The 144,179-nt window shown below is 37.1% G+C and overlaps 8 protein-coding genes across 12 annotated transcripts in view; 4 read left to right on the forward strand and 4 right to left on the reverse strand.

The window, feature by feature from the left end:
* The first annotated feature begins 2,303 nt into the window (after positions 1-2,303).
* Positions 2,304-4,014, forward strand: LOC129746200 (thioredoxin-related transmembrane protein 2 homolog). Its single transcript, XM_055739751.1, has one exon. The coding sequence runs from the start codon at positions 2,507-2,509 to the stop codon at positions 3,335-3,337; it is 831 nt and encodes a 276-aa protein (XP_055595726.1). The 5' UTR covers positions 2,304-2,506; the 3' UTR covers positions 3,338-4,014.
* A 1,348-nt stretch (positions 4,015-5,362) lies between these two features.
* LOC129745143 (minor histocompatibility antigen H13) lies at positions 5,363-8,705 on the reverse strand. The gene is made up of 3 exons (XM_055738051.1): positions 8,178-8,705; positions 6,637-7,514; positions 5,363-6,577 (listed from the first exon to the last, which is right to left on the reverse strand). Exons 1-3 carry the CDS (start codon positions 8,379-8,381, stop codon positions 6,439-6,441), a joined length of 1,221 nt encoding a protein of 406 aa, XP_055594026.1. The 5' UTR covers positions 8,382-8,705; the 3' UTR covers positions 5,363-6,438.
* Positions 8,706-9,574: 869 nt separating this feature from the next.
* On the forward strand, positions 9,575-56,461 carry LOC129745346 (crossover junction endonuclease MUS81). 4 transcript variants are annotated; one of them, XR_008737116.1, is made up of 6 exons: positions 9,576-10,086; positions 10,145-10,722; positions 10,782-11,169; positions 27,243-27,313; positions 27,377-27,715; positions 27,778-28,061. XR_008737116.1 is itself a non-coding variant. In XM_055738363.1 (3 exons), exons 1-3 carry the CDS (start codon positions 9,657-9,659, stop codon positions 11,166-11,168), a joined length of 1,395 nt encoding a protein of 464 aa, XP_055594338.1. In that variant the 5' UTR covers positions 9,575-9,656; the 3' UTR covers positions 11,169-11,238. The 4 variants fall into 4 exon arrangements, 1 of the variants encoding a protein (XP_055594338.1); XR_008737117.1 differs by lacking the exons at positions 27,377-27,715; positions 27,778-28,061 and adding an exon at positions 56,159-56,461; XR_008737115.1 differs by lacking the exon at positions 27,377-27,715 and having other exon boundaries at positions 27,778-28,060.
* LOC129745347 (venom protease-like) lies at positions 11,155-18,523 on the reverse strand. Its single transcript, XM_055738367.1, has 5 exons — positions 18,211-18,523; positions 17,897-18,124; positions 17,564-17,831; positions 11,424-11,844; positions 11,155-11,362 (listed from the first exon to the last, which is right to left on the reverse strand). The coding sequence occupies exons 1-5, from the start codon at positions 18,296-18,298 to the stop codon at positions 11,195-11,197; spliced, it is 1,173 nt and encodes a 390-aa protein (XP_055594342.1). The 5' UTR covers positions 18,299-18,523; the 3' UTR covers positions 11,155-11,194.
* LOC129745348 (uncharacterized) lies at positions 28,025-52,158 on the reverse strand. 2 transcript variants are annotated; one of them, XR_008737118.1, is made up of 6 exons: positions 52,030-52,158; positions 43,670-43,891; positions 43,495-43,575; positions 28,626-28,671; positions 28,319-28,365; positions 28,025-28,252 (listed from the first exon to the last, which is right to left on the reverse strand). XR_008737118.1 is itself a non-coding variant. In XM_055738368.1 (5 exons), exons 1-4 carry the CDS (start codon positions 52,102-52,104, stop codon positions 28,324-28,326), a joined length of 420 nt encoding a protein of 139 aa, XP_055594343.1. In that variant the 5' UTR covers positions 52,105-52,158; the 3' UTR covers positions 28,025-28,252; positions 28,319-28,323. The 2 variants fall into 2 exon arrangements, 1 of the variants encoding a protein (XP_055594343.1); XM_055738368.1 differs by lacking the exon at positions 28,626-28,671.
* LOC129745349 (hypertrehalosaemic prohormone-like) lies at positions 55,909-64,697 on the reverse strand. The gene is made up of 3 exons (XM_055738369.1): positions 64,452-64,697; positions 56,785-56,913; positions 55,909-56,631 (listed from the first exon to the last, which is right to left on the reverse strand). The coding sequence occupies exons 1-3, from the start codon at positions 64,518-64,520 to the stop codon at positions 56,590-56,592; spliced, it is 240 nt and encodes a 79-aa protein (XP_055594344.1). The 5' UTR covers positions 64,521-64,697; the 3' UTR covers positions 55,909-56,589.
* A 14,831-nt stretch (positions 64,698-79,528) lies between these two features.
* On the forward strand, positions 79,529-80,353 carry LOC129749156 (hypertrehalosaemic prohormone). Its single transcript, XM_055744052.1, has 3 exons — positions 79,529-79,655; positions 79,728-79,895; positions 79,979-80,353. The coding sequence occupies exons 1-3, from the start codon at positions 79,587-79,589 to the stop codon at positions 80,015-80,017; spliced, it is 276 nt and encodes a 91-aa protein (XP_055600027.1). The 5' UTR covers positions 79,529-79,586; the 3' UTR covers positions 80,018-80,353.
* Positions 80,354-138,522: 58,169 nt separating this feature from the next.
* LOC129742114 (uncharacterized) overlaps positions 138,523-144,179 on the forward strand; it is a 7,088-nt gene continuing 1,431 nt past the window's right edge. The window contains exons 1-3 of the mRNA XM_055733961.1: positions 138,523-138,567; positions 138,625-139,472; positions 140,515-144,179. The exon at positions 140,515-144,179 is cut by the window's right edge and continues 1,431 nt beyond it. Of these exons, the coding sequence (XP_055589936.1) occupies positions 138,731-139,472; positions 140,515-144,179 (4,407 nt within the window). The 5' untranslated portion in view covers positions 138,523-138,567; positions 138,625-138,730. The remainder of the gene's footprint in view (positions 138,568-138,624; positions 139,473-140,514) is intronic.

A 144,179-nucleotide genomic window follows, 5' to 3' on the forward strand; every position in this document is an offset into this window, starting at 1 on the left:
CTTCCGATGCTCTGGAAAGATTTTTTCAAAGTTATGAAACTTGAAAGCAGCTCAAAATTTGTTTGTTTACTTGCGGGTTGATGATTAATGATCCTGAATAAGTATAAACAACAAGAATGTTTTCCATAGTAAAATTATCATACGCACTGATGTTTTTGAGTCAAATATGTTTTGTTCTCAAAAGTGCCATGTGCGTAGTATTTTGTTGACATGAATTGGTGCCACAATGTCTAAATTACTATGCGGACGCTAGTTGTTTTAGAAATTATGATGAAATCATCATGACCATAGTGTTTTCGACAACAAACGTTGACAGTTATCGAAAATTACCAATTACATAGTAATTTCAATAATGTTTCATGTGTACTTTTACCAAATTGATGTTATAATTTGCGTGGTTGAAAATACTATAACGCAGAAATGGTAAAATTAACATGACAACGTCTTTGGAATAGCAACGCAATTTTTTTCCGTGTAGCAGGAAACGAGATGTTGTCTTGACGGTGGCTTAGGGGCCGTCCATTAATGATGTCACGCGTGAAGGGGGGAGAGGGGGTTTCGATTTTTGTGACAATTTGTGACATGGGGGGTAGGGGGGTCAGCTTGAACGTGACATCACATATCATAACAAAAAAAAAATAACGTACGTCTCGGTGGTCGAGTGGTTAGCTTGGTAAGACGGTAATCTCTGATCCACTGATGGCATGGGTTCGATTTCCATCTCGGTACTGGGTGTTAAATGTTAATAATAAGTTGTCCACGTCATTTATTCATTCTGTGAAAGCCTAAATCGGCTAAGACGGTGTATGTCTTTTTAAAAAATTAACAATAAAAAGCAAAACAATAACAAATAATTTTATCCAAATTTCAATAAAATTATACTTGCACTTTTCATTTAATGATAGATATGAAAAGTCATCAACATTGGACTTGGACTAATGATTGAAATATGTTTTAAGCAATGATTGAAGGCTTGTTAAATTTTGGTTATCTTTTTCTCAATTCTTTGAATAAAACTGACAATTAAAAAAAGATACATGTTTAATAAAACTTCTAAAGGTTTAAACATTTTACCCCCGGAGGGGGGTGGGGGGGGGGGTTATGAAAACGTGACGTAATACAAAAAGGGGGTTACGGAAGTTGTGACTATTTGTGACAGAGGGGGGGGGGGGGTTAATTTTTTCCAAATTTTGCGTGACATCATTAATGGACGGCCCCTTAGGTGAGAGTGAAAAATTTTAAATTTCTTAATTATGATATTTATCACTTGCTTTAAAGAAGCTACTTATTGTTTAAACTTAAACTGGAAAGGTATGCCATTTTAAGATTTTGATTTAAACATCCTAATATTTGCATGTCCACATGGACATTACCAAAACCCCTACCCCCTGTCCGTGGACAAGCGTGGACATTTCCATACCCCCTCCCCCCCCCCCCCTAAGTTGTCCACGTGGTATGTGAACGGCCCCTGATGACATATGTTAACCGATTTTCATGATTTTAGATTCGTTGATTAGGGAATTTATTCTAGTTTCTGAATATATAAAACTTCAGTTGATGTCACTTTTCCGAACGTCTGTATTCTGCTCCAAGCCGAAAAAAAAAACCCGAAAAAGATGTGATCTAAGAATGCCCATATCTATTTCTATTCTATTTTGTTCCAAGTATTCCTCCTCTCAAGAAAGTGTGTAAATTTCGTTCTAAAATTCCCATATCTTCTAATCCCTTTGGCGTATTGAAATTATTTTATGATTCAATGTTCAGAAATTTCTTAATGAATTCATAACGCTGTGTTATAAATTGTGAGTTCTCTACTTATTTTTCAGATTTTTTTTTAATTAAATTTCTAAATTATTTAATTTATACAGAGATTAAACAACATCAACATCAATGATTTCCTTTACATCCGTTGTTCATAAATTCGTTCTTTCTCATATGGGTAATGTATACATTTTTGCCCAGTCTCCTTTGCGTTCTTCTTCGTTTTAATTTCAAAATAAGCGTAACTATTATAAATTGTGTTATTAAGAAATTTTTTGTTATTAACTTGCAATAACATTTTTAATAAAAAAAATATAAAATAAACTCAAAATCCACTTTACATTGAAAAAACTCCCAATTCAATTATAAATTCAATGTTAGAAAATATGAGACAATTTAGCGAGTATCGGGGCAGTACAACTTGCATGCAAGTCGACGGTGTAACTTTCACACATCGTTTTCAGATAGTTTTCTCGGCAGATTAGAATGACAGCTGCGAGCACAAATTCCTCCCACCACCACCCACTCTTAAGTCGCTTCGTGCGAGATACGTTTTGTTCTCGCAGTCTAGAAGACAGGTGCTTCTGGTTCGATAATATTCTAGTCTTTTTTTTTGCTATTCGTCTGCCGTCAGTGGGCACAGTTTTAACTCGAAGGAAGCTATAAATTAAGGTCACATCTTAAGTGGTGTTGAGTAACAGTTTGCTGGATTTCGAAGTGTATTTTCGATCGCGGAACATTTAAGATGTCTTTTAAAAAAGATTTGATCCTGCTTATAAAGCCCTATTACTGGGTCAACATATTGATGAGTATCTCCTACTTGGTGGCAAAACGAGCACCCATGATTTGTAACTATTTATGGACTTACTTGTTCAACCAGCAAGATCAATGCGAGCTGGATGGAAGGGAAACGGAAATACTGTTCTTCCTGCTGATTGTGGTCATGATTCGAACCAGGAAAACCGGAAGCGTCACCATGATCAACTATCTGACGTCGAGTTTCACCTACACCAAGATAGCGAACCTGGGCCTTTGGTTCTACAGCGATATTAGGCTGGGATTGATTTACGGAGTTTTGTTCATCCTGGTTGCACTGGTTCTTCCGGAACCAACTTATTCCGGTCCGGAGAATACCGTTTACTTCCGGACTGAAAATGGTTTGGACGAGGAGATGGAACGGGACAAGCGTGTCAATTGGCTGGTCACCTTCTATACGGTTTGGAATCCAGCTTGTGTCAATTTCGCTCCCATTTTCGCAGAATTGTCTTGCGAGTATAATCTGCCCAATTTGAAGTTCGGCAAGGTAGATATCGGTCGGTTTCCCAACATTGGCAAAAAGTACCACGTCTCGGATAGTTCCTTCAGCCGTCAGCTGCCGACGGTGATTTTGTTCCGCAATGGCAAGGAAGTGGAACGACGCCCCTACGCCGATGCCAAGGGCAAGCTGGTGAAATTCTTCTTCTCTGCGGACAACTTCAAGGCGGCATTCGATCTCAACAATCTGTATAAGGAGTGCAAGGACAACCCCATCAAGGCGGGCAAAGCCATCACGGCAAGCGAGAAAAAGAAAAATTAAACGCTTCGTGCCGTCGCCCCCTATCCTAAATTCGATCCGATTAGGTTAACTAGAACTATTGTTTAGAATGCATTTACAGTTAACGAGTGGAGTGTGTTTATTCTGTAAGCCTGCATCTCCCACGTTATCACCTTACGTTTTTTTTTTTTATCTTTGTCGCAATCACTACCCCATCATATTGATTAGTTGAAGGAATTAGGCAGTGCAGCAGTAGCTCCGATAACGCGGCTCACCGAGTGTCATCATTCATCACACGTTTCTCAACCATACCTTCTAATTCGATGTGCTAATTGGAAACAAGCGTGGCCATTCAGAAAAAAAACCCTAACCGAATAGAGTAGCTCGTGAAATCGGTTTCGGTTTAGGTTTGCAAATTATTAGTTATAGGCTTTGTTTCGTTCGAATAAAACGATATAAGTTTGTTGTTTAGTGCACCTATTATTATTTTTTTTTTTGAGTAAATTTTGTCGGCAAATAGATAAACGAGTAAACGCGCAAATATTCGGTTCTTCAACAGACAGTGTTCAAGCTTGTCGGCGGAAATCGTAAGGAAAGTATCGATAATTGTAACTAAACCACTCAATTCTCAGTAATGGCTGATAGAATCATCAGAACAAAAATTGATATATGATTATAGCGCGATTGTAGTCAATAAATTTAGAAAGTTATTGAATCAACGTCTCGGTTTTAAAGAAGCCTGATTGCAATGCATAAATCCGAAATCCAACAATTGTTTAGCTTTATTTAATGTCTTGTCTAGTGCTTTTATTCATTTTTTAATTTTAAATTGAAGCTTTTAAGCTTCGAGGAATTCGTTAAAAACCACTAGGGAAGTAAAGTCCCAAATTTTAAGCTCAAAACATCATCGGTTTTAGCCAATGGCCCAAGTAATGTATAATAATCAGATAAGTATTACGTTAGCTGAAAAAGCTATCAATACGACTAGTTTTCGACCACGGTGCCTTAAACAGAGATTCTATCGAAATATACTGTTACGCTTTTCGGTGATATTAAAATCGTTCCATAGATGTAGATGTTAGGGTCTTTGACTTATGAAGCATTTGATCAAAAATCGTAGATATTATATTATTAATTATTTTTGATTTAATGTAACATGTCATAAATTTATATACTTTTGGAGTGTAAATTGAACCTAACATCATTAACAAAAAATGTGATTTTTAACGGAACATTTCATAAATTCAATAAAATTAAATAAATTCTAATAATAATGTACTCACCGGATTCAACTCCAAAAGCGTCTTCAAAAGATGGTTCGTTACGACTTTTAAGGAGTCAGTTGATCTCTATTTTGCTTCCAAATCCATGCCTGCCACTCGATACCAATAAAGATGGACACGACTTTCTTCTGAACTAACTTTCCAGCTTCGAGCATTCGCTCGCATTCTTAATGAATAAAAGTTCTTTCACTGACACCACCCACAAACTTCACAACTTCACTGTACTTTTCTATTTTCCGCCCTGACGTTCCGTTTTCTTCCATTTCACATTGTCAAAATAAGTTGAAAACAATCTTTTTAGCTAATATGTTATGTTGAAGAAATATGCAAATTCACTTCCGAGTTTTTCTCCTCCCGGACGTACTTATTCCCTATATGAAATTCCTTTTAGGTATATCTTCCGTACATGTTTCTCAGTTTGTTCACAATTTTTTCTCCGAGATTCTTTTCAGCAGTGATATCAAAAAGCTGTTGTTGAAGTTTGAAAAGCGGATGGTAAGAAACGAACATTTTTCAGAAACACTTTCTAGCACTCATACGCATTAAATCTTGAATAATTAGGCGTTACATTTCCACGTATCCAATTGAAGTTCGAATTGGATTTCCAGATTTGAGCCATTCCTCATAATTGTTGGTTGTTGATATTGTTTGCTGAACTATCTAATTTTACTGGAGTCTGGCTTTGTTTTAAACATTATTTTGAGAAGTAAAATTTCATTTGACCTGTAAAAAGATAAAAAAAAATCGGATTCTTCAATAAGGTTCGCAAAATATGATACAGTGCTAAGTTCAAAACTAATTATTTTTTCCATTTTTAAACCAGTTTTTTTTTCTCTATTTTGTAGCAATGTATTTTTCCTTATTTTTTTTCTTTAAACTATGCAGTACAAAAATCAAATAGTAGGAAATTATATCCAATAATGAACAATAGTTGCAGATTCTCTACGCGTTTTCTGATTTTGTTTGTTTGTTTCCCGAAACGCATTCAAATAGGTATGTTCTACTGGAATCGATTGATTGATTGGCAGGTGTATTTTGTATCGTGCGTGCGCATTTGTGTGTGGTTGTTTGTGTGTGCACGTTTTAATGTGGATTTAAATAACGGAGGGAAAAATTTAAACTATCGAAAACATAAGCAAACAATAGTCAGCACTGAACAAACTTGGAAAGGGAGTCTTTTTTAACTTTTACCATTATTAAATTAATCACTGCTCGCGCCGGATCAGAACCCATCAATCAAGGCTGGTACCTATTAGTTAGTCTTTCGATTGTGCAGTCATGATTTGGGGCCACTTTTCTTCCAGTAGTTGTTAGTTGGTTGCCCGGTCCACTTTTTTACGTTCTATAATATTTTAGTAGATCATTGTACAAATTCGCTTGATGAGCGGGTGTTAGATAATTGGAAGGATTGTAGAATAGAGCTTTTGTTAACGCTACTACGTTGGCAGCCATCGGTTATAGATGCTTTCTTGTTTTGGAAGATAAATTGAATAAAATAGATGTTTACCTTTTTTTCAATACTGTGACTATCTGGTACGATGAATATCATCTTCCTCTAGATTCCGGCTGAGTAAGCTAACACACTTTTTCCAGCAATATCAATCTTAAACAATTTACTAGGTAAGGTTTTTTTTGTTGGTTTGTTTTCGCATTGGGAAAAGCTGATTTTCTATAACCTTAGGGGTAGGAAAATTGTAGCAAAGTTGTTAGGTTGTAATATGTAACTTAACGATAGCCACGATTTTAAAGTACTCTTATACATCCGCAAAATGGATACTCGTAACATGTCGCAAAATATCCAATAACATGAACCAGCACGCTAGTTCATTCTGATCCATCGGTTAATCAGTGCGCTCCCGTTTACTTTACTTTTTTCGACTCCTTTTTCTTGGTTTCCTTTTTCGTCTTGGTGCTGGATTCGTCGCCGGAAGCGGAAGATTTCTCCGATTTGTTATTCTTCGTTTCCTTAGCTGGTTTTTCTTCTGGATGGTCCTCATAGCTACAATTATGAAAAGTGTTCAAAAGTACTTCTATAATAAAATAGTACAAAATACTTACGCAAATAGTTTTTTGATATCTCCCTTGAGCAATGCCAACAGCAGCGGGGTTCCCAAACAAGCCGGAACTAGATAAAGAAGCGCTGGCTGGGCATGTTTGAAAACGTGCATTACGAAAATCGTAGCCAACAGTCCGAAGAAGTACGCCGTGAATGTAGCGTAGAAGTAAAAGTTGCTTTTCCTCTTCAAGCTGTTATCGAAACGTAGCAGCAAAGCAATGAAAATCCCAGGAATAACAATATCACCCAATCCAAGCACGGCAAAGTTCGAAGCGTTCAATCCGTTTGTGATCAGATCCTGTGGGAAGACCAGCTTGATAGGGGCTTCAAAGGATTTAGCCACGGTGACCATCACGTTCGTTCCAAACACCCAGAAAATGTCATAAAAGAACAATCCACCCAGCAAGATGCAACCAGTGACAATATTATTCAGATGCAACAGCTCCACACCATTTACGGCGAAGGCCAAACCCAGAAGATTATTGGCGATCCAGTGCTTCTGTAGCAAATACCAAACTCCAATGATCAGTGAAATGATGAAGCAACAAATATCGTGGGTGGTGAATTTGTAGTCAATCAGATACGTTTCCTTGTCGTCCCTTTCGCCCTCTGTCGGTCCCTGGATGAACGACAAATGGTACGGAATCTTGGGAATCGATGCCGGAATCAGAGAGCTGATGACCGGACTGAGCAGATGGGACAGGGCCATCACTCCGAGGAAGAAAAAGTAACCGGTCAGCAGGAAATTGATGTTGTCTTTGGAGAAAATTTTGAAGAACATGTACAGCCCAAAGAGCGCACATGATGCCATAATCGGGAACATCATCGCATCCTTCGAGGTCATAGTGTCGGGCTTTTCGCCGGTTTTCTCGAAGGCAGTCTGGAAATAAAAACAGAAGTTTTAAGTTCATAAAATTTTTAGCAGTAGCTCATCTAATTTAAAACCAACTTTTAGCATTTTTAACCTATTTAAGAATCTGTATTTAAGAGTTACAAACTAGAATACAAGATTTACACAATATTTAAAATATTTCCAGGGAGACATCCCTCAAAATGTCTTAGTCAAGGTATCATAATGGGAGTAGTCTTAATAGCGGCACGTTATCCAAACATAAGGGAAAATTGTTTAAATTTTCCGAATTTCCTTTGGTCCTTCTGAACCCGAACGTTGGAAGGTTAAGCGAACGTCAGGAGGTGGGAACGACAAACTAAGTGGACATTCAGTAGAATTCAAGTGCCAGTCACTTAAGTCTCTAGTGATGAGTAAGTGAATATTGAGGAGCAAGCGAAATGTACATTTGCCAAATGTAAAGAAGAAATTCACTGAATTCTTACTTTTAAGGGAATCTTCAAGTGTGATTTTTGGTTCAGTGAACGCCGAGCAAATAAAAAGTTTAATGGCGTAAGATAAATAAGTTACCTATCAAAAGGTATTTTTTAAAAAACAAATAGGGGTCTTTCTTGCTTCCATATTGCGAAGAGTCTTATGATCCGAACCCCAATTTCATTCCATACCCCTTTCCGAAAATAAAAACAAACTCACCGTCTGCTCTTTGTGGTGTTTGACCGACCGCATCGATCCGAAAAAGATGGGCAGCATGGCCATCACCACCAGTGTTCCGTAGGCAAGGGCCATTCCTTCCGGCGTCGAGGGTATCTTCGCCGTGCCATTGGTGGCTGCCGCGTTGGCACTTTCCGTGAGATTCTCCTGCACCTGCTGCACGATATCCTCGACCACGTCGGCCATTCTCGCTGGATGGGTACCTACCTCAACTTAACTACTGCACTAGCTTCTTCCAATAATCACGGTTCCGCTCACAGCCGATAGGGGAATGTATCGATGGTGTGGCCGGCGGCTAAGATCGCCGTTTCAGGTTCCCAACGGTGTCGTATCCAGATGCCGCAAGCCAGGTGCAGCGAAACCCCAAACAATCGCCACCAATCTAATAATCTATTGTTATAGGAATCCGCACGGAAAAAGCAAAGAAAATCTGATGCACCGCGGAAAGGTTTTGCTTTTTCTGACTGCGTGTCACTGTTTTCGGATCCTTTCGCGAGCGAGAGACACGTTTGACAGTTTGTTGCGATGACGACAGCACACGGTGCATGAAATCAACGCAAGAAATTGGGTTTCCGGTGGTTTTGAATTCAAAATGAGTATTATGTTTTCGGATGCGAACAGTGCTTCCAGTTGGTTTGATAAATTGAGTCAGACAAAGGAGAAAATTTTCAAATCTTCAAATCAAATTTTGTTATTATTTTGTCCTTTTGTAATGCAGTGCACGAAAAAGAAAGCGGCCATGAACTGTTTCACTTGTTTTCAGAATAATTTAATGACTTTTTTTAAAGTTGAATTGATCTTAAAAATGTTATTTTTCTTTCCTTTTTGCGAAAAAAAAAAATATAAATAAGGACTATGGATTTTTGTCAAGTTGACTATTCTTGAATAACTGAGGGGTGATTATGGTCGTTTCTGGAATTTTTACAATTTAATCTGGCAATGATGACACAGACTGTGTGTTGAACGAACTCTTCTTTATTTTATACGATTACAAATTGTATAAAATTTAATTGATATAAAAAAGTGTACGTATACGGGGGCCACACTTGCAGTCTTCACAAGAATTCGTTGCTACACAGATTTCATCAGCATAAAGCTCACAATTCTAAAGTTATATTGTATTTGTATTTGTTTTATTGATAATCATGTAATTGTTGGAATCGAAAACTTTAATCATCAAACAACCATCAACTCAAATCAACTGTAATCGAGCATCCCATCTGTTCATTATTGTTTGTGAAGAGTAGCACAGACATGACAGACTTTATTGCATGCGTGCCATTTAGAATATTGATATCAGCTGGCATCCCTGCCGACAATTCAAAATTTGTGCGAAGTCGTTTTACGTTCGAAAATTCGAAATAGCTCCCGGTAATTTAATAATTCCATTTAATTCCATGAAAATAAGTTATTATGCAACATAAAAAATAGTTGTAAGTAGTGTTTTAGTGCTGATTTAAAATGCCGAAGCAGAAGACTTACAAAATTCAAATCAATCGTAATCCGTCGAGCGGAAAATCGCCGGCTAAAGAACATCCTCAGCAACATCGCATCAGTATCCGGTACAAATGCGCCAATCCGCTGTTCGAGCGTTGGTTGCAGGAAATGTTGGCCAAGGCGGAGAGCCGAGAATCGATGAGTCGACTACCGCTTCAGAAAGCGCTAGCCTCGCTCCGCCGCTATCCACTTCCGATTGCTTCCGGACGGGATTGTTTCATGCTGGCCGACTTCGGCAAGACCATCTGTGAAACGTTGGAAAAACGGTTGCGAGCCTACCGGGAGAATGGTGGCTCAGTACGGTTGGATTGGGACGAGGACATTGAGCGGGCTTTGAACGAGGAAGGGTGTGAGGTTAGGCGCAAGCTGGTTCCGGAAACGGAAGTTGTGGAAGGTATGAAGATTTTAAATAGGTACTTAAATTTTTTTACTACTTTGAGTTTTTTTTTCAGAATTTATCGTACCGGAAAATAATAACGCCGATTTCGAAATGCCTGATGATTCCGTCTTCGATCAGTTAGATTCGGCCACATTGATGGAAAATACCAGCAGATGTTTTACCATAGCCAACCCCAAAGTTATCTTGTTGGTGGACACACAGGAAGCAATAGGAAAATCCAAATCCAGTCTAGATCGAACGCTCAAGGAGCTAGATCAGTACCGGATAGCCTACGAAGTGCGAAGGCTCAGCGTTGGCGATTTCCTGTGGATTGTGCGGGACGACAATGGGCGGGAATTTATCTTACCCTATGTAGTCGAACGAAAACGGATGGACGATTTGGCTAGTAGTATTAAAGACGGAAGGTTTCACGAGCAGAAGTTTCGTCTTAAGCAATGCGGCCTTGCCAATGTAATTTATTTGATAGAGCATCTGGGGAATAACAGGCAGGTTGGCGTTCCGGCTAGCACTCTGAGCCAGGCCGTTCTGAACACGCTGGTTCAGGATTTTGCCATAAAATACACCGAAAATCATCACCATACGGTTCTTTATTTGTCGACCATGAGCAAATTGTTGAACAAAAATATTAAGGTTTGTGCAAAGTTCCGGAATTTCGTAGTAACTTTAACTTAAAATAGTTTTTTTAACAGGACAAATCCTTTTGGAACATCACAGACTTACCGATGGACTCCATCAATGCCACCGCCAAAGATTTCAATTTAAAGCAGAAAACAATGCCACTGTTAGCCTTTGAAACATTCAATCGACAGTCATCTAAAACGCGGGACTGTTCGGTAAAAGAAATTTTCATGAAGCAATTGCTTCAGATCAAACTACTGTCCATCGACAAAGTGAATGCTATTGTTGAGCGCTACCCAACACCCCGACGCCTTTATGTTGCCTATGAGAAGCTCACAAGTGAGGAAGAAAGGGAAAAATTGCTCAATATACCCTGTGGACCTGCCAGGAAGACTGTCGGTTTGAAACTAAGCAAGATCATCTACCAGTTGTTCAGAAACGATATTTATCAACGCTGAGGTAAGTAGTTTATTTCAATAAGTAGTTAGAATATCAGATTTTCAATCCACGAAATGTATGAGTAGACTTTCGTATAGACACCAGGTGTCCCAGCAAGGCCACAGTATTTCCCAAATGAGGTCACCCCTATAATGGTGTAGGTGCAGTAGACATTCTCATCGTTGTAGATCTGCAACGGTCCTCCGGAATCACCCTTAAATAAAAAAAGTCACTAATTTAGTTTCAATGAATCAAAAACCATTAAGAAAACACACCTGACAAGTATCTTTAGAAGAATTTCTCGAGCCAGCACATATCTGGCTCTCCGGGCGAATACCATCTTTCAACTTTCGATTCGGTTCGAACTGTGGGGAGCATTCCTCATGACTGAACATATCTAGCACAACTTTCAGCAACACCGGGCTAGTGCTTTCGCCGTACCCGATGGTTCCCCAACCGGTGGCAATGGCCTTACGATTCTTGAGCACCTCTGATTGGGGCAGACAGATAGGTCGAATGTACGGGGAGAATATCACCTTCCGGTCCAACTTGAGTAGGGCAATGTCATTGTATTGGGTAGCCATGCGGTACTCCGGATGGGGGAATAGCTCGGCAACGTTGAAGTCTTCAGGGAAGGCTTCGTCGTTGGAGGAATCAAGGGCCAGTTCTCCGAGACGGACCACACTGGCGGCACCACTAAAAAGGAATAGGCATTGTAATATCTTTAAAAAATACGTAGAATGTACTGAATACTATGGATGGTACTGAAATATGGTATGATGGTATGCGTAAAACTTGTTTAGAATGTACAATTCTAAATAAAGAAATTTAAAAAAAAAACGTACAATTCTGACAAACATTATACCGTCGTGTGGGGTGACAATGAGTCATAGAACAATATGATTTGGAATTGTTGTCTCAATAACCTCCATTATTCATCTCACATAAAAAAGTAACAATGCAGAAATGTTCGCAGATAGCAAAGGTGGAAGTGTCCAAATATCTGAACTTTAAGCTGAGTTTAAGTCATAAAAAGTTAACATAAGGTACACCGGGGTAAGTGTGGGCGAGGGCTATTATAACAATACTGTGCACTCTTTTTTTAAACTTTTAATGCAGAATGTTTAATTTACTTGTAATCTATCCAATAACTGTAAAATGATACAATTCCGACAATAACGGATGTTTACAGCGACTTTTTGGGAATGTTCTATTTTCAACTATACGATGTCGAGTTGATGTGCATCTTTTTCAATTGCAAATTTCTCGTGAAATAGCTGGCTCTTGGCGAAAAACTCTACATCGAAACAATCCTTACATTCGAAACAACCAGTTAGGAAAAGAAACGGCGGTTAAACATGAAGTAAAACGAGTTTATTTACAAAAAACTAAAATGTTGTCTGAAAACACTACCTGCTGGGGTAAGTGTGGACCATGATGAATCTAGAGTATGGTGGTCTCACATGCCAAATCGCACGTTCAGCCATATTGAAAAAAAGTTTTGACAGCTGGCTGAAGTGTTTACGAAAAAGGGGGTCCAGGGATGCCAGGTGTTTGAGATAAATAATCAGAGTAATTTGGAAAAAAGTCTATGTACATATGTCTGTGCACAAGCTTATCGTAGACCAAAGATCAAAACATTTAAAACCAAATTGAGTTTTAGTTTATTTTATGTTGTTTAAATTAGACTTCCGGAAACAAAGAAATGATTTGAGTTTTCAATCAACTCATTTTATTCGAAACACTTTTTTGTATCTTAAATTACAATACACTTCGCACTTTTCGGATGTTCCGAAATAGCTGTGATTAACCGTAATAATAGGAAGGATCTTTTATGCCAACGTTCGGATGTTGTTGTCCGAACGTTGGCATCAAGGTCGGACTCAGATTTTCTTCATGACCTTCACTTCCATATACAGACCCCGTTCGATTTTGGCAACATGCCCGTATATTTTGTGTTGCCAAAATCGAATGTTGCCAAAAATCGAACGGTTTTTTCTCTTAACTTTTTTTCCAGTTATTTTTACAAAATGACTTCTATTATTATCAAAAACGTTATTTTTAGTCAACTTTCGACCATTTGTAGTCATTTTTTATTTTTTTCATCATGTTTCTGATGCATTTTGCACTTTTCTTGTTTTGCTTATAACGTTTGTTTTTATTTGTCATATTTGCTGTTTTTGTCATTCGTCATAGGTTTTTTGTTTTTAGTCATTTTCAGTCTTTTGTTTGAATTTGTTTTTTTTTAAATTTTTGAATTTTTCATATTTTAGTCATTTTTGAGTACTTTATAAAATTTTCAAAAAACTTTCGTTTTTATTGTTGAATTTTATCACCATTTCAGAACATAAAAACGTATTTATGGTGTTTGTTTAAATCAAATTGGTCCTGCTATAACAAAAACTAAAAGCTAATGTTGTTTCTAAAAGCCGTTCGATTTTGGCACATGTGCCAAAATCGGATGTTGCCAAAATCAAATGTTGCCAAAAACGAATGAGGTCTGTATATCTATACAGCCGTGATACGACTAAGTGACGCATATCCATTTTTTTTTCCAATTTTGACTTTTTGACGCTATTTTATGCTTTTTTTTTCTATAATCTTTCAAATGCTTTCAACAAATCTAGAAAATATCTAACAGTTTTTGAGAAAATCACTTCGACATTCGATGGCGAAATGATCTTTACCCAAGTGAACAAAAACTAAATATTCTTAAATCCTCCTTAAACAAAACGAAACTTCAATGTTTTTTCTTTTTTTTTACCTGAACATCTCTTGCATATCTCTCGTCTGGACAGCTTTGATCTCTGGCAAAATGACCACTTTTTCCACAACGATAGAATCCACGTTCCGAAAATATATCCCAGTTCTTGTTCGACATTTTTCCACTAAATCCAATCTTGTTTACCTCATTTGAGTTTCGGTGCTTCGTCGGATACAAATAATTTCTCCTGCTGCGAAACCGTCTCGAAGATTTTCGCCACACTCAAAATTTTCTCTAGACTAGCAGCGTCTCCTCAAAGGACTGAAGCAACTGTCAAATCACATACAAACGGACCGTACCGACTTTTTGGAACCAGAACGTCAGTTCCCCTTTGATTTCAATGGCATTTTGGTACCAAAACGTCAGTGCGGTACTGAAATGTCAGTTCGGAAATTTCCTTCTCTTTCAGCCCCTTGCGTCTCCTCGCTTCAACAAGTCGCAGCGCAACACTGCAGATTTGCATGATTGTGTCCAGGGTGAGTCAGTAGGGTGGGTGCATATTGAGGAAAAGTGGGCAAGGGGTACCAAAAGTTTCTCATTGGTGGGGGGTGGAGACGGAGCGTTTTTTGACAGCGAATTGTTCGTCTACCATGCCTACGATTACGATTGCCTGTCACAAGATGGACGATTCCGTGCATTGGTATAAGAACACACCTGAAGCTTTACCCGCCTTGATTGTGTCACAGGTAGGAAAAAATCATTTACATTTACATCATTTGGTATGTATATAGATAACTGTCAACGTTCAGTATTGGTCCCCGCATACTTTCCCTTTGGTAATTCCGGTAGAGTATCGCACAACTGTTGTACCGCTGGCTGGGTTGCCAGGTGCCCAGATTTGTCTGTAAAACATAGACTTTTGACCTTTCGTCCAGATATCGTCCAGATATTTCGGTCAGACACAGATTTTGCCCAGATTTTTGCTCGGAGTGCCCAGATTTTACTCACTTACTTAGCTTACTTAGCATCCCGCGCCGATCTTCCGATGCATAGGGCCGTGGTAAAAGACTTCCACTGTTGACGATCCGGAGCCAGCGTCTTCACCTGGTCCCAGTCAAGATTCTCGTCGACAGTTCGGATTTCAGCGGCTAGGTTTCGCCGCCACGAGTTTCTGGGTCTGCCTCTTCTTCGGTGTCGTTCTGGATTCCAATCTAGCGCCTCTCTGCAAATCTCGTTTTCATCTTCTCGCAGCGTGTGCCCAATTCATCTCCACTTACGTTCCCGAATCTCGATTTCTAGCGCCCTTTGATGGCACCGGCGATGAAGTTCCACGTTTGAGATCCAATTGCCAGGCCACCAAGTGCGGATGATATTCCGCAGGCAGCGGTTTACAAATACTTGCAGTTTTCGCGTCGTTACCGCATACGTGCACCAAGTTTCGCACCCGTACAGCAATACGGATTTGACGTTTGAGTTGAAGATTCGGATTTTTGTTCGTAGAGAGATCTGGCGTGACCGCCAGATGTTTCGGAGACTCGCAAACGCAAATCGGGACTTTCTGATCCGGGTTTCGATGTCTTTCCTGGTACGACCATCAGGCGTTATCTGGCTACCATGATACTGGAAGCACTTCACTTTCTCAACTTGTTGCCCAGCTACCATAAATCTGGAGGAATTTCCTGTGTTCATCTCCATCGACTTGGTCTTTCCGACATTGACTTTGAGACCTGCTGCCTAAGAACTTTCGGTGAAGTCGTCGAGTTTGCTCTGCATATCCGGTTGTGTTTGGGCGAGCAAAACAATATCGTCAGCCAGGTCAAGGTCGTTCAGTTGCTCCAATGCTCCATTGTTGAAGGATTCCACGGCAATCCTCGGTTCGGTGCACAGTCGATCGATCCAGTCAGAATCTCATCCATTACGATTAGAAAAAGTAGCGGTGATAAGATACATCCTTGTCTCACTCCAGCAGTTACCGGAATTGGTTCGGACAAGACACCGTCGTGCAAGACCTTGCACGAAAATGCCTCGTATTGTGCTTCGATGAGATGGACTAGTTTCTCTGATACTCCTCATCGCCTTAGAGCCGCCTAGATGTTTTCATAGTTAAGTCGGTCGAATGCTTTTTCGAAATCAACTAACACCAGCAGTATGATTCGTAGCGTTGTGATGTGGTCCACACATGATCGTCCGGATCGGAATCCAGCTTGTTGCCGTCGGAGTGTAGCGATTTTCTCCTGGATCCTGAACAGGATCACTTTGCAGAGTACTTTGAGGGTTGTACAGATCAACGTTATGCCTCGACAGTTACCGCACTCTGTCAGGTCTCCTTTCTTCGGGACCTTTACGAGGATACCCTACATCCAGTCGGCCGGGAATGTTGCAGTATCCCAGATGTCAGCGAAAAGGCGGTGCAACATTTGTGCTGACAGGGCAGGGCCGGCTTTCAGCATTTCAGCAGGGATGCAATCGATCCCAGATGCTTTGTTGGATTTCATGTTTTTGATTGCCGATTCTATTTCAGCCAGCGAGGGCACTTCCGAGATGACGCCATTTATGCGGCTTACTGTTGGCGCTTCGAGCTGCGGGTTCTGTTGCCCATCGCTATTTGTGACTCGGAAAAGTTGTTCAAAATGCTCAGTCCAACGCTTGAGCTGATCTGTTCGATCTGTAAGCAGCTGACCTGCTCGGTCTTTCAGCGGCATTCTTGCATTAGCGGCGGATCTTTCTCCCTCTTCGGCTAGGGAGTTTGTCCAGGCTCTCTTGTCTCGTCTACAAGCTCGTTCAACTGCCTTTACCAGCTCTGCATATCGTAAGCGGGCGGCTGCTTTGGCTGACCCAGTACATGCCTGCTCAATTCCGACTTTCGCATTTCTCCGATCATCGATCATCCTCCAGGGTTCATCCGACATCCATTCACTTCTTCTTCCACAAACTTTACCGAGAGTACCATGGCTCGTCGTGATAAAGGCAGGCACACCACTATTCTTCGACTGTTCCGTCTGTCGGCAGCTCCGAGGCTCAGGATTCTAGCTGTTCAACGTATACCCTTTTTACCTCTGGATTCTCCAACCGGCAGAAGTCGTAGCGACATCCGACTTTCTCCTCTCGCCGCTGGACACACGCGACTCTCAGTCGTATCTCACCAAGGACGAAGTGATGGTCAGATGCAATATCTGTGCTTCGTTTGTTGCGGATATCAAGAAGGCTACTTCTCCATTATCGGCTGATGCAGATGTGGTCAATTTGATTTTCTGTTCGGCCATCTCGAGATACCCATGTTAACTTATGTGCTGGTAGATGGGGGAAGAGCAATCCACCGATCACCATGTTGTTGTTGCCACAAAACTCTACAAGCAGCTCTCCGTTTTCGCTCATCTGTCCTAGACTATGGCGTCCCATAATGCGCTCAAAGTTTCGATTCTAACCCCTATTGTATTCCCGCTTACTGTGCATAAAAATCCGACGATTTTTGAAAGTTTCAAATAGTCCCAAACAGTTTTTTTAAATAACACCAGTTTTTTCGGTTTTCCAGATATTCTTCATTTCTCCTTTGGAAAATTTTTGAGGGTAAAAATCGGAATCAATCGAGTGAGATCTAGCTAAAATTTTGCCCGGTTGAAGATTTTGGGTCAATCATTAAAATGTTTTTCAAATTCGATGAAGAAATTTTTCCCATACATCCATTGCTATCCTAGTCTTCATATTACTTACTGTTCTACGGAGTTCACACAATGTCCGGCAGTAAGGACAAACCGTTCCGAAACAAGTGATCCACCACACTGGAAGTGTACATCCGGTGCCACTCCGTACCCGATCAGTCCCATGTGTGGGAACTCCCGGGCCTTGGCAACCTCTCCATCCACAATCAGTTCCACCGCCTTGTGGCCACACTTGTCCAGTCTAAGCAACTTCGGCTGTTCCGCTCCAAGGGAGGTGACATATTCTTTGGTGTAAACTGCTTCTCCGAATTCGGAACATTCTGAAAAAATCGAGGAGTTACTGATACGATTAAAGTTGTTATTTATTTTATAAGTGAATGATTACTTTCTGCAATTTTCGGGTGTCGGCTAGCGACCACGGCCGGTGATGGAGTGGTTGTAGTTCTTGGGGCAACTCCATCCGGGCAACAAACTACTTGAACTTTGTTCACGAATCCACATTTGGTGGGTGCCGGCCGTTTATTTCGAATGTCATCAATAACGGACGGACATTCCGATATCAGTCGACAGATTCCGGGAGCATCGGTGCGTAGCACCACACACTGTTCTCCAACTAAAATGAACGAAAAAATAAACAGCAACAAAGAAGTTGAGCTTACTCATCGCGTAAATCCCTAACTTACGAGTCAATTAACTCACCTAATTCGCCTTGGGAGTTCACGCCGATTGGTAAGAACAATGCGATAAGCGTGAGAATCCACACGGGAGATACGCAAACGCGACGCATCTTCTGCGACCGATCGCTGCTAGACTAACTTTTGCAAAAAAAAAATCTTTACACTTTTCTGATCGATAAAGTTTTATTGAAATGAATCTATCAATCAATTAATCAAATATACCCCAACCGCGTTCATGGAATTGCGCTGACGCGTTTGATAAATACTAAAAGAAGCGCTCCGAGATCTCGATCAATTAACCCCGAAACTGAACCGGCGATCGTGGAAGTTGTCCAAAGAATGACTGCGCCAAACGTTCTCAACGAAACCCCCGCTCGATTTGTGTTGCTCAAAATCTAGCAACGGTCCTCTGATCCCTAACGATGCACAATGGGAGAGTTTGAACCTTAATTCGCAAATAAAAATACGAAGCCGCAGATTTAATGACCTGAAATTATACTTATCTTATATGAAATTTTCTCAGGAGTTCAAATTTGCCGGAAACATCTGAGTGATGTGTTATTTGACGTTTTTTACCAAGCAAAAGCAAGCATAACTTCGTGAAAATGAATTTGAGAAAAAAATGCAGTAAAACTGTTTTAGGGAAACATTCTGGATGTGCTGTGAAAGATTCATGAAGACAAATGAAGTGTTAGAGAAGTTATATCTTTAAAAAGAGACCTTTCTCGTAAAAACGGCTATTTTATCAATTAATTTTTTGAAACGCTAAATTTTAATACAAAAGTGAATAACTTTTGCATTCATTTTTCAAACGATCCAAAAATTTAAGCCTTGTTTAATGCATTCGTAAGCTTTAATTTGATGTTCATTTTGTTAAAATTGATTCATGCTTAAGTGAGATATGAAGCAATCATTTTTTTAATGATATCATTTTCATAAAGGTAAAAGGGGGCGAAACAATTCGCCCATTCAGATATCCTCATCTGTAGGCAATCCGTTATAAATAATAATAAGTATTTCAACCTTTCAGCTCGTTACAAAAAAATCAATCACTTGAAATCTTATGGAAACAAGTAATATAAGGAAAATAGCTTATTTCTGGTTTATTATGGTCAAATAACATCTCACTGAGATGTCTCCGGTGAAATCCAAATGGTAAATTTGAATTTCTGAGTAAATTTCACTTAAGATAAGCATTTTTCAGGTCCATAAAGCTGCGGCTTCGAATTTTTTAGGATTTCGGGGTCAAATTTTCCTATTGTGCGATGTCTCATGATGATGATGATGATGGTGTGGCGTTGAGGATGAAACGCGTGGAGGTTTGCTTGACTAACTTAACTGACTTATTCTGGGGAAGGCACCCAATCAAGAACGAACGGTCGGAAACCGGTTCGTGGGTGCTTCTTGATTTGTTTTGAAACAATAAACTTGCAAAAAAGAGAACCTGATGTTTATCTAGAAGTGCGAATGAGGACTGAAGTGGCGCCCAATAAACACAACTCAAAATGTAGGTTTATTATGGGTTTAATTGACCGCGAAGCGGTTTCCTTCATTGCGGGTTAAAGCTTCATTGTTAAAATTTAATAGATTCATAAAAAAAACCTTCTCTAAGGCTTGTCGGAAGTGTGGAACCAAACATATGCAAAGGATTTGGGTAAATGGAAGTGAATCAAAGATTAAACCCTAAAAAAGAAATAACACCTTTCTCGATACTTCATTAAAATGCGCATTACAGTAATTACGTTTTGTAACAACATAAATATTCTAAGGAAGCGATTAACCTAGTGAAATGAATAAAAGAAAAAGGCCTAATAAACTAGTTGCTGATAATAATTAAAACATATTCCCAAAACCAGCGTATCGATTACACTAGGGAACAGCATTTTTGTTGTCTATGATTTTATAATTGTCATTGGAAGATTTTGGCGTCCTGAGTTCGAATCGTTCGAAAGGTTGCCAGAATTTTTTCATCACGTTTCCGGGCCAGACAATCCGAGCAATTTTATATAAAAACCAGGTAAAATCCGGGCTTCTGATTTCAAAATTGACGACCAAAAGTCCGGGCAATATCCGGGCAAATTTAGTCAAAACCCAAAATTTACTAAAAAAAAAAAATCATGCGAAAAAAATTTCGAAAAAGAAATTTCATCAATATTTTGAATGAATTCGATAGATTTTAAATTGTATTTAAAGCTTCCAAAAAAAACTTTCATGATTATTTTTATAAAATTCGTTCAAAAGTGAATAAATTCGGTAAAATCCAGGCAATTTTCAATGAAACCCGGGCAACCGGGCCGGGCCGGACCTTTCCCAAATTTTGTATTAAATATCCGGGCAAACCCGGATAAAACCGGTCAATCTGGCAACCTTAGTCTATTAGCTCTTGTTTTGGTGAAATGGCATGTGGAAATTTTGAAATTGATCGAGTTTGAGTAAAATCGATCATTCATAACTGAAGAACAACCTACATGAAAAAAATACTGATTGTGAATATATACCTTTATTATCCTCCATTCAATCAAGGATTCAGATTTTGCCTTGCCATTAGGCAGATTCAGAGATATATAGCTTTAAAAATATTTAATTCTATAATTTTTAGAAACTTTCTATTTCTAAAACCGCTCAAAAAAATCTTCGAGTATTTTATTTTAAAAATTTGAATTTACTCAAAAACTTTGTTGAAGACTGCAAAACGATTGGACTTATGGTTTAAGAAATATCCAGAATTCAATTTGGGTCAAAATTACTCGCGATCTTGGGAAAGTTGATCATTGGATTTAAACCCTTTGTTTCCAAATCTTTGTAATGTTCTACAGGGTTTCCCTAAAAAGTGCCCTAATTGATTTAATGATTTTTCCCATTATCGAAAGTTATTTCAAAAACAAGAGCTGCTAGAAAAAAAAATTAACTGCATATTCGAAATCAGCTTCCACAAATTAGTTTAAATCAGTTCTTAAGTCTTTGCACCTCTGAAAAATTTGAATTTTGTTGACTTGTGTTATTTTTTCTACCTTCCTAAAACATACTTTTAAAACTTGAAGCGAAGTTTTTTTTTTAGATTCAGGTCTACTATTTTATTTGGAATTTCTTTATTTGAAACGGCTCATACTTTGCTTTGAGGAGCGAAACTCGTTTTGTATATTTGCAATTGTTTACTTAGGTCTCTAGATAATCAATTTTTGGAGAGAACCCGAAACACATTGCGGAATATGAAAATAAGGCTATGATCAATTCGAATCCGGGCAGCTACAAACGTGTGTATTTTAAAAACTATTCATTTGATGGAAAAACTTTCTATGAAGGAAAAAAAAGGAAAAAATAAAAAAAGGAAAATAAAACAAAAAAAAAGGAAAAAAACAAAAAAAAGGAAAAAAAAACAAAAAAAAGGAAAAAAAAACAAAAAAAAAGGAAAAAAAACAAAAAAAGGAAAAAAAAAACAAAAAAAAGGAAAAAAAACAAAAAAAAGGAAAAAAAAACAAAAAAAAAGGAAAAAAAACAAAAAAAAAAAGGAAGAATTTAAATAATTTAAAAAGGATAATAAAAATAAGATAATTAATAAGAGAAAAATTAAAAAAATACAAAATAAGAGAAAAAGGAAAATTATCAAAGATAAGAAAAAAAATTGAAAAGGAAAATTAAAAAATAAGGAAATAGAAAGAAAATTGAAAAATAGGGGTGAAAAGAAAATTGAACTCCAGGACAAAAGGAAAATTTAAAATAGGGAAAAGGGAATATTGGAAAATACAGGGTGGCCAGCGAACCGGGAAAACCGGGAATTCCAAATCAAAACCGGGAAAATTATTGATGAATTATTTTCCCCATAGATATAGAAACCTATTAAATCCTAAAATACATTATTTCATCATTACGGAACTTTCTCTCAGAAACTTTACAATCTATAGTCCTTTATTCCAGGATTGTTCATCATTTGGGAGCAGCAGAAAAATGTCGGGATTTTATATTAATGAGTAAAATGGCGGGATAGTCGAGAATATTTGAAAAATTGAGATTTTTTTAACTCATTGCATACTTTTGTCGAGCAAAGAAACGTGGTAGAATAATTTTTCGATCACAAATTATTTCTTTGCTCACGCATATTGTACATTGCAGTGAATGTAAAAAAGTTTTTAAATTAAATAAATGTTTCAAAACTGTGAATTTTTAATACATTAAGTATTGGTTTATAATTTTTACAGTGTTAATTTATTTCAGATTTTTTTTAACAATTGGGCCCTTTCGTTGCGAATATAGAAATAGAACTTAAAAATCTAAATGAAGAAATAAGTGAAAGACATTTAAAAAATGCGGCATTTATAGCCCTTTATAGAATTCATATGTTTAAATCAGACAGTTTCCTATTGAATCCACATCTAGAAAATTAGATTGATTCTTAAAATCTATCTTTTAACTGGAGTTATTATACAATAGTCCAGAATTGATGAAGTTCGAGTCTGCATCAGGAGCTCATTTTTATTTTTTTTTTTTGAAAAACACGTTATGCTGAAATGAAACTTGGAAAAATTAGCAGAAATCTAATATACACATTTAAACTGGGGGAGTTATTTCTAAGAGTTCGACTAAAACATCGGATCAACGTTAACGGAACGTTGAAAAACATTATGAGTTCAGTTATTTATCCATGATCTTAACTCGGTCTGCAAATTTTCTGAATAGCATTTTTTTTTATAAAGATCTAATGATCAAAGGTAGTTTTAAAATTAATTTAAAAATGAAAATTTTCTACGTGACTTTATTTCATTTTTATCTGTTTTCAATAAAGTTTACAGTACCTCAAATATAAAAAATAATCATAACCACACTTCAAATTTTCATTTGATTGATAAATTATTGTTTAAATTCTTAAAAAAAATCAAATATTTTGTTAGTGTTTTCTGTACCCACTAAACACTAAAAATTGTCAAAAAATATCAAAACGTAAGTTAAAAAATCAAACATCATATTTCTGACAAACGACATAACCTCGAAGTACTTATTTTATTTGGTTTCGAAAATTTATCTTTTAACATTTAACTCAATGTTAACTTTTAAAAATCTGGAATTCTCCCATGCGGGAAAAATGCCGGAAAAAAGATGCCACCATTTTATTCGGTTAATTGATTGTGCGTTTATCAGGCAGAAGATGTAACAAGATACCAAGTTTTTGTGTGATTCTTGTTAACATTACATTCAAAATCGAATAAAAACATGCATTTTTGAGATAGGACAGAAAATAGAAATCAGCGCATGTTTTTGAAAAAGTTAAAGGTATCCTAACAAAAACATGATTCAGTATTCAATATGAGAACCTAAATAAAATATCAGATTGCTCAGAATAAGGTTCATCTGTTTGTTCTGTTTCAAGAACTTTAGAGGCAAAATATTATCCATATAAATGATAAAAAAAGAGCAATTTCTCTTATAAAAAGCGAAGATGGTATGACAGACTGAAAAGAAGGTAACAATTTTCGGTTAAGTTTCGGACAACTAAATTTGTTTTCTTATCGTATTACGATCACCGTAATTTTAATTACCTTTGAGTTTCAAGATTAAACTAAAATGAATTAAGTCCTCTCACACTTTTACCACTGATAAGCTTTTACATTCAACTTGCATAAACATATTTTCAGTTTTGGTCAAAAAATCTGATGGACATATTTATTGGCATTTTGAAATGAGGGGAACCATAAAATTTCAATCGGGAAAACCGGGAAAAAAACGGGAATTTTAAAATGGAAACTCGCTGGCCACCCTGAAAATAGAAATAACAGGAAAGTTCAAAAATAGAGATAAATGGAAGTCCAAAAATAAGGATACAAGGAAATTGAAAAATAGGGATGAAAAGAAGAAAGGAAAAAAATAAAATTGAAAAAAGTTTAAATTTTAAAAAGGATAATTAAAAAAATATAATTTACAAAAAGTATGATTGAAAAATGATTATTTTAAAAGAAAAATTTTAAAAGGAAAAATTATAGAAAGGAAAACTTTAAACAGGAAACATTAAAAAAGGAAAAATGAAATAAAGAGAAAATATGAAAAAAAAGAGAAAAAACAAAATTTTGTAGAGGAAAAAAAATGGAATAATAAGTTAAGAAAATTAAAATAAAAATATCATATATTCTAAGAGAAGGATTGGAGAACCTCTAAGCTGAATGAAACTATAATTTCAAAGTACTCGATGATTTCTTTGAATTCAGTCACAGTATTTGAAAGACCCAAGTACTAGTATTTCACTAGCGACTTGCTAGCATACTCAGTGGATTATCGACAGTCGATAACTCACTGAGGATGCTAGCAAGTAGCTAATGAAATACTAGTATTTGGGTCTTTCAAATACCGTGGCTGAATTCAAAGGAATCATGTACCTAAAAAAGTAGCACGCATCGATAGAATTGGCTTAGCAATAGAACAGCACATGTGAGCGCTGCTTGGGTGATTTTTTGCCCGGTCGGACACAATCTCATGTGTTCGACCCGTCCGTGTTTCAATGTGGGTAGGAATGCGATGGGTTTCTTCATCGCTTCCTATCAACATTGAAACGGCGCGCGGCAAAGAATCACGCAAGTAGTTCAAAAGCTGTTCACAAAACAAAAGCCCTGCTCACATTTTCACCAACTATTCAATTTCTTCTACCTAAAGCGCTCTAGCTTTGATCTTTCCACCTATAATACTTTCATGTTCTTTCTAAATATTCTACCTTGAATTTTCACAACTCGCCGAAATGCCAAGAATTAAAATAAGAATATATCCCGGTGGCGATTAAAATAAGATAAAAAAGGAAAAAAGGTAAACGAAAATTAAAAAAAGGAAAATTAAGAAAAAAACAAAAAAAAAACAATTAAAATTTAAAATAAAAATCAGGTAAACATAATTCTTTTTGAATGGTTCTGAATGTTTTAGCAAAAAGCGATTTTTTGGATTTAAAAAAAATGGTTGAGAATGGTGGGCCCCCAAATCCAAACTGACCAAATAACATGCAAAAGTTTATGAGTTGACCCGAAACTAATAATTTCATAATTCATTAAGTAATTGAAAGTAATTTCAGGTGAGGAAAATAAAAAGAGAGTTGTGTATGACCGAATAGTTTGAAGAACCTGGCACGTGAATGTTTTTTTCGAAATTTCTTATAAGAATTTATGTTAAAAAAAATCAAAATGAAAAAAAAACAAATGATTATTTTATCTAGTTTTTTTCTTCTTTTTTTATTGTTATAATTTATTTTTAATTTTTTTATACTTTCTTTTTTTATTTTAATTTTTTTTATACTTTCTTTTTTTTCCAACTCTTTTTTTTTAATTTTATTCCAAAAAAAAAAATTAAAAAACGAAAAATGAAATGAAAACGACTTCATACTTTTCTCGAATTTTATAGATTCTGTTTATCCAAAAAATCTATTCAAAAAGTGATAAATGTTTTGTACCACATAACGATTAAGAATAGAAGAATCGTTAACTCAAAATTGACGAAAAATAAACTCAAAATTGACGATTATGGCACTCTCTGATCCAGGGGATCTCAATTATTGTGTTTTCGAGTGAGTGCCTTTTGCATATACAAACTTCACGGCATTTCAGGGTTAATCCTCAGTTGTGGAATTCAAATGGCATTAATAACATTTTGTTTTGTGTACCTATACTGCCGCTATTCGCAAGACTGTCCCATATGCATTTTCGTCATTTTTCAGTTTATCTCAAAAATCGTTCAAATACAGTTAGTTCTTCAATTTAGACTAAAAACTTTCATAACTTTGTTCTCAACATATATGAAAAAATACCAAGTCATGTCTGTCCCATATGAAATATACCTGCAAAGCTGTCCCATATGTCTATTTATACAGAACGCTTCAAAATTGCTCCTCTCATTTACGTTAATTTTACAAATATTCATACAATGTGTGCGATAAAATATGCTACCATTGAAATTGCGAAAGTTAGACTAGATAAAACAGTACAGTAAAGTTAAAAATAACAATCTCCATAATTTTTTGCAAGCTAAGTTTAGCCTAATGGGTAAATTCCATCAAACTGTATTTTTTTTTGAAATTTCGCATGAATCTTATTGAATTGTTCTTTTTAAAACATGGAAAATAGTCAGCTTCAAAGTCATATTTTTTAGATTTTTGTCATGCTGTTACTTGCTGCTTGGACTTTAATAAAATCTATGAACAAAAATACGCGTACCTGGTAGCACACGCTTAAGACATATTAAATTGATTTTTCTCATCAAATATTTGCAGCCAAGATACTTTGCTGTTTCTGATTCAGCATTAATTTAATTTGAAGGCATTTATAGTCTTTCCAAAAAGATAATCGACCAAAAAACTTTCCAAAATATGATGGTACAGGTTGTTTTATTCATGGAACGTTCATTTTATTCATTCATTCATTTTATTTTAGACCCACTCAATTCTTACGATAAATTTTCTTTATCTTTGACTATCTAAACATGTCATAAACATCATTTCAAACTTATTTTTATCAGTAAACAACCAGTAAAGTGAATAATACAGCGCAGATAGAGAGAATCAAATGATCAACTGACAAAAGAAAAGCCAAATATGGGACAGCTTTGCGGGTATATTTAATCAGCATGCGAAATATACTCGCAAGGCTGTCCCATCGTTATTTTCTCCTCCGCATCAACAACTTCCAAATCAAAAACACATTGGACGAAATTCTACAACAATTATCTTAATGTCTGTGAAGAAAGAAGTAGAAAAGGTAAAGTTTCAACCGAGAAATCCACGAAAGTTTATAAAAATCTTCAAAGCCGTTTTTCTCGGTTCGTTGTTTTTGCATATGGGACAGACTTGCCGGCAGCGGCAGTATACATCAAAATCAAGACTAGGCTTGTAAGGTTATCCTAGACATCAAGGTGAACTCACCGAAACAAAATGACAAAGTTGATCAGTTGTATCGACGTTTTGAGTTTTCTACCCGTAGATTCATTAGTTTCTGCTAACTAAAATAAAAGCAATTCCTGTAGACTACCTAGATATGTCATCTATTCATGTAGGCAACAAACTCAAGCTAATTATTCATCCTTTTCAATTTGCAGAAGACTATGGAACGAACAGCATCCAACGTGTATATAGCAGCAGGACCAGGAGAATTCTGACAAGAAAACTGGTAAGATAGAGATACTTGATACATATTCATTCAAAATCAACTAGAAGGGACATCCATCTCCAGGCCTGTGACGATACCGTAAAAGCGCTTGAAGGAAGCCATTTTCCGAAATCGGGTTTCCCAATGATGCACATTAGTTTTCAATCTGAGGCCGCTTCGTTCGTTTCTCGGCCATTCGGCTGCTTCTTTAATTTTGCCTGAGAGGCCGATGAGACGGACGGAGTTTTTCGAGAACTGCAACATGATGAGCCAGAAACGATTCGAGTCACCACCACCGGAGGACTTTCTTCTTTTTATTTGAATTGAAAATCCCCAAAAACGAATGATTCGCGTTTCGCTGATTGCTGTCCATTGTGATTCTGTCTGTGTGTAATATTCAGCAGAGCACAAAGTTTTACGGGGGTGGAAAACTTTTCAAAACGGTTCGTTTTCGAAATGGTTTATTCCTCTTATTTTTATTTCAGGTCACGCGTCAGCACGCTTCTTATCCGAGATTGACCGACTCTTCCTTTCCGGCTCCTAGAGGGTCATTTTTCGAAGCGAAGTTGTCTCACTGCAATCCGTCGAGTGAGAAAAGGAGAGAAGGAATGAAAAAATAACACAATTTTTTACTTTTTTTACGCGCCTTTATGTAAGTTATATTTGCTAGAGGACCGTTAGCAGCAATATTCGGAGGCAGTTCTTTTTTGCAAGTGATACTGTGCCATGTGATAAACTTATCAATCAGGTTTTATGATTATATATGATTACATTATAATAAATTATTTAAAAGAACTTATTTTTACATTGCACAAAACTTTTTAGAACTTTTTTCTTGTATGCTTTGTTTTTGATGACATCCAGAGATATTAAGTTTGGTTGACTTCAATATTGGTCAAGCATTAATGCGTCATGTTTTGTAAGACTACTGGCTTCATTCCAGCATTGGTGGACCTCAATCTGTGAATAAAATTAAGGATCCTTGTAACCGGATTGTTATAAAAAAGTATAAGAAATCAAGATTACCTAATTCATGGAGGAGTCGTCTTGTGAGGAGGGTGAAAAAAACTAAGCTGCAATGGAAGAAAATCACAATTTATATTCATTAACAAAAAAAATATATTATGAAATCCCATTGTCCTTAAATTCGAGATAAAAAATTAAACAGAAATTAAAAAAGTAGCATTATGAGGAAATGTGTTGCCTTCCTTAAAATTGAATTTGCACATATTCATGTAAAATATTGTCTATCTTTACACGCTACAATTTCGTTTGCAAAATCAATATATATATGTTCCAGTCTGATAGATTTTCAATATTTTTGATTTTGTACCTGATCATAAGCCGATCCTGTTACCCCATTTGTTTATAAATGTTGGCTGCAACGAAAAAAAAAAGTTCATGACAAACATGTCGATGTTGCAAGCTGATATGAACTGGAGGTTGTTTCAAAGATAGTAGAACTTTATTGACCGACCCAAATTTTGAATGTAAAATCGGGCGCTGAATTCGAAAACGAAATTCAAAAAATTCTCAGTAGAACAGTTTATGAGTTACGCGCCAAATACGAAATTTTGGAAAAATAAGTAAAATTACTTGCACTTTGATTCAAATATCTTGGACTGCATAAAATAAATTTGGAATCTCTTTCTTCAAATTAAAATTGAAAAAATTGCTATCATCTGGACTCCATTTTTGTGTATGATTAACAGAATTGTTATTATAAGTGAATTTATGATGGAAAAAAGATAAAAATGCATTTTTCTAGATAAAACTTTGTTTTATCGACAGCTTTAGACTCGATGGTTACATCACTGACCATACTGACTGGACACTCGATTTCGTTTTCTGGATAATTTTTCCAACAGTGCGCATTATCGGTTCCAGAGTGCGCATCGATCGATTTGAAGAAATGCTATCCCAGTTAGGAAATGCCATCCAACTTTAGTAAAAAAAAAACAGGCAATTTCTACGATAAAATCGGGCTAAACAACAACAATTTCATGTGGTTGTTGAGCAAAATCTGTTGAAAATTGAAGAAGCTATGGTTATTTTACTCATTCGGTTCATAAGACAATCTTCAATTATTCTTTCAATTATTTTTCTAATGGCGCCAGTTTATAAGAGAATTTTAACACATATTTAAGAGTATTCCGGCAACTTTTTGATAAGATTGTAAAAAATCCCGTCTTCCCCTGGAGCTTTCATGTTTATTTTTTTTTTTTGAAAATCAATTTAAGTTCATCAATTTTTATCTCGCAAGAACTTTGAAATACAGTTGGTCTAGAAAGGATATTATCAAATTCTAGGGATTTTAGATCAATTGGACTTACATGTATGTATGTATGTATGTATGGTAGCCACCTTGGGTGCACGGTTGTACCGCAGTTGTGGCTAAGGCTTCATCAACAAGTCACCGTAAGTTACCATATATCCAGTTAATAACTGCTGGATGAGACGTTCAAGGGAGTGGATTCGTAAGTAGAGGAACATACGATATCCGAAGGGTTAGGATCGATTGGTCTCGAGAAGTTATTGCCGAATATACAACTAACTCACTATGCAAGTCTCTGTAGTCCCCGCCCCCAAGATTTGTTTTTAGAAGAGCGCGTCAAACAGCAGGAGAACTTAATACGAGTAGTACTGCCACAGATACATACCCATGCGCTCAATCCCTTTGTTTGATACCCTGATGCATCCCACCAACCCCATAAAAATGACAATGATAAACAGTACAATTAAATGACAATAAATAATTATATATAATAATATGAATGAATAAAATATATAATAATTTAAAAATACTAATGCATAACAATATTAATAAATAATAATTATAATATAAAATAAAATTGATTAATAATATAAAAAATAATATGACCAAATAATAATAATAACAAGGATAAAAAATGATTATAACAATAAATACTGTAATAATGAGAAAACAAAATCATTATAGTAAAGGCACCATATAGATAAATTATTCACCAGATCGCCTATGTCACTAGATAGCCTGTAAAAAATATTCTATTTATTCAATTCTATGTTTGATCATGCAAAGACATTTCTTAAAGAATGATTTACTGGGTCAGCTAGTAACGTAATGAAGAAGTAATTTTGTTTTGTGAAATGTATTGAATAATAAAAGATAAATTAACTCTTCATATGATAATATTTAATTTTATATTTGATCCAATCGTTAATAAAATTATTCAAAACATACCATTCAAGACATAAAAAATTGTAACTCACAGTTGTGATTCCGGGTATAATTCGCAAATTATGTTTGATATTTATGATAGCTGAAAGAGAAGATTAATCATTATAATATCTATACAATATAAAAAATATTTTTTGAATCGTCTCCGTCGTTGTTTGATTTTATTGATACACAACCTAAAATTAAAATAAAGGTTAAATTCAAAGCCATGACAAAGAAGCCATAAAGTTTGGATATTATCAAATAACAGGAGATCCGTTTGTTGTATAGGTCAGGTCGATGTTGTTGAATAAAGGATGCATTTAAATGATTAACAGTTATACCTGATATAGTTACTAAAAAAATCTTCGTGATGATAAAAAAAAAATGATTAACATTCTGCTGCAATGAAGATAATTTATGGAATCAGAAGAAAAAAAAAAGAAATCAGTAAAAAAAATATCTGTTAGTGAAGTTATAACATTCGAAAAATTGTTAAAAAAAAATGCAGTAACGAAATATATACAATTGATTCATACATTATTGTTTGTGGTTCATAGCTGAATCGCAATAAAATTATATGCTTTGTCGCTCTCTAGCAAAATAATTTAAATAATAAAAAAAAGAGATCTAAACAAAGTTCTTTATTTTTGATATGTTAATAATAAAAATTGAAAATGGATACGGATCTGAAAAATAAAAGTTCATGAGCACATGTAACAAATGAGCATAAGGGTTTTGTTATATGTCTATCTTGATTCAATTTAAGCAGTTGTCGAATGAAGTGTTTTAGGAACTTAATTTTTGCAATTTTGTAACTACAATGCTATTTCAGTGTACCTCTCTTTGTTCCAGTATCATTGATGTTATATTTCATATGTGAACAGAAATAACTTCACAGTACAATATCATATGTTTTTTTTCTAATGTAACAAGATATAAGTATTAGAAAATTCCACGCCTCTTTTATTGGATATTTTTGTTCATCAAGATAAACATATAGCATGCTTAACACTTTTACCAAATTTATTGAATATTTATGACTAATTGATGAAATTACAGCGTGCAGTGTCCTGGAAAATAATATCAATATTGATTTGGTAAGAACAAATGTCAACAAAATTTGATTAAAGCAGTAAAATAAAAATACCGAAATCTTAAATCATATTAGATGAACCCTTTTTTATCACGTTGCAACTGTTATATCCAATCATTATTTAAAAATAATTGTATGTGAGTTTTTAGATGCCTATACTACTAGTAAGATATTTTAATAATGGTTGTCTGATGAATTCAGAGTGTACGTTTAAAACAATTTTTTTTCCTGTGTACAAGACACGTTCATAGAATTAAACGATTTCTTTAATGGTATTCGTGATCTCATTAAAAACAAATTCTCACTGCCACCGTGGATGTGACTCTCCTCCTGTGAATTTAATAGAGAATTCGTTTTCAAGTGGTGGTGCACCGGTGCACTACCGGTAGTGCACTTTTTATCGTTTTCATGCTCGTTTTCACGATAAGTAGTGCACTGGTAGTGCACCATAAAGTGGACGGTGGAACACTCTGAAAATATTTGGTGTTGCTTGCGCTCTCACCAATACTATCATGAATTTTGAAAACACGTGCTTCCCGATGTAAACAAATATCAGCTGGTTGGTTTATTTCTATACCGCGAAAATTGCGTTCGAGCTGTTTTTATCCCGAAGAACGGAAACTTGTTCCGGATTCAATACCAGTGTCGTTTCCAACAGAGGCGGAGAATTTCACCTGGATGGCACGTTCCAAAGCAAACAACGCTCCCAAGAAGAAATGTGTCCAGAAGGCTTGCTGCAATCGATTCCAGGCGATGCCGAAAAAGAGCAGCAAATCAGAGTGCAAAAAGGCCAACCCAAAGAACTGGTGGAATCGCCCAAACCGAAAAGTATTCTTGTTCGGGAGGGTCCTATAAGTTGGTCTTCACAGCAAGAAGCGTTCAGCTGCATCGAAGCTACTCTGCTATCAGCAAGCTTCGAGCTGTGCCTCAGGGTGACGATGCTCGGTTGCGCTAAGTCCCGGATTCCCACCCGTTGCCCTTCAAAAACAGTAGTTCGATACTACACCCGCATTGGGAGCTTGAATTTCGTTCGTTTCGGTCTGTTAGCAAAATTTTCTTCCCCGACTTCCGCGATCCGAGTTCCAAGAATTTTTTTTTGTAATCTAAATGGAAATAGGTACTCGAACGAAGGATTTGCGAGAAATAAACGTTCAAAATACCGGAACCTTCAAGCTGGGGTAACTGCAGTCTAGCAGCAGCAAACATAGACCGCCCAGAATCAGCCGGTATTGCAGTTCATCAGAGCCAGAGGCGAATCTACTAAGCAAAATAAATCTGAAATCTTAACAATTCACCATAATACATAAATTCATGCTAAAATTTTCATATTGTTTAAAAGACAATGATCAACTAAAGTAAATTTCATTTCAATTTTCGAAGTAAAACGAAAACAAAATACCAGCTGTAATGGATTTTTGACAGCTTGATGTTTTTTGTTGACACTGCCGATTTCACGCACACCTACAAAGGAGAGTGCAAAACTCGATTCATGCTCGTTTTCAGCGTGGATGGTGCAAAACTTTCGGGTGGTGAAAACGAATACGGTATAATATAAATATTTTATAACACGCACACAAATGACAGCACTTTTTTTCGTCCCATTAGAAACGAAACAGTGGTAACAGCAAACAGCATCCGCAACATTCATGAAAAAGAAGATAAACATTCAAACATTCAAAACAGATCTCCATTCTATCATCTGGTTGATAGACCACCTTGAGACCTGCAGCACTCAAAATAAAACAATCAAAGTATTTAGCTTTCTTTTGTCTCATTCCTTATTTACCCGCGCACAGGAAAATCTAGCCGAAAAACCATCTGTGAAAAGATCACTAATACTATGTTGGGACAAAAGTGTCAGGAAAGAGCGCGAACCGTATGAATTTTTCCAATCTCAAGCGGGCCACAGACTACACAACATTTGTACAAATGCGATGAAATTCGATGAAATTTTGTCGCTGTGAGCACGATTTGCATAGTGTATGGCACTGCTTGAATGAGCGCCCAAACGGTTGGAGTAAAATCGGTCGGGATCGAAATATTTTGTACAAAACATTCTCCCAGCCGGGGTGGAGATGGTTTTTTTTGTTGCTGTTGCTGTTTTCGCCAGCAATCATTTGTGTTCGCGTGAAATATGTTTGTATAGTGTGTGGGCGAGCATAGATCAAACAATCGACGCGGAATCATCGAATTTGTACAGGCCAATTTGTGTAGTCTATGGCCCGCTTCAAAGCGCTGAACAGCATTGCTGCCACAGTAGAAAAAAACCCACAAAAATGATGCATCCCACTCTGGAAACTACACTGGGACTTCAATGTATCTGAACAACCACAACCACAACCACAAGCTAGTCTCTTAAGCGGGCCACAGACTACACAACATTTGTACAAATGCGATGAAATTCGATGAAATTTTGTCGCTGTGAGCACGATTTGCATAGTGTATGGCACTGCTTGAATAAGCGCCCAAACGGTTGGAGTAAAATCGGTCGGGATCGAAATATTTTGTACAAAACATTCTCCCAGCCGGGGTGGAGATGGTTTTTTTTGTTGCTGTTGCTGTTTTCGCCAGCAATCATTTGTGTTCGCGTGAAATATGTTTGTATAGTGTGTGGGCGAGCATAGATCAAACAATCGACGCGGAATCATCGAATTTGTACAGGCCAATTTGTGTAGTCTATGGCCCGCTTTACAGTCAGAATAAAAATTTTAGAGAACGAAACGAAATAGCTAGACATAGAAAACTGATAAAAGTAACAAAACACTTAGCTGAATATCCGTCCACGCCGAGTTCATCAGGATCCATCTCCATCCAGGGTTGCCAACATATATTTTCAATAATCAGGGAACTGGTGAAATAAAAATCAGGCAAAATCAGGCTACATAAGTAACGGAAATTCCTTTAAAAGTGATGACCTTTTTTTTTTTTTTTGGTCATCACTCTACATTTTTACTGTGTTGTGGGCCTACTTGGTTGCATAATTCTACTGCATCAAAGCCGAAAGATTCCTTTTCATTCCCTTTTTAAGATATGAATTAATGGGAATCTTTCGATTGGTTTCATTCAGCCACATTTTCGCTTTTTAACTTCAGCAATGGTACCTATTTTAGTTCCTTACTACCCATTTTTCATCACATTCGCAAAAATCAGGCAAAATCAGGCATTTTTTGAAAAATCAGGGAAATTCAATGGCTTTTCAGGTTGTCAGGCAGAGCCTCGAAAAATCAGGCAATCCCTGAAAAATCAGGCATATTGGCATCTCTGTCTCCATCATTAGCAACCAACACGAAACCGTGCCTCGTGTTTCCATATACACCAAACTCTCACCACTCTCACCTGTTCCCACAAATTTCTCTTTCTATCCGGCACCATTCATAACGCACTCCCCCACTCTGTGTTAATGGTATCCGTATCAATGAAGACAGCACTACACGGATGTGTGCGTGTCAATGATGCAAACCGACCTAGGTGCGACTCGGAATGGGAAACAGAGTTTAACACAATTTTTAGGCTGCCTTCTTTTTCGCCTCTCGGTTTTCGATTAAAACACTTTTCTCGCACTTGAAAACCTTTCATATTCAGCCCCCAGATAATTTGAGGAACATTCAACGCCCACACCGATTTCTGATCCCAAATTTTGCATCCATTCCATGGAAACTAATCCCGTTCCGCCCGGACTCATTAATTGCCCTGCTAGAAAATTAGATTTTGGTCGCCATCTTTCCCTTCATGTTTGTATATCTTTCAAACGATTTCACTTTTTTCCTCATCTCATGCACTTCACTCATTGAAAAAAACGAAAATAATCACCACCCAACAAACATTTTTTGCTGAACAACCGCTGAAACATTGTTTAGTTCTAATTTTAAATCAGCTATCTTGCTGAAAGAAGGCAACCCAAATTTAGAGAGAAGCTGCTGTTCAGCCCTTAAACATCGAGATCTGGAGAAATTAATCAGCAAAGATGACATGAAACCACATGAAACGTCAATTGACGGAGCAACAAAAAAAAAACAAAAAGAATGTTGACCGATGTATGTCCGATGTTTGCCAGCTACTTTTCCCCTCACGTGTTATTTTTTCTTCATTTGAACTCGTCTCGAACTTTGAACCTACGACTTGTTAGTCTCATGCCGCAGAAGGCACAACCAACCATGCATTCTGCGAAGAAACAGAAAACTGTCGCTCTTAAGCGACCAAAATATTTCTCAACCAAGGTCAATTTCAAATGAAGAAATTGAAATTGCTATGAGAATAAAATGTAAATTTCCCGGCAAGGCCATTTTATCATGCCAAATGAGAAATTCCGAATCATTAGACGAATCAAAAGATAATTATTTTGATTCGTCATGACACAAAAGTTTGATATTGCTGAAAGACGCTTTCGACGCTACCCTTATACAGCTGACGGCTGTCAAATTTGAAGGTGTCAAAAATGGTTGGACAAAGGCTGAACGAGTTATTCTTCAGCCAATTTTCCCCTACTTTTGAAATAAAACTTCCTTATACGCTGAAACAGCGCTGAAATATTTCTTTCTTCAGCCAGAAAGCTGAAACAGCAATCAGCACCTCAAAACAGCATACAATCAAAGAATTGGCGTTTTTAATCAGCAAAAATGTTTGTTGGGCAGTCCCTTAATTAAACAACACTTTAAACGAAACATTTCGATGGATACTTCGCATCAACAAAAACAGCGCGACGAACTATTGACAGGACCGGAGAAATGCGACCGCTTTCAAACGCTGCACGATTGGAACTGTTTTAGATCAATTGGACTTACAATGTTTAAATTAAAATCATGAGCAGACTCAAATTGTTGTGCTAGTTTTTTAAGCTTTTTCTGCGTTAGTTGTCAACATTTGAATTATTTTCAAAATGGCTTTGAGTAGGGTTTTAAGCAAGGGATTGAAATCAAGAGAGAATTCTTTGCATTTGGAGTGGTAATCAGGCCCTGGCAATTTCACTTTCAATCGTCAATCGTCACTCCGATCTGTTTTTATATAAGTGCGTATAAGAGTGCCCCAAATGACTCGACATTTGAAAAAGTTATGCGCTGAAAGCTTAAATTGATCCTAGGCCTAGTGCAAGATCTCATGCCAAATTTGGGCCAGATCGGATCACGGGAAGAGGTCGCTCACGAGCCTAAAGTTTGTATGCGATTTTGAGAAATTTGTTCGGGAGGAACATGAAAATCCAGTTTTTAATGAATAAGTTTGGTCCCCTTCGGCAGATTTCTTTTGAAAACGGATTTTCTTAAAGCCTAACCGATGAAAAATAATTCTTTCGAAGACTGCATTTCGATTCGAGTTAAGATAAAAAAAAGTTATTAAGCTTCAAAAAATAACTATCTTTTTTAAAGGTGGTATTCAGCACTATTAATGAGAGACACTGCTTTGGACATTTTACGCAGCATCACCCTTAAAAAAGATAGCTTATTTTTGAAGCTAAATAACTTTTTTTTATCTTAACTCGAATCGAAATGCAGTCTTCGAATGAAATATTTGTCGTAGTTTAGGCTTTAAGAAAAACCGTTTTCAAAAGAAATCGGCCAAAGGGGACCAAAGTTATTCATGAAAAACTGGATTTTCATGGACCTCCCGAACAAAATGTCTCAAAATCCCATACAAACTTTAGGCTCGTTGAGCGATCCCTTTCCGTGATTCGATCTGGCTCAAATTTGGCATGAGGCCTTCTACAAGACTAGGGTCAATTTAAGCCTGCAGCGTATAACATTTCAAAACCTTGAAATTTTCCATACAAATTTCTGGCAGTCTAGTGCGTATGCATTCGTTTATGATCCTGTGGAAGAAACAGTCGTTACGAGGGACTCCCGACGGTCAAATTAACAACAATACCATACGCCACGAGAAACAATTTGAAAGGCCTCGTGGCGTATGGTAACAGCCCACAGATTAGGTTTCTAGTTTGAGCGTGTAGAGAGAGGGCGATAAACGTCTTTTTTTTTTCTTTTATCTGGGATTTTAAACTTGTTTGCTTATTCATCCCGTGCGATAAACGTCAAAAGAGAAGAAACGAAGAAAATCGTTAGCGTCTTTGTAACGGTCGAGAAAATTTTTCCTCGCGTCATTTAACCGCTTAAAGTTGTTGACAAAGTATCTGTTCTATTCTTTTCCATTGAGTAAGTTGTTGTTTTTTATATCATTGTTTTTATACTGATTAAATAATCCTCCAGATCCAGCAAATCGCCAACTTACGTTGTTGAGGCGTGTTTTCGGCAAAGCCACTGGGGCTTATTGAACGGCTTATTAATTGGCTAAAATTGTCCTACTGCCAAGTAATTTTTTTTCTTGCCAGATAGATTTATAAATTACTAATAACGTAGTCTAAACAGGCGCTAGGCAGTTTGCTATTGTAACCTGGCACTCGAGTATAGCGGAACTTAGTAGGAGAACTATTTGTAAGTGATCAATGTATTATTTTTATTCCTCTAAATTTAATAAAAATGCATTTCCAGTTGAGTCCTGTCGAGGACAGATTCCTGTCAATAAAAACAGGTTACTTCTCCCGGAGACAGACTACAGAAAAACCCAAGCAAACTCAAAAATAACCTGCGGAGTAGACTAGTAAACGATTGGGCGCATGTAAAAAGCGGAAAAGGGTCATGAAAACCCTAAGATGATGGTCCGAAAGCCAACTGAACAATATGATTTCCACTCCAGAACGCTGATCGATAGACGTCGCGATGTTAAAACCGAAAGGGCAATTGTGCAACAAGTGTAACGTGGTAAGTGAAGGAACCATTAGCGAGAAAGGTTACCTTAGTGGAAAGAAAAAGATTCCACTTATATTAGATGGGAAATTAGGTGCCTCTATACAAAGGTTAACTCCCTACTCTCTACATTCGCTAACCAGCGTATGCCGAGCTGCCTGGTACGTCGCTCGTCTGTGTGTAGGATACCTCCAACGTTATTGTCGTGGAGTACCCGAGTCGAACGCGCCCTCTGCGACGGAGTCTGTGGGGATAAGACAAGACCTTCTCCGCAGTCGAACTCGTAGGGGGAAGAGTATTCACGTCGCGGTATACTCTCGACTAGAGTGGTCTCACGTCGCCGTCGGATGAACCGATCGAGTCGGGTAGGTTGACATAACCGACGGGATCTCTCTCGATTCGGCACACAGACGCGCAAAGAGGAGAGGGCCTCGAGACAAACCAAGCGGAGCCAAGATCTCGAATCGTTAGAGGAGAGATCGTTGGTCTCTTGCAGTGGTCTCGAACAGGGCTTGAGGCGATCCCTTTTTTCATCAGCAGTCAACACACTGGTTCAGTCAATTGCATGCATTCCTTTTTGTGCGGTCCTTCGCAAGCCATTCGTTTCAAACCCGACTGGGAGCATTCGTGACGCATTCGTTCTTCCATTGCTCTAAGAAATCCTCTCTCGTTCAATTCGTCCTGCTTTGCTCAAACCCCATTCATGCTTCTACCGTCCACGGTCATTTTGCAGTCAAACGACTGCGAAAAAAACATTCACCTCGGCAGTCAAACCGCAGTCACTGAGTAGGTAGAAGTGAATATGCTTATTCGGTGCAGCAGTTCTGTGTGGAGTGCGAGTGACTTCTACATTATATGATAAAAATTTAATTTAAGTTTTTTTTCTTACTTTTTATAGGGGAGAGTGAGGTAACGTGGGCCATGTTTTAATATTTCAGGTGTGTGTGTGTGTGTGTGTGTGTGTGTGTGTGTGTGTGTGTGTGTGTGTGTGTGTGTGTGTGTGTGTGTGTGTGTGTGTGTGTGTGTGTGTGTGTGTGTGTGTGTGTGTGTTGTGATAAAAATTTCAATCCAACTGTCATCGTCGTTGCTTCGCGTAAGCATATTTTTCTATATGTTGTTGACTTAAGTACGCATCATATGCTTCTTTTATTTATCAAGCTAAAAAAAGCACTCGCAAATTGCATCGATCGGGAACCTTAAATTCATAAAAAATATGCTCATACGCTTATGATCTTAGTTTTGTCATTTTTTTCACGTGGAAAAGGAATGTTTGATGAAACATCAATAAAAAGTCACATAAACGCAACCAATTTGCAAATCATAGCTTGATGGCTGTGGTGGGCCACATTTTGTAGGGTATCTTAGACCACCTATATTTTTATGTTCATATACACATTTAGAACTTAAATTACGATTTTCCTTTCTGTAAAGTATTCTTATGCCAAATGAAGAGTTATAAAAAATATTTTGTCCATCATATGTAAGGAATGTTGCCAAAACGTTCGCCTGCTAGGTTTTTAAGTTTTTTCGATCATACGCAACTCTCTTTTGTATTTCTTAATCTAAAATTGCTTGAAAATAACGAAATGAATTATGAAAGCACAGTTTTGGGTCAACTGATAAACTTTGCATGTTATTTGGACAATTTGAATTTAGTGGCCCACACTTCCCCACCGTTTTACAAAATAGCTCTTCAAAAAACAGTCCGAACTTGCTGAAAAAAAACCTTTTAAAAAATAAAAATAAATGATACCATGAAAATTTGATTAAATGAAAGTTTTTTATTTTCATTGTATCTTTTATAATAAAAAAGGTATGGAACAATGAAAATAGTGACCCATGATTCCCCACTCTCTCATATTTAAAAGGTTTCATTATTTTTCAGTGTAAAATTTTCTATTCTTTAAAAAACCAGTTCTCTTCAACGCGTCCGAAGACATGATTTTGGTGCAATGCATTATGAAAATCATAGTGAATTATTTTTGGATTTATATTTGATGTAATTGCTGTTTTGAGTCTTTGGCAATGGTTATTAATTAGACCGCTGCAAGCCTTGTATGGAAATTTCCAATTTTTAAATTTTTACACCTCCCTTAACTTTTTTTGGTTGGTTTTGCTACCAGAAATAGCAATAAAATTTTTTGAAGCGATCCATCCAGTCCTGAATAAGCGCAACGAGTTTTAATTTTGTATGGATATTTATATGGAAAAACACAAAAAAATATTAAAAAATCTCCAAGAGATGTACTGCAAGTTTCTAAAAATATAGGTTTGGATGAAAAATATTCCTTGTTTCTTGCAGTAACATTCATGTGAACAAAGCACAAACGTAACTTGTTCCCCAGTAAAGATATTGAATGTTATACAAACTTTTTGTTTCAAAATAATTTAATTTAATTTTAGCCTTTTTGACTGCTTAATTGAAAGCAGTGTAACCGTACGATGAGAATAAAAATTCTCAATAAGTTGCTTTGCAATAGCCAAAATTTTTGTTGATTTTTATAATCTTTGCAAAAACATTTCATGAAATTAGCTCTAGCAAGCAAAGTCTGCCCTTTTTAAATGCTTTTCAATGGATTCAGTTTTTTTTTTTGAAATGTTTATAACTTTGAAGCTTAAGAACTGTCAAAACCAAAATTTAAAGACCGAGTTTATTTCGAGTTTATTTGAATTTTATGGACGATTTAATGTGAATTTTTTTTCATACAAATATCCATACAAAATTGAAACGCGTTGCGCTAATTCAGGAATCTACCAAATTCTCTCAAATTTTGCACTGATGCTTGGTGGCCAAAAAGGCATCGAAAAAACATATGGGAACAAAAAGTCGTTTTTGCAGTGGTCTAATGGTTATATTTTAACTTCACTTCCAGAAATGCATCATCAAGACATAATGCTTTAAAAGTTTTGAATGTCCAATTACTAAGAAATGAGCTATCAGCATCTCATTTCTAAAAGAACTAAGCATTAGTTTATGCATTGAATGATCATGTTTAAAATAATTAAATCGCTTGTTCTAGAGTGGCTTAAATTACTTCAGAATTTTTTCCAAATGTGATACAAACTTTCCACCCAACCCAACCAACACATTCCATACGCTTTACCTAGTTGGTTGGTAGGGGCTAGCAGTAGCAGCACGAGCCACACGACGAATGTTACGACCGGAGAGAAAAATTGAGAGCGAAAAATGTCCTTAACCTTGGAAGAATCGCAGTCCCGCTTCCATTCGTTCAAACTCTCTGTTTGCAACCTTCGGTATGAATGAGGAGCGGTAGAATGAAGGACTAAAAAAATCATCTCTCGTAAAGCTGCAGCAGCGAATACCATACAAACAGTCAAGAAACGGCAGAATGACTGCGACCGTTTCGCATTCAAATGAATGCTTATGACTGTGAAAGTCAATCGGCGCACATTCGTTCGTTCACGCAGTCACAGTCAGAATGCGATCCCTTACCAAGCCCTGGTCTCGAACACAGCCGGAGCGTACGATAGTCGCGGAAATCAAGCAGACCTCGAGTAACGAGTAAAGGCCGGACCTCGGGTCGTCAGAGAAGAGGTCCTTAGTCTTGAATCGTAACAAGAGGCAGGGTATATATGCTGGAGTTTTGACTTGAAATTGAGTAAGCCGATGAGCTCTTAAGCCGATTAAGCTCTGTACCCATCTCGGGTAGTCTTCGATGCAGGTCCGGATGGGTAAATATTATCGCCAGAGGCCCCAGGTGGACTTTATGGCGAGGGTTACATAGTATCATGAGTTGGGCAATTGCACCCATGGACCCGAAGGCATACTGGGGGGATGCGGTGGCTCGCCGTAACTTGGAATTCAATCCGTAAAAAGGATTTACCACCTGCGTGATCAACTAATAAAAGAAACATTCGCTAACCTGGCTTAATTGTCACACGACTCATTTTATTCCCTATGCTGAAAGCCACTGCAAAGTGAGGTTAGGCCAGGCTTCCGAGGTGCAGCTTCCATCAGGAAGCACAAAGGATTGGTTAGTCCGCCATACCGAGTGTACCGAACCATCCAGCTCACCGCAGGTTGAGTCAGCGGCAGGATCGACCATCTGTGGACCCAGTATCCATGCCATCCAATATCGAGCATACTAGCCGGCCAAGTCAAACCACCTGGTCGTTCATGTAGTCTCGTCGTAGCAGCGTTCCAGCACCAGCTGGCTTACACACCACACCATACACTTACTTACTTACTAAATTAGAAGACCGGTGTTTTTCTGGCATCCAGTGAAAGTCCCTGCTTTGCCAGAGACAGCCCTCGAAGGCCTCCGTTGCTGTCGAGAGCCTGTCAAGTCGCCTAAAAAGAGGTCGATGTAGTGCCCACCCCGGACCAGTTCTCGTGGCTCTGGACCAAGAACTGGGGGATTGCTCTTGGGTCTAAGTCTCTCTGACTTAGACAGTATTAACGGGCCTATTGGAACCGATGAACGAAGAATGATCGAGGCCAGATTCAGAACAAGAGTTCTAACTTTCTGCTGATCCAGTGTTAAACGCCAACTGACGTTGCCGATTGGCAGGAGAAAAGGCAAATCTACAGCCAACTGAACAGCGTGGTTTGAGAATAGTAGGCGACTTCAACGCAATGAGCAAAGACCTTTAGCGCATCGTATGATGCCACAGCCTTGGGAAGATGAGCGAATACGGGGTCGGAGGATAACTCTTCCGTCATCGACCTGCACATAAGGTCACTCAGGTATTCCAAGTTTGCTGAACAAAAAATCACATTGACCAGACAGCGGTTAAAATGTAATTCATTCAACAGTTTGAATCCCTAGCCTCGGAAGATGAAACAGCCAAACACCAGTAGTGGTCAGGAATCAAAAATGCTTTCATCACGACGAGCCATGGAACTATCGGTAAAGTGTGTGGAAAAAGAAGGAGTGAATGGATGTTTTGGATGAAACCTTGAGGCTGGCAATGGTAAAGGCAGTAAAAAGAAGTTAAACGAGTTTGTAGACGAGACAAGAGATTCTGGACAAACTCCCTAGCGCAACCAGCGCAACAGGGAGAGAGAGCCGTCACCAATTGAGATGTCCGATTACAGTATGATATTTCTCTCAAATGAAACCTTTGTCATCATGGGTATGATTCCTATCGTCATCATTCTGGCGCTGTACGAGAGAGGAGTATAAATGATTGCATAGAGTCAATGAATACGTACCTGATCTTCATCAGTACCAAAATCTGGTGATCCGGCAGAAGCCCATCGTTTCCCCTGGCCCCATCCTGGTGAGAATGTTAGCTGCATGGAAAAAGTATTTATGAAAAACGTAACAATTATTATTGCGCTATTGTTTATCCTTGAGATATAATGGTTGTAAATAAAAAGCCAGTACCTGATCTTCAGGAGGTGCATCGAAATCTGCTGATGCGACAGGTGATCTTTTTCCAACCCAGCCTATATTAGGTATACTAGGGGTGTAATTATCAGTGGGACGCCCAGCAAAATCTGGTGAGGCGACAGGTGATCTTTTTCCAATATTGCTTCCGTATGGTAAAAAGTTTGGTGGTGGGGTAACAGGTGATCCATTTTCTCCCAACCCGGGTGTGAAGGTTAGCTGCAAGGGAAAATTATTGATAAAAATATGCATACTGCTGCCTTTAATATAAGAATATGTCGAATTTCACGCATGGCTGGTCAGAAATTTCACCAAAATAACCTTGTTTTGAATCTGGCGAGCAATAAAAAATGTATTTATTTAAGACAATTTTGCACTGTGGATCCGCTTGTGGGCTGGCAAATCATGTATGTATGTTGTATATTGGTAATCCACCATGGGTGAACGGGTTCACCGCAGTTTTGCCGAAGTATGGATAAGCATGCACTATTTAGATTGCTCGGCAGATGGGGATTTTTATTTATTATCTGACAATTTGCGCAGGGGGTCTTCAGATCTTCCCCAAAATCAAAAATTTGGTACATTTTTATGACACATGTATTTTTTCAGATTTCTTACATTTTGGATTTTTCGAGTTAGCAGTGCGCAGTGGTAAGATTATTTTGAAACTAAAATAAAAGCATTTTTCAAAGCTTCATAACTCTCTTTTTTTTCATTGAAAGTCATAAAATAGCACATCAAATCACATTGAAATTTTATCAGCTTTCGGAATATAATATTAAGTAATTACCTTTAACATGAAAAATTTAAAATAAAATTTACATGATTTCTAAAAGTACCGTCTGCATCACCGAATATTCTGCAAAAAATCTCATTGTATAGCCCAATTTATGATGCTTTCATCTGAAGACACCAAAGTGGGCCAATATCACCTCTAAGAGTTATGAAAGAAATAATGACAGTAAATCTCTTTTTTCGCATCGAAAACAAACAACGGTCGACAACTGTACTGTTTGCAGGTAGCGCGCGCTTCTAACAACATGGGACAAAAGTATTTATCAAAGCAGGTATTTGCAGCAAATCTGACTTCTAAAAGTCTTTGAAAGTGCAGAGAAATTATTAATATCGCACCGAAATTCTTAAAAATTTTCCATTCTAAAAGATTTCAGCGCCAAATATGAACACACATTGATATGATAGAATCTTTATCTTCTTCTTACATCAACATGGCCGAAACTTGTATGTATCCTGGAAAATGAAAAACTTGCGTTCCTCATTTTCCTGCATTGCAGATACTACTCCGGCCAGGGCAACCATGTGATGAAAACACAAAAGATACAGGAACGATGAAGCGTAGAGTTCCCTGCCAAACGCTTCTCATGATTAAATAAGTTATAAAGTGCCAATGTTTTGAATTGGCTAACGCGCCGTTGTACCGAAGCGGAGATTGCAGGTTCAAGTCCTGTCGGTGAGCCGTTGTATCTTTTTCGAAATTTTCATGATATTTACGGCTTATGTTCTTTCGTTCTTTGATAGTTCATGTTTCTCTAATTTCTTTCATCACATATGAAAATGTGATCATTTTCAGGTACAAAGATGTACCAAGCGATTTCATAACATCAGTATTGATTATAAAGTGCCAATGTATTTGTTAAATTAAAATGAGGAAAATAAAATGGATTGATCTCACCCGAAACTTCCAAAATTTGACAGCATTTCAAACAGGTAATCCAACTTTTAACAGCAAGCAAGATTTTTCATGTTTTCATGTTGGTTATTTCTTGCAGACAACTGGTTATCCCAATCGTTATTACTGAAAATCTACATCAGTTCTTCTCAGGTCCTTGTCAAAATTTTATTACTTTTACAGAACCTTTATTTTCCAGATTCTTCCTACATATCAGCAATCGTAGCAAGCCACAAATAGTACACAGGTTCCAACCAGAAAATAATGGAGCTCTGGGCGTTGGGGCAAATTTATGGGCACTTAACTACCTAATCACTGACTTGTAACAAATCTTGTCGAAGAAACTACAGTACCGTTCATAATTGTATAGAAATTGGAAGCACGCGCACTGTCACTTCGACTTTGAACTGCCATAACTTTTTACTCTGATGATATTTTTTGACCAAATTTTTTGCGTTAGATAGATCAACTATCACACTATTATATAAAAAAATATGAGCTTTCTGGAGTTTGTGTGGCCTAAGAAACAGTAATTCTACGAAAATCGGACTTTTTGGACTTTTTTCATTCAAACTGCAATATCTCTGAAACTACGCTACATTTTTTATTGAAATTTTGCACAGTGATTTTTGAAATATGAAGTTAGTATAACTGAAGTTTTCGAAAAGTTCTATCGATGAGATCAAAAGTTACGTGAGGTGCAATAATTTAGGCATGAACCTAGAAATGCGATTTCTATAGAATTTTGGACGATTCATGAGAACAATATCGTTGCCTCCACTAATCAGACAAAAAAGTATTTGCAACACATTTCCATCATTTCAGATGTCACCATTCCTCCCTTTCAAACACCTTTTGGAAGGTTGGCCTTTAACGTGACAGAAGAAACTTGGCCGAACTCGAGCAAAACGACATGAAGAAAAAAAGACTTGAATAAACAACGGCTGATAGAACTTTTTTATTTTTTATTTATTTTTTTTTTAAACGAACGCAAATAAAAATAGGATCTCAATAAAAATTGATGTTTCCTCGAAGAGATTCCTTTTTTCTTAACTCTAAGCGTACATCTTTCGAGGATATGAAGCCTAGCATCTCACAAATGCTAAAACCACCAACCCACAGAAAGTGTTCTATGTGTGCCGTGACCGGGATTCGATCTCCTGCCCGTTAGCTTAGAAGACTTTAAGGCTATACTCTACGCCACGGGCTGCGGCAAATTCTTAATAAGTGTAAATAACCGAAACAGATAACACATTTAAAACGAATTGTTTGCCTTTTGTTTAGCTGGGAACACTACATTTGTTCGGAAAGGAACTCTAAATGAAATCCCTTGTCAATTTTATTGAAAAAAATAACCCCTTGCCTTCCGGTAATAACTCCAATGATAAACCGCAGTGGTGGTTGCACCTCTTCGTCGTTTAACTTTCATTTTTGTAACTAAAACTTAATTTTAACAAAACTTTTGGGGACGCGAAATAAAAAAAACGCGTGTGACTCGTACAAGCTGACCTGATGCAAAACTGGGCATCGTCAAAAAACTAATATTTTTGAAGGCATTTGAAACTAAAACATGGGAAAACTAAATTATACACATAACACACGCCGTATTACAGGACACGACACATAACGTTCTTACTTAACGGAAAAAGGATATAAAGTTACCTTTTTATCGACCGGTTTCGGGCTCGATGTTGCCCATCTACAGGACGATGTCCGACTGATTACACAAAGGATAATTACAGCTCCAGTTTCATACTTAATGTAGTATTCGTCGAACGCAATTTCTCATTATGCGGATTTTTGTTTGATCAGGTTGAAGAGAGGTGAAATGATCGGCGGCTCGTCTTCGATCATCAACGGTTTTTCGGCGGTGCTGATGAACATCGACTTCCAAGCATTCAGATGTGATGTTTTCCGTACAAACTTCTTAAATTTGACCTTTTTCCAATCGACGGAATGGTCGAACTCTGTTGTGTGAGCGGCATCACTCGATTCATTAATTCTCCCATTCTCAACGGCATTTTTGTGTTCTTTGAGACGGACTTTGAATTTACGGCGAGTTTGACCGATATAAATAGCCGGGCAGCTGCTGCATGGAATTTCGTAAATTCCGGATCTATCCTCCTCAGGAATCTTGTCTTTAAGCGAGACTAGACGATCCTTGAGGGTGTTTCCACTCTTGTATGCGGTTTTTAGACCATGCTGCAGAAGAATCTGGCTGATTCCGTTAGTCAATTTTGGATAAAACGGTAGACTAACTCTTTGCGATTCTTCTTTTTCCGGTGTTAGTGTTGTTGCATCACTCCGGTGCTTTTTTCGGGCGTGCTTGTGAAGAATGTTACGAACGAAGTCATTGTCGTATCCATTCACAATTCCTGCATCCTTCTGCCAGGAGGGGGGAAAGTTTGCTCCCCATGCTGAGGCCAAAGGTCTGTTTGTAAAACTTACCCCGGAACATGAAGTAGTTCTGCCTCATACACACTTCTGCGACAGTTATGTAGGCCTCAATCTGGTAGGGAGGAACTCGGCGGCGTTCCAAATGTTTTCGTAGGCATCGGATGGAGGGCATCGGAAGTGGGGACACTGGGGAAGAGTGCGGAGACGTCAAAGGAGACCAAAATTTCGCCTCGACGCACTTTGAATCCTTTTAGATGATCCACAAACTCAACCGAGTTTTTCACACTTTTGCCGTGTTTCACCGGATATTTCTTCATTTCCTCAACCAACCACGCTGCCATTTTTTCCGTGGGTGTACAAATGTTGGAGGAAATAGGTCGCATAGCAATAGGGTTTTTATGTATCTTAGGTAAGCAGTATAACGAGGCTACTTTAGGATTTGGAACGAGGAATTTTCTTTCAAGTTTAACATCACCTATGAGCTGAGCAACTTTTTGTCTAGCGGCGTTGGCTTCCTCGATCAGAATATTGAGGGGATCTTTTGATTTGCCATTTTTAAATATGCATTCCTCATATGGCCCGTTGCTATCATATCTCGGACTTTCTTATCATAGTCAGATTTGTTCATGATGACAACTGCATTACCTTTATCTGCCCGAGAGTACACCACATCGTGTTTTTTCAATCAACGCTACCTCCCACAGACACTAGAATTATTAAATAATCAGCATAGATCGATAAAATTTACGGTTGAGAAAGAAGTTGAGGGAAAACTGCTCTTCCTTGATCTGCTGATCTCAAGGAAAGAGGACAACACAATAAAGTTTGGAATCTACCGGAAACCAACCTCAACTGACAGGTATATTACGGTCGACTCAAATAACTTTGGTGCTCAAAAACAAGCCGCCTTCCACTCTATGGCACACCGACTATACCATATTCCAATGTAAAAGCCAGAGTTTGAAGACGAAAAGCAAAAAATTTTTGATGCAGGAATTGTGAATGGATACGACAATGACTTCGTTCGTAACATTCTTCACAAGCACGCCCGAAAAAAGCACCGGAGTGATGCAACAACACTAACACCGGAAAAAGAAGAATCGCAAAGAGTTAGTCTACCGTTTTATCCAAAATTGACTAACGGAATCAGCCAGATTCTTCTGCAGCATGGTCTAAAAACCGCATACAAGAGTGGAAACACCCTCAAGGATCGTCTAGTCTCGCTTAAAGACAAGATTCCTGAGGAGGATAGATCCGGAATTTACGAAATTCCATGCAGCAGCTGCCCGGCTATTTATATCGGTCAAACTCGCCGTAAATTCAAAGTCCGTCTCAAAGAACACAAAAATGCCGTTGAGAATGGGAGAATTAATGAATCGAGTGATGCCGCTCACACAACAGAGTTCGACCATTCCGTCGATTGGAAAAAGGTCAAATTTAAGAAGTTTGTACGGAAAACATCACATCTGAATGCTTGGAAGTCGATGTTCATCAGCACCGCCGAAAAACCGTTGATGATCGAAGACGAGCCGCCGATCATTTCACCTCTCTTCAACCTGATCAAACAAAAATCCGCATAATGAGAAATTGCGTTCGACGAATACTACATTAAGTATGAAACTGGAGCTGTAATTATCCTTTGTGTAATCAGTCGGACATCGTCCTGTAGATGGGCAACATCGAGCCCGAAACCGGTCGATAAAAAGGTAACTTTATATCCTTTTTCCGTTAAGTAACGACGTTATGTGTCGTGTCCTGTAATACGTCGTGTGTAGTGTGTATAGTTAAAGTTCTTACGTAAGCACAAATCATATAAAAATAAGTGAACACTAAATTATTTTCATCCGAAGCGTTTGCACATTTCGTCAGCAACTCTTCCAGCTTACTAGCTGCGAGGGACAATTATGTACGTGATGCCGCTTCTAGAGTTGCATCCGCTGCCGTAGCGCCTCAAAGAATTCGGTGAATCAACAATATTCACTAATTTACAAACGTGAAAACTTCTTCAAAGGAACTTTCGACAAGTTGCTTGGGCGCTCGATTTGACTCAACACTTCGTTTACTTTTGTGTGTTCCAGTTTTAGACAGGCTGTATTTTTAAATTATATATTTAGTCCAGTGAGAAGTAAAATCCATTTAATTTAAATTCAATATCAAAATTCACACAAACCTTCTACGGTTTTCTCCTGAAAAGCCAACAGCTTCACTAAATTACTTTCTTCTACACAAGGCTACCCGTGAATGCTTAGGCATTCGCTTCGATATTTGAACAGAATATCTGGTATTTTCTATTATGGGGTAGCTTTTGAGGGACATAACTTGCACGATATCGCAAATCTGGATTATTTCAATTTTCTATTTCCTAAAGTGAAAATTCGAAGGTTTGAGAATATTGGTCCCGTTACTGCAAATAATTAGTCAAGTTTCTATAAAGCCGGAACTAATTTCAAATCCTTCTTTTGTCACTCGGAGTTAGAACCATGGTTGCCGAAAAAAAAACTGTGTTTTTGAGAAAAAAATTGACTTTCTGTGATTTTACCCAAAAATTCTGTGATGGTTTTCTGCGATGTTTTTCCTTTAATTTCATAGAAAATTCATGATAAATTGGGTCTTTTTATATTTAAGTTTGAAAAATAAATTAAAATTTCATATCTACTATTTTAATTCAAGGTAAAACATCATAATTTTATATTGACTAAAACATCATAATTTTGGAAATCCATTCAAAATTCAAAAATTCTGTTAAATCTGTGAATTTTTCAAAATTCTGTGTTCTGTGACACAGATTCTGTGATGAAAATTTGCTCAAAATTCTGTAAAATTACAGATTTTTCTGTTATTTCGGCGACCTTGATTAGAACATCGCGAGGGGGGGTATAATAAAAAATAATGCGAAAAAGATAAATTGGAATAAATTGCACAGAAGCTAGTATGCAACAAAATTGCATACTATATCATTGCTTGAAACCGATAATTCAAGTAATTTTTATATCAAAAAATTCAATCAAATCGAGAATATAAAAGGTTAAATAACTCCCATCTTCCAAAATGTGTTGTTTGGTCTTGTAATTTTTCGGATATTTGATTTTTTTTTAAATTACATAATATACTTCAAACTTTATTTATTCTCTCCTTCGGGTTTTTTGAAAATTCCGAGGGGGAGGGGGGGGGGGGCATAAATAACAAACGAATCCTACCAAATCCATTAAATCAAGCTGATACGTTCTAAATACGCGTTTATAAAACGTTTTTATAAAACGTGAAAAATAACAACAGGAACCTCAACTTTTTTCTTTTGGTCCTGCCGTGACACTTGCTTTGTTTGTTATTGAATTTAACGATATTGGAGACTATAGAAACGGAAGGCTACCATGATCGAAAATCTTTCATTCGAATGCAGTGCCTCTGGTGGCGCCATTGCCTAGCTTTTTAAGAGCTAAAAACGCTTTGCGAAGAATGAAAATCGAGTGTCCTGTCTGTTTGCTGTGGTCTAACTTTATCATAAAATCTCTTTTTTTTTTTATCTTTGCACACTTTTTTCAGACATGAATTGATCTATTATTTTTACCACAAAACCAAAATCTTTGCAAAATCATGATATTTTACACAAATTCACCTGGAAAAACCAATTGGAATCTGGTTGGACCTTTTCATAAGAAGGCATCTCGGAGAATTTCACCTCTCAAATTCGGTTTGCTTTGTCCACATTTGTTTTGAACACATCTATCACATTGCATAAAAACCGGTTGCACAAATTGCGATCCAAGGATCTGCTCATTTTTAGTTATTTGTTATTTTTATTTCAGGGTCTACCAGACAGGCAACAGTTTTTGCCTGTCGGAAACGGGTTTACCTACTGCATAGTTAAGGGGTCTGCATTAAGTTATCCCCGATAACCATAGACTTTTTACCACAGTTGAGGGTATTTCATACCAAGGGTTCTACTACTATGCTTGGTTTGAACTAGAGTGGCTTCTTATACTTCTTAACCATTTGGGCCAAAAAAAATATTCAAAAAAATCAACAGTTCATGAGTTTTCAAATCGACAATAAATAATTTCCAAGACGATTGTGCGAAATTATTTTTACCATGTACATTTTTGCATATCCAAGCTCTAGTAACGCAGCTATCACCAAAATAAAGTGCCCGGATACTTAATGATCATAGCTTAAGAATTTATTTATCCCCCAGCTTTAGAATTTAGAAATGTTAAAACTATGAGATGACTGATGGTCAGTGTCAGTGATGTTATCCTTCATCAATTCTACTCACCACACCGTTACACACGAAGATGAAAAAAGAAGCGCAGATGAGCAGCAGGACGCTTAGCTGCTTGACCAAATCCATATTTTTTTTTCAAAAAAAAAACTTCTTAACACTTGTTTGCCTTTGGCATTCACTTAATAATGACTGAGTACCCGACTTCGTCTGGCTTATATATTGGAATACGCCTTGTTTTTTAAAGTTTGAAATTAAATTTTGTTTTCTTTTCGAACTGGCTAATTAGGGTTACATAATCTGTATTGCCTCTAAAGCGCATCTAGAACGTCAACAATACAATGGCAACAAGCAATAATGTTGCACTTATGGATTTTGCGGTAATACAAGCAACTACAAATAAACTCTAACGGCGTTGATAATTTTTACCACCTTCAACGGACTGACCAATTTAATTGGTTCAAAACAAAATGGTAATGATGTGCTCTACAGCTTTGTGAAAACTATTTTAATATATAGAAAATATTTCATTTTTTTATGACTTTGAGGACATTTTAATAGAATTACGATATTGACCACTAGTCAAAAGTGTCTTCTGATAATTTCAATTAAACTATAAATTTAGTAGATTGAAATGTATTCTCATATTGAATAAATCGTAAAACAATTAAAAAACATTCAATTTCAGTTCCATGTATGATTGTGTGCATCCAACTATAAATATGGTAGATTCCGTTAAAGCTTTATCATTAACTTTATACTTTCAACAATAGTTTTAGTTGTTTTGATTACAATTTTATAATTGGTTTTTGCATTGAATTCTATGCTTTCTTCAATTCTATACATTTCAGATTTAATGATCTGATCTAGAAGTTAAATGATATGAATACAATATTAAAGGATGGTTATAGATCCTTTATTTCAAATTCCGCTTGTGTGCCAGGAAGTGGTGAAATAAAAATCAGGGTACGTCAAAGCAACGGAAATTTCGCTCGGAGTGAAGACCTTTTTTTTGGTCGTCGATCCACACTTTCACTTCAGCAAGGGTATCGAGCGCAGTTCTTTACTACCTAATTTCATTACATGCGCAATTATCATGCAAAATTAGGCTTATTTTAAAAAATCACGGAAATCCAATGGCATATCAGGTTGTCAGACTAAGCCTCGAAAAATCAGGCATATCCTGAAAAATCTGGCACATTTGCATCTCTGGTGGTAGATGCAACTCTACATCTACAATTTTCCCGAATCTTGGTTAATATGTTTAAAAAACGTGTTTTAATAAATTCAAGAAAATTATTCCACAAAAACTGTTTTAACACTGATTTCCATGGGGCCCGGTCATTTTGCCAAATGGTTATTAAGCCGAATGGTCATTAGGCCGAAAAGTTGTAAGGCCGAATGATCGTAAGGCCGAATGGTCGTAAGGCCGAATGGTCACAAGGCCGAATGGATGCTAAGCCGAAAGGTAGTTAGGCCGAATGGTCGTAAGGCCGAATGTATGCCAGGCCGATAAGAAATATTAACGCTTGTTTGCCTTTTGGAGCGAATGGTAGTTAGGCCGAATGGATGCAAGGCCGGATTCGACCATTCGGCCTAATGATTATTCGGCCTTATGAACATTTGGCCTATCGTCCATTTGGCCTAACAGCCATTCGGCCTAACGACCATTCGGCCTAACTGCCATTTGCCCCAACATGCAAACGAGCGTTGATATGTCTTATCGGCCTGGCATACATTCGGCCTAATGACCATTCGGCCTAGTGATTATTCGGCCAAATGACCATTCGGTCTTACGACGATTCGGTCTTACGACGATTCGGTCAAATGACCATTCGGCCTAACGACCATTCAGCCTGATGACCATTCGGCCTAATAACCATTCGGCCTTATGACCTTTCGGCCTAATGACCATTCGGCCTAGTGACCATTCGGCCTTGCGTCCTTTTGGCCTAACAGCCTTCGGCTGGTTAACCGTCGGTCGAATAACCCATTCGCCCTAGTAGTCTATTCGGCCAGATAACCCATTCGGCCTAACGTCCATCGGCCGAATGACCTTTGGCCAGCCTCGATTTCCATGTGTGTTAAATTTTGGTCATTGAACTTCACATAGACGATATCTCAAAAACCACAAGACAGATGTAATCCTGCACTTTTTTGTTTTGTTTATTTTTATAGAGACTTAAAATTTTGAATTCATTCACCTCTTCCTCAACCCTCATCCGCATTAGAGTGTCATTTTGACACTATTGCAAGTTGAAGGCTTGTAACTTTTTTCAGAAGCTTCAAAATACAAAAATTTCTTTGGGGACCCTAAATGAATTCGAAAGTTCTTTAATATTGCATCTTTACTTTTTTTTATGAACGAACCCTGGAAGCCTGGACAAAAAAACTCCCTTTTCCGACTTAGAGTGTCAATTTGACACCACAAAAGTAAAATCTATCTAAGTCGTTTGAATTATTATGAATTTTATATAAAACTTATATCAATAGAAACCTTGTAATGTCAGTAACATATGTTTAGAACATTATATATAGCTAAAGCTTCTAGTTTTCTCGTTATTCAGCATGAAAGAAAAAAAATCCGAAAAAACATGCCTCAGGAAAACTGCAGTAGTTCATATATTACACGTCCAAAAAATATGTGTCTTATGCCTATGAAAGCTGAAGTTAATGTCTACATCATGAAGCCAAGAAATATTTTTTTTATTTTTTTTTAATGAAATGGTCACAAAAAGTTAAAAAAGTGGTCTGAAAAACCTACTTTTCATTCGATTGCTTGTAAATACTGTTTGAGCGATGGTAGAGTTTTCGAAAAAATATGACTAAAAAAAATTCTAACATTTTGCTGTCTTTAGATTTTCCATGCAACAAAAATTGAATTTACTGGAATTTTTCAAAGTTCACTACTTTGCGCGATTTTTTTACAAATTGAAATTTCATCTGTTTTTGTGGTCCACCGTGAGGTTGTACCCGGATTTTCAGTGCTTTCACTTTGTTTGGACCAATCAAAAGTATATTCATTGGAAAGCACATTTAATCTACATTCTAGAGAGGTGCAACAATTCACGCTGTGAGATTTCACAAAAATATGAAAATTATAAACGTAAAATCATTCCTGAATTTCGAGAATTACTAGCATCGCGTCCAGCAAAACGTGTTTGTTTGCTCTCCGAGTTGGTACGGTGGGTGGTGATTTAGGCAGAGAGCGAAGCCGACAGACGAAATAATGATGCGTGTCGTGCATTTCTTGGTTGTAAATATTCTATTGATATTAGTTTGCATTTGCTCCTATGAACTACAGCCAAGGTTGCCGAAAAAAAATCTGTGTTTTTGAGAAAAAAACACCTGAATTTCTGTGATTGTACCCAAAAAATCTGTGATGGTTTTCTGTGATGCTTTTTCCTTTAACTTCATTGAAAATCATGAGAAATTGGGTCTTTTTTACATTTAAGTTTGGAAAAATCAATTAAAATTATCAATCTTATCATATTTTTTTCATTCAAAGAAAAAAAAATCAATTTTATAATGGTCAAAAAAATCATAATTTTGGAAATCCATTCGAAATTCAAAAAATCTGTGAAATCTGTGAATTTTTCAAAATTCTGTGTTCTGTGACACAGATTCTGTGATGAAAATGTGCTCAAAATTCTGAGAAATTACAGATTTTTGTGTGATTTCGGCAACCTTGACTACAGCAGTTTTCCTGAGGCATGTTTTTTCGGATTTTTTTTCTTTCATGCTGAATAACGAGAAAACTAGAAGCTTTAGCTATATATAATGTTCTAAACATATATTACTGACATTACAAGGTTTCTATTGATATAAGTTTTGTTTAGATCGGTTGAACACGCCAAAAGTTATAACGATTTTAGCATGTAGTGTCAAATTAACACTCCTAGTGCTGATTAGGGTAATGAAATCTGATGCGGATGAGGGTTAAGACGCAGTTCTCAAAACTGCAACTTGATGGGCTGAAAATTATACGAGTTACCACTACACAGGACATCTCCAATTTATTTGAATTGAAAATGCCAAAACGAAAGATTCGCGTTTCGCTGATTGTTCCTTATTGTGTATGGGAGAGTGTGATATATTTAAAGCTCAAAATTTTGGTCGAAAACTTTTCAAATCAGCTTGCATTCGAAATTGGTAAGATTTGTTTCTCTCATTTTTATTTCAGGTCACGCGTAAGCACGCTTCTGTCCGGGGTTGACCGACTGTTTCCTGTCGGCGTATCCTATCCTGTCCAAAAAGGCCATCTTTCGAAGCGAAAGTTATGGAAATGAAACAGTAACACCAGTTTTCACTTATGCCATTTTACGCGCCTTAAAGTATATGTTATATGTTGAAAGGACTGTATCCGGTGGTATTTGGCGGCATTTTTTTTCTTTATTTCAAAGTAAAGCTACCACGCGATAATCAAATCTCAAAGACTCCTGCCCTCTGTATGATTATAATTCAATAAATTATTTATAACAACTAATTTTACACTGTACAGAATTTTTATTTATTTTTTTCAATGCTTCGTATGCTTCGATTTTGATGACATCCAGTGGAATTTGGTACAGCTGACAGCTAGTATTGGCAAGTTAGTACTGATACGTCTATTTCCTAGGACTTCTGGCTGCATTCCAGCATTTTTTGGGCTTCAGTCTGTGATAAAATGAAAGAAGCATATGTTTACAAATTACTTCACTTCTAAGTTTGTTTGAATTCGCACTTGAATCTGAAGCTACTCAAAGTTTTGTGTTCTATCCAAGCGTAAATGTGTGCTGTCTTTTGGTTTACGTTACAGAATTGGCTCACCTGAATCATTCGGTAGATTGCCATCAGCGAAGAGTCACTCGGCTTACAATCGTAGCCGAAAGGTCCATTGAAAGAAGTGAGTCCGGCAGCCGATCGTTTCCCGTTGCCCCATCCGGTTGAAAATGTTAGCTGGAAAGGTTTAATGTATCAGGGTATTAGGGAAAACATTTTCTGTACATTATTATTGAAAACTACGAGAAATTGTAAAAAAAAAGCTGAAAAGGTTTAATGTATAAAGGGAAAACAGTTTCTGTACATTATTATTGAAAATTACGCAAGGGAAATTCTTAACAAAATCAACGAATAGGAGAGAGGCGGGCTAAATGCGCATACTGAGAGTAGGGAGAATACTTATTTGATCCCATATTCCATTAAATAGATAAATGTCTAATAACCGTATGCACATAATCAGACATCTGTTTTCTAGACATCAGAGCAATGTTTATATTATAATGGAAGTAGGCGTGTGCTTGCATGATGAAGTTTAGAAAAAAAAATGTGCGCCGGTGAAATTTTTATTAGAAATTTTGTTTTGTGAGGAAATCATTTGTGTATTTACAATGTAATTTGTGCTACAACTTGAATTTGATAAGGAGTAACTTCGTATCTTGTTGGGCCAAAAAGTTATTAGCTGTTGCATAGGAGTTTACATTTAAAAACAATTAATTCATTTGACATCACTGCTAGTGTCTAGCAAAGTATTGCTGGAAAAATAGACATAGAATACCTCTGTAGCCACTAGCAGTGATGTCAAATGAATTGATTGGTTTTCAATGCCAAATTACATCTCCTATTCTACCGATTTTAACTTTTTTTCCTAATAAGATACGAAGGTACGGTCTTCGACAAAGATGTTCAGCAGAAAATTTCCTATAAAGAAACTACTATGAGATTTAAACCACCAGATTTTTTATGATACGAATTTTTAGATAGCATGCTCGGCGGAATTAAATTCTAGAGAGAAATTTTTTTACATAGAATATAAAAGAAAGGTGGATAGACAGGCATGAGTGCGCCAATAGAAAAAAGCTTGATACACAGCAAAAAATTTTTCCTGTAAAATTACGCAAATGTCCTGTAACAAAAAGGAGCAGGACATTTGCCGTAATTTTACAGGTCGAAAACATGATTACGTGACATTTAATTTTCTGTGTACAACTTTTTTACAGGACATTTGCTGTAATAATAAATAAATCTTCGTTAACTTTCAAGGAAAACAATTTAAAATTACAGGTTTTGTTAATTACAGGTGATTTATTTTAAAGGTTGCAGTTTTCAGTGACACCTAATAGTCAACATTTTTTTTCTGTGTAGTTGTTGAAATTTTAGGCTAGGGGCATGTTGATGAAAAGCTCCCATGAATTGTAACGCCTTTGCTATACATGGAGAAAAAAGTATAGTATTTTCAACAATAATCCACTTATAATCAATCATATCTGATTGCTTCTCGACCAACTATAATTAACAAAATTTCAACAATACATATAAAAGACAATCTGATTGATTTCGTATATTCAACAAAACATATAATACATTTTTTTTTATTTACAAATGGTTTTATGAAGGCATTTTACTTATAAAGTTTTTATGTGCCGGGAGTATTTTTCCTAACTTTGGGTTAGTAAGAGGGGGGCATATAATACATTCAACTATGGATGTATAATAGATTCAACTAGAATGTACGATTGATGTCATACATGTAGATTCCGGGATCTGATGCACGAATAAAACCCGCAGATAACCACACCGAAAGACACTTTTCGGATACAAAGAACAACTCAGGCGATTTACTGGGAATCCACTTTATTCTACCAAACGCAAATGTACGACCGTTCCCGATAACAGTCGGCAAAACACTGTCAATCGCGTATTTCTACACCTTATCACGTTGAATAGCAAGTTATGAAGATGGGGATGTTCAATCCAACATACATTCATCAATAATTATAGTAGATTCAACTTTAAGAATATAATTGATTTAATTGTTATTATGTAGTTATCAATTTAAATAATATTATTAATTTTATTGTAAATATGGTAGATACAACTATGATAATATGATTGATTTGATTATAAATATGATGAATTCAATTATATGTATTTCTATGATTGATTCAATGAGGTCAACTATAAATATTGTAAATTTAAATTCTGTTTATATTGGAAGTAATCATATCACATCGAATCATAATTATGACGTTTTATTCAGAATAATTTTACGGCTACGTTTTAAATTTTAAATTTATTCCTGCACGGTTTAGCCCCAAGATGCTGACGAAAATTCCAAAATCCTCGTCCTGGTTCACCCGCTGTTGTGCTTTGTGCAGTTTGAAGTAAGGTTGCCCAGCAATTTGTGTGTTTTTACCAATCGGTCCCGGAAGACATCCTTAGAAGACCTCCACCCTTGTAGGGGGGTTGGGCGGGGGGGGGGGGGGGGGGGGGTGGGGGTGGCGAGAAATTTACTCGTATCATGACATCAATCTATCATTCGCATTACCGACCTTACTGACTTACAAATTCTATTTTCCTGTGGGATCCTGCCATGATCACGTAGAGGAACGTCGAGACCCACGTCGATTTCACGGGTAACCAGAGTAGGTGTACCTTTTCCCGATTCCAGGAACTGTCGGCCTACTACACGATCGCTGCCAGGAACTGGCGGAGGAAAATGTTTCCCCATCGCCGGAGAGCACTACTGGTCTCACATTTATGATTTTTTTTAAATTTTTGCTGATGAACAGGAATGAACACTATAGTATTCAAGTATCACACAATCAATCATTAAAATATAGTTGAATTTACTACATTTATAGTTGAATATCTAATATTAATCATGCAATTGTAGTTGAATTAATCATATTTACAGTTGAATCAATTATACCATTACAATTGAATCTATCATATTTATAGTCAAATGTGAGAGTTTAACCAGGTATGTATAGTTGAATATTTTATATTTATAGTTGAATGACTAAAATCAATCATACAATTGCAGTTGAATCTACCATATTTACAGTTGAATTAATTATACCATTACAGTTGAATACATTATATTCATAGTTGATTGCGTCAAGTCAATCATCAGTTTGTAGTTGAGTCTATTATACTTATAATTGGATGCGAATAAATTAACTACGCTTTGATGATTTGTATAACCAACTAAAATAATAAGAACAACTGTGGTCTCTTTTCTCTGCGTACACACTCGTTAACTATGCACGAGAAATTATACAGAATTTATATAAATTGGCACAAAACCCATTATCAGGCTCGGATCCACAGAAGAATAAAAAATGATGATTTTCAGAACGAAATATTTATTTTTTCCATAAAAACATGAAAGCTCAAATTTACTCAAGTAAACGTTTCTTAAAAAAATCTTCAAAAATCATGGATCAGTTTTGAACCAAAACGGAACTTTTCAGACCCCAGGGTTAGAGAAATTCAAAAATGACGAAAAATGACTCAGTCTAATAGATTGTCGATTAAAACCAGCTGGAGTTCCTCGACCAAAGGGTGATACGGTCAAAATTTGGTCAATATCAACTTGACGTATTTCTTTCAATTTTGCATTTAAAAAACCTGAACACCCCTCATTTTGAAGGTGTGTGTGTAGAATGTTGCTCCTATTTTGATTTTGGAATTCACTCTTCAGTTGTCAAAATGCCGTCCAAGGAAGAAGAGCAGTATATCAAAATTTTGCTCGCGCATCGCGAAAATTCGAGCTACTCGCACGCAATGCTGGCAAAATCGCTTAAAGTTGCCAAACCAACCGTTACAAATGTAATTAAAATGTTTGGGGAACGTTTGTCGACAGCCAGGAAGTCTGGATCGGATCGGGGGGAAATCGAAAACCGGAAGCCGCTGAGACGACAAAGAGAGTTGCCGGTAGTTTCAAGCGAAACCCTAACCTCTCTCTCCGAGAAGCCGCAAATAAGCTGGGTTTATCGTCTACAACCGTGCATCGAGCCAAAAAACGAGCCGGACTATCGACTTACAAGAAGGTAGTAACTCCAAATCGCGATGATAAACAAAATACGAAGGCCAAAGAGCGATCCCGGAGGCTGTACACGACGATGCTGACGAAGTTTGATTGCGTGGTAATGGACGACGAAACCTACGTCAAAGCCGACTACGAGCAGCTTCCGGGACAGGAGTTTTATACGGCAAAAGGAAGGGGAAAGGTAGCAGATATTTTCAAGCACATGAAACTGTCAAAGTTCGCGAAGAAATATCTGGTTTGGCAAGCCATCTGTACCTGTGGCTTGAAAAGCAGCATTTTCATAGCTTCCGGGACTGCCAACCAAGAAATTTACGTGAAAGAGTGTTTGAATAAACGTCTGCAGCCTTTCCTGAAGAAACACGGTTGTTCCGTACTGGCATCTTGCCATTACGGTAAAAGGCCAAGGTAAAGAAGACCAAAAAACTGCTAAGGACGAGCAGCAGTTCAAGGCAAATTGGCTTTCTGCGGCGAAGAAGGTGGCTGTACAAAATCTGATGAAGGGTTAAGCGTAAGGCCCGGCAATTCAGATTTGGAAAAGCGGAAGCCTAACTGAATATTTTTCCTGAGTTTTATACTAATTAAACTTGAAAAAGAAATTTAATTTGATTTTTTAAATAAACGATTTCGCCGATTTACACGCGTTTTCCCTTGACCAAATTTTGACCGTATTACCCTTTACTGTCAAGCATGTGATAAAGATATATACACATATACACTGCCAGCCGAAAGTTTGGGATCGCCTGCTCAAAGATATGAAAATTTTGATCGTCCATATCTCAGCCATCTTATGACATATTGCAATCGCGAGCAAAACCTTTTATGTATGTTATTGAAAAAATGTTAATGTTGAGTTTATTTGACTTAAATTTAGCTTAAAGTTGTGTCGTTTTCCAAAAAATGCACTTAAAATTCAAATCCGCCCATATCAGGGTGGAGTATTTAGATCAAATTTCGAAATATCAATATTAGAGTCTAATCATTTTTTTCAAACTTATCAAAACACATTCGTTTGATTTTGTGCAAAAAATTTGCGATGTACTTAAAATATATAAAATAACTACTTAAGTTATCGTCCAAAAGTTTTGACCAGTTTCTCGAAACATGCTTTTTTTATTTCACGCGTATTTCTGTTATCAAATAGCGTATTGTTTATTTGGTAGACTGATTTGCATGGTAACATAAAATCGTATCAGAAATGATAACTTAAGTCGTTTACAATGGTGTTCCGAATCGTAATTCCAAGTGCATATTGAAAAGATCGTATAAAATTGTGTCTGAAGTCAGTTTAGATTGGATATGATAGAACGTCCGCCATGTTTGTATTTTTTTAATTGATTTTGCTCACGCTCGGGTTTTTTTAATTTTTTCATAGCAGTCTTTGACTAATTTATTTCGCTTCTCAGATATGAAACATGTTTAGAGTAGCAAATGTCCTGACGACACTTTAGACCTTACATGAACAACAAAGGCTCTAGGAAAAAAGTTCCACTTTTTGCCCTTTTGGAACACTGTGCATTTGTGGGTCTAAATACATTCCTTTACAGAAAATAATAAGAAGGTAAAATTTACCAAGATAAAAAGGTGAATGCTTGTGAAATCCAAAAAGGTAACTTTTAGCTCACCGAGGTGAAATTCACCTCACAACGAGGTAAAGTTTACCTGAATCGAGCAGACAAAGAAGGTACAATTCACCGAGAAAAAAGGTGAATAAAAAAAAGTTAAAACTTGTAGTGAGATGAATCCAGGTTAACGGATTGAGCCGGATATGCCGAACTCGTTTATCGAGGTTAAGCTGTTTTGTCAATCAGGAACAAGTTTTGCTTCGTGCCCAATATGTAAAAATCGGAATAGAATGGTAAGTGTTTACTTAGATATCGTTTAGTTGTACTGGTTCTCATCATAAAAGGTACTTTGTTTTTGTTTCATATTGGCCCACAGAGGTTCGAGGTGTATTCCACGTCATCCTCCAGATATCATTCCGGAAAAGCGGGACCTGACCGGATTAGCCGAAAGGAGAAGGGCATGAATGTGTTAACGCAATGTAGGAGGATTCAGTGGCCATGGTGGCTCGGAAGAACGCTAAGCTGAATTGCCACGAGCCTGGCGAATAAACCCAAGCAAACAAAAGTCGCGTTTTCACTTAAAGATAGAACTCGGAAGTTCAAATTTGGCTGAAAAAAGGTCATACGAGAGCTTCATGTGACTCTTGTCACGTAAAAATTACTCAGGAACTTCCATCGCCTTTTGAAAGGTTAAATTATAGATAATGGAACTTCTAAGCGCTTTTAATGCAACTTCTTTCAAAAAGGTCGATAACGTTCGCTCGAGATACTTCTAGGTGTTTTAAAAAACCCATATGGGAATTCTAAGCGACATGTCATAAATGTCTGTCAATTTCTTGTCATGGTATTTGTTTTGTTTATTTCTGTACTGATATTTGCAAATGATATACAAATATTTTTCGAATTTTTCTATTCAATCTTAAGATATTCGAATAAATTTTTGATGATGAGAATATTTGTTATTATTTACTGAAAGTCCTTTAAACGAAATATGGTGCAATCTACTGACCAACCCATTCAATCATCTCAAATGAAATTAAGATTAAATACTAATAATAACAGTGGCAATGAACTATTGCTGGATTGGTCGAGAGGCTGGTGACTTTTATTGGAACCTAATTTTTTGCTAGGTGAATTAAAAAAGGTAAAATTTACTTTTTTGTTAGGTGAATGGAAAAAAGGTAAAATTTAACAAGATAGATGGGTAGAAAAAAACCTCGCTTTTCGGTAAATTTTACCTTTTTTTCCGTGTACAAACAAAAATAGTCTTGCTTATAGACTCATTATAAGTATTTATAATGATTTTTTTACAAACTACTGGTGACAGTGATGTTCTGTTAGTAAGAGCAAGAGTTTTGCAAACAGACTTATGGATGGTAAGAAGAATTTATGTATAAAAAATTCCCCTCACACTTCAGAATGTTGTTCCTCACTTTTGAGTTTTCAAATTGACGGTTTGAATTTTCTATTTAAATGTTGCAAACAGTTTTCATGGCATTTCTAACAAGTTTTGAGTTTTTGTTAGAATTTATATCTTTGAATAAAGTCTTCAGTTTTATATTTGGTTTCACCAAATTCGTGACAGGTTACATCTTAATTTTGTTTTCTGTTTTTAGTGCTGAACTAAGTGACCTTTTACAGTTTTGATAAAAACGAGAATTCTATTTAAATAACGTTTTGAGTACAGATTGATTCCACATTAATTACGACACAAAGCTTCTTATTGAAACATAATTTCCGGAAAACCATAAATTAATTGACTCACAGTGTTTACTCATTTGCCTAACAAGTTCGTGGAAAATCCAAAAATAAACCGAATTGATATTCATTGATAACATCCACCGATAACCAATTTTGTAAATTTTCAGAAATCGAATTCGAGCCCGTTTTTCACTCTCCTCGTACATTCCATTCATTACTATTTATGAACCATTCACAAATGGCGAACAACCGGCCACGTTCCAATCAAATCAAATCACTAATCAAAAACTTTCCCGAAGGGGGGAAAAGCCTTCGCCAGTAAAGTTGGGCTCCCCGAAACCAAATCACATTCACGGTGAGGACACGTGGCCTCACGTATCACACCCTCACGTATCACATACCTGACCCTCACACACGAAGATCAAAGAGGCGCAGATGAGCAGGACGCTGAGCAGTCTGACCAGTTCCATAATTCTTCCTAGAATGTGATGTGATGTGTGGGTCACCCGCTGAAAGAGTGTCGTCGAAATGGGGCAGATTAGCTAGCTAGCTAGGTCCCGATAGAATACTAGGACGATTGAAAATTTCCTGCTCCGGATTCCGTCCTTCGTTCGACCGATTGGTACTCGCACTGATTGATGGCTGGGTGTTCGGTTTCGTTTGGCTTATATAGGGGCTACGATTTTCGACCGATTGAAATTCCTACGCTCGTTTCCGAAGCTCGGCCCTAATTAGTGTTACATGAGCTGGGGTGGCTTCTCAGCAATGCATTGCAATGGTATGGCACTGAATCAAATCGTGTCACAAAAAAAAACTTAGCCGACTTTGAGAATTTTCTAGGCATTTACAATAATGTATCAAACACATCATACAGACGAAATTTCATTGTTCAATGATTATATCTATGATAAGCATTCATCAAAGAAAAACAAAATGTTCAAAAATATAAGAAGCCAGTCGAATCATGTGCATTTTATCGGCCGATCTGTTTCAGTTAAGCTTTCCCAGAACCCCACGATGCATCCGTGTTAATGACGCATTCCAGCGCGCCAATAAAAGAGACTAACAAAAATTTGCAACGGCCACAAGTCCACTCTTTCATCGTAAGGCTAATCAGCAGTGGTGTAGCCTACTTTAACATACAGTTTTAAATTTATGAATGGTAAAAACTTTTTTGAGTTTTTAGGAAGAAAACACATTTTGTTAAGTCAACGTCAATTGATATTTCAGCCATCAGTTGACAGTCGACAATCATCATTTTTTAGCTGACGATTATTGAAATAGACAGATACAAGATTGTTTTTTGAGTTGGAAATATTGTCTATATCTTAACACATTGCGGACCAATCAAGAGATATCTCGTTTTATTGGCTGTCACGTGTGTGCTACACTTGAATGCATAACTCAAATGTTCAGTTATTTAACTTTATTCGACAAAATTTAACACAACACATGCCGTCACTCAAAAAGCTAAATTTGTGGAATTTTGTTAAGTGATTTCTGAGATATATAATACCGAATTTCGGTGTTTCTCAGCTTAGATTTTTTCGCGGTCCCTAATGTATTAATATTGCCTTGTGATGGAGCCAAAACTAGAATCGTATTTATTAGAGATTGTTATATGATTTAAATCACCGTAATTTGTATGATTATAATTTTAATGGCATGTGCGGCGGAATGAAAACTAGAGAGAATTTATTTTATAGAATTTGAAAGAAAGGTGGATAGACAGGCATTAGTGCGCCAATAGGAGAAAGCTTGATAGGTGTTGAAATTTTAGGCTAGAGGGCATGTTGATGAAAAGCTCCCATGAATTGCTCCCGCCTTTGCTCTGCATTAGCTAACTATACATGAGAAACCCAGAAAGAGAATTCCCATGTATAGCGAGGCCTAAAATCAATCATACATTTGAAGTTGAATCCATCATATTAACGATTGAATCAATTATATCTCTGTAGTGTAGTTGAATCTATTATTCTATCTATTCATAGTTGATTGCGTAAGGTCAATCATCAGTTTGTAGTCAAGTCTATTATATTTATAGATGGATTAAAAAAAAATCAACTACGCTCTGATGACAGGTATAACACCTGAAATAATTAGTTGTCTCCGTGTAACCATACGTATCCGGGCATTTCTAAGTGAAGAAAAATTTGGAAAAATAAAACAAATCTGAACATAATCTTGAAATTATTCTAAAACAGTGATTTTCAAACTTCCCCCCAACGCCCTCTTGACATTTCTTGAGCTCAACGACTCCTGCCCGAATTTGTGAGAAATCTTTGGCAAAAAAAGCTTTTGACATTTTATTGTAGTATAATTTGAAACAACAAAGCACATACAAAAAGTGTTATGATTAACTTAAGAATGCCAACACATAACCAATCAGTTGTAGCAAGACAAAACTCAAAATTGATTCAAAATGCATGAAAGAAATTGAAATAAATTTCTGGAAGACAAATACTTAAACTCGAATACAAAAAAGCCTTATAATAAAACGCCTATCTTAATTTTTGTAAACATATTTCTTTACCAATTAAATTCGTTATTGTTGTTCACAAAATAACTAAGGTTATTTCGGTGCAATTGCTTGAAAAGTATAATACATAGTATTATTTCTTGATTCAGTAAATTTCTAACCTTTATGAAAATTAAAGACTAAATTTTCAAACAGATCAAAGTTCCAACATCGGAATCCGACAATTTTAGCTAAAACCGAATAACATATAATGTTGAATTATGAAACTTTTGAGAATTTCATTTCTTAATTGATGGAATTAAAGCAGAACTAAGAATTAAAGTTTCTTTTGCTTGTAAACACTGTTCTTTTTCATACTGAAAATCTACGATCAAATCTGTGACATCTGTTTTTTTTTTTTCAATTTTTAAAGACAAATCATTTCAAAGATATTCAAGCAATGTCATCAAAAATTTTTGATTTTTAGAGTAATCAAAAATATACTTAGAAAACCAGATCAATTTACAGATCATTTAAGAAATCTGTCACAGTTGGAAAAAAAATTTGTCTGTGATTGAGACCTACAGGGGCAAAAACTTGTTTACAACTCTGTGAACTTTAAGAGATTTTTATCCTTAACCTGAGTAAAATTTGGATTCTAGAATTTCTTAATGTCGTTTCATGGTTGGGCATCGAACGTACTCATTGTCATTTGAATTCTAAGTTTTTATCCCACCGCCCCGGGGCCCTTCCAACGCGCTCCGGATTTAAAAGTTGTGCTCACCGCCCCTCCTAGAAGCTCTCGAGACCCCCAAGGGGACGGTAGGGACCACTTTGAAAACCCCTGTTCCTAAACATACAAGAGGAAAGTTTAAAATTTGAAATTCGATCTAAGGATTGAAAAAATTGATGTTTACTTTTAAATTAACTTTGAAGGACACAAAACCTAAGAAAATTAATGAAGTGAAGTCATACCTGAAAGTAACTCATTGTAGTGGGAATTCATACAGGTTGCATGCAAGTAGCATGGCTCAATGGTATCCGAAATCGTTGCTGGATGGGACTGTACACTAGGAATTTGACTCGATATGGCTGGCCTCTGCTTATCATTCCGCCGACTGATCATCGCATGCGTAATACGTATCCATTGCGAGCATCTTTTTTATATGAAAATACAGGAAACTTATTTTTCACACAGCCACAAGTAACACTTATAATTTTACTTACCCGGCGACAAATTATTCATTCTATGGATCATATGTAGTTCCAAACGATCCAGCAAACGATTTTCTTTTGATGTTTTAATCTTTTACATCAAAATTCAGCACTTTCAAAGGAAAATTTGGTAAGAATGCACAAGAGCGTATAAACCATCACGCCGAACTGATATTTTGCGTCGTTTATTTTGCACCACAAACCAGTGCAGTGCAAAACGTCGCAAAAACCAAATTGCACTTGAAAATGAGAAAGTCATTATACGTCTTAAATTCAAACCATTTTGTAGAATTTATTCATTGATCAAATGAAACTAAGTTTTTTTCCAAGATAGATTAGAGTAAAGTGGGGCAAGAGTACACACTTAGTTGTGTACTTATTGTATCTCTTTAAAGAAAAAAGTATCGATCATAGTAATTAAACCAAATTAAAGTAAGGCTCTTTACCTTGATTGTATGACGCAAAAAGTTTTGATAACGTTTTTAAACATTGATAAAAAATCATATTTATAAAAACTACCAAAGCGTACTCTTACCCCACCAGTGGGGCAAGAGTACGCATGAGGTGGGGCAAGAGTACGCATAAAATAAGCTCATTGTATTTCATTCTGGTCCGGTGTAAGTGAGGTCTTGAATCATTATAATCGTTTATTAAACAAAACAAAACCTTTATTTCACAAACAATAGTTAAAATAAAACAGTGAATTCATATTCCATGGGTTAAAAACTGAAAATCATAAGGATTCTCTCATAAAATCAAATCGAAGAAAAAAAAACTAACAGAAGTTAAAGAGCTTTAAGCAGGCTTTGCCTTTCGTGGTCTCTTTGCTCCTTTTGGAGCCTCAGAGCCTTTTAGGAGGCTTTTCCTTCATTGTCGTGTTGGTTCCTTTTGCAGTGTCTGTCTCAGTTGCAAGTTTGCGTTGCGCCGGCGGTTTTGCCTTTTTCTGTTGAAGATTGGATTCCAATTTTTGCTTAACGGGACTGCTCGTGATGATTTCAGACTTTTGGCCTTTCTTCTGTCTTTGTTGAGGGTCCTTACGCTTCGGAAGTGGTCGAATCTCTGCAGGAGTCACATATGATCGTTTCGAAAGATTCAGTGGTTCTTCATAATCAATTGATTCCACTCGCCCTGAAGTTGAAGGCAGTGAATCGGGAGCTTCATAACGCTTCGGTTCGACCTGCTGTTTCGGCAATAGGCTTTCAGCAATCCGGCGCTCCGATTCTCCGTCCTTCAACCGCTGCCTGGCATTTTCCAGTATCTCCGGAGAGAAAATCTTCCTTCTGGTTTTCCTTTTGTACGTCCTGATTATTGAAAACATGATTATTCTTTGGGTTAGCTTTCCAAATGCTATCAAAAAGACGAAGGAAACCAACGCGTACTCTTACCCCACCAAACCTGCGTACTCTTGCCCCCTACGACCATTTGTGAAAAAAGCTAAAAGCGCTAAATATACCGATCTTATCCTGGTATGAGTGTTCCACAGATTTATTCTATATTAATTATGTGTCCTTTGTCACGTATGCAGATTTGATTAGCGCATTTCCACGAAGCGTAATAATGTTTCCAAATATGCTTAAAAATACATTAAAAATTGGAAAAACTAGAACTTAACTCATTTCTCCGACGTGCGCGAACCAAACGACAAACAAAAACACATTCCAACCGTAAAGTTTGTACCGTGCAGTCGCATTGTTTTATCGCTCTTCTAAAACGAAACAATAGTGTGTGATTTTCGGTACGCGCATCGTGTTTCCAGCCTGATACAACTGGCCTTGAATGTGCCGTAAGGGAGTTCGAGGGATCCAATAGGTAACCCGCCATCCGGAGTAGGTGTGCCGTCGCCGGGGACCAGAAGGAGCCTCAACACGATAGCCAGTCGACCACCAAAGAAGAAAGCGCTTTTTTCGACCAAGCCACGTGGTCATCAAGGTCATCAAATCAGCTGCCATATCGCAATCGAGCTGAGCGGAGGGTGGCTACAAAACAAAGCCGCACTGGACTCATTTGATGCAACAACAACAAAAAATTAAGATTTGTATTTGCTTTATTCATTTTCCCTTTTTTTTAACCTAAACTAGTACTATCCCTAGCTACCTTTTCTCTTTGTTTTTTTTTTTCGGATTTTGTGAGTGTACTTCGTTCATATTTTAATTACGGAAGACATATTTGTCCCCGTAATAAAATATGAGCGAAGGCGGGGGGGAGGAACCCACAGTTCCTATGGATGATGGGAGCATCCTCTATGAAAATGTTGAGCACCTGGAGGACCCTAGCTTTTCCACTGAGAATAACATCTCAGTTGATGAAGCGGGTCCTTCAGGTGCTCATACATTTACAAAAGAAGATCTCTCGCCATCACCCACAGAAACTGCGACCCCCCGAATCAAGGTTTATTCGGCTAATTCGACTTTTGCTGGTCCGTGGGTGGTTTTTTTACGGCCTAAACCTAACGGAAAACCACTCAACGTTATTCAAATTACGAAGACTCTGGCTAAGTGGTCCTCTGTAACCAGCGTTACAAAGGTTAGACCTAACAAATTGCGGGTTGTCGTGGCTAGCCTGAAAGCAGCCAACGAAATTGTTGCCAGCAATCATTTCAACTTGGAATATCGAGTGTTTGTTCCATCTCGAGAGGTGGAAATTGAGGGAGTGATATCCGAAATGAGTCTGACAGCAGAATATGTTAAAGCCCACGGTGTGGGCAGATTCAGGAGCCTCGACTCGACTGAGGTCAAAATCTTGGACTGCCGCCAACTCGTGACTGCCTCCGTCGTTGCTGGCGTTAAAAAATATTCGCCGTCAGCCTCATTTCGGGTAACATTTGAGGGTACAGCACTCCCTCATTATGTCCTCATTGATGACATGCTAAGGCTTCCAGTTAGGCTGTTCGTGCCTCGTCCCATGAATTGCGACAAATGCATCAAAATAGGACATACTGCCTCCCACTGTTGTAGTAAACCTCGTTGTTCTCGTTGTGGTGAAAATCATGGGGATGGAGCGTGCTCCGCAACAGTTCACAAATGTGTATATTGCGGAGGTTCTCCCCATGATTTATCTTCTTGTGACGCATTTAAAAACAGTTGGGTAAAACAGAGGCGTTCGTTAATAGAAAGATCTAAACGCTCCTATGCCGCAGTTCTGAAAAGCACATCTCCTCCGGTAGAATCTCTCTCAAATAATGTTTTTTCTGTACTGCCGGTTGACGACGGTGCCACAGATACAACTGATGAAGAACAGCCATCATTCTTGTTAGGGAGCTCCCGGAAGCGTTCAAAGGTAACTTCTCCTAAAATTCCTAAAAAGGTCCCTCTAATCAGCTCATCAATCAGCAGTGGTAAGAAATCTTCAGTGGATAAGGAGAACCAAATCCCGCCTGGTTTTCGCGGGAAAACTACATCTTCCAATGATCCTGCAGTCGCAGGAACATCAAAACACCCAACACCTAACACTAGCTCTTCTGCGGTGACTGTCCAAATGGGACTTTTCAAGCTGTCCGATATTGTGAATGGACTGCTTTCGTTTTTTGATGCATCGGACTCCATTAGAAGCATTATTACAGCAATGCTTCCTATTGTGAAGACATTTTTTGAGCAATTGATGCAAACTTGGCCCCTTCTTTCAGTGTTTATCTCTCTCGATGGCTAATTCACGCCGAGAGGTCGGAGATATCACTGTTATACAGTGGAACTGTCGTAGTCTCATTCCTAAACTGGATGTGGTCAACCATTTACTTCATAAAACGAACTGTGATATTTTTGCATTGTCCGAAACTTGGTTATCTTCTCAATCTAACATCTCATTCCACAATTTTAATATTATCCGCCTGGATCGTGACGATTCTTATGGAGGGGTACTTTTGGGGATCAATAAGTGCCACTCTTTTTATAGAATTCACCTTCCTTTATCGGGCGGAATTGAAGCTGTTGCTTGTCATACAACTATAAGAAGTAAGGACTTATGTGTTGTCAGTTTGTACTGGCCTCATAGAGTTGCAGTGGATCGAAGTCACCTGGAGGACCTGTGCTCAGTGCTCCCCGAGCCAAGGTTGATCCTGGGGGACTTCAATTCGCATGGAACTGTCTGGGGAGAACAAATTGACGATAGTCGTTCAACTCTTATCTATGACATTTGTGACAGTTTCAATTTAACAATTTTGAACACGGGTGAAAAAACATGGGTACCTAAACCTCCTGCAAGACAAAGCGCAATTGACCTCTCACTCTGCTCAAATTCCCTATCATTTGATTGCCAGTGGAAGGTGGTCCATGATCCTAATGGTAGTGATCACTTGCCTATCGAAATTACAATCACTAATGGGGTCAGTTCTTCAAACACAATAAATATGACATATGACCTTACAAGACACATCGACTGGAAAAAGTACTCGGACGAAATAATAACAGCCATCGATTCTATGCATGTTCTATCTCCGTTGGAGGAGTACCACTTTCTTTCACGATTGATATATGAAAGTGCACTTTGTGCTCAAACGAAACCCATCCCAGATTCATCTGTTCCTAGAAGGCCCCCTAATCCTTGGTGTGACCAGCAGTGTTCCAAGCTTTATAAAGACAAATCGAAAGCATTCAAAGATTTTCGAAAACATGGAACTCTCGTCCTTTTTGAAACATATGTTTCCCTTGAAAATCAGTTCAAAAACTTGATCAAGGGGAAGAAAAAGGCGTATTGGAGGAATTTTGTGGGTGGTTTATCACGGGAAACATCCTTGAGTACCTTGTGGAGAGTGGCACGAAGCATGCGTAACCGATCATCTACAAATGAAAGTGAAGAATATTCACATAGATGGATATTTAACTTCGCACGGAAAGTCTGTCCCGATTCCACACCGAACCAAAAAATAATCCGGAATGTGCCTCCAGATAGGTGTGATCTAGATTCCAGCTTTTCAATGGTCGAATTCTCACTTGCTCTCCTATCTTGCAACAATTCAGCTCCGGGAATTGATAAAATAAAATTTAACTTGTTGAAAAACCTTCCGGATGCCGCCAAATTTCGCTTGTTAAATTTATTTAATCAATTCTTGGAGCACAACATTGTTCCCCAAGATTGGAGACAAGTAAGAGTCATTGCTATCCAAAAGCCCGGAAAACCAGCTTCTGATCCCAATTCGTACCGTCCAATAGCGATGTTGTCTTGTATACGGAAATTGATGGAGAAAATGATTTTGTTCCGATTGGATAAGTGGATGGAAACAAATGGCCTCCTTTCAGATACTCAATTTGGGTTTCGAAGGGGCAAAGGGACAAACGATTGTCTTGCTTTGCTGTCTTCAGAGATACAAATGGCGTATGCGAAACGTGAGCAAATGGCTTCAGTGTTTCTAGACATAAAGGGAGCTTTTGATGCTGTCTCAATAGAGGTTTTGTCAGACAAATTGCACTCCCGAGGTCTGCCTCCACTATTGAACAACATCTTATACAGCTTGCTTTGTGAGAAACATCTGAACTTTGCTCACGGAGATATTGCAATTAGAAGAACCTCTTACATGGGCCTCCCACAGGGTTCATGTTTGAGTCCACTTTTGTACAACTTTTACGTGAGCGACATCGACAGTTGTCTCTCTGAAGGCTGCACTCTAAGACAACTTGCAGATGATGGCGTGGTGTCTGTCACAGGATCTACTGAGTCTCATCTGCACAGACCTTTACAAGATACTTTAGACAGATTGTCAACCTGGGCTTTGGGACTTGGGATTGAGTTTTCTCCACAGAAAACGGAGATGGTTGTTTTCTCTAAGAAGCGTAGACCTGCTCAACCTAAGCTTCATCTCCTAGGCAGAACGATCACTCAATCGAGGTGTTTTAAGTATCTTGGGGTTTGGTTTGATTCCAAGTGTACCTGGAGAGCCCATATTGAGTATCTGAAAGGAAAATGCCAACAAAGAATCAATTTTCTCCGATCAATCACTGGCACCTGGTGGGGAGCCCATCCAGAAGATCTTATAAAACTGTACCGTACAACGATTCTCTCAGTGATGGAATATGGCAGTTTCTGTTTCCAATCAACTGCTAAAACGCACCTCATCAAACTCGAGCGTATTCAATATCGATGTCTACGAATAGCATTGGGTTGTATGCCCTCAACGCATACCATGAGTCTCGAAGTTTTGGCAGGTATACTTCCACTGAAAGATCGATTTTATTCACTATCTCTCCGGTTCCTCATCAGGTGTGAGGTCATGAACCCATTGGTGATTGCAAATTTCGAGAAGCTCCTTGAGCAAAATTTTCAAACAAGATATAGGGCTATATATCATGAATTCATGTCTATGCAGGTTAATCCTTCATCGTATTCTTCCATCCGTGTTTTTCTCCCTGATTACGACATTTCCTCTGTCCAGTTTGATTTGTCCATGCAGCAGGAAATCCGCGGGATCCCTGAACAACACCGTCCCTTCGTTGTTCCAAGGATTTTTTATGCAAAGTATGGACACGTCAATGCTGAACAAATGTACTTTACTGATGGATCTCTTATAAACGAGTGTACCGGGTTTGGAGTGTACAATAAAATATCCTGTGCATCTTATAGTCTGCAATCTCCATGCTCCGTGTATATCGCTGAATTAGCAGCCATTCATTGGGCACTGGATAACATAGCCACGCGAACCGTTGAACACTATTTCATTGTAACGGACAGTCTCAGCTCAGTTGAGGCTATTCGATCAATAAAGCCCGGAAAGCACTCACCGTACTTCCTTGAGAAGATACGGATAACGTTGAGTGCTTTATCAAGACGCTGCTTTAGCATCACCTTCGTCTGGGTTCCTTCACATTGCTCGATAGTGGGCAATGAGAAGGCAGACTCACTAGCGAAGGTGGGTGCAACTGAAGGCGATATTTATCAGCGTCAAATTGCCTTCAATGAGTTCTATTTTTTGATTCGTCGAAACGCTCTCGTCAACTGGCAGCGCAAATGGTACGAAGATGAGAAGGGCCGCTGGCTCCACTCGATTATTCCAAAGGTAAGCCTCAAACCCTGGTTTAATAGGTTGGACCTGAGTCGGGATTTTATTCGTATATTCTCCCGTCTCATGTCCAATCATTATTCCATGGATGCGGTACTCTATCGTTTAAATATTGCTGGCAGCAATTTGTGTGGCTGTGGCCAAGGTTACCACGACATCGAGCATATCGTTTGGTCATGTGAGGTCCATCTAGCCGCCAGAGCGGATTTATTGGACTCCCTTCGGGCCCGAGGGAAACCACCCTACACCCCAGTAAGAGATGTATTAGCTGCGATAGACCTTGATTACATGTTCGAAATCTACCTCTTCTTGAAAGCTATCAACCTCTGTCTTTAAACAATCCTTTACTATTTTCCCTATATCTATTCTAGTTCTTAACAATGAATTGTAAATACAAAAAAAAAACAGACTTTGGCTCCTTAAAACCTTCGGTATGAGCCGTTTCAAATAAACGATTTATAAAAAAAAAAAAACAAAAACACGTATGATCAGCTGACTCGATGACCTGTCAAACCGGTACAGTGTTGCTAATTTCAGTGTTGTCGTTTACTGTAAAAGCCTAGTGTGTACTCTTTCCGCCTGCGTACTCTTGCCCCACTTTACTCTACATGTTTATCAATCGTTTGCAGCCAATAACTCAATTTTGTTTACATTGGCTCATACGACGTAATCAATACTAACTCTAGATATAATATGAATAAACCCGAGAAATTCTAGAAAGTTTTTTTTCACTATTTGACCTAGATATTTAAAAAAACGTTCCCAATTTTCCAGGGTTCATTCTCATTATTTGCTTAGTCAAATTTTTCATTGAAAATTACAAATACTAATCTAATAATTTAAAAAAAAAATGACAAGTCTGTTATTGTATAAATTATACATACATTCGGTGAGCCGAATATTCGGCTTAACGCTGGTTTTTTTGGTATTCGGCGCCGAATACTCGGTATATCTCTACATCCACACTATTCCTATAGTGATCTTTCTTGGAGGTGGAATTATCGGCAAACTATTCTATACCGGGCCGGCTCTAACAAGGTTTCACATTGCTGGGATTGTCCTTCTAGCGCAACCGCATTGCATATGTCGGAATGAAACCAAACAAAACATATCCCATATCCCATCACAAGACAGAGTAGGATGGAAACAATCAACAAGCAAGGATATTGTCGAATGTTGAAGCGAGCGCTATGTGAGTATGTAAACCGGGATTAGAAAACCGAAAAAAAAATCTTTGTTTTCGCAAAAAACCACCGCCTTAGATGTCCAACAATAAGCAGCTGTGCATGTGTATGTAAACCGGCAATAGAAACCAGTTTCTCGTTTCCCATTCCCAGTGAACATTTTGGTCTGTATGTTTCAGCACAGAGAACAGACGTACAAGCTCGAACCAAAAATCTTCAAAAAAGTGTGTAAAATTTCAAATGCTGACATCCAGAAAATACGTTGGAAATTGATTAGAAACAGTGCCATCTATTGCGCTGTTCAAAAGTTAGAAATCAAATTTTAAAGATCTCAGTTTTCGAAAAGGCGTTAATGTATATGAACTCATTAATAAATTAACTAATGTCGGTTTAAAATAGACGTGGTTTCATTGCTAGATAAATGCAATAAGAGTAACTTTTGACTGGGCAGAATTTCACTTCATTTATTTAATACGGTTTTACTTTTTGACTTTTTCCAATGAGTGAAACCATTTTCTTTCATTTTTGAATGGACGTAACGATTCGAATTACTTTCCTTCATACATCACCAGATATATCATCATGTCATCATGTCTCCCAGAGTAACCCGAAACGCTACCTGAAGTTGAAATAAAATAAAGTTGTTCCACTCATTGAAGAAAGTCAATAAGTAAAACCGTATAAAAAGCACCGGTGATAAACTTTTATTCATTCCTTTATTTTTCACTACTGACTAACAGTTCTTCAATAAGTTTTTGCCCTTTTTTGAACGGTTATCGTCAAAGGACGAATCCGATATATTCAGTCTATTAGGAACATTCTTGACGATCAGCCTGAACCATCTGAACTGATTCTAGACATCTCAAAGCGCGTTACTTTCAAGTATCACTTTTGCATTCCAATGTCCAAAATTTGATACTTCTAGATTGAAGGAAATAGTGATTAACTTTTAAGATATTTTTTATTATGCAAACGAACAAAAGTGTTACGAAACTTTTACAGCAATTCTCGTGAAACATGCCAAACAGTTCATACGACCTGTTCAAAACTGACCAAAATTTTGTTTTTTTTTCTCAGTTTGATTAAGACAGTTCTCTTTGGTGTGCTTGGAGACATCTGGTGGCCCAGCCAAAAATCAAAAATTGGTTCTAAACGATCGTTGGAAATTTTACACAAGTTTCGTGGGCTAGCTAGTACATCTGTTCTCTGTGGTTTCAGTAGTTTCTGTGATATACCCACTTTTGTGCAATCTGAAAAAGTTTTATAGAATGTTCCTGTACGTACCAAAGTGGAGGCAATACACGGACCAAATTTTGCTCACCTTGAAAATATAAAACTTTGTATTGCGTTATCAACAATTTGATAGCAACTTTGCTTAGCTTAGGATTGTACAACTTACAACTTTCTATTGCCTGTCTTACAGTTTGATTACAATTTCCTTTTGCAGGTAGCCTGAGGTTTGTACAACTTTCTTCACCATTTAATACAATTTATTGTTACTGAATCCCAAAGGAATTATATTTTTCCCCTATTACGATTTTACTATGAATCGCCGTGAACATAAATTCAATAGAATATAATGTTTATTGCGAAAAAAAAAAATTGAACCATATACAACTTTATGTGTCTCTTTTTCCTCAGTCTCGAACTCACAACGTTCCGATCCCTGTCCTTCGATGCTTCCTCGGCGCCATTCCATGTTGATACAAACAAGCAAATTTATGCATGTACAGTTGAGAGTTCCGTTTAAAAATCAGTTGATCGTATAAAATACCACTGACTGAATCATTTCGGACTCCAAATCTATTTATAGATGCCGTTTTTTGATATACAGCTTACACCTATCTCATAAACGATTCTATTACAATCAATAATAGTATTCAGCGCTGTGCGATCTTAACTAGCTATTTACTGCATTGTTAAACGATTCGACAATCTGCAATACATAGATGCAATGGGACACTTTGTGGGACAACAGTGAATCTTTTTCTGTCGGAGATGTCTCAGAAGCAGCATCTGATTTTTAAGAATCGTTTACCACAGAACCGGATTTTTTGAAGCGTCGCCTGTGTTTTTGCAAACGCCGACCGTATGTGCCACTTTTTTCATTTTTATAATTTTTTTCTTAATTAAAACTGCCTTCATTTTTGCAACAAAATTCGTCAAGGATTTCCATTTTTGCAATTGTTGACATAAGATGATTACGATATTACTTAGCATTGGAATTGCATTATTAACAATTATTGACCAATTAAGTTTTTCTCAATAAGCGACTTAGAATGACAAGTACGAATAGATTGTTTAAATTCCATTATACGATGTTCTTACAACTACTGTACGACCTTTCATGGAAATAATATGTCATCATAGTTCGCAAGCATGAAAACTTGCATAATTGTACTGTGGGTTTAAAAATTGAGCTTTACACAATGCTACTGCGATTCAAAACAACTTCATTGATCTTTCTATATGATTTACAAAATGTTATCGTATATAACGAACTATACAAACCATAAACAATGAAATATAACTTGGTTTAGCTACAACATGATGTTTATACAATTTCAATCTAAACTGGATGCTTATACAATCTACAATGAACACTACTTTAGGATTTCTAGTTATCTGGGTTCTCATTCCCACCGAAGACAAAAGAGGGTGAAAAAAAAAATCTTTAAAAGAAATTTTCCGCTGAACAACTTTGTCGAAGACCGTTACTTCGTATCTTATTAGTTAAATAGTTATGAGCTGTTTAACAGGGGTATGTCATTTGGCATAGATAAACAATATATTCAATTGACACTGTTCACTGAGAAGCAGCAATGTCAGATCTACGAATTTTAAGCGTTTCTACGGAGCTACGGATCGATGCTCGATATCTACGGATTTTCAGCATCTCCTATGGATTTTCTACGGAATATCGAAAAAATTACAAGGATTCTGCGGATAAACAAAAATTCTACCTGACGACCAAAAAAGAGGTCATCAAGTTTCATTTGGCCAAAACCAGTACATTATTTTTATTTTCGTCAAACCTAGAGACTTGAGTGGTTCGCAATCTGGCAACGATGATGGGAAGTAGTAATTTGGTAACTTTGGTAATTTAACTGACATGTTTAGCACCATAAGTTCAATTAAGGCAGATAAATTCTATATAGGCCCCTTTATGGTCAATTAATAAAATGTATAAATATAGTCGAGTTTTGAAATCTGATTATAAAAATTTTCCCATTCATCCTGTTACGTATCCTTGCTCCGACCCTGTAGTTACTCGATTTTAAAAAAGTTCGTTGTAGGACGGATGTATCCAGCTGATACGTAACGGAACCAGTTTCTGAAAAATTTCCAATTGGTATTATTTCCGAATTTATTCACGTGGGTTTTATACCAATCTTTTGAAGAGAATATATTTTTATACGAACTTCGTTGTCTTTTTTCAGTAAATATTTAGTCCACATAAAAATAACCGAAATGGCTTCTCAACTGGATGTGCGTCAATGAGCGTCTCTTCATTTCACATCTTCGATTTGTGTTGACGTCCAACTCGGAAACCTTAGGAAAGTACTAGCAACAACACAACAAATCCTCGATAATTTAGTATATAAGCATTATCCGCAGCATCCAATGATCACTTTTAAGATATCAATTTCACTTGTGACAGACATTAGAAAACCCAAATCGGGAACCATTCAAAATGGACCTAGTCAACGTTCTTCGCGTTTTGCTAGTCTGTGCAGCACTGGTTTTTGTGTGTGAAGCACAGGTAAGATATTGTCCCAATTACGCAAGAATCTTGAGAAATATTCTATCAACCTTTACCCCCTGAAAATTGCAGCTCACTTTCACACCGGGTTGGGGCTTCGGAAAACGTTCCTCTTCAACGGGTTCGGTTGGTGCGGCGGGGCCAGGAGGCCTATCGGTGTTCGACCCAACGTCGTCGTTCGCGTACGGGGACTGCAAAACCGGTGCTTCTGCCCTTGCTGCCATCAATCGGATGATTCAGGTAAGCAGAATCACAGGCGCCAATGAAATCTAATTGGGTATGATTAAGATTCATCCCTTTTCTGTCCCAATTCTATTTTTTAGAGCGAAGCGCAGAAATTTCTGGAATGCAGCCAAAAGTGAGCAACGGCAGCAAGGAAGCTGCTGATGGCGCCACCGCCTCCGAGAGTGCTCCAGGTCAATCATCGAGAAGGAAATTCCGGTCGGGGAAAATGTTTTTAGTGTTTCTATATTTGATCAGTCTTAAAAGCACTGGTATGAACGTGGATCGATCCATTCAGCGGGAGCTAGATAAAGCCGGTACGGGGCGTCCTACAAGTTAAGTTGAACAATGGCATAAGTGATAAACAGTGTGGTGTTGTTGGTGATTTTAATGGCATCCGAAATATCCTGATTCAACTGTGTTTTACCATGAATATAGATAAATTTGTATGGGAGCTGTTTTTGAAAGCTGGAATTTGAACACAATAAATCACACCAGTTTGAAATTAAAAAGTTAAAAAGAACGAATTTTCCTCAAGTAAGGGTAGATAACCATCCGAATCCCGTAACAACCAATATCCTCTGGAATTCGGAGGAACTGTTTTTCGAATGCTCAGGAACTCAAGCAAATTCAGGACGATATCCAGAAGATTGAAATTGATCAAGTTATAGGTCAATCTGGACGGATGGAGCCAGTTCAGTGACACACCTTCGGAACCTTCCAAAGTGTGCTCCCCCGTGGAATCCAGGACCAGTTTTTGCGAACGGACTTCCAGATCTAAACCTGGCATCCTTTTAGAGCATCAGTACCGGTATATGCTATCCCAGGTGTTAACCCGGGACACATTTTCGGTCTTATTTGCGCACTGGTAAGTGCTAAACTGGTTCCCATTTTTGCCACTGGTGACGCATTGATAGGTGTTGTTGTTGTTTGTTGCTATTTTCTTTTGTAAATTTTCCCCAGACACTTTAGCACCTGTCAAATCAGGAGCTGGTCGGTATTCATATTTGACTCCTGGCTCGCTTTTTTAACACCCAGGAGCAAGATAACACCTGGTTTGAAACCTTGCGGTGCGCCGTCGAAGTGTCAAAATGGAGTGTTATTATAGCTTTGACACCTGACCGCTGCTGATACTCTTAACATATTGGTAAGCCCGTTCCATTTTTTTTACTTTCATTCCTGAATTGCTGTTATCTTTTCAATAGAACGTTCCAGGGAATCGAGAAATCTTACGTTCTTTTTCCCGGGATTTCAGGAAAATAAAAAAAATACTTTAATACTCTACTGCAGATGTTTTTTTTTAATTTTAAGAAATAGGTAGTATATATTTATTGTTAATTATTTCAAACTATTTTGGTGCCTCAAAAAGGTTGGCGAAAAGGAAGTTCAAAATTATGAGTTTTGCAAAATAGAACATTCCAAATCTTCTCGTAACGTGTCTGTGTTGGAATTGTTTGGTTTTACAGATTCTTTGTCGTATTTCAATTTTACACAAGGTTATGTATTAACTAGTTTTTAGGAGAAACAAATTTATGTCTAAGCCATATATCAAGGTAGAACAATAATTTTCTTGCTAAATCTGATCCATTTTCAAATTAAGGTCTTGTAAATTTTTGACAGTTTGGCCCTATTTATTGGGTTCGGATATTTCTGGGTTTTTTTCAGCCTTTCACAGGTTCGGGAATTCAAAAAAAAAAATACATTCCCGCGAATTCCCGGTCGGGAAATCAAAAGGTCGGACACTCTATTTTTCAGGTAGATTTAAGAAATAGAGCAACATTAATGTTTAACTTTAATGTATCTTTAAAATTTAAATTTTTTTGAAACTGACATAATTGATGCTTCAGTATTCAATTGAAACTTTTCAGGCCTCATTTTCACAAAAATTCTTATTGGTGCTTGCATAAATAAAATGTATAACACATTGTTACAATTGGAAATTGAGCAGTTGAAGCTTTTTTAAAGCTCATTTACAAGTTTCCCCCATCAATTCACCAACCACTGTCAATGTTCATTTTTTTTTTTTGAAAATTTTTTCATGATAATTTTCGTTCATATGATGTTTTCCACATGTTTTCGATAAATACAAATTTTTGTAACAAAACTTATTAAATCTAGGAAATATTTCAGTTAGATGTTTCTGTACTTGTTAGGAAATATTTTAGCTAGGGTTATTTGGGGCCTTTCATTAATTACGTAAGCACATAGAGGGAGGGGGAGGGTTTAAAATTTGCTTACTTTTTCTTACAAGGGCTCAAAAATAGAAGTTTTACCTATAAGAGTAACAAGGTGTAGAAAAACACGATCGCACCATTTCAGAAATGAATCGTGATAACTTCCCTCCTACTTACACAAACCCTTTCCTTGGATATTTGAATATAGATTCGCAGACGTATAGACGGTTTTTATAGCTGGTGATATTGACTTGCATTTGTATCTCAATTTTTCAAAAATAGGCTTTGGAATATAAAGAGGCAAAAGGTTGTTGATTGAACCTAAAAAGTGTCCTACAAATATTCCTTCATATTTCCCCCATTGACTACTAGGACGTGACCGGCGCCGTTGTTGATAAAGGGATAGCATGCGTTTAGTGTATTGTGAATGTAGTGCTCATCCCAAGCACCATTCTTTTTTACCTTGCACAAAATTGATGGCCTCGATCAATCACGGAGTAGCAACCATTGGTGAGGTAGAATTTGTTTTGCTTACTGAATCAAAGCAATCGAAAGATTCCTTTTAATTCAACCACGGTAAATGAAAAGTTCATATACCAGTATTTCGATAGCAACTTACTACCTTCATCAGTGAACGTTTTCGATTTTTTTAAGAATCTCTATCGAAATGCTGGTATATGAACTTTTCATTTACCGTGGTTGAATTAAAAGTTATCTTTCGATTGCTTTGATTCAGTTGAATCATTCAACCAAGTAGGCTCACAATACAACAGAGTTGTTTTGCTTAGCCACGCTAGCGATCATGGAATTGGAAATGCGTAAGTTGACCAAAGCCTAATAAAATGTGTTATGTGAAGCCTTTTTTGATTGTTTTTGGTGTATCATTATTTCCACACAGCATTTCGAGTTCAATGATTAAAGGTGGATATGAGTAGTTAACGAAGCTAAGCTAAGTGGCACTGGTACACTCAAAAGAAAAGTATAGTAGTAGCGGGATCAGCCTGACACCAAAACAGTAAAATAGCTCTTTTTTTTAAACTGATCACAATTTTTGTTTACCTTTTTGGCTGGTAAACGGTGGATAATGTGCAACACGAGACCCCATAGTGGTCATATCACCTCTTATTCACAACTCCTATCTCTACCTCCCCCCGGTGCCGGCTGGAGTGCGAGTAACCTAAGCGGAGATCGGGTACCCAACCCCGGTGGATGCTTTGGTCGCATGCAGACTGAGAAGGTGGCCGCACGCGTCTGTTCCCCAGGTCAGGGGCGGCGTGCAACAACAACCGAGCGTCTGTTCTCCAGGTCAGGGGCGGCTCAAACAGCGTCTGTCTTGCAGCAAGCGGCTGAATTTATGAAATGCGGCTCCCGCCAGCTAAGTCCAAGATGGCAACCCCATCGCGGGATAGGGACTTTAGGCTAACAACCTACTGCTCCCGATTCACAAACTTGTTACGGAATCCGAAAGAAATGACCGATCTGGAACTTTGGCGACGACTTTTAGCATGAAAACACGGACACGAATTGGAACTTGGAATGTTTTAACCCTTGCTCAACAAGGCAAGCTGGCTCAACTTGCTAGAGAAGCTAGCCGCCTCAAGCTTGAAATTCTGGGACTGAGCGAAGTCCGTTGGCCTAACACTGGAGAACACAAGACACAGTCCGGGCAAGTCCTGCTTTACTCTGGCATACGAGGAGAACATGCTACTCGGGAACGAGGAGTTGGTTTCCTGTTAAGCCCGCAGGCCTACGCGGCCCTCATTAGATGGAAACCGATAAACGAAAGAATAATCGTAGCCAGATTCAGAACACGGGTTAGAAACCTTACAATGGTCCAGTGTTATGCGCCAACTGACGTTGCCGATTTGCAGGAGAAAGAGCAGTTTTACAGACAACTGAACAGCGTGGTAGAGAGAATTCCGAAGGGTGACATTCAAATCCATTTGGACGACTTCAACGCAAAGATTGGCTCCGACAATCAAGACCTTGAGCGCATCATGGGGCGCCATGGCCTAGGACAGATGAGCGAAAACGGAGAGCTGTTTGTAGAATTTTGTGGCAACAACAACATGGTGATCGGTGGATCGCTCTTCCCCCATCGACCAGCACATAAGGTCACTTGGGTATCCCGAGATGGCCGAACAGAAAATCAAATTGACCACATCTGCATCAGCCGAAAATGGAGAAGGAGCCTTCTTGATGTCCGCAACAAGCGAAGCGCAGACATTGCATCTGACCATCACCTCGTCCTTGGCGAGATACGACTGAGAGTTGCGCGTGTCCAACGGCGCGAGGAGAAAGTCGGGTGTCGATACGACGTCCGCCGGTTGGAGAATCCAGAGGTGAAAAGGGCATACGTTGAACAGCTAGAATCCCGAGCCTCGGAGCTGCCGACAGACGGAACAGTCGAAGAACAGTGGTGTGGAATCAAGAATGCCTTTATCACGACGAGCCATGGTACTCTCGGTAAAGTTTGTGGAAGAAGAAATGAATGAATGTCGGATGGAACTTGGAGGATGGTCGATGATCGGAGAAAGGCGAAAGTCGGAATTGAGCAGGCATGTACCGGGTCAGCCGAAGCAGCCGCCCGCTTACGATATGCGGAGCTGGAAAAGGCAGTTAAACGAGCTTGTAGACGAGACAAGAGAGCCTGGACAAACTCCCTAGCCGAAGAGGGGGAAAGAGCCGCCGCCAATGAAGATATCCGATTACTTTATGACATTTCTCGCCGCCTCAGTGGTGCAAGGACTAATGCAAGAATGCCGCTGAAAGACCGAGCAGGTCAGTTATTGACCGATCGAACAGATCAGCTCAAACGATGGACTGAGCACTTCGAACAACTCTTCCGAGTCACGAATAGCAATGGCCAACAAAACCCGCAGCTTGAAGCGCCAACAGTAAGTCGCATAAATGGCGTCAACTCGGAAGCGCCCTCGCTGGCTGAAATAGAAGCGGCAATCAAAAACATGAAATCCAACAAAGCACCTGGGATCGATTGCATTCCTGCTGAAATGCTGAAAGCCGACCCTGCCCTGTCAGCACAAATGTTGCGCCGTCTTTTCGCTGACATATGGGATACTGCAACATTCCCGGCCGACTGGATGTAGGGTATCCTCGTTAAGGTCCCGAAGAAAGGAGACCTGACAGAGTGCGGTAACTGGCGAGGCATAACGTTGATCTGTACAACCCTCAAAGTACTCTGCAAAGTGATCCTGAACAGGATCCAGGAGAAAATCGACGCTACACTCCGACGGCAACAAGCTGGATTCCGATCCGGACGATCATGTGTGGACCACATCACAACGCTACGAATCATACTGGAGCCAATCAACGAATTCCAGGACTCTCTTCTGCTGGTGTTCGTTGATTTCGAAAAAGCATTCGACCGACTTAACCATGAAAACATCTGGGCTGCTCTAAGGCGACGAGGGGTCCCAGAGAAACTAGTCCATCTCATCGAAGCACAATACGAGGCCTTTTCGTGCAAGGTCCTGCACGACGGTGTCTTGTCCGAAACAATCCCGGTAACTGCTGGAGTGAGACAAGGATGTATTCTATCACCGCTGCTTTTTCTAATCGTAATGGATGAGATTCTGATTGGATCGATTGACTGTGCACCGAACCGAGGATTGCCGTGGACAATGGCAGCAACTGAACAATGGAGCAACTGAACGACCTTGACCTGGCTGACGATATTGTTTTGCTCGCCCAAACACAACCAGATATGCAGAGCAAACTCGACGACCTCACCGAAAGTTCCAAGGCAGCAGGTTTCAAAGTCAATGTCGGAAAGACCAAGTCGATGGAGATCAACACAGAAAATCCCTCCAGTTTCATGGTAGCTGGGCAACAAGTTGAGAAAGTGGAGTGCGTCCAGTATCTTGGTAGCCAGATAATGCCTGATGGTGGTACCAGAAAAGACATCGAAACCCGGATCAGAAAGGCCCGATTTGCGTTTGCGAGTCTCCGAAACATCTGGCGGTCACGCCAGATCTCTCTACGAACAACAATCCTAATCTTCAACTCAAACGTCAAATCCGTATTGCTGTACGGGTGCGAAACTTGGTGCACATATGCGGCAACGACGCGAAAACTGCAAGTATTTGTAAACCGCTGCCTGCGGAATATCATCCGCGCTTGGTGGCCTGCCAACTGGATCTCGAATGAGGAACTGCATCGCCGGTGTCATCAAAGGGCGCTAGAAATCGAGATTCGGGAACGTAAGTGGAGATGGATTGGGCACACGCTGCGAAGAGATGAAAACGAGATTTGCAGAGAGGCGCTAGATTGGAATCCAGAAGGTCATCGAAGAAGAGGCAGACCCAGAACCTCGTGGCGGCAAAGCCTAGCCGCTGAAATCCGAACTGTCGACGAGAATCTTGACTGGGACCAAGTGAAGACGCTGGCTCCGGATCGTCAACAGTGGAGGTCTTTTACCACGGCCCTATGCACCGGAGGATCGGCGCGGGATCATTAAGTTATTAAGTAAGTTTTTGTTCAAAACCTTACACAAACTCTCAACAAAATTAATTTTGGAGCTACACAACAAAAAAAACTGAATCCTTAACAATATTAAAACTGAAAACCTTTAATTTTACATAGCGTGATTTACTAATGTAAATTTACAGATTTAAAAAACTTTAATCCTTGACAGCACTGAATTCTATTGATACAAAGATTACTTGACACGGAACGCGATTATTTTATGTAAATTTACATCACATATGATGTAAATTAAAAGAAGCATTACATATGATGGAATTTTCAGTGTGAATTAGATATTACACGTCTTAAATATTTCACATGTCTTTAAAATATTACACGTCAGTTGAATTTACAGACGTCTCTCTCTGAAAATTCCGTCATATGGGATGCTTCTTTTTCGTTACATCATATGTGATGTAATTTTACAACTTATTTTCGGACACTCAAAACTCTTTACAGCACTGAAATAAAAGTTTCATAAAATTTAACGACATGGGATGTTATAGTACGTTGAATTTGAATTCAATAAATATTACAACACACTGAACGCGATAATGTCATGTAAAAATACAGACTGTCAAAAACAGGCACACACAAATGTCAACAAAATGTTAAGTCAAGTCGTGTACCAGAGTATTTTATTGGAGCAGGTTTCCCGCAAGTAAGGTAATCGATTTAGTTGGTTTCTGGACATCTTCGAAGCATCCCTGCGGTTTAGAGGAATTATAAAAAATCGGGAAGTTCTGAATCCCGGGTAACGCTTAAAAAATCCCGGGAATTCCCGAAACCATTAAAATGTGCTAAATTACTACCAATTTGACACGATCTAAAATGGAAAATTAATCAGATTGAGCAAAGAAAATGATAGTTCTACCTTCATGTCTTAGCTTTAAATATTATTTTTTCTTGAATCTGGTTTATACATTGAATTTGATAAAAAGTGTTTTTTCCGATCGAAAACTTAGTGTAAAAGGGAAAAACAACAAAGAATCTATCCAACCAAACAATTTCAATGATGAAACGCTACGGAAAGTATCTGAATGTTCTATTTTGCAACGCTCATCATTAAAAACTTCCGTTTCGGATACTGTTGACAGTAGCAAAATCATCAGCAAAGAAATGACATATTTGAAACAAATGGATAATTTTCCGAAAATTTACGATATTTGATGAATAACCTGAAGTCTAGCTGACCATCGATAGTGAAAAATCTTACTCAATTAATCCAAATTTTTGCAGCTAGAATCAGTCCAATTTGTCTGTTAAAGTACTAAGTTTGGAATTTTTTGCAATACTACTATCTACAATTCAAAAATACTTTATCGATAACAATTCGTACGCAGTAGATGGTTAAGATCTTCATTTTCAATTTTTCCCGGGATTCCGGGAATTCCCGGGAAAAGGATCGTCAGATTTCCCGATTTCCCGGGAAATGGACACTCTACTGCGGTTCTGGATGAAGCTTCCATTTTTGCGGGAATAAGTGTATCTTTTTTTTTCCAGACATTTAACAGTCTTCAAATTTTGTGGAGCGTAAGTTTAAAAGTTGAACTAAAATGTGTGAATTTTTTTTTCACAAAATTACACCTTAAATTCAAACCCGATTATCTCAGGGGAGAGTTACGAAATTAATAAGTTCAAGTTGCATTCGAATTCTTTTTTCCATTCTTATCATAACAAATTTGTTGAATTTCTGAGAAAAAATTACTATGTATTTTTAATAAATAAAATAGATCTCAAGTAGCAATCGACAAAAAGTTTAGTATCAGTCTTCTTAAATATGCAATTTTATTTCAAGCGTATCTTTGTTACCGAACAACGTGTTGTTTATCTTTGTCAAGTCTGAAAAATATTCAAACTTAATATCCGCAAAGCAAGTTCAACTCATAAGTTTTCTAATCAGCTTCCAGATAATCAATACGTTGTTTGGTAGCCGAGGTACGAAAGAAACAATATTGCATATTTTAGAAGATTGAACTTCTTGCAAAAAACACCATAACGAAGGGTGTCCAAACGTTTGGTCGAAAAATTTCTTAGCATTTTCTTTTAATTTAAATACACTGCAATTTTTCGGCACAAAATTCAAATAATTTATTTTGATAAGTATGAAATTAGTTAAATAAGAATTCAAGTGCAACTTGAATTTTGAAACCCACACCCCACTCAATAGTAATTGGATTGATTTTTTTTTAAATTTTTCAACTTTAAGCTAAGTTAAAGTTATATAAGTTCAATAAATTCATTTGTTCAAATACATTCCAAGAATGTTTTGCTCGCGATCTTTCGAATAAGATCAAAAGAAATGTAATAGGCCTTCGAATGGCTGAGATGTGGCCGAACAAAATTTTCAAGTTTTTAAGAGGTTATCCAAAATTTTTGGTCGGCAGTGTAACTATAACATATTTCCCGTTCTAATTGATGATCGAACTAACCAACTTACCGTAAAACGTTATCCTCCCTGATTTTATCAGATTTCTCACATAACAAGTAAATTTTATCGTTTGTCGGTTTTGAAAATTAATCTTCTGCGATTCAGTTTAGATTTCAAGTTCCAGAAAAAGTCATAATTATTCCTCTGTTTACTTGAATACGTTCTAAAATTATCGTAGTATTCATTCCATGACATTGGACAACAAATCTTTCTGAATATGTATTCAAGTCAAAATGGTTTTATTCTAAACATGGGATCAAAGTCTATTCTCACTGGAGCACAACTTACACAAAAAACTACTTTCAGGCCAATTAGTCAAACCATTTTACCCAGGAGATGAAAACTACTGAAAAAACACTGAGTTAATCTTCCCTGGAATAGAAAGTCCCCATTGGCCTTCGGATGAACCCCATTTTCTGAAGGTAATATCTTACAGCCATCGACTTTCGCGCCCCAGGTGAAGCGAGTTGTTTTTTCAAGGTGAAGGCAAAACAGCAAATAAAACCGTTAAAATGGCCAGTAACAACCTCTGCTCTGATAGTTGAAAGAAAAAACTATGCCGGAAAACCAAAAATATGGGTAGGAGGGGAGCAGAAAAAGAGAAATTTATGGACGGACTGGGAGCGAATCGGACCGGAAAAACATTGAACTTGAAAAATCTATCCTTACCCAACCAAACTACTTCCGAGTGATGTGCCGCCGCATGTTTTGTGGCTCCAGTTTTTTTTGCACCTGAATCGGAATGAAAGAATTTCCGAAAGAATTTATTTTTAGGCGCTCTCTGACCATAACACGGCACCTGACACGGGGGGTGGTTTCTCGATTTTGGGTGGAAAAATTGAGCTGGCAGAGAAGAGAAATCGTTTTCCCTGCGGATGACCGGTCAATGTGTTTTGTTTGAATGAACTTCTTCCCCTCTTTCTTTTGGTTTCTCTCTCTCTCACTAGAATTGGAGAACGTTAATTGAAATGAACATTTCCGCTTCCAACTGATGATTTCTCCCTCCACTTGTTGGAGTTTGATGGTTGAGCACTTTTGTTTTGTTTCGATTTTCTCGATCACTGCGGTAAGACTAAAGAAAGCGAAAATAATGAAATTAAAGCTGAAGGAACAATTATGATTTTGGTTGGGTATTTGTTTCCTTTTTAAAATTAAATCATTTATTTTTCTTTCGATGGCTATTTTGCTGTGAGCTGGGACGGGATTATATCATAGTCATGAGCCAAAAATTGCTACTAGGGGTCCATTCTTTACCACACAAGTCGTTAGTTTTAGATTTTTTAGAAATGAAAGAATGCTATGAATGCAAGGAAAATTTGAAGAAGGTAGTGCCAAGGCAGCTCTGCTCTAATATTGCTACAGACTGCGACGTCACAATCACGAAAAATCTTTAAATTTCATATAAACTTGTATTTTTTGTTGATAACTCAGAGAATCTACTGAAAATTTTCCACTTTGTAAACATGTTATTCTAGAAAAATTCTTATTCTCCAAGATCGGTACTAAAAAAGTTGGATTTTCTTGTAATTTTTCTATAAAATAGACTATTGAAGTTCGAGAAAATTTGGATTTTTTGTCCAACCCATATTTGTAAAACTTTAGAATTAGATCAAAATATTCCATGAAAATATTCAAGTCAGTTCAGTTTTGGCTCCTTTTTACTAAAAAGTTATTTTTACTATCGAAACCACAATCATTTATTGGTAATTTAGCAAACTTTAATCATCTATCGATGTTAATTGTTCTACATAGGAATTGTATATGGTGAACCGGTTGGATAAAATTTATGCAAATCATTTTATCCAACCAGAGCAAATAGAGTGTTTATTATTGCATTTGAAGAGTCTAAGAAAACTTTTAAATATTGATTGTACCAAGACCATAAATAGTATCTTGTCGACTTAGTTATTGATTGTTGAGTGTTTTAGTAAAGTTGCTGTAAAGTTGTTTTGGTTATCGAGGATTTCTTATCTGATCATCGCTAATATGGCTAACATATGGCGGATTTGGCTATTTCATTCAGGTCAACTTAAAGATTCTTAAATTTAGTTTTAGAAAGTCACAAAAACAGAAGATGGTGGAAGTTATTTTTTAGGCGAACACGCATCAGAAAGCGAAAATGTAAGTAAAATGTGTTGTGTATGTTTATTTGTTCTACTAACAGTTGTATTCAGTTTCAGATTCACCCGCTTGGACATATTTGTTGCAGCGGGCATACTTTGATCCCGGTAGGCCGAGGCAAAGGGAAATAACAAAATCCCTCAAAATGTGTCCAAATCAATTTTATCACGTAAGTCATTGGATATTTTTTGAATATTTATACTGTTCTCTTGGTAGAAAAAAAAAAGCAATTTTGTTCTTAACGATTTTTTTTTTTAAATTTGGTTTCAGGGTCAGAGTGACGTTTTCCGAGCAAGCTTCTAAAATTATCCTTCTGGAAACGGCGGAGCAGCAGCATCAATTTAGTTTATTGCATTGGTTTGATCTAAAAAAATATGCAACTGATGCATGATTTAATGAAAAACACGTGTCTTTTAAAAAATAAAAAGGAAAAACAATGCAGTTAAATGCTCAAATTAATTTTAATTAACATCTGAATCTACAATTTCCGACGTTCATGGGGGCAGTATCACAGTTAAAACAGCCATACGAATGATGCGATCGTTAAATCAGCCATTTATCCATTTGTGGCAACGTATAATCAGATGGTTGGCTTGATTGTATTTTCGGGTCAGAACCATACAATCATATTTATGTTCATGTTGACGCGTAATATCGCTGATAAATCTATATATTTTTCTCCGAGTATGACAAAAATGGCTTCTGCTTTACTTAAAATTTGATATCCATTTCGTACTTTGAGCAATATAACATCTTTAATATGTACAAAATCAAGGGAAATAAATGTAAAAATCTATTTTAAACACTACAAGCCACTGCAATAAATTCTGTTCATGGCACGATCAGCTCTGAGGATTGTTGTTATTTTCTTACGCGAAAATGAGATGACATACGAGGGGAGAGTGCAGAAATCCACATACAAATGAATGTAAAATAACCAGAAAAAAAACCGTCTTCTTTTATTTGATCTAGAAAATTAGCACAAAACAAACAAAACAAACAAAACAAACAAAACAAACAAAACAAACAAAACAAACAAAACAAACAAAACAAACAAAACAAACAAAACAAACAAAACAAACAAAACAAACAAAACAAACAAAACAAACAAAACAAACAAAACAAACAAAACAAACAAAACAAACAAAACAAACAAAACAAACAAAACAAACAAAACAAACAAAACAAACAAAACAAACAAAACAAACAAAACAAACAAAACAAACAAAACAAACAAAACAAACAAAACAAACAAAACAAACAAAACAAACAAAACAAACAAAACAAACAAAACAAACAAAACAAACAAAACAAACAAAACAAACAAAACAAACAAAACAAACAAAACAAACAAAACAAACAAAACAAACAAAACAAACAAAACAAACAAAACAAACAAAACAAACAAAACAAACAAAACAAACAAAACAAACAAAACAAACAAAACAAACAAAACAAACAAAACAAACAAAACAAACAAAACAAACAAAACAAACAAAACAAACAAAACAAACAAAACAAACAAAACAAACAAAACAAACAAAACAAACAAAACAAACAAAACAAACAAAACAAACAAAACAAACAAAACAAACAAAACAAACAAAACAAACAAAACAAACAAAACAAACAAAACAAACAAAACAAACAAAACAAACAAAACAAACAAAACAAACAAAACAAACAAAACAAACAAAACAAACAAAACAAACAAAACAAACAAAACAAACAAAACAAACAAAACAAACAAAACAAACAAAACAAACAAAACAAACAAAACAAACAAAACAAACAAAACAAACAAAACAAACAAAACAAACAAAACAAACAAAACAAACAAAACAAACAAAACAAACAAAACAAACAAAACAAACAAAACAAACAAAACAAACAAAACAAACAAAACAAACAAAACAAACAAAACAAACAAAACAAACAAAACAAACAAAACAAACAAAACAAACAAAACAAACAAAACAAACAAAACAAACAAAACAAACAAAACAAACAAAACAAACAAAACAAACAAAACAAACAAAACAAACAAAACAAACAAAACAAACAAAACAAACAAAACAAACAAAACAAACAAAACAAACAAAACAAACAAAACAAACAAAACAAACAAAACAAACAAAACAAACAAAACAAACAAAACAAACAAAACAAACAAAACAAACAAAACAAACAAAACAAACAAAACAAACAAAACAAACAAAACAAACAAAACAAACAAAACAAACAAAACAAACAAAACAAACAAAACAAACAAAACAAACAAAACAAACAAAACAAACAAAACAAACAAAACAAACAAAACAAACAAAACAAACAAAACAAACAAAACAAACAAAACAAACAAAACAAACAAAACAAACAAAACAAACAAAACAAACAAAACAAACAAAACAAACAAAACAAACAAAACAAACAAAACAAACAAAACAAACAAAACAAACAAAACAAACAAAACAAACAAAACAAACAAAACAAACAAAACAAACAAAACAAACAAAACAAACAAAACAAACAAAACAAACAAAACAAACAAAACAAACAAAACAAACAAAACAAACAAAACAAACAAAACAAACAAAACAAACAAAACAAACAAAACAAACAAAACAAACAAAACAAACAAAACAAACAAAACAAACAAAACAAACAAAACAAACAAAACAAACAAAACAAACAAAACAAACAAAACAAACAAAACAAACAAAACAAACAAAACAAACAAAACAAACAAAACAAACAAAACAAACAAAACAAACAAAACAAACAAAACAAACAAAACAAACAAAACAAACAAAACAAACAAAACAAACAAAACAAACAAAACAAACAAAACAAACAAAACAAACAAAACAAACAAAACAAACAAAACAAACAAAACAAACAAAACAAACAAAACAAACAAAACAAACAAAACAAACAAAACAAACAAAACAAACAAAACAAACAAAACAAACAAAACAAACAAAACAAACAAAACAAACAAAACAAACAAAACAAACAAAACAAACAAAACAAACAAAACAAACAAAACAAACAAAACAAACAAAACAAACAAAACAAACAAAACAAACAAAACAAACAAAACAAACAAAACAAACAAAACAAACAAAACAAACAAAACAAACAAAACAAACAAAACAAACAAAACAAACAAAACAAACAAAACAAACAAAACAAACAAAACAAACAAAACAAACAAAACAAACAAAACAAACAAAACAAACAAAACAAACAAAACAAACAAAACAAACAAAACAAACAAAACAAACAAAACAAACAAAACAAACAAAACAAACAAAACAAACAAAACAAACAAAACAAACAAAACAAACAAAACAAACAAAACAAACAAAACAAACAAAACAAACAAAACAAACAAAACAAACAAAACAAACAAAACAAACAAAACAAACAAAACAAACAAAACAAACAAAACAAACAAAACAAACAAAACAAACAAAACAAACAAAACAAACAAAACAAACAAAACAAACAAAACAAACAAAACAAACAAAACAAACAAAACAAACAAAACAAACAAAACAAACAAAACAAACAAATTTTGTACAATCATGCCACAAAAAGAGTCGTTCTGACTGAAGAACTAGTAACAGCTTTCGCGAAATTTTTGTGAAAATTATACAGGTTGACGTACGAAATGGGTTTTGGAAAGATACAGATACATTGTTATTAGGGATGGTTTTTCAGCTTTTTAATAAGAATACTTTTACTGAAAAGGTATTTTTTATTCAGTGTAAGGATAATTTTACATCATCTTATTTTATAACATTGCTATATGTAGTTGCTTGCAAAACGAAGTTTGTACGGTATCAGCTAGTTAGAAAATAATTTATACATTGAACCAATCATTGCTTGCCTCTATTTTTCAACCACTCCTCGAACCATCCGGTGCTGGAATCAATTTTCGTTAGTTCGTTCAGCGGGAAAGTTTTCCATTCATCAACACCAGCCGGTACAAAGGTGTAAGTATTCCCCTGCACCCCCTGAAGACAATTCTTGAAAGCTCAATCCATCGTAACATTCACCCGAGGCGAATCAGAAAGTGCCACCTACGATGGACGGGTTGGTCTCGAGTTGAAATCTGATCGTTGTATCTTCATTTAAGAGGCCATATCTGATTGGCCTCTAAAGCGAACGACTCCCTCGGTGGCCATTATAATGAAAGTTACCGGTGTGCCGACATTTGCTCCTTCAGCTAGACGCCCCCTGTACCAAGTCTGTTTATCATCACCCAAACAAATGCCACTGACCTGAATCCCGAGAACTGTTGCTCTACGCAGCGTTGTTTTAGCGTTCTATGTCGTAGCTACTCCACGAATGAAGGTGAAAACGGCCGTTCAATTAATTTAAACTGCCTACCGGGGATTTGGAACCGATGATAAAATCATTGATAGTGCTTAGAGAAGCAATGGGCAGAAGTTTGGAAGCAACATAGGAAATAGTGGCGGCGTACTCGGGTGTAATTTAGCATAAATTCGAGAGCGATTAAACTGACGGTAATTTTTCATTCACAGATGGTCGCTTTCATCAAAACTATGTGCTCAGCAAAATGGCCTCTCCCGAACGGATGAAAGGAGATTGAATAAACAAAGGGCAGCTCCAGGATTTTACTTAAGGGAACACCACTTTTAAGGATGATTTTTTTTATTGAGGGCTATAAGTTATATACATACAAAATACTTGTTTTGAGACTTTAATGGTTTAATAAAATAGTCTTCAGAGAAGTGGGTTTAGATTTTTGTTTGTATAGGTACCTAAGGAGTGTATTCGAAAACAATGCAACACTGACTTGTGAATAACTTTTGAACGCATAAATGGAAATTGATGAAATTTCTAGTGAAGCAACTCGCTAAATTTAAAATACTCAGAGCCCGGCTACCTTTTACTCAGACGACGCCACATGTATGAATCAGCCGACGGCTGTACTTAATGAACTCAGATATCAGCGGAAAAATTACTCAGACGTCAGAAAATTCGGCACTCAGAGAACTCGAGTGCTTGAAGGCGACAACTGAGTAAATGTTGATCAGTTTGTGCGAGGCGGTTGAATTTGGTTGGTTTTGTGCAGCAAAAACTTGAAATTTCACATGGTGAATATATTGATTTTAAAGGTAATTTCTAAATGTTGATACGGTTTTATTTATATTACAGAATTCCAAATAGATTTGTCATCTAGTACGGCATAATGGGTCCCGGCCCGGCAGACGAAACCCGACGGGCCAAAAAAAATTTCAAAAAGTTTGTGGATTTTTTTGTTTTAAATAAAGGTGTATGAACAATATTTTTACTTTTATTATTCATCAATCAACAAATCCATCATTTGTCTGAATAATAATACAGGTTTTTGTAATACTAGCATGAAAAAAGCGGCCAAAAACCGCTTCAGAATTATTCGCGCATTCTGAGTAACCATGACTCAGTTGTCGCGAAAAGGGCTGTTAGTCAGTTCTGAGTAAAGGCCGTTTGGTCAGAACTGAGTAGGTGCGGTTTTGGCGACAACTGAGTAACCGTCACTCTGAACTGAGTAGCTGAAAGTTAGCGAGTATCTTGTAATATAGTGTGTATGTTCACGTGCCTCGCCCGTATTCTTCGGAGATAAACAAGGAGAAAAAAAAATGAAAAAATTGATGTCTAGTTTTCTGCAGGTTCGTTAGCCGATTTTTTTTGTAGCGTGTGTACAGTAGACTTAGCCGATTTGGGGCAGTTTTGAACTCAAACTATAACGAGAGGCCCGACACGCTTCCGGTTCTTAGCAGGTGGCTTAAGCGCCACTTCTGAATGGAGGACCGCCGATTTGGGGCAGTTTTGAACTCAAACTATAACGAGAGGCCCGACACGCTTCCGGTTCTTAGCAGGTGGCTTAAGCGCCACTTCTGAATGGAGGACCACCTGCCCTTTCCTAGTTTGCCCAGCTGATGAGACTCGGTCGCGAGTTGCTTTTGATTCCCTGTTTTGGGAAAGAAGCAGAAGGGTCTCTAAAAAGTGTGACCCCCTTTCCTTTCCTTTTTTGGAGTAACTACTTTATTTGATTAGTCCTGTCTCTTCCTGGACGTAAGTGAGTTGGGAGCTTCTGATGCCCTCTGACAAAGCTGACCTAGCATCCCGAAGGAGGTCATTCACCTGGCACAAAAAGGAATGTGGTTGGTGATCTAAAGGAGGACAGCATCTTAAACCACATGTTTTGAACCAGAAACGTGTCTATCAATTTCAATGATTGATCAGTTGGGGTGGAGCCTCAACTGAAGCTCAAGATTTAATGTTCGTGTTGTTTATTGTATTCTTATATTAAGGTGATTTTGGCAAATTTATGTTACTTAACTAAATATGTTTACAGGTATCTGTTTGTATATGTTGAATATCGTTAAAGCGTACTTAAATGGCCTAAATTTATTTATTGGTTTAACATCTATTTGAATGATTATTGCTGACTATTATAAATGTCTCATGTACCCGTTACAAAACTCATTCATGATTTTTTTTACAGAATTTTTAAGTAACTTTTACATGAGTAAATTTGAACTTTTTGGTTTGTATGGGAAAATTAAATATTTTTTACTGACAAATCGTCATAATTTTTGTTTCTTCAGTGGAACCGATCCTGCTCATGATTTTTTGTCAATTTATAAATTTTCTGAAGGAATTTTTCCGCTGAACAACTTTGTCGAAGACCGTAACTTCGTATCTCACAAGGCAAAAAGTTATTATTTAGCTGGTTACAGGGGTATGTCATTGGGCATTGATAAACAATAAATTCAATTGACATCACTGCTGGTGCCTAGCGAAGTAAATATTGCATGAAAAGTAGGCATGCAATACTCGCTAGGCACCTAGCAGAGATGTCAATTGAAAGACATTCAACACCTAATAACTTTTTTGTCTTATAAGATAGGAAGGTACGATCTTCAACAAAGTTGTTCAGGAAAGTTTCGTTTGAAGTATTTATAAATTAGCACAAAAATAAGTAGGCTTTGTTCCACAGAAGTAACAAAAATGATGTCGATTTTTCAGTACAAAATATTGAATTTTCCCATACAATCCTAAAAGTCCAAATTTACTCATGTAAACGTTACTTAAAATTTCTGCCCCATACAATCCTAAAAGTTCAAATTTACTCATGTAAACGTTACTTAAAATTCTGCAAAAAATCATGGATGAGTTTTTGGACCCCAGGATTAGAGAAATTCAAAAATGACTCCAAATCGACTCAGTCTTATGTACATACATACAGTGTCGGACAATAGAATAGGACCGCTCTAATGCAAAATATTCAAATCACCTTTAAACTGCCAATTCAAATATAATAATATGCGACACCTACCGGCAAACACTTATTGTAGTATGCCAACTTTGTATACTACACGTTTGTTGCAATCAAACAAAGCAACCCGTTTGTTCCACTTGACCACTTCCACTTCAGCGCTCTAGATTTGAAGAAAAGGTGTTGTTTTCGGTGTTGTTTGTCCATTTTCGTGTCCTGGTAAGTATTTCCCATAAAATTAATCATGTAAATCACGAAAACAAACAAAAAAAAAAGATTTCCTTCCTCCTACTCTGTTTTCAGCGAAAAAGCGATGGGTCGGGCACAGCACTGCACGGAGGTCCAGCGAGCGATCATCCGGAAGGCTGGCAAAAGCCAACGCGAGATTGCCGACTACTTAGGAAGATCGAAAACTTTCGTTTCGCCGCCCCCGCAAAACGACGCCGAAGGACGATTCGGCAATCAAGCGGGCCTCGCAAAAGGGCCCTTCCAAAGCGTCCAAGCAGATCAGAGACGAGCTGAACTTATCTGTGAGTTCCCGGGCGGTTCAGCGACGGTTGGCGGAGGAGGGACTAGGAGGAAAAAGTCCCCGAAAGGTGCCGATGCTGACGCCGAAGCACTTGAAGGCGCGGCTGAAGTATGCGAAGGAACATTTCGATTGGGCCGGTCCGGAAAAGGAGAAACTATGGAGAAATGTGCCAAACCAAAGTCGGATGAGACCAAAGTGAAATTCATCGGCTCGGACGGAAAGAGTTGGGTCCATCGCCCACTCGGCTGTGCGTATATTCCCCGGTATACAAATAAAACATTCAAACATAGAGAAGGTAGCATCACGGTGTAGGGGTGCTTTTCTTGGTACGGGGTGGGTCCCTTGTACTGGATCGACCGGATTATGGACCAGCATCTCTACGCCCAGATACTTCGGGAAGTAATGCTGCCACACGCTGAGTGAAAGATGCCCCTAAAGTGGCAGTTCCAGCAGGACATCGACCCCAAACATACCGCTAAACGGTTAAAAAGTGGTTCCAGGATAATGAAGTAGACGTTAAGGAGTGGCCAGCACAGTCCCCTGATCTCAATCCCATAGAGAACCTATGGGAAATAGTTAAACGTAAGGTGTACACCGAAAAATAAAAAAAACAAGCAGCAGCTGAGGGAGAGAATCCAGGCGGTGTGGTACGCTATCCCGGTGAGAATGTGCCAAAAGTTGGTGGAGTCAATGCCGAACCGGGTGCGAGAAGTGATGCGTAATAAGGGTTATACCACCAAGTACTAACCCTGCAAATCGATCACGGTATGAATTTCCTTTTTTTTTAATTTTTTTTTAACATGAATTCTAAAGCGGTCCTATTTTATTTCGCGTTATTTTAGTCAGTAAGTATGCTTAAAAAGCATTTTTAAATAAAGCAAAATTGTTTTAACTACGGATGATTTTAATTTATTCGAAGAATGGAATTTACAGTTTGTAAATGGTTTGATGCACTTAAATGGAAATTTTTTCCTCAAAGTTTTGTCACTTTCTGTTTTGGATTGAGCTGTGGTCCTATTCTATTGTCCGACACTGTACATACTTAGGCATTTTACTACCCTTCTTCTACCCCTAGTATTTTTATTTCCTAGTTTTGCCTTTTTACGAATGGTGCAAAAATAATACACACACAATTCTACACAGTTTTGGTTACAAGATACATAAGTTTTTATGAAAATCTAATCTCTATTCTAAAAATTCTATTAGAAATGTTATGGATCCCTTGAATGTCATTTCATACTCAACCCCCTACCGTACCCATCACAATAAAATTGTTGTATAACTGTGCGGACATCATATTATTTGATAATCGATTTCGGGCTTTGTAGGTAGTTGCACGAAATGGGTTTCGTCTGCAAATCGTGAAATATGTCATCTTTCTGACCATTCGCTGACAGTGAGGTCAGCTGGCTAACATGTTTTCATTTTGCTTGTTGGAAAATGGAAAATTTGTATGTGCTCCACGCGACAGAGTTGGATTTCGAGTAGAGTTTTTTTTTTAAATATTAATATGTAAGCTGGATTGCTATGTAAATTTTACGTTGGCACAATTCTATTTTAAGCATGAACGTAGAACTATTTTTGGATTTTTTTCCTCAGGGAAAATGAGCCGATGTGCCATTTTATGTACCGTCCGTTGTAGGCATCAAGTTGTTTCTGAAAGTACTACAACATCCTAGTATTTTCACCGGAAGGCATGTTTGCTGGATCGCTGCTGCTGCTACTGCATCGTGACCCATGTCTTTGGCCTAGAGCAAAAACGTAGCAAGAACCTACCTAAAAGTAGATTCATCACCGTTACATACCAGTTAAAAGCATTCCGACAAAAAGTTATCAATTTTCCTGTCGTGTTTTATGGTTTTACAATCGAGTTTTCGGCAGAACCAAAGAACACTCAGTCATCGACATTTGGTGCCATTTTTCGCTACCATGTGCGGTTATGTCGAAAACGTGTCACTGAATACTCCTAGGTCAAATTCGCAGCTGAATGCTTGGCATCCGAGAACAAACAACCAGAATTTGGGATATGTTGCTTTTTGAATTTGGATGGGTCAGTCGGTCAGATGATAAGTTTTAGCAATCAAAATTGAAAAAAACAAAACAAATGCTTGAAGTTGTTAAAATATGATTACATTCTCTGAAAACTTATAAATCTTTTGAGCTTTTGTTTAATCCTTAACAAACACTGAGTCATCTCATAAATTCAATTTAGATAGAAGAAATTTCAGCTAATTTTAGAAACATCATGAAATTTTAGTAAAATACTCAAATGATAAATTAAAATAAAAAATATCTGAAAACTAGTTTAACTCAGCCCGTAACAAAGAAGGTACGCGATGCTACCAAAGCTTTGTACTTGATCCGAACTCAATAAAGTTTTAAAACGTTTTAAATATCGAAATTGTTTGGGCATCTAGTTTAGCCCTTTTCCGCTCCAGATTTTTTCACTCTTCTGTAAAACTTCTACACGACTTCTAGAAGTGTTTATTTAGCACTCCTACCCTGGGTTGCCAGGTGCCCAGATTTGTCTGTAAAACCAAGACTTTTGACCCTTCGTCCAGATATTGGTCAGACACAGATTTTGCCCAGATTTTTGCTGAGAGTGCCCAGATTTTGCAGACTTTCTAAATTGAGTGATAAAATCAATATTCATGTATCGGATTTGATCCGTAAGTGGCAGATTGGACTGAAATCAGGCTCGTTTTCATTGGTATTTGCCCAATCATTCATTAAACTTTTTTTTTTTAATAAGATCGGCATGGTACTTGGTAGGAAACAGTGTTTGTTAATTGTTATACAGTTATCAACTCGACAATAACCCGAACACCATAGCACAAACACCCCCCCCCTCCTCCGCTCTCACGATTCATCGAATTTAAGTACCAAATTTGTGATTTTCCTTATGCACAGATACACACAGACTTTTTTTGAAAATTGCCCAGATTTTTCATCCTCAACACCTGGCATCCCTGCTCCTACCTAAAACATCTGTGTCAATCAGTCACTCCTATAGGGGAGAGTGGGGATACTTGATCCCCTTTTCTTATTTTCACCATATCTTTTTGGAAAAATTTAGCAACTCGCCGTCTTTGACATTTTCTGACAGCTTGTAACTTCAAGTTTCTATGCTCTAAAAATAAGAACGATACTTGAACCCCTTGATGAACTAGAAGCATTTTCGTGGGAGTAAAAAAATTGCGATTTTTCTGAAGTTAGGGGAGACTTGATCCCCTATTGAAGGAGACTTGATCTTTTATTCAGAAAGCCCTTATCCTTGTATGAAAATCAAACAAAACCCAAGATAGAATGTTAATTGACTATTTTGGTCATGTTTGTTCTCATTTCACATTTTATAGCAGCCATAAGAAGAAAATTCTATAACTTTGTCTCAACGCTAATAACATTGAATACTTAAAGGCGCTATTTTTTTATAGTTAAGAGAAAATTAATTATTTTTGCTCTTTTCTTCAGACAATTGTTTGATAAATATTAGTTTTTGGATAAATATTAGTAATTTCGTAATCAGCAATCATAACGATCAATTCAAACGAAGAATATGCCGTTTGGAAGGGGGATCAATTGTACCCATGATCAACATTTTAGAAAAAAAATTCTGAAAAAAGTTGAGAGTTTTTCATTGCTTTGAAAATATGGCATTATGAAGTTCATTTTTTGCTCGAACGATTGATACATTGGAACAAATATTTTTTTCATAATTTTCCCATGAAAGGAACATTTTAAAGTGATGAAGAAAGATCTTCAAGTTACATTTTGTGAAATTTTTCAAACAAAGATCAATTACTCAAACAATTATTTTGTTAAATTTTTTTAAACTACAAGCATTGTTACTTTGCTCATTTTGGCACATTTTTCTAGAACATTTGATCTTTGTGAGACATTCCAGTTTCAAGATAAAGCTAAGGAATCAAGTATCCCCAGGGATCAAGTATCCTCATTCTCCCCTAATCAAAAAGGGACCGAGCATATCGAGGCCATCCACCGGGTTTCATGCACGGAAAATAATAAAAAGGTAAAATTTACCGAGATAAACAGGTGAATGCTCGTGAAATCCAAAAAGGTTACTTTCACCTCGTCGAGGTAAAGTTTACCTGAATCGAGCTGACGAAAAAGGTAGAATTCACCTAGAAAAAAGGTAAATCCGAAGGAAGTTTCTACCACTTCGAGGTAAAACTTAGCTTGCAGCAAGGTGGAATCGATCTGGATAGAGCTGAACAAGTCTGTACAATTCACCTAGAAAAATTGTAACAATTTTCGAAACCGTTTATGAATGTTGAGCTGTTATTTCATTGAGGAACAATTGCTTTCGTGCGCAATATGTTAAAATCGGAACAGAACGGTAAATGTAGTTTAAATTTCATTACACAGTTCTCTACAGTTCCGGAACAGCCACAGACAATTAATATTATCCCCCAGCTGGCCGGATGAGTTAGAAGTGAATGAATGTGCTAACCCATTTAAAAGGATTCAGCGGCCATGGTTGCGAGGAAAGATACGAAGAGGAAGCAAAAGCTTTGTGGCTGGATTGTAAACAAAAAAAATCAAAATTGACCGAGCCGGATCGTCGAAAAGATGAACATTATTTCAAAAATAGATCCCCAAAACAACAAACAATCTGAAATTAAATTCAAGTTTCACATCTTATTATTTGATGACAAGCCAGAACAGAACCTTTTTAGGCAGTGAATGAGAAACCAGTAGAATGTACCTTTATGGTCAGTGAATCACCAAAAGGTAAAAGTTACCTTTTGCAAGGTGAAAAAGAAAAAGGTCAAACTCACCTTTTTGCTAGGTGAATGGAAAAAGGTTGAATTCACCTCAAGTTAGGTGAATAAAAAATAGGTAAAATTTACCAAGATAAATGGGTGAAAAAAATTACCTCTGCTTCTCTGTAAATTTTACCTTTTTTTTATTTTCCGTGTATAATACGCCCTCAGACTCCTAATCTGTCAGTACTTTTTAGGGTGTGTCGTATTGCAACCTTTTTTTTCGAATTTCAAGAACCCTGTAGTCTAAGAAATTTCCTTTTTTGTCAAAACGAACGACAGAATTTTTGCAGGTTTTTAATATGTGATTTATTTAGGTACCGAGGTTTTGATATGAAATTTTACATGAAGAAACACGAATATTTGTTCTGAGAATGTAGCTTTTTTTTTGTTTATCTGGAATAATTTGATCTCAATCAAAAGAAATGAAATTCAAATACATAGAGCTTACTAGAAAGTTCTCTTGCTACAACTTTTTTTGAAGACGTCAAAGCGGTAGGAGAAGTAGTGATAACGACCAAACATATCATCCATTTTTCATAAAATGAAACTAGCAACATCGACAGATTTTCCATCTTATTTTCAGAAATATTATCTAAACAAGAAAGTTATTTATTTTAGAACATTGAAATCTTCGAATGAAATGATTTTCATTAGATTCTCTATCAAGTAAAAGAAAGGAAATTAGTCATGCAATACCTCGCTAGGCACCAGCAGTGATGTCAAATGAATTGATTGTTTTTCAATGTCAAAAGACATACCCCTATTAAACAGCTAATAACTTTTTTGTCTAATAAGATGCGAAGTTACAGTCCTCTACAAAGTTGATCAGCGTAAAATTTATTTTAAAGAATTCATGAATTGGCACAAAAACTATTATCAGGCTCGGCTCCACAGACGAGACAAATATGATGTTAATTTTTTAAAACAAAATATTAAATTTTCCCATACAAACATAAAAGTCAAAATTTACTCATGTAAACGTTACATAAGAATTCGTAAAAAATCACGGATCAGTTTTGAACCAAAACGAAGCTTTTTAGGCCCCAGGGTTTGAGAATTTCAAAAATGACCCCAAATCGACTCAGTCTATTGTAACAAGTAACTTAAAGATTTTTTTTAAACAGAATATCATTTGGGAAAAATCACGGGAAAAAAGTTAAAATTTTAAACATTACACTCATTTCCAAGTACAACTGGGTGCAGTAAAATGATGCATGTTTTCAAATTTAAATAGTCATATTCAAGTTGAAAACCATCCTTGGGGGCTTTCTAGAGCTATTCGTTCCCTTGAATTTTTAATGACCAAATATTCTGGCAATTTGAGACCTCTGTTCCATCAGCATCAGTTCCAGCATGTTTGCACAGATACGGTTCCAATATGTAGCTATGTACGGGAGCACGTTTTTTTTCTCTAATTTGATCAACCTGTTATTTAGTCAGCCAAGATTGGAACCGACTCTGTGCAGCCTCCTGGAAGCTTTGTGCTGCTCGAAGTAAATATCCAATCCACTCTTCCCCGATGTAAGTAGAGCTTGGTTCGTCATTCTAAACCGAGCGGAATGTGTACTGGCAACAGGTAAATTGAGTCTTCATAAAAATTTGTTTGGACTTTTCAGGGTAAAATTTGTAGAGGAATGCGACTGAGGACAAGAGGAAAAGGAAAGTCATTGGAACAGAAATGCCATTGGAACCGGAGCCAGACCAAGATCCAACGAGACACAACTCTCCGTTCGTTTGTTTCCAAGAAGGAAAATTAATTTAATTGTTTACAAAGTCAATTCCTGCAACCAAAGCTCTTGAAAAGTCCTCCCCGACTATGAATGGTTGTTCTCTCTGTAACCGAAAAGCCACAGTAACCGACTTGCAAATTCCAAAGTCGGTGGAGAAGGTTTTGGTATGAAAGTAACTGTGCATTAAGTTACACTTCCCTGTGATATGAACCGGATCTTCTGGAGCATTTGTTTCTATTTATAGAGTGAGAGGTGTTATTACGGTTCATTAGATCTTTCTATGATGGAATTTCATCGATGGTTTTGAAAGCTAAATTTATGTACTTATGTATAGAAAATTTTCCGACATTTTTGAAATTTATTCAATCAGCCCAAAATCAAACTGCTTACCCCGTTTTTGCCTAGCAAGTGCTCTTAACCTTTTCTTGGTTATTAACCTTTTTTCACGAAAAGCATCTGACTAGCCTCTACTTAACAAAAGCCTTATTTTCGCGGTGATTCGCGCAAACTTCAAAGACTTCCAGTGAGTTCACCGCAAACCGAAATGAATTTACAATTTTGGGTTGCCCGTGGACTGGTGGAAGGATTGGGTTAGGTTTTCATTAAATTGATCTTTTCTTAATGAGAGGGCTTTCGATTGAATCTTATAAAATCATTACTCAGGGCATGGTTTGTTATGATTCTCGATTTGCTGGTCTTATTACCTTCATAAGCTTTAAAATACCACTCAACGACTGGCGGAATCTTCAAAACGGTGGATTTCAAAAGCCTTTATTCTGCACCGCGCGTGAGGTGACGATTGTCGAGTCACCTCGGAGTTACCGTGAGTTTTGTCACCTTTATTAATTATAATTAGGCTGGAACAAATATCAATTTCTTCTTTTGTCACCCCCCCCCCACCCCTTCGAAATTTCCAAAATCCTGAAGGGGGGAATAATTAAAGTTTGAAGTTTTTTAAGTAAATTTCAAATATCCGAAAGATTACAAGACCAAGAACCAAATTTTGGAAGATGGAAGTTGATTCACATTGTGTATTCTTGATTTGATTGAATTTTTCGATTAAAAAAAAACTTGATTTATAGGTTTTATGCAATAATATAGTATGCAATTTGGATGCATACAAGCTTTCGTGCAATTTATTCCAATTTATTTGTTTTTCGCATTATTTTTTATTGACCCCCCCTCGCGATGTTTCAACTCCGAGTGACAAAAGAAGGATTTGAAATTTGTTCCGTATAATTATTAATGAATTCCGGTTCGCAAAAGGTATCCGTCGAGTTAATCGCCGTAAGCAAGCTGCCCATGCTGGACATGGAGCTGAGGATCAAGGCGGATGTGGATAAATAGGAGAACATGTATCCGGTACCTTAGCTCAGTTGAATAAAATGCTAAAATTTAAACTAATCCGGATGTCTACGGCCGCTGCTTACACAGCAAAAATTGAATCAAAAACAGTCTTTTACAGAAAAATTTTTACAGCATTTAGTGATCAAACCATGAATTCAAATCATCATACGATATTTAAAACCATATCACTCATCTGTTAAAGGCAAGAAATCCACAAAAATTTTGAAACATTCAACTCTATTTTTTAGTTTTAAGTTTGAAAAAAAAACACAATGGAATAAAAATGGGTCAGACAATTCTCGTAAATATAATACAGCTCAAATTTTTTGGCAAATTTATTCATTTTTGTTGTTTTTTTTCTCATAAGCTGGACAAAAAATGATAAAAAAATGGATGCAAAACAACTCGGATGGATTCTTAGCGAGTTGCTTTGATGAAATTTGCCAACCCTGATATAAAAAAATTCATTCCATTATTCCCGCTTGCGAAGGACGCATAAATTGTAAACAAATTTTTCGATGTGAAAACCATCACAAAATGGGTGTCTTGACATTGGGTATTCTTTATGCAAAACAAATCCATAAAAAATACCGGAATTGATGACGATGGCCTTGACGAGTGGATCATTCCCGGAAGTGAATGAAAAAAAATGATACGCTAAGTGAAAATCGATAATAATTACCTACTTCTTTTCTGGTGAATTAACAAGGACCTTGTTATATGTTTTTCATTCGAAGGGCATAATAGTAGTGTTGCAGTTCAAACGGAGGCAAGATGGCGTGTTCCAAGAAAAAGATAAGATTATCGGCTTATTAAAAGAGTATTACGGTGAGAAAAAACGTTGGTGTGAGATTTTGCGCTCAGTTCAAGGGACAATGAAGTTGGTACCTAAAAATGTGATGTTTTCTTTCCGCCTAAGACGTCAAAATTTTATTCAATCATAAGTCTTAGAATTTGATAAGCTTTTTCATTTAAAGTAATGAAGCAAAGCAAAGTAGTAAGCGAAGTAACGTTTAAAATGAAGTCATTTCTACCATCTCAAAATAACGATTGATGCAGACCATTTACCTGAGCTAAAGCTAAATGTGGAAACATTCCAGGATACCATGCACAAATTGTATCTACATTCGGCACGGAAGCACGGAAATTGCAGCTAAAAGCGGCATATAATAGGGCCTTGATCAGAATTTTCAACAAAAGGGTAGGATGAAAGGAAGTAGAAACGTGCCGAAATTCAACTTGAAGCGATAATAAAACCTGAGGCTTGAGTGAAACTTATAACATTATTTAGGAACACAAATTTTTTAAAGCTCATCATCAGTTTAAAAAATCAGTTTGGATCGAAAGATCCAAACTATTTTTGAAGATTATTGATTTTTTTTCACTATTCAATAGATCAATTTTAAAAAGATTCACAATAAACTTTCAAAGGAATTATGAATGATCCTCCGTTTTGTTTTTAAATAAAGTTCTCAAAAGGTTCGGGAATGTTTTTTCAATACAATGTCAAATCAATATTTAAATATTCTCAAAAATACTTTAATTCAAAAATGATGATGATGATGATATGCAAAAAACATTAACAAGTCTAATAGAATCTCAAAAGTTTTCTGGAAGACTCTTGGAAGATTTCGAAGTATTTTAATAAAAGCAATATGATGATCTTAGAATCCGTCATACTGGGTAAAGTGTTTACGGCATCGAAAATTGTGAAAATTTGTACATCTATTGTTCGTTTTTTTTAAATTTTCTATGGGTATAAAAAACTAAAAAAAAAAGTATCTCACGATGTGAGCAACTTTATAATCAGCATTTATTAAATGATAACTTTATTACATTATATTAAAATAAATATTGAATAAATATTGTGGTATACAAATGTTGCATCTAACCCTGCTGTTGCATGATGCCCTCTTTGATGGTATTCATAATCTCGATAAATGATCAAAAAACTCTTTTTTTCTCCATATCCTCAATAAATTTACTATGTAAATGAATCCTCAATATTTTTTTTTAATTTTTAAGAAAATACTCGAAAACTTATCAAACGATTTCCGAAATAACTCTTGACGATTCTAGAAAGATTTTCAAATGACTCCTAACAAATCGTTTTTAAGGACTTTTCAAAGATTCAAAGAATATATAGTTGAAATAAATTGGTGACAGATTTACAGGAAACTGATATATAAACCTGAAAAGAATCTGAAAGGATTCTCAGAATCTTTTAAAAACTAAAGGGTGATACGGTCAAAATTTCGTCAATATCAACTTGACGTATTTCTTTCAACTTTGCATTTAAAAAACCTGAACACCCCTCATTTTGAAGGTGTGTGTGTGTAGAATGTTGCTCCTATTTTGATTTTGGAATTCACTCTTCAGTTGTCAAAATGCCGTCCAAGGAAGAAAAGCAGCGTATCAAAATTTTGCTCGCGCATCGCGAAAATCCGAGCTACTCGCACGCAAAGCTGGCAAAATCGCTAAAAGTTGCCAAATCAACCGTTACAAATGTAATTAAAGTGTTTGGGGAACGTTTGTCGACAGCCAGGAAGTCTGGATCGGGGGGAAATCGAAAACCGGAAGCCGCTGAGACGACAAAGAGAGTTGCCGGTAGTTTTAAGCGAAACCCTAACCTCTCTCTGCGAGATGCCGCAAATAAGCTGGGTGTGCACACCGTGTGTACAACCGTGCATCGAGCCAAAAAACGTGCCGAACTATCGACTAACAAGAAGGTAGTGACTCCAAATAGCGATGATAAACAAAATACGACGGCCAAAGCACGATCCCGGAGGCTGTACACGACGATGCTGACGAAGTTTGACTGCGTGGTAATGGACGACGAAACCTACGTCAAAGCCGACCACAAGCAGCTTCCGGGACAGGAGTTTTATTCGGCAAAAGGAAGGGAAAAGGTAGCAGATATTTTCAAGCACATGAAACTGTCAAAGTTCGCGAAGAAATATCTGTTTTGGCAAGCCATCTGTACCTGTGGCCAGTGTTCCGAAAATCACTCAATTCTCATGAGAGACACTGAAACGTATTCAACAGCGAAAGCAAAACCTAAATTGTCGGTTGGTTTATCTCCAAGTGGGGCAAAGATTGTGTTCGACAGCGCTGCTCCGAGAACCATAGAAAAAAAAATTGAAAGGAAGACGTTCCTTCTCCAGTTGGAATTCTCAACTGAATGAGGAGCTACCTGATTTTCAGTTTCTTCTTTCAGTCAATAACTTTTCTTGCTCAATCACTCACTCACTCACTCGTTTACTGATCGATGATCGAATGCTGTCTGCCTGATACATCTTGCTTTGTTGTTGCTGTTGTTGAGGAGGACAAAAATAGCCATTCAAACACGCAAGCAGTATGTACACTGCCGGCCAAAAGTTTGGGATCACCCACTAAAAAACATGCAAATTTTGATCGTTCATATCTCAGCCGTCTTAAGACATATTGAAAATCTTCTGATCTCATTTGAAAGATAACGAGCAATAGCTATCTCGGAGGTATTTTGTCCAAATATAATGTTTAAGTTTTGAACTTAAAACTTAACCTAAAGTTATAACATTTTCAAAAAGTCGCACTCTATACTCAAAGCCGATCATCTCGGGATAGGGTGGACCAAATTTCAAAATTTGAGTGGCATTAAAATTCCTGTTATTTACTTCTCAAAACACAATCAAGAAAATTTGAGAAAAAATTCAAGAATGTATTTTTAATTAATAAAAAAGACACTTGAGTTATCGTCCAAAAGTTTGGGATCACCTCTTTGTATGGTGAGTTTGGGATCATTCTTATAAAAACATGCAAATTTATTTTATTTATATCTTTCTCATCTAACATCGTATTGCAGAGCTGAAGGGTTCATTTGGAAGCTTAGGAATTGTTGTTTTTTAATAAATTCATTCAAAAATTATATTTCAAGGTGAGAACTATAAAAAAAATCTGGGAACTTTCAAAAAAACAATTAAATTTAGGTGATTTTTTTATGGTTATCACTTCAAAATATAATTTTTGAATGAATTTATTAAAAAACAACAATTCCTTAGCTTCCAAATGAATCCATCAGATCTGCAATAAGATGTTAGATGAGAAAGATATGAATAAAACAAATTTGCATGTTTTTATAAGAATGATCCCAAACTCATCATACAAAGAGGTGATCCCAAACTTTTGGGCGATAACTCAAGTGTCTATTTTATTAATTAAAAATACGTTTTTGAATTTTTTCACAAAATTTTTTGATTGTGTTTTGAGAAGTAAAGAACAGGAATTCTAATGCCACTCAAATTTTGAGATTTGGTCCACCCTATCCCGAGATGATCGGCTTTGAATATTGAGTGCGATTTTTTGAAAATGGTATAACTTTAGGTTAAGTTTTAAGTTCAAAACTAAAACATTATATTTGGGCAAAATACCTCCGAGATAGCTATTGCTCATTATCTTTCAAATGAGATCAGAAGATTTTCAATATGTCCTAAGACGGCTGAGATATGAACGATCAAAATTTGCATGTTTTTTAGTGGGTGATCCCAAATTTTTGGCCGGCAGTGTATGTTCATATGTTTTTGCCGCTTTGGCAGAAAGTACGCAGGCAGTATGAACCGATGCAAGGCCGCATTGATTTAGTTTGAGTGAGTGAGTGAGTGGATTTTCGAATTGGATCTTGTATCAGTAAAGTCTCAATCACTTCTGATACACTAGGTAGTGAGCTTGAGAGATCGACTTTGATGCGAATCCGCTCTCGCTTTTTAATCTTGTTTACACGACTTTGCATTGTCGCTCTGCCGACTCTCTAGGGAGCTACAGGCAGCAGCATTCGGCTTTGAATTTTTCCAACTAGAAACCTATCATGACCGTTTCTTCCGAGTGATTTTCGGAACACTGCCTGTGGCTTGAAATGCTGCATTTTCATAGCTTCCGGGACTGTCAACCAAGAAATTTACGTGAAAGAATGTCTGAATAAACGTCTGCTGCCTTTCCTGAAGAAACACGGTTGTTCCGTTCTGTTTTGGCCGGATTTGGCATCTTGCCATTACGGTAAAAAGGCCATGGAATGGTACGCCGCCAACAACATGCAGGTTATTCCCAAGAACAAGAAGCTTCCCAACACGCCAGAGCTCCGCCCAATTGAGAAATACTGGGCTATTGTCAAGCGGAACTTAAAGAAGACCAAAAAACTGCTAAGGACGAGCAGCAGTTCAAGGCAAACTGGCTTTCTGTGGCGAAGAAAGTGGACAAGGTGGCTGCACAAAATCTGATGGCAGGGGTTAAGCGTAAGGCTCGGCAATTCGGATTCGGAAAAGCGGAACCTAACTGAAGATTCTTCCTGAATTACTAATTAAACTTGAAAAAGAAATTTAATTTGATTTTTTAAATAAACGATTTCATAGATTTACACGCGTTTTCCCTTGACCAAATTTTGACCGATTTAAATATTAATAATTAAGAATGATTCTCAATAGATTTAAAGAAATAAAAAAAAATATTCGAAATATTTTCAAAGTAGTTGACAACATTAAGCACATGATTTTGAATAATACTAAACAATTTCTATATATATTCACAAACAATCTCAACCGATTATCATTCATGCTCAAAAAAATTTATAAAATTTTTTTTCGAGATAATTCAATGGATTTTTTAAAGGGTTACCGAACATTTCAAAAGATTCTAGAAAGATTTCAAAGTTCTCTCTCTTTTAAAGGTGGTCACTTCTAAAAAAATATGATATTTTTTTTAAGATTTAAAAATTTATAAAGATTAAAAAACATGTAAAAAAATTTGATAAATTTATCGGAGAATTTCTAAGGAAAACTTTAAAACAAATTTTCAAAAGACTGTCAAGTTATATTCAAATTAATCGTAGAAAAAAATCTAAAAGATTCCTAAAAGTTTTCCAACAGATCAAAAACGCGTTTATAAGAGAAATTGAAAAGTTCTTCAATATAATCAAAGATTTTCAAAATTTGTTCAAATTATTTTCAAAAGATTCATAAAAACACTGCATATACATATTATCATTAAACTCCCAGGAAATATTCAAAATATGCTCTAAGGTTTTCGAAAAATTCACAATATTATTTAAGATTCGTTAACCACCGTTTCATTTCAATTTGTGTAATTTTGGCAAATGTTTATTGTTATCAGAATTGAAAATTGATAATAATAAATGGAAGAGTTAGAAGAGATTCGCAAAATACCCAAATACTCAATTACTCAAATAGGCAAAATTAAGTGATACCGAAATTTTCGAAAACAAAATTGTTTTTATATTTTCTAAGTCTTTGGTGTGATTATTTCGAGAAATTTTCGAGAATCTTTTGAGTATATTTCGGAGCCTTTTGCTAGTTTTATATTGCAGAGTCTTTTAGAATCTTCTGAAAATGTTTTGAAAGTCTTTTAAGAATCTTTAGATAATTTTTTTTTAATTTTATCTAAATCTATAAATCTATAAAGAATCTATAAAATTAAAAGATATCTTTATAATTTATTTTAATTTTATAGATTAAAAAAAAATGCTCAAAAACTTTCTAAAAAGTCACAAAAGATAAAAAAAAATAAATAAAAAATTGAAAAAATGTCCAGTTTTTTTTAAGAGTTCTTAAATGACTCATATAATTTTTTAAAAAGCTTTCCAGGATTCAAAAAAATACTCAAAAGATTTTTAAAGAATTGTTTTGCGGTTTACTCAAAATTCTGGAAAGACTTTTGAAAGTTTTTCATTTTGGGCGACCAGTAGTTAGAGTTTTTAGTGGCATCACCCCTCGTTATTTCTTTTTACTTCTACTACTATACTATTTCTTTTATTTTCATTAATTTTTCTAAAGAGTATTAAGAGTTTTTTTTATGATTCTCAATAATTTACTGAAAGTCCTAAAATGATTCTCAAAATATCTTTTAATATTCTCAAATTATTTCAAAGGACTTTTGAGGATTGTTTTAAAATTATTTCATGATTCTCAAATATTTTTATAAAGTTTCAAGTTTTAAAATTCCTTCCAAAAACTCAAAATTCTCAAAAGTTCCACAAAAGTTTCGTAAAACATTTTAAATTTATAGTTTTTTACCCTTTGATTTATTTTTATTATTAGTTTTTTTGGTTCTCTAGAGTCTCTTATTAAATGTTTTCATCATTTTCATAAAAAACTAAAGGAAAAATAAAATGAAACTTAAAGATTTTCAAAAGATTCTTAATAACCACTCAAAGAAACTCAGAAGAGAGTATTTTGAAAATCTTTAAGTTTCGTTTTATTTTTATGAAAGTGATTAAAGCATTAATGAGAGTCTCTAGAGAATTAAAAAAAAATAATAAAAAAAAATCGAAGGATGCAAAAAAAAATGTTTTACGAAAAATTTGTGAAAATTTTGAGAATTTTAAAAGTTTTTGGAAGATGTTTTCAGACTTTTAACTTTATGAAAATTTCGAATGATTTTGGAATGATTCGGATAAAATTTTCAAAACATTAATAATGATGTTCCTTAAAGTTTAGATCCTTAAAATAATTCTAAAATATTTTAAAACCATTCTCCAGGATTCTCAAAAATTCTCAAAAGATACCCAAAAACTGTTAAATATTTATTTTTCTAAATTCTCGAATTATTTATACACATTGAAACTTTTTTTTTAAGTTCAAATATTGATAGTTTTGATCGCTCGAGCAATTCGCATGGTTCAAAAGAATAAACAGGTTGAGTTGATTTTATCAAAGGTTTATTTTTTCCTGGAACGTCCGGCAAGATCAAGACCAAAAACTTCATTTTACATGTGTGGGTGCTTGCTCATCCATGCTTCCTGCTCAAAGCTACCTGTTTAAGCTGGAGCCTAATTTTATTTGCTTCTCCTCACTTGAATGCATTTGTTCTAGCTACAGCAAGTACATATAGAATGTCATAAAGTGAATCTAACTGCAGGCTGCAGCCAGAGTTTTTCCGAGTCTCTAATCTTGGATAATCGTGGAACCGGATGTGCTACATATTTTATCAATGCCACTTATTCCGGAAGCTTCGGAGCAGTTGGTGCGGAGGAAGTAAATAAGTTGTCTAGCAGCTGTACCTATTACGGTGTAAACGGATGGGTAAAATTTCTTCCGGAGTTGCAAAATTTCTTCCCCCAGCCCCAGCCCAGGAAGGATGTCGCTTCAATTTGTTCCCATTATAAATGCATATTCATAGCTGGTTGACGTTGTCGTTTGCCGGCTTCCGGGCTTCATTCTATTGTGTCTCACGACGACGACGACGACGAATGAATGAATGCAACCAGCAATGCTGAATTACTCTACTTCTGAAGGGGTAGGTAGAAGAATAAGGAAAATTGCAAAAGGAGGAGAAGCGCATTGGATGGATGACAATTTTAAATTCTGAATCTTTTCCCGTTGACTGAGCTTCTCTGAGAATTGTAATGGCTTTATCCATCCGCTCGTCGTTAATGAGGCTAACGTATTCAATCGATTGTAATTGAAGTGGTACCGGGAATGATTGTTGATGGCAGATTTTCTGTATCTGAATAATTCAATGTTTCGAATCGCGTTTTTTTTTTGACGATTATATGTACATAGATACATATTTATGAATCCATTGCATAATTTGTAGTATTCTTCTCGGGGATGATTTTTTATCGGCATAAGAAATCTACACTCTGGAAATTGCAAAATATTTAGAAAATAGGTACATTATTTACAAGTTTTTCAAAGTGACAAAAAGCTCAAATTTCAATTTAAATGAATCAAGCCAATTGCTCCGGGGGTAGTTGCGAAAGCCTCCCGAAGAGAGAAAAAATATGATTTTGTAATTAAAACCAGAAAACCAGATCTGAATGTTCAAAGTTTATGGAATCTTTATCCAGGATTTAAAATTTAATGTATGTGTGTGTGTAATAACACAAACCAAAACAATATACAGTTTCCCGAAGACCATGAGTAATTTTGGCTTCTTGTAAAAAAAGTTACAGAAGCATAAGTCAAATTGTGTTGCAATCTTCAACAAAGTTGTTTAATGTACTTAAATCCTCCTTAACAAATACTCAATGCCATTCTTTAGTGATGTTGTTGATAGGGGAAGTGCACCCCCCTTTGATTCGTCTTAATTCATGAATGTATGTTTAAGAGCCGAAAAATCACTTTTTACTTTAATTGGCTACTTCACATGATAAACTTATGCTTGTGAATTTATTTTCTATACCAAAATTGTCACTTTTAAAACTATTTTTTGAGATATTTGATTTTGAAATCACGAAGTGAAATGAATTATTGGCACACTCCGCTATATTGAAAGACGAACTTAGTGATCCCTGTCATTGCTTATAACTATCTCTCAATCATTGATATTTTTGTATCCCTTTTAGCAATGTCGCTCTCTACGTGGCTAGGGTGTATCGCACAATCCCTTGAATAGATATTAATTTTGCAAATAGCTTAATCTTTACTTATCTGATTCACTTATAGTTCTATTTAAAATGTTGTTTTTTTTTTAAATATGGTGGTTTCTGTGTAAATTTGTGCAAAGTAATTTGTGAAAAATGTTTGGATAGAACGTTAAAAATCTCATTTTAAAGAAAAATTCTGGCTCATGGCAGCCCAGTCCGTTGGAGAATGTTTTGGTATAAAATACACTGGCACGGTGGATTCGATTTGTAAGGTCTAATAATCTGCTGCCTGCAATTGCCTTAGCCAAGCAACGATACCTGACTACAATAAAGCTACCTTTTGATCTGTCTAGTTTCATGGTAAGACCAATTTGTTGCGACTTAGATTGCGTTTTTTTCTTGACAGTAAAAATCAAAATCCCACAAAATGTATTTTGGAAGAAATAATCGAAGATCTAAGCTTATATTGTGGTTCAAGAAATAAGTTTAAGAAGAAATGGAATAGACTGGACTCTGGAATACCGGTCCACCCGGAGAGAAATCTGTCCTTCAGTTTGGAATCTCCCCAACATCTTCTGATACATCGAGCCACGAAATTTCAATTCCAGGAAGAAATGGTCAAGTGCCAAACATCGCGCCCCGCTACTAATTTCGAGATCATCTTTTCTTTTTGCTTTGGTGAGCCCGTTCTGTTTTTTAAATATTTGTTTTGTTCTTATGTTTACTTCATTTATATAAAGAAAGGTTCCCTTGAAAACATGATTTTGGTTTCCATAATTCTTAGAACAACTTTTTCAAAATCGATAAAAATGTCAGGTTTTTTTTTGTTTTTAAAAATGCAATTATCGACTATTTGCCATAAACTTAGCAGAAAATAAGCTATTGAAAGAAATACATTCCACCATTTTTGACTTCGGTACACACCATTTCGATTTCCTATTCTATCTGTGGTAACAAGATATCGGTGTTTTCAAATCAGTTGTGAAGAAATCAATTACCCACCATTTGATGTACAAAGCTTTTGGATTGAATATCAAAGAACACAGTTATACCCCTTCAAAGTTTTGACGTGAATTCACTCAGTTGAAACCGAACAGGGTAGTGGACAGGATTCATTTAAAAAAAATCAAATTATTATGATCCATTTTCTAGAGATGTCAAATTATATGTACTCCTTTAAAAGTGATATTTTGTTATTCCGACTTCCTTATTAAAAGTTACAAAACATAAAATTTTGGACATGAATTCACTCATTCGTGCTGCTGTAACTCAGCCGGGTTTCAACCGATTCTATAAAATTTATTGTTTCAGAATCGTATTTGTTAGAATATTTATTTTTTTAATGTATCCAATAAAACACTTGTCAAATCTTTCAAATGATTTTGGATAATTTTTAAAATATCCAAAAGTAAAATTGTAAAAGCTACACATTCATCAAATTCTTTTGGTTTTTATTAAAACATCTTAGGGGTATCCGTGTATTTTCACTGTAAACAACTTTATTCTTTGATTACCGTTATTCAAGATTCTATTGATATATCCAGGCTTGTATGTAGGGGAAAAGTTCATATTACGCCCCATGTGGCTAATACGCGCCACCCTTGTTTTGAAGATTCTGAAACATTTTAAGCCTGCAAAATATTACCAATTTGTTTAAAATGCTGTGATACGCCATGGCAAGTATGAATTTATCCTTAAAATGCCCCTGTGTCGCGATAATTTCACAATTTAGGTTTTTCTTCATTTCGATCTAAATTTTAAAACACTTTCAATAAGGTGTCACCAAGCAGAGAAAAACGAATAAGACAATATTTTCTGACACATCGATAGAGGAGAATCTAAACTATGATTTTATGCTAAAAATCACACTGAACTCGCAAAGGTATGCTTTTTATGGGTATGTTCTATCACGGCCCATGCGCTCGTTATAACGCGCCAATCGTAGTAGGCTGAAAATAGCATAAATTTTTCAAAAAGGCCAATTTTCATTGAAAATGAACAAAAAGTATAAAACCATATTTTGAGCGTTAATTCAGCCCAAAAAATCTACTTTTCCATTTTTTTTTTAAATTTTGATTAGTCCATTTTGATTTTCTTTTCAGTCAAAGTGTCTTTAAGTATTGGTGTGTTTTCGGTCTTCGGCTGCTTTCGGGTGTGTTCGGCTGCTAGGCGCGTATTGAATACACAGCGGCGCGTATTTGCAACACAGTTTTGTTCTGTGGCTTTGAATATGGTTTTTAAAAATCAAGTTTTTGAAGGAACTATAGCAATTTGAGTAATAAAAAAATCATAGGCATTGGTAGAAAACACTTTTCTTCAACGATTACAACCATTTTTAACACAATTTGTACGTGGAATACATAGAAAATCAGGGATTCGCTTAGGTGGCGCATAATAGGACATGTTCCCCTATGGTTCACCCATCGGTAGCAAGGTCCAGCCTATGTCTGTGTGGCTTGGCCTTCGAATTGCTTCTCAGGCTTCCACGTCCAATGGTTCGTCGAGAGAAGGCATCCAACCTTCAGAGACCTACAATGGTTGGCAATCCACTCCGCTTGCAATAGTCTCTTCAGATTAACCCCAGATGCATTTTCTCTGAAATATATAATTATATATACAATGAAACACATCTTACCTGTCGGCAATTTATGGGATTCGAAGCCAAAACTTTTTCTTGACGATACCATTACCAAAACATTATTGATGAGTTTGGATAACACCAATAAAAAGTCATATAACTGATAAAAAATCACCTTTATTTATTTTTGGTTGATTTTTAGAAGGTGCTAGGAATTTATCCATTCAGTTTGAGAATTCCCAAGCAACCAGAAGTCCCTTAAAAAGGTTCCATAGAAGCTTGATCAGCTCTCGTTTCTGTCTGAAGGGAATGCTAATCAGCCCAAAATTTAAGTTCTTAAAGCTACTTTGAAGTTCGTTTAGGTGGCTGTTGAGAATGCTATTCAGCTTCTAAGAGAATATCAAAAAACTTTTACGCGCTGAAAAAAAAAATCCGGTTGACAGATTGCTCTGACAACCAGATGACAGAATGCTAGATTGCCGGTCTATCATGGTGTATCTCATTGACTTTAATGTTAACTTAATTAAATGTTTACTTACCTTGGAATCCAAAAATAGCTGCTCACCGCCTCAGGATTTGATACACTGCTCTCTAGGTTGGAAGTAACCAACCATCTCGACCATACCAGCTCATGTCAAAACACTGTTCAAAGCTGTATTTAAACTACCGATTTTTTCTTGCTTTTTTCAGGGCACTGGTCTAGGCCAAAATTACAGCTTCTTCCGGCTCCATCCATAACGGGCTTTCGGACCCAGGATCAGTCGACCGATGATGCTGTTGAAAGATAGTTATTTTCCTCTTCTGGATGGTAAACATTTTGAGAAACTGAGTCTTCCGTGGCTATCACGAACAGAAAATTTGTTTAAAGTTTTAAATTTTAAGGATTGTGATGTAAACAACTCTTAAAAATAGACAGCTGTTGTCAAAAATATTTGACAATTCGCCTGAAAATCACCTAAAGGATCGAAATGTGAATTAATTGGTTCATTAGAAAGTTCGTTGCAGACGCACGATTCCTCTGAAATGCGTATGTGAGGACAAGTCGCATAGGAATCGCTTAGAAGTTCCGTTATCGACTTTTTTACCCTTCAGAAGGCGCTGAAAGTTTTTAGGTAACTTGTATGCAACATAGGCCCGTAAAAGTCCCAAAACACCTTGTCTCAGCCAAAAGTGAACTTGGAAATTGCATGTTTAAGTAACTATGCGACTTTTGGTTGCTTGGGTTGAATGTTATCAATTTTGTGATTCCAAGTAAATTGCATAACTATCATAAGAACGGATTGGAGGATCAGGAAACATTGAAAAATGCACACTACCTTTTATACTCAGTGGTTAGAAAGAATTTTTCCAAAGTTTCAAAAGTCAGAAAAAAGGATCGTAATCAAATATATCATCAAACTAGAAAAAATATAAAAATTTAACATTTAAGTAAAAAGCATGCCACCTAAACTTTCGAAACATTTAAGTATAGAGAAAAATCTGAACCAATACACAAAAATACAAAAAAAGTTTCGTACCAGATATCAGATCAAAAAAACAATCTATTAAGCACAAGTGAGTTTGAGAATATAAACACGTGAACTCGATCAACAAAAATAAAATCAATAACAAAGAAAATCAGCTTTTAAACTTACTTTCAAATATAACTAAAAATCCAGATTCATAAAGTCAAACTCAGAATATTGATATAAATTAACAATGAAATTCAGTATAATATATTTAACTGTTTGGATTACAGTTTCTTATCTTACGATCATAAACTAAATTTTAAATAATTTATGATTGTTTTGAATTTTTATTCCAAATACTAAAAATAGATTTGCCTTCATTCAAGGTTTCAAATGCTAAGAGAAAAGTTATCCAAAAACATGACAGTTTAAGTTCTTCTTTTTTAATTTTCTAATTTATAGTGCAATTTGCCAATCCCAAACTGAAAATTGAAAAAAGATAATGATGACCCAAATTTTAAAGACATTTTCAAACATTATATTGATAAGAAAAGTGTTGCTGTAAAATGAGATTAATAGTGACTTTTTCTGAATTGTTAAATATTTGTCAAACTCAGCTCTGTCAATTCACAATAAGATTCAATTAGTGTATTTAGTGCAAAGTCCGAAAAAACAACCTTTAAAATAATGAAAAAAAAAAATCAAAAACTAGGTTTACTTTCATTATTCTTTAAATGTTCTAGTTTTGTCCAATTCATTTTTGAATTTTTCTATTCTGACGATCATGCTTAAAGAAAACTTCAATGTATTTCAATACAGAGGTAAACACAAATCGTAAAAAAAACTTAGTTTATGACGACTCCAGCAAAAAAGATCCATTTTCTGTTCAAATAAATCTTCAGGAATTTTAAAATACTTGATCAGATAGGAGTTTTTGAATAGGAATGATGGCTAAACTAAATTTAAACTTGATAGATTAAGCGTCCTTAAGTTACCGGAAGAAAATAAACTTATTTGTATATTGAACAATAATTTTGCATTTTTTTCTGACACAAGGATATCCACTTGCTTTTATCCACTCAAAAGGAAGACTGACTAAGGAACAGTGCTAAAATATAAAAAAAAGTTCTCAAAAATACAGGCTCAACAAAGTTTGCCGGGTCAGCTAGTGATTTCATGAAAAAAATCTCTGAAAACAAAAGAGATTTATCAGATGCAGGAATAGTTTGTTAGAATTCCTAAACCTGAAGAAAAAAAAGTATTTTCCCAATAATTTCTATAAAAAAATAAAAAGTTAATAAAACTTTATTTATTTATTTTTTTTTTATTTACATAGTATTCCGTCTCACGACATAACTTGACGAACATAATTCCTAAAATTCACTCGGTCCATGGCAACCGTTCTCCAATTTCTCGGGCACCCCACGTTCGCCAGATCACGCTCCACTTGGTCTAACCACCTCGCTCGTTGCGCCCCCGCTCGTCTTGTGCCTACCGGATTCGTAGCGAACACCTGTTTTGCAGGACAGTCGTCCGGCATTCTCGCAACATGTCCCGCCCAGCGTATCCGGCCAGCTTTCACCACCTTCTGGATACTGGGTTCGCCGTAGAGTCGCGCGAGCTCGTGGTTCATCCTTCGCCTCCACACTCCGTTCTCCTGTACGCCGCCAAAGATGGTTCTTAACACTCGTCGCTCGAATACCCCGAGTGTACGCAGGTCCTCCTCGAGCAATATCCATGTCTCGTGCCCGTAGAGAACAACCGGTCTAATAAGCGTCATATACAGGTTACACTTCGTGCGAGGGCAAAGTCTTCTCGACCGCAGTTGCTTGTGGAGTCCATAGTAGGCACGACTTCCGCTGATAATTCGCCTCCGGATCTCACGGCTGGTGTCATTGTCTGCCGTCACCAGTGAGCCGAGATAGACAAAGTCTTCGACTATCTCCAGCTCGTCGCCGTCGATCGTGACCTTGTTATTACTGGACAAGCGGGTTCGGTCGGTCTCGGATCCGCAGGCCAGCATGTACTTCGTCTTGGACGTATTAATCATCAACCCAATCCTTCCTGCTTCGCGTTTCAGTTTGCGGTAGATGTCTTCCACCGCCGCAGATGATCTGCCGACTATATCAATGTCATCGGCAAAGCAGATAAGTTGACTGGATCTGTTGAAAATCGTGCCCCGCATTTCGCCCACCGCTCGTCGAATAACACCTTCTAGCGCCACGTTGAACATCATGCAGGATAGACCATCACCTTGTCGAAGCCCCCTGCGCGATTCGAATGAACTCGACAATTCACCCGAAATCCGCACACAGCACTGCGTTCCATCCATCGTCGCCTTGATCAGTCTGATTAGCTTCCCGGAAAAGCCGTTCTCGTCCATGATTTTCCATAGCTCGTTACGGTCGATCGTGTCGTATGCGGCTTTGAAGTCGATGAATAGATGATGCGTGGGGACTTGGTGTTCACGGCATTTTTGGAGGATTTGCCGTAATGTGAATATCTGGTCCGTCGTAGACCGTTCCTCCATGAAGCCGGCCTGATGACTTCCCACGAATCTGTTTGCTTGTGGCGTGAGGCGGCGGAGTAGGATTCGGGACAACACTTTGTAGGCGGCATTGAGGACAGTGATCGCTCGGTAGTTCTCACAGTCCAATTTGTCGCCCTTCTTGTAGATGGGGCATATTACCCCTTCCTTCCACTCCTCCGGTAGCTGTTCTATGTCCCAGATCCGGATTATCAACCGGTGTAGGCAATCGGCCAACCTGTCCGGGCCCATTTTGATGAGTTCAGCTGCGATGCCATCCTTCCCAGCCGACTTGTTTCTATTCAGCTGGCGAATGGCTTCCTTAACTTCACTCATCGTTGGGAGTGTTAATAAAACTTATTTTTACAATTTTCTGCATACTCTCTTCTATATCTGACACATACAATAAAATATCGTTTAAATACCATAGGGTTATTTCTTTAATCTTGAAAATATTTCTTGTGGGAAATTAATTGGGAAGTATCTTCGCATATACGAGATAATTGGATTTTATTTAGTATGGTATTAAAACAACACCAGTGTAAATGTTTGAAACTGTATTCTTTGGACCCCTTAATTAATGATACATTAATGATATATTAAGTTTTGAAAGAATGGTACCGGGATGAACTTATTGGGATCTCAATAAAAGTGCTTGAAAGAAAAGCAAACGAAAAATAGTAATCGGTGAGATCTGATTTTTGTTTAAGCAGTTAATAGACAATAAGAATCTGAAGAACTTGGTAGAAGTGTCGTGGCGCAGTAGTAATTTTGATATGCTGTCCTGATCGGGTAATCTTAGAATAAATTTATTCAATAGACACATTCCACCGTGACGTGAAATCGCTTTTCCGGACTTTTCTGCACTGTTATCGTTCTAGAAGTCAACCAATTTACTTGAAAATGAAAAAAATTGTAGCAAACGGTCGCAAATTGAATTTCCTTCAAAATGAATACAATTTGGTCATTTTAAAATTTAAGTTGTTTTTGTTGTGACTAATCACTTTTGTGACGTGAATTCACGCTAGAATTAACCATTTCGGACTTTAGTACATACATCCTTGAATTCCTGTTCTCTCTGTGGAAATAGAATATCGGTGTCTTCGAATGAGTTGTAAAAAAAACAATTACCCACCATTTGATGTGCGAATCTTCTCGATTAAACAACAACGAACAAAGTTATGCTCATTTGAAGTTGTGACGTGAATTCACTCAGCTCAAACAGAACAGGCTAGTTGACTGAATTCACGTCACGAAATATAAAGTTATACTGTGGCTATACTGAACCATTCTTTGGAGTCTTCAAATTTTATGTAGACTTTCAAAAACGATATTTTGTTGTTCCGACTTTTACAATCATAAATTTTTAGTATCTGCACCTAACTTTTTCCTTATTTTGATTGGCACTTGAATAACATCATATTGAGGGATCATATGTTAAAATAACTACTGTCTTTATTTAAAGATTCACCAAAAAAAAATTTTTTTTATTTTTTTTCAATCTTTTTGCATTTTTATTTGAAAATAATGAACTTATTAAAAAATCAACTAAATTATGCTCGATTTGTCAAAATCCGACCATCTGGAGGGTCAAAACAGCTTTCAGAGCACATTTTCATATAAAATTTAACGAAAAATCAAATTTTGTGACGTGAATTCACTCATTCGCGCTGTTGTAACTCAGCTAGATTCCAACCGATTTCTATAAATTTGAGTGTTTCAGAATCGTCTTATCATTTTTGAAGAAAATCTCATTTTTTATTTAAAAAAAAGTCAGAGTTTTCTCGTAAATTTAAAAACTTCCCTTTTTTTGTGACGTGAATTCACTCATTTGCGACTGTTTTTGTTCGCTTTTCAAACCAACTATATTGGATATAAACAAATTCTTTTTTCTACAAAATGAAGCCGTGTTTTTTGGCTTCTGAACATACTAAAAATATTTCCGAAAAAAAATCATCCATATATTAAAATTAATGATTTTGTAAAAGTTGTCAAAAACACCACTTTTTTCAACAAAAAAACTGATTTTCAAAATCATCTAACACATGTGAAAAAAAACTTTTTTCTCTTTTTTCGTTGGTTTCGTGTTATTTGAATTATCAAAATTATAGACAATTTTGAGATTTTTTGATACGCGAACGGATGAAAATCACTTTTGAGCGGTACAAGCGCGTGGAATGTGTCAATAGCTTTATTTAGGTTTCAATACGAAACTGTATTATTCAGAAGTGTATCTTGTTTTTTTTTTTTAAATAAATAATTAGATCAGTTTTTTTAAAACTTCTACATGTATTACATTAATAATAATATGAACCCCCTACCCCACCCCTAGAAAAATTGCCACGAATCCCCCGGAGGCCTAAGTAATCCGGCAATGCTAAAGAAAAATAGTTCATTGTTTTGTGCGAATTCCATCGAAACTCTGACTTATTATTATTATCTGCCCACTTGCTTATCTTTTTTGTTTTTTGTTTTTTCTGGGATAAACACTTGCTTATCTGTTGCTTGGTTTTTGTTCGAAAATAAGTTGTTGACGGAGAGCTTCATAAAGGGTACTCAAAGAAAACAACCGAACATCGAATAAAAGTGACACAACCAAGTCAATAAAAAGATGACACGCATTCACGCGATTCCAATAAATGTCATATGTGCTTCCGGCATTTTAACTGTGACAATAAATTCGAAAACGCCCCTCCAAGTGATGAGCCTATATAGTTTTCCGGGACCTGTCACTTTTCATCGCCACGCTACGGTACCATATCAACCAAAGCAACTCTGGAAAACTTCCAGAAATCAAAAAACAATAAAAATCTATAAAGAAAGTTTTTAACGCTTCCTCTCGCTCGGTGTGACCATTTATTGCTGTTCCGGAAAGTGCCAACCGGAACAATCCTCTTTCATTTTTCCGCCACTAACAACTCGTCAAAATCCGGGCGCGATTCCCGGAGCATTTTAGGTATTTGTCTCTCGGCCTTTTTTTACGAAGGTTTTTTTTCTTCACTTTCCCGTGCAGCCAAGTTCAACGGCGGACGGGCGGCGTGAAAAACTTCAACTCCACGGGAATGAATTTATGTATGCTAATTTTATTGCCCCCGGAACATAAAAGTGGGCCCTCTTTTCCGTACCGCTCCGTTTCTGGGTAGGTTTCAGATTGATGGGGAAGAGGTGAACGGACGAAGATTGTATGCGAGTTGTCACGCTGGAAACATACATATTCGCTTAATTTTCCGACGACACCATATGTCAAAACTTTTTTTTCATGCATATTTTATTTATGTTTTGTTTTAAAATTTATCACGTGTCACACTCGCACGTTTCCAATCGGTTCGGAACCTAGGCACAAACAACGTATGCTGGCAGCGTAATAGTTGAGCTAGGTACCCGATCAGAAGAGCATATCAAAATTAATAGACAAATCCATCTCAACGAGATGTTATTTCTTATAAAGGGGTAAAACATCGATTATGTCTTAACAAAAATAAAAAATCAACTTTCCCAAAGACCGCAAGTAATTTTGATTTCTGTGAGCTATAGAAATTTTCTTTATGTCTACTTTTCCCCATTCTGTAAAATACGGGAATTGCAAACCAAATTGAATTTCTGATATTTATTAGAGTGAAAGTCAAATCGTTTTGCAATCTCAGACAAATTTGTTAAATAAGTAAAACCTTTTTTAAAATTTCTTTAGTGATGTCAGACAAACTTGTAATATCGATCTTTAAAAGTATCTAATATTGAATATTTTAACTATTTTAGATCATTGTATCTCTGAAATTACAATTTATCAAGCTTAAATTTTATTAATTGGAGGAATTCAATATCAGCTTTTAATTTAAATGTAGATTTGTTAGTTTATCAATTGGCAATGATTGATCTCGCTTTGATCTGATTCTCTTTTAAACTTCTAAATCTGAATATCATCGAAACTAGAGGTGGTAGAAAAAATTTGACAAATGAATCAAGTCCAGGACGCTCAGTCATTAAATCATAGGCATCAAAACTGCAGTTCCACTGCACTTGCTTTGTGCTTAAAATATTAACTATGAAACTTGATTTCCCTTACTTTTTTTATATCAGCTTCTCATTTGAGAAATCCTATTTCCTAACCTATATTTTGTCAGTTTAAGCTAGGCTTGCCAGATACTTTCAGAAAAAAAGCGGGACACAGCCGAAAAAAGCGGGACATTAAAGAAAATCATTAAAATAAATAATTGTGTAGGGAAACTTATACGTATATCATCAACCAAAGTTGTTCATATTAAGTACACTAAGGTTTTTATTGACGCGGATTGATTGACGCAGATCGTACATGTCAACGGTGTATTTTATACCTTTGTGTAATTTGTATAAAAATAGGTTGGTTTGGTAATTTGTTTGAAAATTTGGAAACTGAAGAAAACTCCCTCTTTATATACTTTGGACAATTGAGTCAATAAAGGTGGTTTATAATAGAAGGTAATTTAATCAAGATTAATGTCTTCAACTCTGTAATGTATAATTAAAGCAATTTAAACAATATTTTCTTCATACATTATTGGCAGAACGTGCTTCAAAAACACTTAACTGAATAATAATATTATTGTAACGCTAAGAGCTTTAGAGTTATTCAGTATTATACCATGGCTGGAAGGGACCATGAGGCAAAAAAGTAGTGAAAAATAGTTACTTTTAAATCAAATTAGGGCAAAATAAGTGACCACATCAAGTCAAAAATAATATCTATAGAGAGAGACTTCAAAAATAACAACCAGAGGATTGAATAAGCAATTTGTCCGTTCTGTTTAATCAAAAACAGTTTTTGAGTTGATTTTTTTTTTATTAATTGAGGATAATAAATTTAAAACCTGTATTGAAACCCTCTTTGTGTGTGTGGTGAAACGTCCAAGCTCGAGTGGAATTTACGAAGCAAACATGTATCAGGTCCTCAGAGTCAAAGGGGTAAAAGCGCAAATATGGTCGATTTAAAGTTAACAGTCTCAAACGATTATTTATATTTTAATCTATATGTTTTGGATCGTGTTAAAATACTTGCCATAAAGTAAAAGCCACCTTAGCGACATAACTAAATGTGAGTTCTCTCTTGAGAACTCACTCTCCAACGACCGAACACTTGTGATCGTGTCTGAGTGACCGATTGTTGATGATAAGCCAGCCAATAAATCAGTTCGCAGCAACCTCGAAACAGTACACATCGGCTACAATTATTGACCCCCGTCGGCTCGGTTTGAAGTTGAATTGGGAAATAAAGTTAAGTTGTCCCAAATCGGTCGGTTGTTTTTTAAGTGAAAGAAATTCACCTGTGATCAATATCACAGAACCTCAAGTAGAGGTTTACTTGAAGAAAGTGCGATAGAAGAACAGTTCTGGGTAGCCTTAATTGCACCCACAGTGGACAATCAGATTTAGTGCTAGTTTTTGAAGTGTTCCTCGGTCGTACCCAAGTGTTTTATACAGTCCACTAAAGAAGAACCTTTTTTCTTGGGACGATCCGGAACATTTTTTGGTCCTTCGAACCGGATGTGTGGCCAGTACGGCCTACGGACAGTGCGGACGGAATCGGATTTGAAACCCACCAAGTGGCTTCAGTGCACGGCCATCGCACTTTGGGTAGCATCAAGCCACCGCTGCCATCGCTGTTACGCCATCGCGCTGATCAAAGCATCACGGTACCCCAGCTGCGCCATTGCTACAACACGGAGCATTCACGGAGGGCGAACAACATCGGAACATCGGTTGGAACATTCCTTGGTCCACGGAATTGGTCTCCAAAAAACAGGAAAGTACAAAGTGTGCATGATTAGTGGTGTCTGTTTTGTGGGTTGCTCGAAATAAAGCTTAAAATTGAAGTACACGGATTTTTTATCATGGGAATTGTGTGCAATCCTTGATCGGGGTTTTTTCAACATACTTCTCTGCTGCTTGTGGTTCGAAATTGGCAATGGTTTCATTGAAAACTTTTTCATTCAATCGGGTGCATTTGGTCATCATTTTCGGTCAAAAATAAGAACGTTGAGTTGAGTTGAGTCAAATAACGATTAGTCGGATCATAATAACCTATCGGTGAGAGCAAACAAGGTACATTTTGTGAGCAAAGGTCGGTCAGTTGAATATTGAATGAGTCAAATTTGTCGGTTACTTGGTCAGTTTGTTTGATTAATGATCTGCGGAGATCATTAGGACGTGTCAGTGAGAAAATAATTATCAATTGAATAATTATTTTTGATTATTTTTAAAATCAGTGTGATTTGGCAATTAATGTGTGCAACATACAAGAGGACGTGTCAACGTGCAATAAAAATACTATCGGATTGTTCGAAACTTCAATTTTCATTTAAAATCGGACTTAATCGGTTTGTGTCAGGACATTTGTCAGATTTTTAGTCAGATTTGAATCAGTGCAATTTTATTGAAAATTATCATGGAGGACGTTGACTTCAACGAGCTCAAGGAGCAACAGCGGCAACTAAAGCGGACCATCAACGGTGTTGCGAGATTTGTTGAAGGCTTTTCGATGGAGCGGCACGAAAACCAGATCGACGTTCGGTTGGATATGTTAGAAGATGCGATGCGGAGATTCTACAACGTCCAGCGGAAGATGAAGGTTATCCTTGACGAAGAAGACCTCGAAAGCAACTACCAAAGTAGAGAAATCACACAAACTCAGCGCACACCAAATCGAAGAACTCAGCAATCCACCAATTCGTACCCAGTTGTTCAAGCACCCGACCCACAAAATTACCCACAGTACACCACAGATAACCTGTCGCACACTTTGGAATCAGTCAGTAACCCATACAGAGTATGAGTTTGTCAGTTTTTGTTGTCGACTGCTATCATTCGCGCTGAAAATCGGTTTGAAAAAAACACGTTTGATTGAATATTGGATTTTTGCTACGCCTCTAGTAGTATGACAATCCACTAAATCTCCAGAAATGTTGAGATCCCATGGTTATGTCTCGAGTTTTTCGGAAATTGCTTACTTTGTATTCGTTATATTGTGACTGTGAACAAATGTCGGAAAATTACTGAGCAAAACTGTCAGCAAATCATTCAGTTATTGAGTCAGAAAATCTTTCAGATCACAAAGCAAAACTGTCAGAAACTCATTCAGAAAACCATTCGGAAAAACATTCAGAACTTTGTCGGAAAAAACGTTCAGAAACCCAGTCAGAAAATCAGTCAGTTGGACAAGGGTCCTGAAGTAACTCGCATCACTCGGTCATTTTTGGAATTTCTTCAGCTCATTTTGAAGATTTGCTAGTAGAACTAATTCGTCGAAGGTCAACCCACATTGGTCCAAATTTATGATCACTTCGTATTTTTAACCCCAATATATCGAGCTGAAGTCGGACAGCACAACTGCAAAACAACTTGAAATTTTGTTACATCGTGTCGCACCTCAATCGTCGTTTGTCGAACGAAGAATTGACGGTGGACCCAGTTGGTCAGAATGACTAAAATGTCCTCCATTCTATGCCTCCGTCTGCATCGATAATCTATCAGTGCAGAAGTCGAGAAGAACTATCAGCACGTACAACACATTCTGCGGAAAAACGGTACAACTCGTGGTCTAAAAGAAGTGTCGGAAAATCTCTCCAGTCTGAATTTCGAAAGCAACACAAAAATTTCAGCCAAACTTTGTCACGTGCGACAGAGCACCAAATGTCGAATGTTTTTCACCGAGCAATCAGTCAATGGGCAAGAAAACAAACGTGAGAATAAGAACATTTAACCGAGACATCTACATAACCTTATTACTTATCATGCGCGATAGCAATTGTGTCGACAACATGAGTCAGTTGATCAAGTATGATCGAGTCAGTTGGAAATTGAAACATGTCAGAGTTTCATAAGTCAGAAATGGTCAGATTTATAAAAGTCAGAATCTGTTTGTCAGACTTACAAGTCTGAAATTTGTCAGAAATGCGTTAGTTATGTGTCAGTATGTATGTATGTTTATGTCAGAATACGTTTTTTGGTTTATTTGAAGTTATGGTAGAAGGGTGAATGTTGTAAAATAGCCAAAGAAAACACTAAAGTCCTTTCGAACATTTTCATGAACCCACCACCTGGACCTCCGATGGGACCCATGAATCACCAACGGTTACCGGAAATTTGACATCGGTTGAACATCACCACACTGCGGTATCGGTACAATTGCGGACAGCATCTAATTTTGGCATAAGCACGACATCACCGGTCGAAAAATAGGTCCAAAGAAGCAGACTACAAATCGATCATGTGACAGCTTCTGGTCGGAATCGACGGGTTAACACATTGATCACTTCATCGGTCACCGGAAATTTGACATCGGTTGAACATTCAACGATAAACCGGTCGAAAAGCAACCTCGGGTCGAAAGTCGACAGGTTTACATATCGGTTGAACATCGGTCATCGTTTTTAAAACACCTAACAATCAACGCAGTTTGTCATCGAGAATCGTTTTTTATCGAGAAAGAGAATTTCAAAACTTTTTCATTTGTTTAAATAAAAATGAAAATCGACATGGTCTACGGTTCGTCGCTGCTATCTATCAACCAGCAGCAGATAGTCCAACAGCAACGAGAATTTTTTTAACCACCCACCGATCGTACGCAGCGAGAAATCTGATCAGCTGATCGCACCCATCTACACCACAAGCAAAGCAAACGAGAAACCACCAACAGTCGTCCATCCTACCGAAGGCAATTCTCGTCTTGCTATCGTCGTCCAGCGAATTCAGCCCGATGAAAAACACTAACAAGTGCGTTTGCCTATTTTGTCGCCACTACACAGCATCAACTAGAGACATACGATATCTTCTTCAGCCTTTCTTACGTATCTACCAACCTACGTTTTTTTTTTAATTTGCCTTCATCACACGCAAAAAACTACCAAGCATCAAGTCCAGCCAGCGAGAAGTACAAGCGAATGTGTGCATTGTTTTTCGTCGGTCGGCTATTCCACACATTCCACATCGATTGCGAAGAGAAGAGTGTGAAACCACATGGTGTGATCAACAGTTCTGTTGCCGTCTGCAGCGCGTACACGGACGTGCTGTTTGACAAAAACTTTTAATTCGGTTTTCGATATTTTTTGCAAACTTGTATTGTATAACGCTAGATATTAAGAATTGAATTATTGTATTGAATTAATATTGAACTATTGCCATGTTTTGTGTTGAAACCCGTATGGTTTCAAGGGAGCCGGCATGTTTTGGATCGTGTTAAAATACTTGCCATAAAGTAAAAGCCACCTTAGCGACATAACTAAATGTGAGTTCTCTCTTGAGAACTCACTCTCCAACGACCGATCACTTGTGATCGTGTCTGAGTGACCGATTGTTGATGATAAGCCAGCCAATAAATCAGTTCGCAGCAACCTCGAAACAGTACACATCGGCTACAATTATTGACCCCCGTCGGCTCGGTTTGAAGTTGAATTGGGAAATAAAGTTAAGTTGTCCCAAATCGGTCGGTTGTTTTTTAAGTGAAAGAAATTCACCTGTGATCAATATCACAGAACCTCGAGTAGAGGTTTACTTGAAGAAAGTGCGATAGAAGAACAGTTCTGGGTAGCCTTAATTGCACCCACAGTGGACAATCAGATTTAGTGCTAGTTTTTGAAGTGTTCCCCGGTCGTACCCAAGTGTTTTATACAGTCCACTAAAGAAGAACCTTTTTTCTTGGGACGATCCGGAACACTATATTTGGTGAATTTAAAATAAAAAAAAATATCTTAAAAATATTTTTGTTCCAATTCGTTGTCCTGAACATGAAATTCCACATTTCAATGTGTAAGCTCGTAATCTTTCATTTCAAATCCAAGAATAAGTTAATCATTTAAACACAAAGAAATTAAATAGGCTGAACTTCACTTTACTTTAGTTATTCTTTTTAAGATAATTTAAAAAACCAAAGCAAATTGTTATAGAGCATCATTGAATAAGACGAAAAATAAACGTTGATAAACGCGTTTTTTTTGCAACAAATTGTGTCCTAAAAAATACCAATAACCAAATCAACGGATAATCAAGTCCGACCTGTAGAATAAAATTCAAAAATAATAACCAAAACAAAGTTCGGAAAATTTAAGTACCTAATTTGTATGAAAATTATCAAAAATTGTAACGTTATTGAACAAATTTCAAAAAAAGTAACTGGTGAGTAAACAGCTTTAAAAAAGTGACAATTTTTCTAGAAAGTTACCAACTTCTAGCTATTGTTTTACATAAACTATGAAAAATGCTTCTTATTTTGAGAAAAAGATGTATATGAAAGATTTTCTGTTCATCGCAGAATTCTAATTGAGGCTAAAATTTGATTTTCAGTGTTAGTCTGTCAACTCCGTAAAAGTTTTCCAAGAAAAAAAAAGCGGGACATTTTGAGGAAAAAGCGGGACAGCGGGACATTCAACAAAAAAGCGGGATGGCAACCCTAGTTTAAGCTTTCAATAATGAACAGAACATGTTGCATTATAAATATAAAAAGCTATTATTGCGAACTTCCAAAGGTCATTTTCTTGCCTTCGATTTCGATAACTTGAAAAAATTGAATATAAAATGATTTCATTTTTTACTTTCGTCCTGGCACTCTTCAAATACAATTAAATACCTATGTTCGAAGGTGATGGAAAGTATTACAGAAACATGAGGAAACCAAGAACGAAAGAACATAAGTCGTAAATATTATCAATTTTTCGAAAAATCTACAACGGCTCACCGGCAGGACTTGAACCCGCAATCTCCGCTTCAGTACAACGGCGCGTTAGCCAATTTCACCACGGTGAACGTGATTTAATCGACCGACACGAGCGTACACGTTGAGCTCCACCGATCAACAGCTCTACCTTCTATCGAAACACCATGTATATCCCGCATGTGATCTTTCCCACTATTGATCTCTCTTGTTTCTCTATCACCACCCACGGTGTACAATATAATAAGGTGATATCTTCCCGAGAATGTCGTCATTACTATCCATCTAGTGATCTGATTATTCTCCGCGCGCGAAACTTTTTGCCCGGCACGCTATAGGCAGATAGTAATGACGTCACTAGTTTGCATTCAAACGAGTTGTTTACTCGTGTTAGTAGCCTACCTTATATACTTATACCGTGATCACCACCCATCGACTCGGGATTTTAGCCGAGGGTCGATTGCTTCGGGTTTTCCGCAACTTACGGTCAGATAAAGAAGCAATCAGTGCTGCTCAAGGTTCCGAGCAGACCAGTTACACAGGGAGGTGTTGCAATAGACCATGTGCTTGCTCGGCTAAAATCCCGAGTCGATGGGTGGTGATAGAGAAACAAGAGAGATCAATAGTGGGAAAGATCACATGCGGGATATTGAGTAACGGACTTATTTTCGACCAGAGGACCAATTTTGAAGCACCTTGTCTAGCTCTCTTATAAAGCAACTGATAATGAAAAAAATAGCGCATCACATTAAGTGTCCAGAATTTAACAATATTTGCTAAAAAATTCATGATTATCTTTGTTTTATAAGAGAGCTAGACAAGGTGGTCCAAAATTGGTCCTCTGGTCCAAAATATGTCCGTTACCCTACATGGTGTTTCGATAGAAGGTAGAGCTGTTGATCGGTGGAGCTCGACGTGTACGCTCGTGTCGGTCGATTCTATCACGTTCGCCGTGGTGAAATTGGCTAACGCGCCGTTGTACTGAAGCGGAGATTGCGGGTTCAAGTCCTGCCGGTGAGCCGTTGCATCTTTTTCGAAAAATTCATAATATTTTCGACTTATGTTCTTTCGTTCTTTGATTCCTCATGTTTCTCTAATACTTTCCACCACCTTCGAAAATTTAATATTTTCAGGTACAAAGATGTACCAAGCGATTTCATAGCATTAGTATTGGAATACCTACATTCTTTTTTTCAAATTAAACCATCAACTCTATGCTTTGTTCAAAATGGATGCCTATTAATTTTATTCCCGAATCAAGAATTAACATTTCAAATCGGGATGAAATATTTTTTTTTCAAATTAAAAAAAATACTCCGAAATTTTTTAGTCAACCCTTCAACTGAAAATGAACAAAAGAAATGTATCAAATAATTAACAGTTTTGATCATTTTCCTGCACAATGAAGAGCACTTTCCTTACTTGACCTTATCTGAAATTTATTTTAGAAGTCGGGTCGGTTTTTTGTTTTTTTTTAAGTCTGATGTTATTTTATATTTTTTCTACTTCTAGGCACTGATGTTTATGTCTTAAAACTTGTTATATATAACTTAATTATAATTCTTACTTGTTTTCTGGTGTCTCGGAAATATTATTTTAAAATTTGTTATCTTGACTGCTTTAAATTTTTTTGAAGCACATCTCTTATTCAGAAGAGGGCACATCATTTTGAATAATTATTTATGACTTACCGGAAAAAAAATATTGCTTTAAAACCTTGGCTCTGACTGATATTGAATCGTATCAGTAAAATTTATTATTTTTCCGAGTTAGTGTGATGGCATCAGCAGGAAAATGATTTTTTGGAATCAATGTCCTCATTTATTGGGCCTTTTTGAAATTGTTATTTTTCTTGCTAAATTTGAATATTGAACAACCGCCACAGCGCTCAATGTGAACACTCTTAAGAACTTGTATTACCAGCAGATACCTTAGTACTTTTGTATGACTGAACTAATCGACTGTTGTAGGTACCACTCTTCTGACATTTTATATATTTTCTTTTTAAAATATAATCTCTCATTTTAGCAATCTTGTTTGATAGAAAAATGTACTTTCTGCTAAGATCAATCACCTGGTTGTTATGATAATATAAATCGTATTTCATGTTTAAAAAAATCTTTATTTCGAATTATTTTATGCATAGCCCGAAAAAATCTGTCAACCACGGCTGATCATCGTATATCGGTCGTTTTACGGATTTTTTGCGAATTGTAGTACACAAAGGTCGAGATTATATGGACATAAATACGAGTCTCTCTTCTTGTCGTAATAAAATCATGCAATGCATTTAAATACAATAAATAATATGCATGGGCCACAAATTGTAGGTGCAGATATACGGAAATGAGTTTATAAAACATTCTATACGATATAATCTGTAAAATAAAATACGACTTCTGGTTGTCTGGGATGTTTCTTCAGCTAAAATAGTTCTCAGAAAGTAATAAAATATGGATAACTGAAATTTGTTGAGGAAATTGAATTCTTAAGAAAACTTCCATCTTTGTATACTGCCAAAATTTGAGTCGAAAATGTTATAGTTCAGAAGGATTTTCAATCCGAAATTTGAAGAAAGTTTTTATAATTTTAAACAGTTGTTTTTGATCATCTACCACCATTGGATTGGAAATTGTTTTTTTTTCTCTCGGTAGCCCTGTTCTTTTTAATCTGGAATTTGTTTTTTAAGCTATACATTCAAGGGATTCTGCTAGAATTTCGGAGAAACATCTGGAGCCATCGTCATTTGGAAGCAACTTACATAATATTTTCTTCCATCGAAAAATATAACATTGCTAGAACGTGCTCAAAGAACGCTCAACTGAACCAGATTGTTATGGTGATGCTAAGATAAGCTTACCAGATTGCTCGGTTTTACCCGAACTTGCCCCGGATATTTGACAGAAAATTTAGGAAAAGTTCGGTCCGGCCCGGTTGCTCGGATTTCGTAGAATGAAGTCTGGATTTTGCACTGATTTATTCGCTTTATTTCCACAACTCAGAAAAAAAAACTTAAATTGAGTTTAAAAAAAAAAATTGCAACGATTTTTTTGAACAAGATTAATATAAGTAATCATGAACAATTTTTTGAAAGCCTAAAATACAATGTAAAACCTGCTGATCTGTTTTTATGTTTAAATATATTTTGAAATGTATTCTTTTTTATTTTTCATTAAATAATTCCGAGGATTTGACCAAACTTGCTCGGATATTTCCCGGATATGAAATTTTGAAATTTTATGCCCGGATTTTGCTAGGTTTTTAGATAAAATTACCCGGATTTGTCCGGTCCGAATATGTCTGGTAAATATTATGGCAACCTTATATGCTAAGAACTAAACGAGTAGAGAAAATTACTTTTATATAAAAAATATGCTGCTAATTTTGAGAAAACAAAACACAAAACAAAAACATCTTGTTTGAATGATTTGTTGTGTTGAACCAATAAACTTCAATTGAAGCTAACACGGAAAATGATTACAAAGGAAAATTTACCGAAATAGCAAGGTGAACGCACGTGAAAGCCAAAAAGGTAACTTTTACCTCTTCTCTTCGAGGTGAAACTCACCTCACAGCGAGGTATTTACCTGAATCGAGGTTGGAAAAAAGGTACACAGTAAACGACAATTACCGAGTTCGGTAATTTTTTTACCGAAATCCTAACATGTGTAAATCGTTAAACTGTTCGGTAATTTTTTCGGTAAAAAATAAACGAACTTCGGTAAATCGATTCTTTATTTACCGATGCTCGTTTATTTTTTACCGAAAAAATTACCGAATAGTTTAACGATTTACACATGTTAAGATTTTGGTAAAAAAATTACCGAACTCGGTAATTTTCGTTTACTGTGTACAATCCACCGAGAAAAAAAGTTAATACAAAAAAGGTAAATCTTACCTCGTAGCGAGGTGAATTTCACGTGAATTGAGCTTAATAAAAAAGTATAATTCGCCTACAAAAAGGTAAAACCAAATCATCTCGTAGCGAGGTAAAGTTGACCTGGATTGAGCTAAACAAAACGGTACAATTTATCTCGAAAAAAGTAACTATTTTCCGAATCCGTTTATTGAGGTTAAGCTGTTTTGTCGTTCAGAAGGGAAGTTTTGTTTCGTGCCCAATATAAGAAAACCGGAACAGAAAGGTACACTCAGAAAAATACTATTATACATGCCATAAGATTCTCTTATGAAGTGGCGCCATAAGAAAAACCAATGAAATTCATAAGATTATCTTATGACGCGAATGAATTCTGCTGATGAACACCTACTTCAATGAGAAGTTGTTGCTTTTTATAAGAGGGTCTTATAAAAACAGGATATGTCATGTTTGATGCGTAAATACATTATGGTCACCATCAGCAGCACATAAATACCCGGTTCCAAAGAATTTGTTCGGCCGCATCGGTCCTTTGACCTTGGGTGCTTCCCGTTCAACGTACTGAAAAGTAAATAAAAAACCAAAGTAAAGTTATCAAATATGTTTAACGATCACAAAAAATAAACTTCATTTCAAACTTACCATTTAGAATAATAAAATAAATAATTCCACAACTTCGTTTGACGATTGAAAAATGACTGATGTAATGGATATGTTCATTATTTTTCCTCAATGCCGTTTCTTCTATTTTTCATAAGAACTTCGTATGAAAATTGAAAGAATTTCATAAGACTCTTATGAAAAATTAGTTTGGATGCAAAAAAGGGGTTCATAAGACGTATCTTATGAAAATTATAATAAGAATTTGCCTGTTCTGGCATCCCTGACGTCGCTGCATCTGAACAGACCTAACGGCCACGCTACGAACTGTCAAACCAGAAAACGGTTAGAAGTGAAAAATTTGCGACGAACCAAGAAAGACAAGTGACGCTCTGCGTATATTTTATAAATTAACGATAGTTTTAGTTGTTAAAGTTGTTTGTGCCATTCGTGAGTACCTTTTTAAATTGCTGTGAACCTTTGACTAAATCTAACTTTTTGTAATATTTAGCGCACATCGGTAAAAACCCGATCTAAGGCTGATACCACGCACAGTCGAGCATTCCTTTCAAAAGGGCCGATATAGGTTAGATTTTCTTTTATTGGTATCAGAATTATTTGTAATTATGCGTATTTTCTCAAAATCTAGGCCAGAAATCTATGCTCTTTATTTGTATAACTTGGCATCAAAAAACGGATACTCCTCTTGTACTAAAGGAGACAAATGTAAGAAACAAAAAATCCTATGTAAAACTTTGCCCTAATAAACTCATTGTGTTTTAGCTTTGAGCTGCTCCTGCTCCTGCTCCAACTAGAGCTGCTGCGAGAACCTTTAGTGAATTATATTCCAACATCCTCAAAGATTTTCGAAAACCCTAAAGATTTCGAGATGGTCAATTCGGAAGAGGAAATTGATTGCCAAGATGGATTCGACTGTGGTGGATGCAACAGACCTAATTCGGTGGAACGGAGAATGGTGTCGTGCGATAATTGTTTAGGCTGGTGGCATCTGAGTTGTGCGAATCAATCTCCCGGCGTAAAGGATCGCCCATGGAGATGCACTAAATGCACATCACCTTCTGCAGACCCGTCAGAGTCCGTAAACACCGCCGATTTCAGCACACCCATTGTGCGATCAAAGGCTCCTCACTCCAGTTCAACGAGAATAGGAAGGGCTGAAGTTGAGAACGGAGCTAGGAAGAAATGTGCGGAATCCAACAAAGATTCGTCCGTGAGAAGTGCCGGCAAGTCTGTGAGATCTACTACATCCAGCGCCCGCATCCGGACCGAACTTGAGTTGGCCAGATTGGTAGCAGAAAAAGAAATTAAAAGTCGTCGGATGAGAGAGGAAATGCGTTTCCTGGAAGAGGAGAGAGCCTTGCGAGAAAAGGAACGGGCTATCCGGTTAGAGGAGCTTGCTTCTGAGGAATCCTTCTTAAAGAAGAAGCACCAGCTGGAAGAGAAATTAGTCGAAGAGTCGGGATCGGAAAATGTTTCCGAATCAGCGCCAAGTGGAAGTCAAAAGGCTGAGGAATGGTTGCGCAATCAGCTGGAGGAAAATAATAACGATCCGGAAGAGGTGTTTCCTCGGATAGTCGAACCGGGTAATCCGAATTCAGTTCATTCCGAAGGTTGTACTCCATTTACCCGAAAACCATTGCCCAGAATGAAAAATCCCCAGAATTCCAATCGCCAGAAAGAACCATTCTCCAGAATTTTTTTCCCCAGACGAACCATTCCCCAGAAAAATTTTCGCCAGAATGTACCATTTCCCAGAAATTTTTTCACCAGAATGAACCATTTACCAGAAATTTTTTCGCCAGAAGAACCATTTCCCAGAAAATTTAAAACATTTATCCCTACTAGAAATTAATAAAAAAAAAAGGAATTGTTACAAAAAAATGGGGTTTCATAACTTAATTCTTTTGCGGCAAAGCCGCAACCAACGAGGATGAAGGGGCTGAGGCGGCACAAAGCCGCCGAAGCTCCCAAATCCGAGGTGGCCGCCGACCCGCCGTCGGAAGCGGCGGCCCCATTACATTGGTCTAGGTCTGCCGGGGCTTCCTAGGTCTGCGTGAAAGCTAGGGGTGATCCCTTAGCCCCGTCCGCCACGCGACAGCGTGAAGGACAAAACGTCTTTCAAGTTCGAACGCGCAGCGTGAGGAGTCGGATACCAAAACGGTTTTTTAAAGGACCATGATAAGCATTGAATCAATTAAAGTACCCAAACCATAAACAAAGCACAATATTGGTTCTAAAATAAATTTAGTTGGAAAATTTCAAAGTCTTAGTTTCAATAAAAAAATCATTTAAAAAAAATTAATTTCGAATCATATGAAATATTCAAGAATTCATTAGAAAAAAAAAGAAAACAAATAAAAATACTAGGGGAAAAAATCTGGGATTTGTGCCATTCTTGTAAATGTTCCATTCTGGGGAAAAAAAATTCTGGGAAATGGTCCATTCTGGGAAAAAAATTTCTGGTAAATGGTGCATTCTGGGGAATTTTTTTCTGGGAAATGGTTCATTCTGGGGTTTGATTTCGGGTATTTGTCATTCTGGGAAAAATTCATTCTGGGCAATGGTTTTCGGGTAAATGGGATACAATCCATTCCGAACCTAGAAGTCACTCGGCACGAATCCGTGTGCCAATTATGAACCTGATTCCTGAAGTACCACCTCCAAAGCAACCCATGAATCCTTTCCCACAACCGGTAGCGTTTGCCAACCTGAATATTGGTCCGTCTGCAGAACAAGTGTTGGCTCGACAAGTCTGGCCCAGAAAACTACCTGTGTTTGCCGGAGAGCCTGAGGAGTGGCCAATATTTTTCCATAGTTACGAAACGTCCAATGCTGCCTGCGGTTTCTCAGACGTTGAGAATCTTGTCCGTCTTAGAGAAAGCCTGCGAGGGGCGGCTCGAGAAGCAGTGAGAACAAAATTGACATTTCCTGACAGCGTGCCGAAGATAATGGAAACACTGAAACGTTTTTATGGACGGCCCGAAATTCTTGTAAGGAACATGCTGGCTAAAGTGCGCAAACTCGAATCGCCAAAATCTGAGCGTCTAGATAGCCTTATTAAGTTTGCCACAGCTGTACAGCACCTTTGTGACCAGCTAGAGGCTGCAGGTCTACGAGCTCATTTATCGAATCCCGATTTGCTCAGCGAATTGGTTGAGAAGCTCCCTGCTCATCATCAGCTTGCTTGGGTGAGATATAAACGCTCCTTCCCCGAGCCTACGCTGAAGGAATTTGGCCAGTATATGGAGGAATTGGCCGAGGACGCCTGTGAGGTTACTACGCTTGTACCGCCGAAACCTGAGGCAGCGAAGTATGCAAAACCGTCGCAGAAGAAAGAGGGACATTTCCATGCTCACATTAACAGTAATGCAAACCAGGAAGAATATAGACAACGTAAGCCATGTCCAATCTGTGGTGGCATAGATCACCGGGTTCGGAACTGCTCGAAGTTCCAAGAACTAAATCTCGATTCAAGAAAGCGTGCAGTACGCCAGTGGAATTTGTGCGAAATGTGCCTGAATGAGCACGGTAATTGGAAGTGTAAATCAAGAATCCGATGTAACATCGAAGGCTGTAGAGTTCAGCACCATCCGTTGCTCCATGTTCCGGCGCAAGCCAAAAAGGGAGAAGCAACAGTCGTTAAATCTGTTTGTAATTCCCACAACGAATTCAGAAAAGCTTTTTTCTTTCGAATAGTTCCACTTACCCTGCACAACGGAAATCGCACTGTCGATACTTTTGGATTCTACGATGAAGGGTCATCACTGACCATGATGGAATCGTCATTAGCACGCCGCCTAGGAATAGAGGGAAAGAGGCATCCGCTGGAATTGCAGTGGACTTCCGGTGTAACCCGGAACGAAGATTCATCCAAGCTCATTAAATGCATGATCTCGAAGTTAGGAGATCCGAAACAACATTCTTTTACCGCACACACGGTTTCGAAACTTGAGCTACCGAAGCAAACCCTCTGCTACGACGAATTAGCTAATCGTTATGAACATCTGAAAGATATTCCAATCAGTTCATTTAACGATGCCCAGCCTGAAGTGCTTATTGGGTTAGATAACATTGACATTTTAACCCCAATCGAAAGTCGGCAAGGTCAACCTGGCGAACCTGTTGCCGTGAGATCACTGCTCGGATGGGCCATCTATGGGCCTAACGAGGCAGGAGAAAGAAATGACAAGAACTCGGTCCGAGTTAACTTCCATCACTGCGACGCAGATCAAGAGCTTAACGACCTCATCCGGCAACATTTCGTTCTGGAGGAACCCCAGAACCCGTTTGCGCCGATTCTTGAATCTGCCGAAGACAAGCGATGTAAAACGATCCTAGAGGAAACCACGGTGTTCCGTGACGGTGCATACGAAACTGGATTGCTGTGGAAAGCAGATGTAGTGTGCTTCCCAGACAACCGGTACATGGCTGAGAGACGACTGAAATGCCTAGAGAGCAAGCTGTCAAAAGACCCCGAACTACAGGCTAACGTACACCAACAAATACGAGACTATTTGACAAAAGGGTATGCCCATAAGGCAACCGAAGAAGAGTTGGCAGAAACTAGTGCTGAGCGCGTCTGGTACCTCCCCCTGAATGTGGTGTCGCACCCGAAGAAACCGAACAAAAGACGGCTGGTGTGGGACGCGGCTGCCTCAGTGGGTGGAGTTTCCCTCAACAATCAACTATTAAAAGGTCCGGATTTACTGGTCCCCCTGCATTCAGTGATATGCAAGTTCCGAGAGTGGCGCATCGGATTTGGTGGCGACGTAAAGGAAATGTTCCACCAAATCCGAATAAGAGCAGCAGACAAAAACTACCAACGATTCCTGTTTCGATTCGACGCAACACAACCGCCCGACGTTTATATTATGGACGTCGCGACGTTCGGAGCGACGTGCTCGCCCTGTTCGGCGATCTACGTGTTGCACAAAATAGCGGACGAGTGTCGGGAGGATTTCCCGAAAGCTACGACAGCTATCAAGGAGAAAACGTATATGGACGATTATTTCGATAGTGCCCCCACTTCCGAGGAAGCAGCTGATCGAGCGATTCAGGTGAAAGGAGCCCTTGCTCGGGCCGGATTCACCATGAGAAATTGGGTTAGCAACGATGAATCGGTGCTACAAGCAGTCGGAGAGAATTCGGAACAGAAAACGCTCTCACTTATCAGTAATATGGGAGGCGATAACATCGAGAGGGTCCTTGGACTGGAGTGGAACCCACGGCAGGATTGTTTCCAATTTCCTACCAGCCTACGCGGTGAGCTGGCGCCGTATGTTTGCGGCGAACGACGACCGACTAAGAGAATGGCTCTTAGATGTATTATGAGTCTTTTCGACCCATTGGGTCTTCTGTCCCCGTATACAATCCACGGGAAGATGCTGTTCCAAGATCTTTGGAGATGCGGCATACAATGGGATGACGACATTCCGGATGAATCTTTCGAGAAATGGGTCCGATGGACAAAGCTTCTCCAAGAAATCAACAACCTTCAGATCCCCAGGTGCTACTGTGGTGGAGATCATGCTGGAGGGTACGAAACATTGCAGCTACATGTGTTCACCGATGCCAGTGAACTGGGCTACGGATGCGCGGCGTATTTCCGTGTCATCGAGGATGGAAAAGTGAAATGCTGCTTGGTGATGGCGAAGGCTAAGGTGGCCTCCCTCAAGGTGCAATCGATTCCCAGAAGAGAGCTTCAAGCCGCTGTGTTGGGTGCTAGGATGATAATAAACGTTTGTTCTAGCCACACGGTGGAAATCAAGGAGAAATTTCTTTGGACGGATTCTACCACCGTCTTGTCCTGGATTAGATCTGACCACCGAAGATTCAAGCAATATGTAGCCGTTCGCATCGGAGAAATTCTGACCTTAACAGATTCGGATCAGTGGCGCTGGGTGCCTTCGAAAGAGAACATCGCTGACTGTTTGACCAAGTGGAATAAAGATACGGATCCAAAACCGGATGGTCGTTGGTTTAATGGCCCATCATTCCTGTACGAACCTGCTGATAGATGGCCACAACAGAAATCACCGAATGAAAGCACCAACGAAGAGTTGAGAACCCACTACCTTTTCCACCACATTGATATTCCCATTCAGCTAATTGACATTGCTAGAATCTCTAAATGGACCATATTGGTACGCATACTGGCTACGGTTATGCGATTTATTTCGAATTGTCGTCGACGAAAGAAAGCATTGCCCATCGAGACGGTACCTTCCGTAGAGAATGTGAAGCGATACGTAATGCGAACCATCCCGAATATCGAAACACCGTTGAAGCAATCCGAATACCAATCAGCCGAGAACATC

This window comes from Uranotaenia lowii, chromosome 2 (assembly GCF_029784155.1).
Source record: "Uranotaenia lowii strain MFRU-FL chromosome 2, ASM2978415v1, whole genome shotgun sequence".
NCBI classification, from domain to species: domain Eukaryota; kingdom Metazoa; phylum Arthropoda; class Insecta; order Diptera; family Culicidae; genus Uranotaenia; species Uranotaenia lowii.

Bases quoted from the DNA above. Each gene is read 5' to 3' on its own strand.
- LOC129745349 (XM_055738369.1), bottom strand. From the start codon at position 64,520: ATGGAACTGGTCAGACTGCTCAGCGTCCTGCTCATCTGCGCCTCTTTG. The intron at 56,914-64,451 runs GTATGTGATACG...AAACCTTTCCAG, and splicing joins TCTTCGTGTGTGAGGGTCAG to CTAACATTTTCAACCGGATG. The intron at 56,632-56,784 runs GTGAGCCAATTC...ATTTTATCACAG, and splicing joins CAATCTACCGAATGATTCAG to ACTGAAGCCCAAAAAATGCT.
- LOC129745348 (XM_055738368.1), bottom strand. From the start codon at position 52,104: ATGGATTTGGTCAAGCAGCTAAGCGTCCTGCTGCTCATCTGCGCTTCT. The intron at 43,576-43,669 runs GTACTGGCTTTT...TTTTCCATGCAG, and splicing joins ATGCACCTCCTGAAGATCAG to CTAACATTCTCACCAGGATG. The intron at 28,366-43,494 runs GTACGTATTCAT...CTTCCATTGCAG, and splicing joins TTGGTACTGATGAAGATCAG to CTTAGTTTTTTTCACCCTCC.
- LOC129745347 (XM_055738367.1), bottom strand. From the start codon at position 18,298: ATGCGTCGCGTTTGCGTATCTCCCGTGTGGATTCTCACGCTTATCGCA. The intron at 18,125-18,210 runs GTGAGTTAATTG...CGTTCATTTTAG, and splicing joins GAACTCCCAAGGCGAATTAG to TTGGAGAACAGTGTGTGGTG. The intron at 11,845-17,563 runs GTAAGTAATATG...ATTCCTTTTTAG, and splicing joins TGTGTGAACTCCGTAGAACA to TGGTGCCGCCAGTGTGGTCC.
- LOC129746200 (XM_055739751.1), top strand. From the start codon at position 2,507: ATGTCTTTTAAAAAAGATTTGATCCTGCTTATAAAGCCCTATTACTGG.
- LOC129749156 (XM_055744052.1), top strand. From the start codon at position 79,587: ATGGACCTAGTCAACGTTCTTCGCGTTTTGCTAGTCTGTGCAGCACTG. The intron at 79,656-79,727 runs GTAAGATATTGT...TGAAAATTGCAG, and splicing joins TTTTTGTGTGTGAAGCACAG to CTCACTTTCACACCGGGTTG. The intron at 79,896-79,978 runs GTAAGCAGAATC...TCTATTTTTTAG, and splicing joins CCATCAATCGGATGATTCAG to AGCGAAGCGCAGAAATTTCT.
- LOC129745346 (XM_055738363.1), top strand. From the start codon at position 9,657: ATGCCGAAGCAGAAGACTTACAAAATTCAAATCAATCGTAATCCGTCG. The intron at 10,087-10,144 runs GTATGAAGATTT...TTTTTTTTTCAG, and splicing joins GGAAACGGAAGTTGTGGAAG to AATTTATCGTACCGGAAAAT. The intron at 10,723-10,781 runs GTTTGTGCAAAG...TTTTTTTAACAG, and splicing joins TGTTGAACAAAAATATTAAG to GACAAATCCTTTTGGAACAT.
- LOC129745143 (XM_055738051.1), bottom strand. From the start codon at position 8,381: ATGGCCGACGTGGTCGAGGATATCGTGCAGCAGGTGCAGGAGAATCTC. The intron at 7,515-8,177 runs GTGAGTTTGTTT...TTTTATTTCCAG, and splicing joins AACACCACAAAGAGCAGACG to ACTGCCTTCGAGAAAACCGG. The intron at 6,578-6,636 runs GTAAGTATTTTG...TCATAATTGTAG, and splicing joins GATATCAAAAAACTATTTGC to CTATGAGGACCATCCAGAAG.